The 144,179-nt window shown below is 42.4% G+C and overlaps 3 protein-coding genes and 1 long non-coding RNA gene across 9 annotated transcripts; 1 reads left to right on the top strand and 3 right to left on the bottom strand.

Annotated features, from left to right (window-relative positions):
* The first annotated feature begins 2,860 nt into the window (after window positions 1-2,860).
* On the top strand, window positions 2,861-36,813 carry rell1 (RELT like 1). The gene is made up of 8 exons (XM_086197546.1): window positions 2,861-3,141; window positions 11,773-12,003; window positions 16,086-16,157; window positions 19,250-19,304; window positions 23,993-24,241; window positions 31,841-31,973; window positions 32,953-32,995; window positions 33,229-36,813. Exons 1-7 carry the CDS (start codon window positions 3,117-3,119, stop codon window positions 32,986-32,988), a joined length of 801 nt encoding a protein of 266 aa, XP_086053672.1. The 5' UTR covers window positions 2,861-3,116; the 3' UTR covers window positions 32,989-32,995; window positions 33,229-36,813.
* On the bottom strand, window positions 35,695-38,513 carry LOC147238774 (uncharacterized). The gene is made up of 3 exons (XR_015111815.1): window positions 37,934-38,513; window positions 36,812-36,872; window positions 35,695-35,834 (listed from the first exon to the last, which is right to left on the bottom strand). It is a non-coding gene; the product is annotated as an uncharacterized LOC147238774 (long non-coding RNA).
* Window positions 38,514-43,626: 5,113 nt separating this feature from the next.
* Window positions 43,627-64,457, bottom strand: LOC147238773 (uncharacterized). 3 transcript variants are annotated; one of them, XM_086196906.1, is made up of 3 exons: window positions 64,190-64,457; window positions 51,812-51,864; window positions 43,627-44,873 (listed from the first exon to the last, which is right to left on the bottom strand). In XM_086196906.1, exons 2-3 carry the CDS (start codon window positions 51,841-51,843, stop codon window positions 44,090-44,092), a joined length of 816 nt encoding a protein of 271 aa, XP_086053032.1. In that variant the 5' UTR covers window positions 51,844-51,864; window positions 64,190-64,457; the 3' UTR covers window positions 43,627-44,089. The 3 variants fall into 3 exon arrangements, with proteins under 3 accessions (XP_086053032.1, XP_086053033.1, XP_086053034.1); XM_086196907.1 differs by having other exon boundaries at window positions 64,113-64,190; XM_086196908.1 differs by lacking the exon at window positions 64,190-64,457 and adding an exon at window positions 64,030-64,053.
* Window positions 64,458-68,358: 3,901 nt separating this feature from the next.
* On the bottom strand, window positions 68,359-143,959 carry nwd2 (NACHT and WD repeat domain containing 2). Of its 4 annotated transcripts, XM_086196904.1 has the most exons (14): window positions 143,846-143,959; window positions 142,570-142,796; window positions 134,086-134,146; window positions 133,472-133,536; window positions 133,194-133,344; window positions 124,890-125,035; window positions 122,323-122,497; window positions 110,149-110,237; window positions 99,688-99,804; window positions 84,094-84,297; window positions 82,288-82,438; window positions 79,624-80,213; window positions 71,776-75,625; window positions 68,359-69,169 (listed from the first exon to the last, which is right to left on the bottom strand). In XM_086196904.1, the coding sequence occupies exons 7-14, from the start codon at window positions 122,471-122,473 to the stop codon at window positions 69,090-69,092; spliced, it is 5,232 nt and encodes a 1,743-aa protein (XP_086053030.1). In that variant the 5' UTR covers window positions 122,474-122,497; window positions 124,890-125,035; window positions 133,194-133,344; window positions 133,472-133,536; window positions 134,086-134,146; window positions 142,570-142,796; window positions 143,846-143,959; the 3' UTR covers window positions 68,359-69,089. The 4 variants fall into 4 exon arrangements, with proteins under 4 accessions (XP_086053030.1, XP_086053031.1, XP_086053029.1 ...); XM_086196905.1 differs by lacking the exons at window positions 133,194-133,344; window positions 133,472-133,536; window positions 134,086-134,146; window positions 142,570-142,796; window positions 143,846-143,959 and adding exons at window positions 123,996-124,049; window positions 125,240-125,679; XM_086196902.1 differs by lacking the exons at window positions 124,890-125,035; window positions 133,194-133,344; window positions 133,472-133,536; ... (1 more) ...; window positions 142,570-142,796; window positions 143,846-143,959 and adding an exon at window positions 123,276-123,408 and having other exon boundaries at window positions 68,388-68,470; window positions 69,100-69,169.
* Window positions 143,960-144,179: the final 220 nt, after the last annotated feature.

Raw genomic sequence — 144,179 nt, 5'->3', positions numbered from 1 at the left:
GGCATTCTTCTGGTAGCGATGGAACCAGAAATGAGTTGTTCATAGTTTTGTCCAATAGAGGGCAGCGTAGTATGGGGGTTCAGGAGCAGACAGACTCCACTGACACAGTCAATCTTAACTGAACTTGTTGTGTTTTAAGAGCTGAAGCACCAAAGTATTTATGTCATACTATTACACTTTAGTCTGACATTTATCTGTCAAGTTCAGTTTGTTCCTCTTTTGCTCTGTAATTTTACTGATGATATAACAGGGGGCGTGTTTGTACAAGCACATATGTAATTTGTGGTATGCAGGTCTTTAAGCACCTTGATGCCTTTGTTATTAGAGTCACGCGAACTGTAAACATGGAAACTACACGGCCAATGAGTTTGCCCAGTATTACACTTGATAGATGGTCAGATCAGTCAATCCCACTTCCCTGTGTTGATAGATTCGTTATCAGTTACAAATGTGCCTTTTCTGTGTAACATCCAAAAATTGTGATTTGATCTTTATGAGTTTTTGTGTGTGTGACAGATTAACAGCGATAATATTTTCTGAAATTTATTCACTTGATACGTTTCAAAGCGTTTTTGCATGTAACAGAATGGGCTCCATTAGTCTTGGAGTGAACTGCCAGTTTGTTACCATGGCGGCAAACGTCAGCGGCAAGTCAAGAAGACCAGGAGCGAAGGCCTTTCGCTCAGTCGGGCACAACCCAAGATCAAAGTCAGGGATCAGATTCAGAACCCTAAGATCAAAGTCAATGATTAAAGTAGTAACCCCAGCATCAAAGTCAGAACTCTGAGACAATGTCAGAGATTACCGAGAGGTTGTTTTTTTGTGACATCACACAACTGATGGCCCCTGAAATTCCAATAAACTTGGATTAAACAGCCATCAGGCATGATTAAAGAATGTCGGAACCTTATCACAAAGACAACAGAAATAAAACAACTTTGAGTCTTTTGATCTAGCAGGCGCTTGACATCAAAACCCAAGTGAATCAAAAAGGGTGCCGAGGCCTTCGACATGTTCCTTCTAGAGTTCTAATTTCACATCTGCTCAAATCATTTTTGTTGAACTTGCCAGGATTTACTTTTTCCTGTGTTTACCTCCACTAAGGAAGTAACATAGCCCACCCTTACTTACAATGACGCACCGTCTACAGCGATGCCTTAAAACAGACTAAACTTGTAGACTCCAGCTCAGTGCTCTATCACAGAGATACACGGTGAAACCATGTGTTTAAAAAATAACGTATTAACAAAAATGTCAGTTATTTGGTAAACGCCAAAGATATCGAGGAACCCCCCCCCCAATCTGCCTCTTGGCATTCAATCAGGTAAATTTGTATATCTACTGCGGGAGTGTGTGTTCTTCAAGGCCCCACGCTTCACCCGTACATCAAAGCACCATCCTGCTGTTTCCTGAGCAAGAGAGAACGTAGATCGCCGCTTTCCTGAGCTGCACGACGCTGAGAGAGAGAGTTCAAAGATGTAAATTGTCATGCAGTCCCATAGTGTTTTAGTCCAAGTTGTGATTTCCGGTTGGTGTTTCTACCGAGGATGCTATCGTGATGGGAAGCTGCATGATCTCACGTGTGGTCACTCGAGATTGAGATTGTTGGGATATTTAGAGATTTATTCTGATTTGCGAAATGCGATGAATGCACAGGGCGGCGCGGTGGTGCAGTGGTCAGCGCTGTCGCCTCACAGCAAGAAGCTCCGGGTTTGAGCCCTGGCTGGAGCACGGGGTCTTTCTGTGTGAGTCTGCATGTTCTCCCTGTTCCTGCGTGGGTTCTCTCTGGTACTCCAGCTTCCTCCCACAGTCCAAAGACATCAAGAGGGACCAGGTTAATCCAGACTCTAAATTGACCGTAGGCGTGGCTGGGAGAGCCAATGGTTGTCTGTCTCTATGTGTTGGCCCTGTGATGGACTGGTGAGCTGTCCAGGGTGAACCCCGCCTCTCACCTGAAGGCTGCTGGGATAGGCTCCACCCCTCACCCCCCACCCCTGCGACTCTCAACAGAATAAGCAGTAGAAAATGGATGGATGGAAAAATGCACATAAAAGACCAGGATGTAAACACACCTCACTGTGATGTCATCCCACGAGCCCTGCCATCTCAGCCACCAGAACCCTCAGACGCTCAAAACTCCTCTCTGCTCTTCCTTGAGGCAACAACAGTGGACACCCTTAGCTTGACGTCCCCCAGATGAACGTTAGCTGAGTTAATCCAGTCACAGGCAGATGGGCAGTCACAGATTCCTTGAATTATAGAGTATTTATGACAGCAACTGAGCAGCACAGAAAGAAGTATGCTGTTCCTTTACTTGGAAGTAGAAAGAAGAGATACAATCCAGATGAAACAGTATTCTGGTTAAAGCTCCATTCAAGATTCTTATGTGAAACTAAAGAATATTCAACATTAAGTTTACTTAGATATCAAAAGTCAAAGTATACATCATATTCTACATGATATCGTGTATTTTCGTGCGTAGGAGTGTTCAGTTCTTGAGACCAAAAAGCAGTGTGTGTGCGCGCTCCAGTTGTCTGATTATGTCCTCTTTAAATTAGCAAGCCTTAAGTTTTGAAAGTACATCTTTTGGCATTTTTACGAGGTAAACTTTTTTTTTTTTACAGTAAATGCTGGTTGAGTAAAAAGTGCATCTTCTTTGAAATGTATCACAGTCAAATTATAAAGCTCCTTAAAAAATAAATAGTCTAGTGAAGTACAATACCTAAGTAATAATAATAATAATAATAATTATAATGATAATAAAAAATAATGATAAAACCTTCCAGCTCTGTGAATGTTTTACACAGTCGATGAGCGCGCGCTTGCGTGTACGAGAGGGAGGCACCCCTTTAAGAGTAGGGCGTAACCGTTACCCAGGAATCAGGAAACACGTCCATGTTTGTAGGAGAAAAAAAAAAGAAAAAGAGTAAAAAAAAAAAGATCCCTCCTTTAGCTTGAGTTTGACCAGGACTGGCGGTGACCACAGACAGCCCTGCTCCCCGGCTGCTGCCTGCCTGCCCTCCCCTGAACGCATCACCAGTTGAGCGCCGAGCTGCCTGCTGCCGTCCCCCTCCTACCCCCCCCCCCCCACCTCACCCCGTCACCCTCATCCATCCATGGCTGACCCTGTCGTCGTCACGGGTAAGTTTTCCCGAGCCTCCTCTTCTTCTTTTCTCTCTATCTTCCTCACGCTCTCTTTCGAAGATGTTTGACACGGCTGCCTAATTCACACGCGAGAGGCGCGAGGAGGACGTTGATGTCAGCCCTCCTCGCGGAAGTTAGCTTGAGTTGGAAGTTCGCGACGTCAAAAAGCCAACCGTTGGGTGGTGGTGGTGGTGGTGGTGGGGAGTTCGGCGAGGTTCCACTGCTGTCAAACTTGAGCAAAGGCAGGGACATTAACGAACGTTACAAATGTCAGACTCCTCATCTAGTGGATGTATCCTGGCGCCGCTAAAATGAGCACTAACTGTAGTGAGATATTAGCAAAAGCAGTATATTTTGAAGCCCCCTCAAAAATACTTTGTGTTTTTTTTTTCAATTCAGAGCGTCAAAGTTCATCTGAACTTAAAAAAACAAAACAAAACAACTTTGCGTTAAGGGTACTTGGAGTGTTCTTTTTAATTACTATTATTAACCGTTTCTCAACCCAAGTAGCATCAGTAGCTGTCAAAAGTTGTGATTGAAGAATTCAATGAACCTGCCACCAAGAGAGACCACGTGACCCTGACAGTACGGTTGTAGAGTGCCAGGAAACCGTAGCTTCAAAATGAATGTAGCCCGTGGTTAACACTCAAAAAAGCTATACGTCAGCGCCAACTGGAGGTGCGTATTGGACTTCCACCTGCCAGAAATCAGTTTTTGTATTGACTCGACTCGTGACTGACGCCCTTTATCGTCTCTTTGAAGGAGTTTAAAGTCACGAGTAATGTAGGTGTCTCTAAAGTGAGGCACACGCCAGCCTTCCTCTCTGTTTTTAGCACTCGTTCCCCTGCTCCTTGGTTTTCTCTCTAAGCTTTCAAATACCAGTCCTGTTTACATTTTCCATGGGGAGTTGGCGGGCGTCTGTGGCCAGGACTGAATCCCCGTGCTAATTCAATTAGTCATCCAGTTTGTTGGCTTGAAAATAGAATAAAGTGGTGTGTGTGTGTGTAAATATGAGTCCTAGACAGTTACTGCAGTCTAGTATGCTTCAACTCACTGCCATCCAGGCTGACCTACAATATCACTTATGGAATAAAAGAAGATATTCATATTGTCTCTTTTTGTCTTCCCCCACCATGGCGGGGAGGTAGAGTTGCTGTCCTGCAACCTAAGGGTCGCTGGTTCGATCCTCACTTCTCCCGGTGACCATGTCTTGAACCCCTAATTGCTCCTGATGGTCCTGCGACAGCCTGGTGACCCGTCCAGGGCGAACCCCACCTCTCACCCAATGTCAGTTGGGATAGGCTCCAGCCCACCCCCCCGCGACCCTAAATGGATAAAAAAAGAAAATGGATGGATGTCCTCCCCAACTTAAATTCTCTGTACTGTCACCTCTTCAGGCTGGTAAAATTCCTTCAGCAAAATCAGTACTTGACGGAAAACTCCTGCATCCAACGCTGATGATTGTGATGTAATCTAACGTGAATGATTAGCAGCCAGTCGTCTACAAGGGACGCAACCTTCTCGGTCGTGTTCTTTCATCCTAATGAGAGGAGCTCAGAGGGCAGACTGACGGTGATCTCTGGACGACCTATGTTGCTATGCCACAGCAGACATTTACAGAGAAGGAGTTTGCCCTATTTTGCTGGCGGATCGTGAATGTTTGGCTCATTTTCATGTGCTGTGAATATATTTGTGCTTCTGCTAAGCAGATCCCAGCCAATTATGAGGTGTGGATGACATTCTGGGTGTTTTTCGTATTTAATTGAGGACGAGCGGCTGAAACTCTTATCGTTTTCTTAAAGGGCCGTTGTGTAGGATTTAGCAGTATTGGAGAATCACTTGAAAATAAGCATAATTGGGTTTTCTTTAGGTTTTAAAAGTACGCCCGAATGATTAATTTTCTTGATACTATTTATTTAATCATTCTATAGCATCGCTGATGTTTCCAGTTGATGTTAGGCCTGGGCAATATGGCCTTACGTTCATATTTTTATAGGCTATATTGCTTTTCAGGATTTCAGAAGCAGAAATTCTTTAATGATCCCTGAGGGAAAATTAGTTAAAATACATCTTGATATTTTAAAATAGTGTCTAAAGCACTTGATAAAGGCTTGATTTAACCCGTCAACTGTAGCTTACGAGGATTCCAGGTCATTCCTAGAACATAAACAGATTTTTAGGTTTTACAATGCTCGAATTATTATTTTGAAGTTTTAATAACTTGCAGGATTAAAGAGTTAAAATGTCATTTGTTGCATTAGCTACATTTCCCCCTTTAATTTTTTTTTTTTTTTTAAAAACAATCAGAACAAATGGAAACCAACATTGAACCAGTAACTGCTAAGTGTAGCCTGGTTCACTAAGTTGGCAGCTTGTCTTGCTGATTCTGGAAGTTAAAATATCTTAAATCCAGGAATGCCGCATTTTGCATTGAAGAGGCCCGCTGCACCTTGTCAAAAAAAGGGCGAATAAATCAATTTCTGTTGCAAGTAATTCCTTCATGTCCTTCTTTGAAAGTATGGACATTAAATTAGTTTTAAACTGCATTTATAACATTCTGTTAAAGTGGGTTCTGGTTGTTAAATCCAGCAGAAGCCCCAGGTCTTGGTTAGGGGACGTGTCTATGAGTAGGTAGCAGTAAATCCAACGTATGTGTACTTTGGTTTTCTGGGTCACAGTAGAATAAATAAAAGATGAAGCTGCTTTTCATTGAGTCTGGTCACACATGCTCACCAAGACTGTTTTCTAGGGTAGCAGCTAGCATAACTGGTATGTCATGTCTTGAGAATCCTGCTTTTCTCACCCAGAAAAGGAGTGGCCTCTTGGCTGTTAAAGGGTTAAAATGACACTGATCTCAGCTGGAATAACATGCAGGGAGTTTGGGTCAGTAGGCCTCAGATTAGCTCTCCCAGCTGCTCATGATGTCCTGGATATGAGGAAACGGCTGTGTCTCAAACACACAAGAACCTGTAAGCCATCAGTATTCAGGGCCACAGATCCCCCTCTTCCTTTGTGGAAGATTGCACTGTGTGAGCAGAATGTTTCTGCTGGCGTCAAAGAAGTGGTGGAAGTTACTGCTTGATAACAACAGCGATCAGAGTAGGAAAACTGCAGTTTCCATGTCCTCTCTTTCCTAAGATGAGTAAAAGAAGCAGATGAACCTAGTATAATGGTAAAAGTCAGTACTTATTCATAAGGGTTTCTGGTCATTTTTGAAGACATGAATCACTTGGTTGGAAATTTATCTGGAAACTAAATGAAGCACAAATAATTAGGGCTGTGTGTGCTTCTTGGTGCCGTGAAGTTTTCTGCTGACATCAGCAGAAAGAAGCAAAGACATCCTCTTTTGTGGCATTGCTCTTGGATGATTTTGGTCATCAGCATTAAAGGAAACAACTTTTTTGGAAATAAGCATATTTTCTGTCCTCCTTGGAGCCAGACAAGGAGATGGACGCCCTTTTTCTCCTCTGGGGAGCTACAGAATGCTAGTTAGCTTGGCACAATGAATGGTAGTGGATGGGAAGTGTTTGCACAACTCCCTCCAAATCATCAAATGGAAAAGGTCCGGGATGTTGGTTTGTCCAGAGGTAATCCTCTCTTACAAAGTTGGTCATTACGGTCAACAACAGTTTTGTTTTTCTGGTAACAGTTTTGAGGTGGTGCGTGAAATCCCTGCGCCCCATCAGGAAAGTGGATCCAGCGGTGTGCCAGCTTCTGACATTCGGTTATCTCTATATTTTGTATTATTTCTTAGCAAATGTTTGCATAACTCCAGTTATATTTGATGCAGTTGAAAACCATTTCACATAAAAATGTTTCTGACTGATTTTAATGGAGGTATGCTAACATTTCCCACCGACTACCATTCATTGTGCTAAGCTAACTAGCATAGTACAGCAACAGAGGAGAGAAGGTTGTCTGTCCTCTAGTCTGGCGCTGGGTAGAATGGAGGATAAACATGTCTCCCAAGTTAACCTTTGTGATTGCAAGAACTGAAAGTAAAGTATAAAATATTCCAGCTCACACTCGCAGTAGTCAAGAGGCGGAGGAGGGAATAAGCAGGAGAGAGTACAGAACACTCCTGCTAGACTGTCTGACAACTCAGATTTTTATTTGTTGGCCAAACACAAATCAATATCCCTGCTGAGTTTTTGCTGAAATTGATTTTGAGTCATTTTGCGAAAGAGGCTGCTGCCTCAAATACGTCGATGACCTTCAGGCAGACGGTAATAATCTCAGAGTAAATCTTAATAACACAACAGGAAATTAAACTTGGAAAACAGTAATGCTTCTCTTTATTCAAGCTGCTCATGGCTCCGCAGGATGTTTCTGTTGAAGTGTTTGACTCTGGGGAGAGATATCTCCCCCTAGACCAGTGTTTTTCTTAACAAAAAAAAAAAAAAGAAAAGAAAAAAAGCAGCTAGTCAGTCATTTGGACACACTGCGCACATGTGAACGGTCTGAACTTGATGCAATTGTCAGTGCAACTGAGAGATTTGTAGTTGTTCTAGCTGGAGGGCAGTTTAACGCTGAATATTTCCTTGACTCCTTACTCTCAATTTTGTTGGATTGTATAACCCTCTGTGAGAAGGTGTTGTCATCACCCTTTAGACTTACTTTTGGTCTAATATTACGCTTTAACTCATTAAGTTAACTTGTTCTCTTTCTCAGCAAAACCTGAAAACAGTTCCCTTGTCCTCCTGTTCATTCTGGTGTTACATTTTCATTTTCATTCTTTGACATTTTTTAAAGCTTTTGTCAAGGATGTAATTTGTTCACTGTGGTAAGTCCTGTTGTTAGCAGGGTATTTCAAAGAACAATCAATGTATTTTAGTCAAATTTGCTGCTAATATTGCGAGAAAAATAGACTGACTTTGGTCAAAGCCACTTGCAGGACATAGCTATTAGGTCAAGATCCCTGAGTTCATGTAAAATAATTCAACCTCCAGAAATCCTCCTGATTGCACAGAGCTATTTTCAATATAATGGTTGATATCCCAGATAAATGCAAGTAGAGTTTGTTGAGGCCATGTATTTTAATTAGAGAGATAAGTAGTAAGGTCCAGGGGATGGTATATAGTGTCCCAAATCAGTGATCTATCATCAGCCGCTTATCTGATTGTAGGTAGCAGTTCTAGCAGGAGACCACAGACTTCCCCTGTCCTGGTCACATTAGCCAGATCCTCCCAGGCCAGCCTAGAGATATGATCCCTTTGCTTGGTCCTTGTTCTGCACTGTGGCATCCTCTCAGCTGGCTTGAAAACCTCCCTAGGGAGGCATCAAGAAGGCATCCTTAGTAGATACCCCAATCACCTAAAATGATTCTTTTCTGCTCAGAGAATTCCTGATGTAGCTTCTCACTTTATCCCTAAAGGACATTCCACCCTCCTGAGAGATCCAGACCTATTTTGGCATTTGGGAAGAACTTTTTTGAGCAGATTTGGGTCACATGACCCTGGCTTCATACTCTGTAGCCTTCTTGACAGAGGTTTGCACTCTCCCAGCGGCTCTGCAGCTTACCAGCATGGTCATCACCAGCGTCATTTCTAGATATTAACACATTGACACATGGCGGTCACAGAAGGGTCACTGAACAAACAATGCTCTGTCTCTGTGGAACCGGGACAATGGAAGAGCACATGCCTGTATGCACCAGCAGGCACACAGTTGGATGTATGTAGCGCTTAAACACTACCCTGTCCTCTTGTGCCTTTCAAAACGACATGAGGGTTTGGCTGTGACTAAGATTCCGTGACCCCCCCTATGGTTTGTCAGTCTGTCGGCCTCTTTTTGACTCTCAGTGACACACGCATACACACATACACACACTCTCTGGGAAACCGGAAAACAAAACAAAAGCTTGCCTGTGTGTCGTATTGGAATGCCTCATGTGGTCTTGCACTATCAGGAGGAGCCAGCTTAGAACTGACCACACAGTCTAACCTGATCAGTTTTAAGGCATTTTAGCCAAAATATGATTTTAACATTTTATTATAAATGGAAACACATGATTTACACATTAAATCAAATATAGGCATATTTTTCAAAGAAAGATTTGTAAAGATGGGACTTTTAGAGGGCAGGGTGGTGCAGTAGTTAGCACTGTCGCCTCACAGCAAGAAGTTTCCGGGTTCAAGCCCCGGCTCGGTTACGGGATCTTTCTGTGAGTCTGCATGTTCTCCCTGTGTGGGTTCTCTCTGGTACTCCAGCTTCTTCCCACAGTCCAAAGACATCAAGAGGGGACCAGGTTAATCCAGACTCTAAATTGACCGTAGGCGTTGCTGTGAGTGTGAATGGTTGTCTGTCTATATGTGTTGGCCCTGCCACGGACTAGTGACCTGTCCAGGGTGAACCCCGCCTCATGCCCGAAAGCTGCTAGGATAGACTCCCGCCTCCCCCGCAACCTTTAACAGGCTAAGATGAAGAAAATGGATGGATAGGACTTAGGATAGGAGGTTTTCTTCCTCTTTCTCTTCTCTTCTTTCTTTCTTGCTTTTCTTAATCATAATTGCTAGAAAATTGAGTGCTTTTGGGGTTCTGACAAATGTATCTCAAAAGTTGAGTTTTTAAAAAATTATTATTATTTTGTGAACTACCATGGAGGGATAGAGGGTACCTGAGGCTAGCTGTGAGCATGCTGAGGCCACCGAGTGCTCTCCACACAATTTTTCCAATATTTTTTCCTGATAGGTCTAAAGTCTGCTGTGTAGGTGAGTGGGCAGATGGGAGTGGGATTAAGAAGCTGGACTTTAAAGTGTGTTTATGTGTGTAGCTGCAGTCTGTTACGCAACACTAAAGGTAGTATTACTCAACCAGTACATGTCCACTGAGGTGCCACTGCACTACTTCTGTCTTCCTCAAGTACATTTAAATGCTTTAAATATAAAAGCCAGAGGTCTCAGATTGAGCTAAGAAACTCAGGAACATCTGGCCTTTGCCTGGGCCCACAGTGGCACTGGCCATTTTCCTGGTGGCCTGACCTACTGACCCAGGCCCCAGCTCATATTACAGGTTGAGAAAGTGACAAATATCCGTTTGGCCAATGGTGGAAAAAGAAATGCATTCAAAGGACCATCAGTTTAGGTCAGACACAGCTCCTGATTAATCACAATTAGAGATGCACCAAACCGTATTCTTTCTGTTCCAATTTTGACACGGATACCAGAGCTCTTTTTTCTTGAGTATTATTCGTGTTGTCGCTTTTGGCCTGATTTTTAAGGTTACATCGTAAAATAGAATGCATTTATGGATTCATTTTCAGTGGGGGTCCAGGGCAAGCCATACAAGGGAATATTGATCAGTATGTTGTCCTGCACCATTATTCCAATATCTGAACTGTTAATGAAGTGAGTATCAGTACTTGATTCCAAAATTCCCAACCTGATATCCAATTTGAATTGTCCAATACCACAAGTCCATTTAAATCCCAAATGACGTATTTGCATCTTAAGTGTCACCCTGTGGTTGAATCCCTCACATAGCACAGAAGCGGTATGACCCGAGCCTACAAATAATACTGGTTGCTTGTCTGTAATCCATATGTAAGATAATGTGGAGTCAAAAGTGGCATAATAAAGTTCTTTGACAAGTTATTACACATTTGTAGTGAGTTATTCTGTCCAAAATGGCAGAGAGTGCTGTACATCAATGTGGCAACGGAACAACCAATTAGTTTTCACTTTTTGTCAAGATATATTCGTTGCTGGAGGTCTGTTTCATGAAGCGGGATGAGGAAATGATCAGAGACTTTTCAGTGGGACATATTTGATGCTGTAAACCCTAGTTTAGGTTTACCATGGTAAGACTGAGATAAGATACCACAACATGTAAAAACTTGACCAACTCACCAAACAGTGCTCTTGGAAAATGGCGCAATCCACTAACAGTTGAGAAAGGAGTCGAGTCCCTATTTTTAGCTGGTTTGTGCACATTCAAAAACCTGGATACGTATGCTAATTTTGGTGTAGAAATGGCAGAATAGGAGTTTGAAAATTGCATGAGTGGCTCACAGGCTACACTGAGAAATTCGACTGAAGTAATTTGAGTGAGAAAACACTAATTGGCCGCCATCAACTGTTGGTGTGACACCAGTAAAGCTGTCTTTCAGCCTACAGGCAATAAGCTCCCCTCTGAATCAGCATCCACAATCCTTCTTCCAATCCTTCCCAGGGCAGCAGACCTCCCGTCTTTACACTGTATGTCTCACGTTTCTGTTTATCTGTTGCCCTCCTCCTCACATTCCCTTTTCATTTATCTTGCCTTTTCACCCACTCTGCCTTTGCCATTTACACCAAATGAATCATCCAAACTGTTACTGGGGCAGTGGGTGACAGAAAACACTCAGCTGAGCAGTTAGAGGGAAGAGACAGCAGCGGAAGATTGATCCAGGACAGGAACATGAAAGCTCCGTCATGTTGCAGCTCTAAATCCCCTCAGCTGCTCTGCTTGGACTTAAAATGTACCATCAGACAGATATCAGGTTTCTGTGAAGGGTGTGGAAAGACAATCCGTAATTTGTTGTCCCTGTTGTCTGTAACTGTGGTTGTATGTGTTGTGATTTAACCATTGAGTGGCTTCTATCCAATTCCTGCTCTTTTTTTTCAAACCCTCTGTCTTTCTTTCCTCCAGCTGGTCAGACCACAGTTCCTGGAAAAAGTGACAGTGTACCAAAAGAGGAAAACCCAGACTACATCGCCTTTGTACTAGTGCCTGTTTTCTTCCTCCTTGGCCTGCTGGGGGTGGTGATCTGCCACGTGTTGAAGAGAAAAGGCTACCGTTGCACCACTGAGGCACAGGGTGAAGATGATGAAGAGGAGGAAGTATTTGAAGGAGTAGAAAAAGATCCTGAGCTGGGCGGAGGTAAGAAACCAAAGAGGGAGGCGTTTCTGTTGGTTCCAAATTTGTCATTTGTCCTCTTGAGGATTTCCACTTCTCTGTCAGGCACATGCAGTGGTAAGAGTCATGGTAAGACATTATGTAATCGAATCACAAGATGCTGACACCTGTCTGTATTACTTACATGCTTCCACTGCATTCCTTTTGTTAATCAGTGGATGTGTGCCAGGCAATGTACTGTAGGTGGGGACAGATGATGATAAGAATAGACTTGATGGCGAATGGTTCCTTTCTTTGCCAAAGACCTGCCAGCAAATTTGCATGGTGGTAGACAAAGTCAATTCACTGTGTTACACCTCATGTCCACGTATATCCACCTGGACGCTGTGACTGAATATGCCCCTGCAAGGCAATAGAAGGGACAAGAGGCTAATTCTGGCTGTTTTTTCACACCTAGGCATGTGAAATACCCAGATGGAACACTTCAGAGACGGCAAACTGTCAGCTCCCTCATAAAATGTTAGCTTTCTTTTCTAGCGCATTGTCCTTAGTTTATCTAAAATCCGAGGAATTTATTTCAACAAACATACAAATACTGGAAATGAATGAGGGGGAGCTTTGCGAACACATCAGAAATCCTATAGCGTTGGTCGGCAAAGCCGGCCTGCGGGCCACAATTGGCCCTATAGCAATAAAACATGACCCGGCAGATGGTTAGTATAGTCAGGAGAATGAGGAAATAGAAAAACTTGACATGAGGACGACTGTTGCTGCTGTAGTTCCAGAGAGTGGGCGGAGCACCGGGCTTCATAAATGCAGCATTGGCGGCGGCAGTATGCGCTCGAGGTGGCAGCAGATGCACCGTCCAGCCTGCTTTGAGTCCACTAGAGCTGCTTGTCCAATTACAAGCAGAGAAGCGAAAGTCCACACGTGAAGGCTAGTTTACTAACTTCAGCAGCACGCCAATGGATGTGAGCGCCGCTGCTGTTTATGATGCCACCTGAGACGACAGCTCGCCATCCGCAAACAAGTTCTCACTCACTGTGACTGGAGCGATGCTGCTGCCCGGGGCTTTTGAGCTGTAACAGTTGTGGTTTTGGCTCTTATGATTACATTAATAAGCCCCTGAATAAGTTGCTAACAGGCCTGGAGGCAGTGGAGCTCTGGAGGAGTGTGTGTGTGTGTGTGTGTGTGTGTGTGTGTGTGTGTGTAAGTCTTCTTTTTCTTTTGAAAGTCAGAGCAGCTTACCTAGACAGGTGGTTAGTGGTAGAGGGGGGCATCTACATGTTTCATGCGCATGTTCCATGTGTCCCACTACGGTATTGAACCCAGAAATTCAAAAGTGCTCATTCTTGGTATCAATACAGCAGATGCTTGAGTGAAAATAGCACATTTTTAGATGGACAAGTACACATCTACAGCCCTGTAAATTTGTCCAGTTTTCTTTAATATTCTTTTTCCCTTGCTGACTTCATTCATTCATTCATCGTCTTCCGCTTATTCCTTTCTATTAAGGGTCGTGGGGGGTGGAGCCTATCCCAGCGTCTACGGGCGAGAGGCGGGGTTCACCCTGGACAGGTCGCCAGTCCATCACAGGGCCAACATACAGAGACGAACAACCATTCACACTCACAGTCACACCTACGGTCAATTTAGAGTATCAATCAGCCTCGTCCTCTCTTGATGTCTTTGGACTGTGGGAGGAAGCTGGAGTACCAGAGAGAACCCACGCAGGAACAGGGAGAACATGGAGACTCACACAGAAAGATCCCGTGCTGGAGCCGGGGCTCGAACCCAGAACCTTCTTGCTGTGAGGCCACAGTGCTGACCGCTGCTCCACCGTGCAGCCCCCCTTGCTGACTTGTTTGATTAAAAAAAAAAAAGGTCCAAACCCGTCACCAGGGGCATGTCGCCACCTTCCATCGCAGGGGTGGACATACTCATACCAGTAAATTAATTCCTCCCTAGTTCTTCTATCTTGGGACTACGGCAGAGGATGTATGCTCACCTTTGACTGAAAGCCAGACTGAAAGACCTGGCATAGAACACATTTTTTTTTAAGGAATAGAAGTTTTTTTTGGTTGTTTTTTACTGTTAAGTCACAAATTGAGTAGTATACAGAAAAGCTGTATTAACTCCCACTGTCAGGACCGCAGTCTGAGCTATAGTCCTTCCTTCAGAGAGGGTGTCTGGCTCTTTAAGGAATGGAGGCCAGTAGAAACCAGGAAGACAATTTGGCATTGACATCCCTCAAGTTCTGACACACCAAGGGGTGTGGTGAACGTCTCAGCCAGTTTTAAGTTGCCTCGTAATGACAAGTGCAGATAATGACTGCTATGAACACTGCGTAAATGAGTTTTTGAGCCTGTCAGAGAATGTCACTGTCAACTTCATCATCGGTTGATTTTTTTTCCTTGTGCTGTATCCTCAATGTTGATTTTTTCCTTGTGCTATATCCTCCATGTTGATTTTATTTTGGCCGATACAGCGTATGGAATGATTACCTAAGAATGGAAAGTGCATGTTTTTGTGTGCAAAAACTTAAAGCTGCCCCGGGGTATGTAGCAGGCATGGGAATGAACTGCTAACACGATGCTGCCAAGTTTAGCGAGAATACGTGCCTTTCTCACTGATCTGTAACCACACAGTGGACCTCCTTGACAGTTTTCCAATGTCTCCCCTTTTTCCAGTGCTGACCAAATCCCTGAAACCCTGTAGGGAATCTATTGTACCGTAGAGCCGGTACTCATATCAGAAAAGCAGAGATGGCATGCCAACCATGAGTTCAATAGGTTTGTTTGTGTGTTTACTCAAAGAGCCCAACCCTCTCTTTCTCATATGTCGGAACAAAGACTTGTGCTCCCACAGTTCACTCATTCACTAGTCCTCTCTGGTTTCACAATGATCAGGTTTCTTCTCTCTCTGATTTGTTTTCCCCATGACCCCATCTTGCTGCATCAGGAAGTTGCAGTCTGCATCCGTCACATTATAATCCATCAACATATTTTGAAGTATTCCATAAGAAAAGGTTGAGGGAAACAAACAAAACTAGAAAAAAGCAAACATTTTCCTCTCACTTGTGGTGGTTTTTGCCTTTTTTGAGTAGGAGATGAAAATGCTCACGACTGACCAGCTGTTTTGGCGTCTTCCTGGACATTCCCAAACATTGTCTTTGCCCAATAGTAGCTAGTGCCAAAGAGCAACTTGCTAAACTGAAAGTAATTCCTCAAGTCCCCACTCCTTTTCTGCTAGTATATGGTTATAGATGGCCAAGATGGCTTCTTCTACTCTTAGTTTAAGCCATGCCTATAGTGCCATATTCTCACAAAAATACACATTGTGTAAACCCAGTGATGGAAACGGTAAACATCAAAATCAGTGCAAAAGATCACGCAGAGTTGGGGGACATGGTAGTCATATACAATGACACAACCTAGCAAGCCTTGTTTGCGTTCTCTTTTTTTGCGACATGTCCAAATTCTGTGTTAAATTTGCTCAACAATCCAATAGAAACACCGTTCTGGCAAAAAAAAGGGCTGTGTATACATAGAGGACTCCAGGAAGTGCTGGGGGGGGGGGGGGGTTGTTGCTGCGTGCATGGGCTCCCGCACGCTCCTTTATTTGATCCACGGTGTTGTAGATCTGGATCTGAGCAGTCTGGCTGATGTTTGATCCATCTGACAGTTATTAAGATAATTCAATTAGGTTTGTGCTGACCGACATCTCTATCCTTCTTTGAGCCATGGCTCAGATATTTAAAACAAAACAGCCCTATTTGCTCTCTTATCACAATATTGATATTCACTCACTGAATGCCAGGCTCTGGTCCTCAATAATGAACACAAGTGCCAGATTTTTTCCAGTGTGAAGCCTCATTGTTTGCATTCCTGCTCTCAGTTAAGCACTAAAACCTTGGCAGGTAATGTGCTCGTGTTATGATATTATCAAGAGCTCTTACGCGATGTTTTAAAGGGACCAGGTTTTATGATCTCAGGAGGGCCTTATGAGAGTTTTAGACTGTAGATGTTGTAATGTACTCACCTAACATGTTGGATTTATTACACATTTATTGATGAAGGCATTTCTGTGTCTGCTTGTCCTTCCAGAGCTGAATGACACCCTCAGCGACAATAATGACACAGTCGGACAGATCGTCCGCTATATCATGAAAAACGAAGGTATGTGGATCCCATTTCTTGATTGTGTCAAAGATGGGTTTTTTTTCCGACACTGAAGGCTTTTTAGCATGTGACCTCTAGAGCTCTGACATCGGTCAAGTCCGGCCTCCGTTCTTCCTGGAAGTCCTGCTAAATAGAACTGTCTCAAACTCTCCGGGAAATGAGTGTGAGTCGTGTCAGGGAACGTGTGATTGTTCTCGCCTGCCGATGATGACTGGCTCCGCCATACTTTGACTTATTCACTGTACAAAAAGAGACTGCTACGACATGTCAGTGAAGAAGAGGGATTACTGCATTGTCAGCATGTATTAACACGTGGCCAGCTGGTACGTGCAGCCAGGAGCGGCAGGAAGTTTCACTGTTGTAAAGTATATTGTCATTTGTACTGTAGGGCCACACCAACTCTTACAGGAAATGACTCGGTTTAAAAGGTCTCACCTCAGGACCGTCACAGGAAGTTTCATTGCATTCCCACAAAAGTCATATGGCAATGTTTGTCAAAAATAATGGTGTGACTTCAGCTTGAGTATTAAAAAATGACTAAAAAGAAACAAATGATGTTGGATAATTCTTAATTACAAAAGTTCTGATCAGGCAGGACTATGTAGGGCTTAATTAAATTCTTTTACAGAATAAATGGACAAAAGATACAAGGGGAACAATTCTGTACATGTTGCCAGTATTCCAGAATATTTTCTGGAATATTGTGGCATGAAGTGTAGACCCTGGACCCCCTCTAGCTGGCCAGCAGCTGTATATCCATGTGGAAAGTCCTGCTATCACATGTTGTTTCATGTTTTCATACTCATACAATAAATTGTCTTGAACTACCTATTCAAGCTTCAGCCAGGCTGTTGAGCAGGAGAGGAGGAATACTAGAAGTAGTATCCAGGACTGAGCAGACAAATACTGCCATCTACTGGTTTTCTAAAAACACTGCTGGCACAGTTGTCACAGTGAAGTAAGTCATCACGCAAAACACCTCAAAGTTAAGAGAATATTTAAATACTTTTTGCATCCATCCATCCGTTTTCTACCTCTTATCCTGTTAAGGGTTGCCTGGGGGTGGGGGGGTGGGAGGGTGGAGCCTATCCCAGCAGCCTTCAGGTGAGAGGCGGGGTTCACCCTGGACAGGTCACCAGTCCATCACAGGGCCAACACATAGAGACAGACAACCATTCACACTCACAGCCACGCCTACGGTCAATTTAGAGTCTGGATTAACCTGGTCCCTGTGGGAGGAAGCTGGAGTACCAGAGAGAACCCACGCAGGCACAGGGAGAACATGGAGACTCACCCAGAAAGACCCTGTGCTCCAGCTGGGACTCAAAAACCGGAACCTTCTTGCTGTGAAGTGATAGTGCTGACCACTGCACCACCGTGCTGCCCCAATACTTTTTGCAATCTTATTCTTCCCATCAGTTTTCTCATTATTCACTTGTATGAAATGACATTTTTTGACAACATACAGACTTATGCTATGTCTTGTAACCCCATGGCACTGTGGGTATTTGGGCACAGAATCAATTCTTGGCAGCTCTATCAAAATGTCGAGTTGTGTTTGTGCCAATTTTGACATTTTTTCCGCTTTTTTTTTTTCTTCAATCAAAATTGTATTTTTTTTATGGCGTTACATATCCTGTAAGGTCTTGGAGTCTGTATTTTGCAGGAGTTGAGAATTGTGAATCGAAGTTTTATTCAAATTTTTGTCAGTATAATTGCTATTGTTTCGTATTTGATGACGGTAAGGAAAGAGTAGCTATTCAATCATAGTTTGCACAGCTCTCCAGAAAGTATGCTGATTTATCTTGTAGCCCAGTACAACTTGGCCACCTATGTAGTTCCAACAGAGAAGAAGTTCTGATGATATTCACATGCTGCATAGTGTAAAAAAACCAAAACAAATCCAGACAGTTAGAAAAGCCCACATCAATGAGGAAACAATGTGATGTGGGCTTTTCTAACTGTCTGGATTTGGGTTTTTTTGTGTTTTTTTTACACTATGCAGCATGTGAATATCATCAGAACTTCTTTTAAACTGACAACAAAGACAACTATATATATATATTTATATATATCAGCTAAAATCAGTTATAAGACTTTGAAAATACTGTGGGTTATATTAATCTTGCCCGCCTCCATCACTTCTCGTTGAAGGTGGGTTATATTAATCTTGCCCGCCTCCATCACTTCTCGTTGAAGGTGGGTTATATTAATATTGCCTGCCTCCATCACTTCTAGTTGAAGCATTGTTGAAGCAGCAGGACATTTGCATTGAAGAGACATGGAAGGCAATTTAGAAACAGAAATATCTGTAAAAGCACAAACCCTTGGCTCAAATCTAAATAATAATTCGATTTTCTTTGCCTAATCGCTTTGCTCTTCATCCAGTCTTGAAAGGCTCGCATATGCAAATAAAGTGACTAAAGCAAAAGTAGTACTTGAACTAAAAATAAGTCGCAGTCACCAGGGATGTTCTTGTACCCTGCGGTGCTTGATGATAGGTGGATGATGCTGGCTTTGAGTCACATGTCCTCGAGTTGTCTGGCTTTCTCAGTACGTCCCTCGTTCTTTCTAAGGAATAGTCTTGTCAGTGTGTGTACATGGTGTGCTTTTATAACTCCCCATGATGGAGTCAGCGAATGCATCAGGGCTGGTCCTGGGGGAAATCTGTCTCTGGGAGAAAATTATGTAAATCTATATCTGAGTTGTTGGCTGTGTATCTGTGAGCAGGAGTTGGTAAAGTTCTAGAACAAGAACATAAGAACAACCACCTCCAGTGGCCAAATCCCTGACCTCTCATTTGTCAATATTATCCTCCAGTAGTCTGAACTATTTTCTGAAGTTTGTCGAGTTAGGTTCAGTCCCCTGAGGTTGTTTTTTTTTTTAGCGCAGCTTCGATAGCATGTGATGTGCCGTTTAATTGTGTTAAGGAATTAATCTGTTGTCGGCATCTTTTCAATAAGCGCTGTGCTTTTGAAGTCACTGAAGCACTCTCCTTGCTAATTCCCAACATTGCTTTTATCTCTACTCTGGCGCTCCCTCTCTTAATAGGTGTGGAACTTTATTTCTTTCTTCTTCTTTTTTTCCAGCTAACTCAGACGCCCTGAAAGCCATGGTTAATGACAACAGCATTGACTCAGAAGGGTAAGTCATGTTCCTCTACCTGGAAAATAATAAATTTAGCACAAATTTCCGTCATGAAAAGACTTCATGCTTTTCTGTGGTGCAACAAAAATGAATGTAGCAGAAGCCGACCACCAGATGGCACTGTAATCCTGCTTTAAAGCAAAACTTGAGCCTGTAGACCACAATTCTCTTCTCTGAGACCTTTCCAGATTGGCAAGGTTCGATTGAGGCCAAGCGGTCCCTTAATACTTATGTGCTCCATGTAACTGTAGTGTGTCGTAATTTTAGCATGTCAGGCTGTTTTTGTCATGGTTATTGGATTGGAAGCCAGAATTCACAGAATGACGTTACCATTTTAAAGGGATAGTCTACATTTAGTCCATTAACCTAGAAGATGATCACGGCAAGATGAGTCATCAATCGTGCTTCAGTCAATTTTCAAGCAAAACGCTGAACATTTAGAGTAGTTAATTTGGTTGTTTATTCAGGACAGGTGCAGACAGGCAAAAGCAATGTCTGTACAAACGTGCGTTGATATCTTGATAATGACATCAATATTGGAACTGCCACCCAACTGGGTCCTTACCTTCCTCTATAAAAACAGAAATTTCAGTGGTAGAAATAAGTCAGAACTTCCATTCGTGTTGCTAACGTTCGCTTCAGGGGAACTTTCAAGTTATCACATTCAGCCTTCACATACAGTGCTGTATAAATACTCTTCAGAGCTCTTAGATGTATTTATGTATATCTCGTGTCTTCTGAGGTTTGATGCGTTCCCATGACCAACTTTGCATTTCGCATTACAAGTACTGCAAAGAACATTTTCTTTCTCAAGCTGCAACTGCAATCAGCTTGGCGTTATGTAGCTCTTGAACACGCCGCAGGGGGGGATCCCTCATGGTTGCTCTCTTTCTCTGCTATACTTCAAAAAATGACCACAGACCGATTCTGGGTAATACAGTAGCAATTTGAAAAATACCCCAAAAGATGGTGAGATCAGTTCCACAGCCCTAGTTAGTGCTGTCGTCCTTACTTTTCAACCATTGTTTTGTCAAATTAAATGTCTTGTGTGTGTTTTCCATGTCTTTTTGTAAAGCAATACACCAAAGCACTGTGTTGGAGAAAAATTGGGGACAATGAAGGTGTACAGAGCGTCTAGCAGAGTAAATGTACTGCTGCTTTGCCGCTGAGATAAGAGGAGCGGTAGTGATGGACGGATAGGAATGGCCTGTGACAGACGAGGAGTATAAGTAAATTGAGTTATTGGAGTATGTTTCTCCCCTCTCTCTCATCGTTCTGTTTGAGGAGGGAAAGGGCAGATAAAGACAGAAGGGATGTTCTCCTTTGTTTGAGAGAAATGGTAAGAATAAATGCCAGGAGTTTTTTTTTTTTTTTCTTCTCTCTGCCAGGGATTAGATTTTGAGGTACTCTGCTCAGTCACAATATTTCTTGGAAAGATCAGCAGAAATCTGCTATCACACATCACTTTCATGTGTCTGCCATCCTCAGTTCTCTCTCCAAATCTCTTTTTCCACACATTTCCTCCTCCCATTTTCTGTCCCGTTTGTTCACTTTTTGTTAATTTTGGGTCTTTGTACTCTCTGGTTCTCTCTCTCTCTCTCTCTCTCTCTCTCTCTCTCTCTCTCTCTCTCTCTCTCTCTCTCCCTCTCTCCCCCCCCCCCCCCCACTAACCCTAACCCCCCCACTGTTACTCTCTATAGCTTTCTCTTTCTCAGTCAGGTCAGGCAGTCTGCCAGCAGATCACTTAGAGATGGTTGAATAAGGAGAAGAGGGGTATCATGGGGGGTAATTTATGGGACGCTTAGAGCAGAGGGAGGCAAAGAGACTGACGGGCAGATAGAGAGGGATGGTGCCTCTCTGTGTTTGGTACTTAACTTGCCCTTTCCTGCTTTCTCCATCAGTCCTCCAGTTTCAACTCTGTCCCTCCCCGTCTTTTCTTCACAACATGCCCTGCTTGCATCACCTTGTCATCTCTGTGTTTTCTCTCGGGGACGAAAATTTTTAGCTCTGTAATTTGGGAACCGTCGTTCTATTTGTGCTAAATGACTTGTAAGACATGTAGGTACACATTTTTGATGCTATAAGAACCAAAGTGTGACTGCTTCTGGCTGATCCCTTTTATTAGAGGGGTTTCTGGGCTTTGGACTGTACCTTTTTTTTATGGCAATCAATGGAAGATATTGGAGACGTGTTTTTCTTGGGAGGCCAGCAGTGGTTTACTCCCTCATCTGTCCTGAAATAGAACTGGCTCTTGTTCATTTCGACAAGCGGTTTGCCTCTACTCAGGACACATTATATTTTCAGGTTCTGTCCATTCCATCCTTGTGCTTCTAGAAGACCTTGAGAGAATTTCTCCCCCGCTGCCACAAACGTCCACTGGGACTCGATGAAATGAAAAAATTTTCGGCCTCAAAATTCACAGTCACCTCAGGCTGGAAGGCTTTGATGGAACATCTCAAATTTTGCTACAAATGCCCACTGTTCAGTCACCACAAAACTTAACTTCTTTTATTAAGTTCTTTTATACTGTGCTACATACAGTACAATGTGAGTTTGGTCAAACGTGGATGGAAACCACAGCTGCTTGGCGGAGGCATATATTTACAAGGCAAACATGCTCGTTGGCAATGTTTCATAGATGTTTTGAAGAGAATAAAAGTCAGGTATTCGCTCAGTTTTGCTCTCTTGCATCATAGACATCACACATAGAAAATAAATAAGCAATAAATACAAATATTCCCAGACTCAAGCATTGCCCTCGTTCTTGTTGAGTTTGGGACCCACTTTCTAACAATAATGTGCCTTTGATTGGGGAAGTTATTTTGACATGACAATTCTGCCAAACAGCCTACACAATTAAACTGCATGATAAGACTGAAAGATATTAGTCCCCCCCCCCCCATTGATGCTCCTGTGGCTGAATCCTTGCATGCATATCTGAAAATATTATGGAGGGAAATGCATTATAAGTAGGGGCTGTTCTATAGTGTAGCAGGTTTTGAAACGAGATTGTCAGCTGTCGCATGTAGGTGTAAAATTCAGGTTTCTACACACAGAAAAATCAAAGGCATAGCTTGTTGCGTTGCTCGTCCCTTGACACACACAGCAGCATACATAATGTATGTAGCTTAACAACAATGAGTAAAAAAAAACAAAAAAAACAATGTTTATCCTTGCCTCTGTGTGTTTGTGCGTGCAGAGTTGCTCTCCCGAGTCATAAAACATTCACATTGTACATATAGTAGTTGCTCTCCAAAATAGATGAGAAATCCAACAAAGACGTAGCTGGCGTCAATGAGTCCCTGGTAACACACTTCAGACATGAATAATACTCAAGTGTGAAAAGACAGAGTTTGCGTTGAGTCGGTCTTCTTCATACGGGAGCTGGTGGTTGTCTTACATGTACAGATGTAGGACAGATGAACAGAAAAGCCAAAGCGGATGAGTTGGGAGACGCAATTGGTAACATTAGTCATGTTTCTTTTTTATATTTTGTACAAAATTTGGGAACCTCTTGGAAGGTATCATGCTAAGGAATCGCTGGGTCAAAGCTCGCTCAGAACAGGGGTTTCAGTCTCCCGTTTTGCACATACATTAATATAAAAACCACCTCAAATGAAAATTGAATTTCTAATGTATAATGAAATACCACTTCCAATGGAAAACTGTGTATGGAATCATGTTCAATCCTGACATTCACAGGGCCCGAGGGGTCACTGGCTGGTTTAAAAAATATAGAAATTACATTAATCCTACGCAATGGCCTTTGCATTTACTAGGTTGTACCCCAACTGAGCACCTACGGGAGATTTTAGAGATGTGAGCAAATTCCTTCACCATGACCAATACGCAAATGTCAAAGGACGGAATAGCTTTTGGTGTAATGGTGTCCGTACCTTTTGGTAGGGTTCAAAATGTATGCCAAGACCATAGACTGTATTAAAAACATGCTTCCACTTCCCTCCACTGTTCGAGAAACAAAAATATCCCGTACATGTACACATCATGCACTGATGACATCATTTGGATCCTGCGGAAGTCATTAGATAATTGAGTATTAATTGTCGTACCGGTCTGTTAGCGATGCACTGTTCATGGAAAGTTGGTGTTGCATCTCCTTGACATTCACAAGTCCCATAGAGATGTCTACAAATACCTCAACGACCACTGCATTTTCCTCCCAGCAGCGGTCATTGTGGAGTTACATCCCCTTTATATGGCATCAGACACACAAAACCAAAAGGACCTCTTGAACATACATCAGTGTGATAAGATTATATACTTTGTTTTGGTGTATCATGGAAATCCAAGACACTTGAAGTCAGTTTCTCCTTTAATTTGTCAGCCACATGTAATTTCTAAAGCACCCAATGCTTGCTTTAGCAGGAAATTGCTTTCATTATGACTTTAAGCATAAGCATCAATCAGAGTGACTGTCCCCAAAGAGATTGTCGGTAATTGTTTTCGCCCTGTTGAAGTAGGAGACACTAATACGTCACTTCAGCTGTGGTGGGATGTGATGAAAGGATTCAGTGAATTTGAACTTTCTCAGGAAGACTGTCTTTTGCTCTCAACATAGAGGAGTTGGTGTGAACTACTTTCTCAACGACACACTTTGAGAGCCTATTTGTGTTGTTTCACTCAACAATACAGTCTTTGTTCTATATTGTTCTTTCCCCGTCTAGACCCCCCATGACGCCCACCTCCCCCGGCACACCGACCCCTCCTGTCACGCCCATATCGCCGGGGGCACCACCAGGAGCCGCCAAACACACCTGCAACCATCTGCACACCATTGGTGGGCTTGGTGGCCACCAGAACATCTGCACCCGCTGCAGCCAGAAGAAATGGCCGCTGATGAGGAAGCCGTCGGCCCGTAAGGCAGAACAACGGCGCAGCCACCATGGAGAGGTCACGGTCCTGGCTGTGGGCAGGTGTGTAAGACTGAGTCAAAGAAAATGGAACTAAAAAGAGAGATGCTTTACAGCGTTTTGGTTTCCCTAGAATAATCACCAGGTATTTTTATTCAGGCAAGCGAAACAGACATAAATGCAGACTCGACATTCCCAGTCAAACATTAACTCAAAATGATCCTCTGCACTTAATTACACAGCTTTCTTTTACGGTGCCCTTTGACACCCGACCAGTGACCTGGAACATACACCAGCCTGAGAGTGGTGAAGCCTGGGAAAATCCACACCACCCTGTTGAGGCTTATAGTGAAGCTTGATAGCTTAACCTGTGTTGTGGAGCCACTGCTCCATGGCAGCGACCCCTGTTAAACACACACCAAGCACAGGTGGTTCTCACTGCTCTGACAGTGACAAAAACACAGTTTATCGGAACATAACCCCGAGCATCAGGTAAAAGGAGGTGAAGCTCGTTTTTTTAATCAGTACTCTTTTGTATGCAGCCTTAGCCATTAAGATCAACAAACACTTACTAGATCAAGAGCTGAAGGGACAAAGCTGCTAATCACAAAGGTCAACTGAATAAAATAAACACAAAAATGCATATTTTCAATATTTTTGCAACAATCTAAAGTGTCAAACTTAGCGTTCCTTGCCCTAATTTTGTTGCTTTAGTAGCCCATCACTGACAGCCCTGTATATGCTATGTTTCCCCATACACATACCTGGTGTAGCTAATTTTGTATAATATATTGAATAAACCCCCACAAGGGAGGGAAAGGTTTAATTATTCATGTATGTCTGTTTTTTCGACACCTAGTTGTTTGCACTATCCACGTGGCAACCCCTACAGAGCTACCAATAGCCTTTCAGCTTACTCGTAGCACTTTAGCTTATTTTTGTGAGCACGTTGTCCATTCAAAATAAGCTCTAAAACTTTTTTCCCAACATACGTGTGGCAAATCCCTCACTGAAAATGAAACAGAAGGAGATTTCCAGGAAATTAATTGACTTTTGATGGAATCAGATGGAAATACGGACTCTGAAACGAGGATGTATCAACACAGCTGCGGTAATCATGACATGCCTGGTCGACTACAAAGTTCAAAAGTGCTTCTTGTTTTTGGTGTAAAAGGTTATGACAACAAAGAAAGGACCTGGATCTTTTAGCGGAGCTTCCAAGTACTTGAGGATAGAAAAACAACAGTTGGATTAAATTATAACCTCGCCAAGATGCTGCAATTGTTAATCCATCATGTAATACGTGTCCGAGGGACTATTTCTTAGTCTACGAATAGTGAATCCAGGCCAAGTGTGTGTGTTGTTGTTGTGGTCATGCAGTGAGAGCCTTCTCCTCATCCTCAAAGCCCTGCTGAGGGCTGATTGGGATGCTTAGAGGTTGCTTTTCATTTGCACACCCAGATGAATGGCCACGCATCTACAGGGTCACCATGACCTGGATATTCATTTGCTGATTTAATTAAAATTGGTGCGTGTGTGTGTGTGAGTGTGAGTGTGTCTGTCTGTCTGTCTGTGTGTGGGTGGCTGAGAGAGATAGGTGTAAAGTTTAGTGAGAATGAAAGAGAACGTGAGGTGGAAGCTGTGAAGTGATTGAGAATACCTGGTAGCTGCTAAGGTCATGGCCAGTGTTAGTGTGAACTGATGATGTCATCTTCGTCGTCTGTACCCTTGGGGCCTCACGGAAACTAAAATGAGGAAAAAAATTACAAAATTAAAAAAAAAAAATTCTCTTAACCAGCAAGTTACAACTTGTGACACTAAAATATATATTCTTTTCTCTGTGGTATTGTTCGTATTTCATATTTATTTTTGGTAAAATTGTGCAGGTATATGTGTATACAGGTATACATATATATATATATATATATATATATATATATATATATATATATATATATATATATATACACATATATATACACATATATACACATATATATACACATATATATACACATATATATACACATATATATATATACACATATATACATATATATAAATACATATATATATACACACACACACATATATATATACATATATACACATATATATACACATATATTTACATATATATACACATATATATATATGTATATATACATACATATATACATATATACATACATATACATATATGTGTATATATGTATATATATACATACACACATATATATACATATACATATATGTGTATATATGTATATATATACATACACACATATATATGTGTGTATGTATATATATACATACACACATATATATGTGTGTGTATGTGTGTATGTATATATATACATACACACATATATATGTGTGTATGTATATATGTGTGTGTGTATGTATATATGTATGTGTATGTATATGTGTGTATGTGAATGTGTGTATGTGAATGTGTGTGTAGGTATATATGTGAATATGTGTGTAGGTATATATGTGAATATGTGTGTATGTATATATGTGAATATATGTATATATGTGAATATATTTGTGAATATATGTGTATATGTGAATATATGTGTATATATGTATATATGTGAATATATGTGAATATATATGTATATATATGTGTATATATATGTGAATATATATGTATGTATATATGTATGGAAATATGTATGTATATATATGTATGGAAATATGTATGTATATATGTATGGAAATATATATGTATATATATGTATGGAAATATATATGTATATATATATGTATGGAAATATATATGTGTATATATGTATGGAAATATATATGTATATATATGTATGGAAATATATATGTATATATGTATGGAAATATATATGTATATATATGTATGGAAATATATATGTATATATATGTATGGAAATATATATGTATATATATGTATGGAAATATATATGTATATATATGAATGGAAATATATGTATATATATGTATGGAAATATATGTATGTATATATGTATGGAAATATATGTATGTATATATGTATGGAAATATATGTATGTATATATGTATGGAAATATATGTATGTATATATGTATGGAAATATATGTATATATATGTATGGAAATGTATGTATGTATATGTATGGAAATGTATGTATGTATATATGTATGTATATATATGTATGGAAATATATGTATATATGTATATGTACATATATACATATATGTGTGTACATATATGTATATATGTGTGTATATGTATATATGTACATATATGTATATGTATATATGTGTATATATGTATTTATATATTTGTGTACATATATATGTATACATGTATATGTATGTATATATGTGTGTGTATATATGTATATATGTGTATGTATGTTTATATATATATAAACTTTTATATATATATATATATATATATATATATATATATATATATATATATATATACACTTAGATATATACAGAAATACACAAAAACGCCAATATATACACATATGGACATACAGATATATACATACACATTCATAAATACATATAAACACATACATACACTTATGAAAATACATGCAGTATATGTGTATATATTTGTACATAATACAAACATACATATATACACACAAAAGTATATATACACGCATACACTCGCAACTATATATGTACACAGAATTTTTACATTTACACACATACATAAATACACATTATAAAAACATACATACACAAATATAAATGCAGACATTCATACATACATATATACTCACATACATACACAAATATATGCATAGGTACGCACATATATTCGTAAATTTATACATACATATACTCATATACATGTGTACACATATTTATAAATGTATACAAAATTTAACTTGCATATATTCACACAAATATACATACATGCCTAAACACATACATGCATACATACACAAACATATATACATAAATGCACATATACACATATATATTCCTAAATATATACATACACAACAACATAATATATACATACATACACAAATATATGACACACATAGCCATACAGTTATACATACATACATACATTTGTGCATACACATATATACATACACATTTATATAAAGACATACATACACAGATATACAGACATATACATTTATGCAAACTCACACAATACATATCTGTATCTATATCTATATATATCTATATATATATACATATATATATACACACACACATACATACACTTAAACATATACAAACTTAAATACATTAATACATACACAAATTAATTAATGCATACTTACATACACACATTTATGTTCAGACACACGTATATAAACATATATACACATATACATACACAACCATATACATACAGACATATATAAATGCACAAAAACATTCAAATATAGGCATACACATATGTACATACACACACATATACAAACCTACACATGTATACATTCATGCATACACACATCCATTTATACACACGTACACATACATTCATACACATATTTGTATGTATGTATATATGTTTTTATGTGTATGTACATACACATATATACATACAGATCTATGCATACATATGTACATACACATATACATACATACACACATACATAAATACAAAAACATACAAATACATGCATATCTATACATACATACACAAACCTATATGTGTGTGTATGTATGTATGTTTATATACATGCATATATATATGTGTGTGTATATGTGTATATATGTATGTATATATGTGTATATATACACGTATATATGTGTATATATACACGTATATATGTGTATATATACACGTATATATGTGTATATATGTATGTATATATGTATATATACACACACATACATACATATATATACATACAAAAGTACATGTAAAACATTTTTTCATTAGCCCATGAAAAGGGGGCAAAACACAAGTGTTGGGTCTTATTTTTGAATTCAGTATATGCGTCTGTTTATGAATGCATTTGTGTATAGTTATGTACGAATTTATGTGTATGTGGGTATGTATTTATGTATATATCTGTGTATGTATATTTTTGTGAATCTATATGTGTGTGTATATATATAAAGGTTTGTTATGTATGTGTATGTATATATATCTGTGTGTGTATGTTTGTATGCATGTCTGTGTATGTATGTATGTATATTTGTGTTTATGTTTGTATATATGTATGTATGTTTATGTGTATGTTTGTATGTATGTGTTCATACATGTATGTGTTGTATGTATGTATGTATTAACGATCAGAGTATCATGTATATGTGCATATGCATGTGTATATGCCCATATATGTGTGTTTGTGTATGTATTTATGTATAGCTGTATTTATGTTTGCGTGCATATATGTGTGTATGTCTGAACGTATACATGGATATATGTGCATATGTATTAATGTATGCATTCATATTCAGAGTATGCATGTTTCCGTGTGTATCTATGTGTATGCATGTGTATATTCTTGTATGTATGTGTGTTTATGTACGTATGTGTGTGTATATATGTGGGTATTTATGTATATGTAGGTATGTATTTTTATGTTAGTATTTATGTGTGCATATATATGTATGTACATATGTATGATAGCACATATGTATATATATATACTTACATATGTAAGTATATGTGTGTATGTCTGTATGTATGTTTGTGTTCATTCATATTTTTTTCATTGTACATACATACCTACCCACATACAAATGCCTCTGAATATACATATACACATATATACACACATACATTTATAAATACACATGTATACATACATAAAGAAACATTTATATAAACACACATAACACAGACATATATGTTCATATGTATGTGTATGTATATACATACAGATATGCCAACACATATTTATACATTTAAATACACATATATGCATAAATACATATATAAACATACATATACATACAAACAAACATATACACACAAATACATATACATTCATGCATACATACAAACATAAATACATGCATACATACACATTTGCATACAGACTTACATACACATATACACATACCTACATACACGTTTATATATACATACACACATATATACATATTTAAGTAAATACACACATATCCATCCATACATAAATACACATACATACATAAACATACACACAGTAGTATACATACACTCACAAGAATATATACATACAGATATATATTTACAGATAAAAACATATATACACACAAATATAAATGCAGGCATTTATATATAAATGTATACACACATACATATACTCATGTATACATATATACACATATTTATACATAGATACACTGATATATACATACACATATTTATTCACACGTTTGTCTGTATGAGTTTGTGTTTCCATGTGTATGTATGTATGTAAATATGTATGTGTATTCTTGTACATACTGTATGTGCCTATGTCTATATATGTGTATGTATGTATGTATTTATTCATGTATGTGTATATATGCTTACATGAATATATGTTTGTGTGTGTATGTAGGTAGGTATGCATGTATATATGTACATAAGTATTTATGTATGTATTCAGATTCAGAGTAGGCATGTTTCTGTGTGGATGTATGTGTATGCATGTATGCTTTCTTGTATATATGTCTGTATATCTGTATTTTACATTTATGTATGTAAGGGTATGTGTACATGTGGGTATGTATTCATGTATATGTAGGTATGTATGTTTATATGTGTGCATGTATATGTATGTATATATGTACATACATATGTAAGTATATACAGTATGTGTATGTTTGTATGTGTTCCGATTATATTGTTGTTCAGTGTATATACGTACATACCCACATACAAACGTACCCAAATAAACATAAATACATATACACATATATTAGTACATACACACATATATACATACATAAATACAGATCTACATATTTATATATGTACACATATATACATACATTCACACATATACAGACCTATATACATATTAACATCTATTCATATAAAACACATACATACCTTCACACATTCTGACATATACACACGTACATACATACGTATATACCTGCACACATACATACATAGGTACATACACAGATATAAACATATATCCTCATATACACACTCAAACTCATAAACACAAATTTGTACACAGGAGTACATATTTATGTGTTGATATGGATTTAGATCCTATGTGTATATTTACCTATACACTCATATATATATGTGTGTGTGTACATATAGTGTGTGTATATATATATATACATTTATATATATATATTTATACGTGTGTGCATATATAATATATACGTACTTGTGTATATATACTCATACATGTAAACAATTTGTGTATATGCATATGCTTTGTGTATTTGTTCAAATATGTATACATATATAAGTCTTGATATGCATATATATATACATTCATGTGTTCATACATAAGTATGTACATATATGTGTGTGTGTATGTGTATATATATATATATATATATATATATATATATAGTATGTACATTCATGTGCATTTATTGTTTTTACACATGTATGGATGTGTATATTTATGTTTGAAAAATTCACTGGAAAGAAAAAAGATATAATTGTCTTCTTTTGAGTGTTGATTCTGCGTGGGAGACTGTGTTCCTTTGTACACACATTACTCAGAAACACATTAATTCTCCTTTTCCTGTGTATCTTTATTTGTTCTCTCAGGTTCCGTGTAACAAAGTGTGAAAAGCCAGTGAGGGAGAGAAGAACCCTTCTAGTTGTCGATTCCAACGGAAGCGTCCCTTCGTCATCTTCAGAACCTGTCCCTCTGAGCCGGACAGCGTCAGAGTGCCAGGAGGTCAGTACCTGAGAAACTGTAATACCATCTTTCCCCGTTAGCTTCAGTTGTCACACGTGTCCATGCAAGTGTTTCTTCCACATGCTACATTACTCTGTTTTCCAGCAGTCACCCTGTACCAGGTTCACTCAGTTCCCAGCCCAGCTTTTGGCATATTCTCTTTGTATGTTCACAGACCTCAACACGAGCCTTCTTTTTACTCTTCTACACTGCATCTTGTAGGGCATTTCCGATATTTTCCACCCTTTTTTTGGTCTAACTAAAAACCACAATAGTCACAGACTGAGCGAAGAACATTAGCTCTGTCTCCTCCTTATCTCACTTGCAAACATGAGCATGTCTCAACTCGCTGAACCAGCCGCTGAACAAACATCATTCATCAGGTAAAAGAGCGCCGATGTTGGTTCACACACGCAGACTCAGCTGCAAATGTTCCCATCGGATGCTCGTCCAGCTCCCCGCGGCTGTGATGTCATTTCAGTTGGACGTGGATTCTACTGAGTGAAATGTTTTCACACTCGGGCTTGAGACAATATCGGCCGTTTTGCTTCAGTTTCACTTCACTCAGTTATTTTCATGTTTTGTCGGCTCTAAGTACTCGCGTTGGAGGTTATTTCCATGAATCTTGCCCTACGGAACAACCAAACGCTCGTTGGTTCTAGCTTGGTGCGCGTTCTGAGTGTTCTCTAGTCACCTTTTGAGGTTTCGAGCATATTTGCTCCAAACTCTGGGTCGGGCTTTTGATTCACCCGCCTTCACTAAATCCACATCAGAGACCAAGTTTGTTTTTGGGAGGCGACACACATTTCACTCATGTTTCACAGATGATACAAACTTGTAACTTTATTGTGTAACTTTCCGTTGTGTTGACTCATGTTGACTTTTGGCTCAACGGTGTAAGAAAACACAAATGTCTTCAGTTGTGTGACGGCTCTCAACGAGACTCATGATTATGTCTTGAATGTGTTTGTTCTCTCAGGAGCTGAAAGACAAAGTGGACGCAGAGAAACGATAGAAATCAGGTAATATTTAAGAGTTTCTATTATTTTTCATATATATATATATGTATATGTATATATGTGTATGTATATGTATATATGTATATGTGTATATATATATGTATGTATATATGTGTATATATGTATATGTATGTGTATATATATATATGTGTATATGTATGTATGTATGTATGTATGTATATATATATGTGTGTGTGTGTGTGTGCATCTAATATTGATTCACATGTTTTCTCCAGCTTTCAGGAGAGATTGGAACAAACACCTGGACACTTTTAAACTCATATCAGCACTGGAGGAGCATCCCTCTGTCACGGCGAAGCTAACCGCCGCAGCGTAGGATGGCGGGGGCGGCGGCGAGCATGAAATAGTCAAATTAGCCAGTTATCTAACAACTCGATGGGAGGAGTGTGTGTCTGGTTATGATGCACTTTACTATCGAGTAATGCTCAGGAGGCGTTTACTGTCATCAGGGGCGCTTGAACCAAGGCTGAACTACCAAATATGCGCTTCGCAACGTACGTGTACACAGTACATTGCTGGCGTATCAGACGCCATCTTATTTATAAAAGTCCCAAGCTGAAGGTACTGCCAGTCAGATGTCACTGTTCCAAACAGGAAGGAGGAACAACTTCAGAGACAGGAAATTCACCTGTAGATCAGAGTAAAGCATCGTAACCTTTGAAGGCAGGATCGTCGGCATAGCAATGAAAACACTAATCCAGCTCTTCAGTGTTGATCTTCCAGTCGGATCTTTAATAAAGACGCAAATCCAGTCACCAAGAACTGAGCTCTAATATTCCAAAATGGATCTCTCTTATTTTTAATCGTATCTTGTATTGATATACACAGTAAACTTGAAGAACACATCATTCATTGTTTTGTTTTTCCTGCCACTAGGGGGCAGTACAAGCTACCAAAAAAATTAGTGAATGCTCTCCTAGTTTGACATCCAGATAAGCAACGTTGATGGTCACCTTTTTGTCACTAAGTTTCTAAAATGCTCCTTTGTGGTCCCTTGCTAGCTGCTAACGCTATTTAGCACTCAGCAGGTGGTTCTGCTCTCACTCGAAGTAACACAGTAATTGGGTACAAACATTTTCGCAGTAAGTGCAGGTCAACTCAGTTCCCATTGCGACTAAACAAGGTTGCCTTTTTTTTGTGTGCTTTTTTTCTGGTGTATCATATTCAATGTGACAAATTTGGCAGAATAGCACACTGCTAGCTGTTAGCCAACGTACAAATAGTGACATTAATCTATTGCGTACGAACAGGCCTGCTTCTAATTTTACGACCTTTACCTTGAGATTACAAATGAATCTTTTTCATAAACTCAAGGCTACTTTTTTTGGTAAGATAATAATGCCAAGATTTTCTATGTCCAGATAATAAAAGTTGCTCTCAAGAAAACAAGACCAACTAATGCATATCTTGTCATCTTGAAACAACTGCCTTACCAAATCCTTACGAGCACGGCTGTGCATGTGGCATACCTCCCTCAGTAAACGCGTTTTTTATTTCACGCTTAGCGTTAGCAGACCTGCACACTGGCTAGCAGCTAGCTGGCAAGCATTGTTAGCATGAAGAAGATGTGGGTTATCCCGTAAACTGTAAAAAGGCATGAGGTGTAGAGGCAGTGTTTCTGGTTTAATGGCACTGTACTGGGTTGGTGACTGGTGTTAATGGTGTTAGTGTGCGGGCAAAACTTGTTGTAGCATGATTCCAGTGAAAGTTGCAACTTGGTATCCTGTTTCCGTCACTCCAGATCAGAGCTACGCAGCTACCTCAGGATGACTGCGGTTTGAATTCCAAAAATCAGATGTGACTGGCATTTTTGTGACAGGATGTTAAAGATATTTTGAGTCCACTGAAACTCTTTTCACACCAAGACAATTTGCTGAAATACGCTAAAAAGCTCATGAGACATCAGGAGAAACTCCGGTTTTCACGTTTCATTTGATCAGTACAAGCAACATCCACGTTACTTATCGCCATGTGGCGTAAAGCAGCTGCTCAGACTGAACTGACATTTTAAACTGCGCTACGAGTACATTTAAAACTATTCAAACGTTATATTGAGATAAATGTAGGCACACAGACTCACAGTCAACGACAAGGCGCCAGTTTTCCTCTTTTTAGCACAAACTGCTTATTTATCATTTTTATACCCAAGTGTCCTCATCAGCGTTGTTCGACAGTACGTTTAGAATACAAATTCAAAGCCAAATGTGTGTTACTTAACTCTGAATTTATCATATTTCTACCAAGAGCTGTTTAGAAAACCATCACCATTACACTTGAGGGCTCAACAGTGGACAATGTACAACGATTGAATCCATTAGGGATCATCGGGTCCAGCAGGGAGAGAAAGCCTCACTTCCTAAAATGTGCCTTTCGTGACTCAACACCTACGACCGACATCGTGGGTTTACTGGATCATTTGTTGTTGCGAACAATTCAATTGACAAAAGAAAGAAAGAAATCGTTTTAGTCACACTGGTGTTGTGTGCTACCTCCAAGAAATGTGGTCTGGCTTTAATGTGTGTGTGTGTGTGTGTGTGTGTGTGTGTGTGTGTAACAGTTTTTCTCTTTTGTAAGGGAAGTTTTTATGTTCATCAGTCCTGTCTATTTTGCCTCAGTTTTGACTCTAAAATACCAATTTCCTTGAAATGGTGGTAGAATTTTCAGTTGAATCTGATTTAAAAAAAAAATGAATTAAAAAAAACCAAAACAAAACACAACCAAACTTATGAGCACTTTTGGGAAGTCCAGAAATAATAAGTTTAAATGAGCGTGTCCATTTTCTGCCGACATCACGGGACTGATGTGTCTACCTCTTCTCTCCCTGTGTAAAAGATAAAAATTGAGGTTACAATCGTGCGTTCAAGCAGCTGAGAACTGGGAAAGTTTCTATTTGCCAACGTCCCACTTCCTAGATAAGAGAACGCCATCATGCTCAAATTAAATTTTCAGTAAAAATGCAAACACCTATTTTATATTTTCCGTAAAGGTTCGAGATAATGTACAGATAAATAAAGTAAACCTTAAATATGGCTCAGCTCTAATTGAGTCAAGAAGCTCTAAGTTAGCTTGAAGGCTAACATAATGTTAGCTCTACTAAAACTAGCTTCATGATAACGTCAAATCTACAAGCATAAAGAGAAGAAGTATTGTTTTACTACAAACGTTGCCTTGCCGCACCGCTCACGTGTCTTCTGTAAATGATGACACGGATAGGAGGAAGAACAAAATGCACAAGGAAGAGCTAAACCTAGCTCGCTAGCTAGCTAGAGCGAGGCATCGTTTGTGGATCAACTTCAGAAAGTACTTGGTCTGTGTACAAATATGTCACTGCTGTGTTCATTTTAGCGCAGGGGATTTGTTTAACAAAATTTGGTGGTAAATTCACAAAAATGTGTCTTTGTCATGAGCTAACGTTATCTTAGCTCGCTATTTAGCGTTACATAACTGATCTCCTGAGCTTCATTTCGCTCCTGTTGAAGCGATGACAAGGTTCTTTGTCACTTTTTTTATTCCGACTAGTTTTTCCTCGGGGCGACCATCCTGCCTGCGTTTTCGTGAAGTGGGTTGATTCCGAATAGAAACGTTCCTCGTCTACCTGAACGCACGACAACATCAGCAGCTACATGTTTGACATCTTCCTGGTTGAGTTAAGCTTATAACATTTTATAGTGTCAATATAACATGTCATTTCACTGTGGCTCTTTTCAAGAGTTTGCTGTGTTTTTATTGTCGTATCGTATATACAGGAAATTTAAAAAAAAAGATTGGATGAAATAAAGTTGACTAATACATAAATACCGTCCATCTTCATGTTCAGTTCTTCCTCATTTCCTTCTTTTGCCCTCTGATTCCTTCTCTCCTGAAATGAAAAGACGAGTATTAGTTTCTCAATCTGGACCTCCTTAATCCTTCATTACAGGATGACGCTGCTGTTAACCTCGAAACAGACGCCGTCCGTAAATTAGTTCACGACTTGGTTAAAGCATCGAACGGGCGAGTCTGTAAGCAACGCGGGGGGGGGGGGCATTTACATGGTAGTGGAAAAGAATCCCACCCATGGCTGTAGGCTTAGCACAAACATCCCTTACACACACACACACACACACACACACGCGCGCGCTGGTTGTGCCGTTAAAGTTGTCAGAAAAAGATGAAGCTGACAGTGCAGGATAAGTGCCAGGACCTGGTGCAAATATTGACTCCGCGCGTTCAGTGTTGACTTAAGCTCTGACTGAGAATGAAAGGGGGGCGGGGGCAAGGGTGTGGGAAGTTTCACACACTCGAGTGACTCAAAATTCCACAAGGAAATTAGGTTTGTACATACAAAGGCTATAGATAATAATAAAGCCCTTTTTATGTGTGTGTGTGACTTCATAAAGAGTAAGTTTTATCTCAGGCAATGAATTATTCAGGCCTGGTAAGGTTCCTGGCTGGCTACAGCTTATCTGAGGAGGACGGAGGTCTGGTTCAGGGGACACAAGAGGGAGGGAGAGGGAGGGGGAGGGAGACCATCTGGGAGCAACGAGAGGAAGCCTAGTCGATGTTTAACGCTCTGGGACTACAGGGACCTGGAAGGACCAAACGCGAGGGGATGCCAAACGTGTTTGGAAGTCAGGCGGAAATGAAAAAAGGCCTTTGTAATCATTTTAATTCAAATTTCCTGTCGCATTTTCAAAAAGCTATTGACCACCAAAATCTTTCCAGTTCGTCCTTGAGTCCCAGTGGAAGTCTGTGCCGAATTGTAAGACGTTTCTTCAAGGCGTTCCCCGAGTTATCTCGTTAATATGAATGTGACGGGGATGGCGTGCATGTGAGGTGACAGTGACCTTTGACCACAAAAATCTTAATATTCATCCACGAGTCCCAGTGGATGTTTGTGCCAGGTTTAAAGAAATTCCCTTGCGGCGTGGCTGGAGGTACCTTGTTCACGAGAATGGGACGGGGACTGTGTTCAGGTGAGGTGGCCGTGACCTTTGGGAAATATTTTGCAGCTCATCCGAGTGTCCAGGTGGAATCCATCCATCCATCCATCCATCCATCCATCCATCGTCTTCCGCTTATTCCTTTCTATTAAGGGTCGTGGGGGGTGGAGCCTATCCCAGCGGCTACGGGCAAGAGGCAGGGTTCACCCTGGACAGGTCACCAGTCCATCACAGGACCAACACATAGAGACAGACAACCATTCACACTCACAGTCACACCTACAGTCAATTTAGAGTATCAATCAGCCTCGTCCCCTCTTGATGTCTTTGGACTGTGGGGGGAAGCTGGAGTACCAGAGAGAACCCACACAGGAACAGGGAGAACATGGAGACTCCACCCAGAAAGATCCTGTGCTTGAGCCAGGACTCGAACCCAGAACCTTCTTGCTGTGAGGCCACGGTGCTGACCACTGCACCACTGGTAGAATTTTGCGGCAAATTTTAACACGATTCCCCAAAGCATTCCTGCGATGTCTCATTAATAAGAATGTGACAGATACGGCAAACATGTGGCAACAGTAACCCAGTGGATGATTGTGCTGAACTGGAAGGCAGTTCCTCTAGGCATTCCTGAGACCTTGCATCAATGAGAATGGGACACAAGGACAACCTGAAAATGTAAAGAAGTGGAAAAAAAGAAAAACATTTTCATATCATGGTTTTTTTCTTCCTGTGAATCAAAATATACTTGCAAACATCAACCTTCAATCTTCAGCCCTCACGAGCGTCTAAATACATCTTCCAGCTAACATACTTGAGGGAGCTAGCTAGCAAAAACGTGGTGCATCAGTGTTTCTTTGCTAGCTTTGGAAAATTCTCGATATGCCGTCAGACATTCTTGAAAAACAGCACGTTAGCCCCTCGTTTTCTAGGCTCCAAAAAACAAACAAACAAACAAACAAGGGGGGGGGGGGGCAGACCAGACCACTCCGAAAATGTAGCTGTCTCATCCTATTGAAAGAACAAGGAAATGCTAAGTTGTTTAGCTGGAACTGAGGATGAAACTCTCACCTGGTACCTTTACATCGCTAAAAGACATTTAATATTTAACGTGAGTGAGATGTTTCCAGTTGTTTTCGTCCTCGGACTTCTCTCAGACATGTAAAGGTGAGCGAGTCCGTTCTCCCATCAACAAGATTTAATGAGTTTTCAAGGTTGTAGGAGGTAAAATCAACATCAAAGGCCAGGAGGTTGTTGACCCTGAAATCCAAATGTGTGTGTGTTTTTGTTGGGGGGGGGGGGGGGGGCAGGAACCAGGAAATAAGCTTGGAATAAATTTACAGCACGTTTTCCCTCCAGTTGATAGTCTAGATAAGAAGAACAACATGAGTCCCCCCCCCCCCCCTTAACCACGGCCCTACTTACTCCTCTGAGATGAGTGTGCCGCAATTAAAGGTGACATCATTACTCCAACAAAAGCCTTGAGAAAAACAAACATGTTAGCGTGGCGCGCGCATGCACGCACGCACACACACACACGCGCACGCGCACACACACACAGTCTCACACACCCCTCAGGGACTCTGGAGTGAGCTGCCTAATGGGCCTAATAAACGCAACATGAAGGAATCTGACACACAAGTGCACTTTAGTGTTCGACTGAGACGCACAACAGGTAGCAGCTACTTTGTGTTGTTGTTGTTATCTGGAGGCGACGTTGACGAGTGCGAGTCAGCGAGACCGAGGTAGATTATGGAAATGTACCAGTTTCACACGGGAAACGGCGAACTAATCCAGTAAAAAAAATACCAAAACTAATATCTTTGTGTCACCGGCCGAACGGCAAACACGTCCACCGCTTCAGCACAGGAGTGTTTGTTCCCACTAAATGAGAGCAGGTGAGCTGTGCAGATGTACGAGGGACACAAGCTGCCAAAATTCAAAATAAAGTTCAAAAAAAGACCTAATAAGTAAACGAAATCCATTAAAATAAAAGTACAGATGTTAATTTTTTTGTTACTTTTTGTTTATTTACCATTGCTTTAATGTCCCTATTCATTTAATTCTACTTTACTTTTTTTGTTTTTACTTAAATACAAATTCTCCGTTTTGTTCACTGATGCATTTTTTTCATTTTTCGTTTGTCCTGCATTTCTTATATTCAATTTCCCAACTTATTTAGTGAGTGTTTTCTTCTTTAATATTAAAAATTGCATAAATTGATTTGGTTGCTAGCATGTGGCGAAGCGAAGATGGAGAAATGTGAAAGGACAAAAAAAAAAATCCCAAAAATACAGGGGGGGGGGGCTAAAGTACACAGATAAATAATGAAGTTTTAGTTTATTATCTTGTTTACGATGTACTTTTGAGTTTACCACATTAAACTTGTGGCGGAATAAAGCCTCTGCTGTTATCGGTCTGTTTGATATATTTATTTTCAAATTTAATCCTCCTGGAGCTAACGGAGAGGATCAAAATAATCTGGCGACACACACACAAACTCACTCACCTCTGTTGTTTTCATGTCACTTGATGGAAAGTCGCTGGTTGTGTTGAGTTGCAGCAGATCTTATTTTCTTCACCTCATATGCAAATGTTCCTGTTTCATTTCGCGAGCCCATCGCCTCGCACGCTCTCGCTGGTGCAGGACTTCTTTCCTGATACGGTTTTCACAGAGTTGCGTGATTTGCTTTGAGAAAAAAAAAAAACATTCCGAGTTGCAAAGTCAGACGTGTTCTTGTGCGTTTGTTCTTTGTATAAACATAAAGTACATGAAAACACACCTGGATGATCCTCAGTGACGCGTCGTCGTCACACATCAGGTCCAGGTGCATCCTGCTCTATAGTAGACGGGTTCTCACTCGGTCCTGGAAGACTCAGAAAAAAAACAGGCTGCAGCCGGAACGTTGCAACAACTGAAATCCTGAGAGGATTTTTTTCTCCTACCTGGACGTTTGGTTAACGACCACTGGTGTATCTCGCAGGAATGAGCACTAAAAATCTGAAATAATTTCGCTTTTTGTGTTTTTAAGTCTACTTTACGTTGGAAAACTAGCACATGCAAAAACAATACAGCGTACAAACAGAAACACAAATTCAATGCAATTTAGTTTAGAAAAAAAACCTAAACGAAGAAGAAAAAAAAACATACCGAGTTAAGTTAGCATTGTTAAACTTGCCTCATCTCAAAGTCAGTAGGTTTTCTGTATGTTGCTAACACTAGCTTAAGATATTTTCTCATTTTAAACATCTTTGAAATAAAGTACATGAGTGAATACCACACTGACTTTCATGTATGAAAATTGTTGTTACAAAAGACAAGTATTTGTATTTGTTATCAGACGTCATCATGCTGAGAACAGAAGCACAAAGCGATGTCTTGGTAGCGTAACGTTAGCTTTGCACAACCAACGACTGCATTAAATCTTTAAAAACCAGAAAAATGTTGCTCACTTGAGAAAATTAACAGAACTCGTATCGTAAAGTTTTGTTTTTCCACTGAGTTTATTTTCTGGGATTATCCAAAAATCCAATTTCAAATCCCCGCTGTTTTTTGGTGAAGAGAACTGACTGAGATGCTAACTTCCAGGTTAGCCTCAGCAAAAGTTGGTTTCTGCGGCTTTGTGAATCGGTCGAAGAAAAACACTTAGCTGAGAAATTGTAGTGTCAATTGTAAGAATATTTAGTGGTAAAATCTTTTTTTGTGTCTTTTTCAAGGTTCAACGTCTTAATGGAGGTGATTACACATCACCTTTGTTTAGCAACGTATACTTTACCTTCTTGTTTACTCGTCTCCCTGAGTCACTTATAGCTGCACTCACATCCCCCCGGAGCTGGTTCGTCCCTCTGGATGTGACATGAAGTCATGTCCCGCATCCCTGGTTCGGTTTATTCAGTTTTAACAAGGCAAATTGCATCAACTCTTAAAGGAAAAATAACACGCTGGAACACAAAGGGTAACCTTTTTTTTTTTTTTTTTTTTTAAAGAAAAGAGTGCAATTTTACCGACAGACAAGAAAAAGAGGGAGAGGGAGAGAAAGAGGAGGGTGAGATAAACAGATAAATGTCCAAAAGAGAGAAAGAGAGTTATTTTGGCGGCGTCCTCCTAAACTGAACAGCCTCTCCTGCAGGCAGTCAGCTGGATCTCCAGTTGTTGCTGTTGTGGCAGTTTCCAGGGAGTGTGTGTGTGTGTGTGTGTGTGTGTGTGCTGAAAGCTCTGAGGTGCTCATTAGCTCAGGCCGCTTCTGCCCGTTGAGGCTCTACCTGCTGCAACCGTTAGCGTTTAACACCCAGGTCCCTGAGTGAGATCAGCCATTCATGAAGTCTTGTAAACAAGCATTTGATGCCCCCACAAAAAAAGGTTTCTTCAAATAAATGTCAAAACATACAAATTATTTTACTGAAAGGAGGATTAACAACATAAAATTCTGAATACACTGAAATTTTTGTGAGGATTTCTTCTAAAATGTACGACGCACATCACCACGGTTTTACTGTACTGACAAGGTATGAAAACATCATCTGTACACACCAGCAAATACTTCGTGATACGAATGTCGCTGTCCTAATGTAGATCACCATGTCCAGTACTTGTCCGCTTGCTGAACTCTACATCTGAGTCAAAATGCTTCCATCACAACAGGACAAAACAGTCTGCGTACCAGCAAAAACAGCTAGCTTGCTATGCTAACATAGCAACTAACCGGAGAGGGAAAAAAACGTGACTAGAAGGTGAAGAAAGAATCAAAGTAAGTGTTCTAGTTCACAAAAATTACATAACTCAGTAGGAAGAAACTCATGTAAGTATGGAAACTAGCCAAGGATATTCTACCGCTACTATATCATGATAAGGCAGTTTTCTTGCTAGCTTACACCAAAACATTCACTCTAAAAGGTAGCTAACAGCGCCTAGCATAACTACCCAGAGGTAACATGCAGGGTTTTGCTCCTTGTTGAACATTGGAATGAAGTCCTACAGAGGGTCAAATTCTTTTCCAGGCATTCTCCTGTAAGCAACCCTGAAGGGAGCACACACACACACGGGCAGTACGACCTCACACTTGCCATGTTTCATACGTATATTCTTTAATGAATTTCAGAATACAAATATACCAAGTAGAAATGATTTGGCAGGCAAACGAGTGACTGTAAAGTGGAGTTGCGGTGAAAAAAAACTCAAAACTTCATTAAGAAAACAGCTTCTTCTTCTTTTTTTCAAAGCCTCGACTCTCCAGAGAGCTTCTGTTCCTCACACGTTCGGCCTCAGTCGGACACGTAGTGACCCATCATCACAGGCCAGTCTAGAAACATGAAGTCTGACCTATAAAATAATAATTACAAAGAGAAAGATCATGACGGGGGGGGGGGGGGGGGGTTAATTTACCCATGCAGCAAATCTGCAAGGGACTAAAGGTGGAACCAATTAAAAGTAACGGGGACTATTCCCGTTTGGTCCTTCGTCTTGATTGCCATCGTGTGACAAAAGGCCTTCTTTCTAACAACTGTGCATTGAAACGATCTTTTCCAAGTCACAAGTGCCGAGCTCTCGTGTGACTGGTGACAATGACGAGAGTGTAAACTCATTTTCTCCAATTTCCAAGTCGATAAAAAAAACATTAATTCAGTGTCATCTTGATGAAATTCATGCTGACACTCTGGTGGAAGCGCCTCCTCGCACCTCCTCTGCCCCCCCCCCCCCCCCCCCCCCCTCCTGCTGTTTCAACTCACAGTAAATCAAAGACGATTCTAGTGGAGATATTATAAATAACACAAGTGACATGTTAGAACAAAAACATGGGTGTAGCATATAAAAAAATAAAGCCATGACCCTTCTTCTTTTGACTGATCTGTGATGGGTCGGCAAACTATGGCAAGAATAAGCTAACGTTTAGCATAGCAACATGTGCTAAAGCTAAGAGTCGGCGTTAAAGGACTGCGGAGTGCAGGTGGCGTTCACAGTCGACATGTCTCTTCATTAGTGGCTTCGTGCTAACCCTCTTTTATGAGGCCGTCTTAAAGAAGTACCCAAGAAGTTCAGAGTTCTGCATTCTTCTTGTAAACAGTTTCCTTCATTTGTCCGTGTTCTTCAATAAAGGAACGGTGCCTCTTCGTGGTTTATGACCGTTCGCATTCAAGTCTGAGTTTCTACAAGTTGTCACTCGAAATCTTCGCCAGCGGTGGCGGCCTCCAGAGCGGCGAGCGCCTCCTCCACCATCGAGTCCGTGATGCTCCGTACCTCCTCTTTCTTCACCTCCTCTTCGTCCTCGCTCTTTGCCACACAGATCCCGCTCTCCACCGTGGAAACGTCCGAAGTCTTTGGCAACCTGAGTTCGTCTCTGGTGTCGGACGACGACAGGCTGGTGGTGCTGGTGTGGATGTCCACAGACAGGACACTCCCCTCGTCACCGGTGTCGCAGGGGTACTCCGGCGTCCCTCCCACACCCTCGTCGATCTCGTCTGCAGACAAGCTTCCGTTGGTAGTTGAGCAGTTAGTGTTGGAGGTTTCCCACCTGTTACCTGTCCCTCTGTGTCCCTGCTCCCAGTAGCTTTTTGGGTTCTCGTACTCCTGTATGTTGGGGTACACCGGCACTTGGCTCGGGCTTCTTTCCTGCCCCCATTGCGGCCCCCGAGCATCAGGCTGGATAATGTACAGCCCTCCGCCAGCAGGAGGCACGCTGGCCTGACGGTGCAGTTCCTTCACGGGGGACGGAGCGGCGTGCAGCGTGTGGTTGACGTGGTTGTTGTCCACTTCTAGCCTGAAGCTGCTGTCAGTGGATTTGCTGTAGCCCAGGTTCTGGATACCCTGCTTCTCACTGTTGTGCCCCATGTGGTGGATGTCGCTTGGGTGTCTTCCAGGAAGATGGTGGGGCTGATAGAAGGAACTGCCCGCGGTGTCGGGCTTCCTACCGTCCACCGCCACAGAGGGGTCATAGATGTAGCTGTGAGAGACAAACATGATTAGTGGACGATGGAACCTTTTGTCAAAAAGTCAGAGAGAGACATACAACGTCTCCCTTTCGACAAGACACCTCCCACACAAAGATGGACCCCTAATTTATGCCTCCAAAAGGAGACCAGCGAGGAGTATTTCTAACAGGGCTCCAGGAGTCAGACCCTGAATCAATAAAAACTCCCGACAGGACTCCGGTGCAGTTGATGCATCGATCTTGGCATGCGCTTCACAGACTGCATCTCGCCTTCGCCGCGGTCATGAAACTGTCAGATATATTATGCGGAGGGCTGCTGGAGGGACGACAGGGGAGATGTACTCTGTCATGTTCAGACTGTAAAAAGACCGACTTTCCCTCTCACATGTTGTTTTGTTTGTGTTGCTAACTTCAAGAGGAGAGCGTGAAGCGCCGAGGATGAAAACAGGAGCCGACAGAAACACTGATGTTTGCATTACGACTCCAAATCGTCCGTCATTTCTTCCGTTACTCCACGATTTGAAAAAAACAGCAGCATCTCCGTCTATGAATCACAGCCAGTTTACTGAGGTGAGGCCTCAATCTCTCCCAAGAAATTTTCACCTGGATTTTATGTGCACACACGGGCGACGTTCTCATGTGTGGGGGGTTGGATAAAAGTTCTGCTTCTGTATCCAGCAATCAAAGACAGCTCATTTCTTCGAGGGAAAATGAAAACGTGCATGGTCCTGTCTTGACTTGACGTTTGACCATAAAAACACCTGAACGGAGTGAATCTCTTCAAAGCTTTCCTGAAATATCACGTTCACATCAGTTGACAGTGACCTTGACCTTTCGACCACGACGACCTCTCGGACTCATCCTTGCGGCCTGGACTACAGGAATACGGTATTTTTCTCGACGCGCATTTTACTGTCTGATTGGGCCTCTCAGCCACACAAACACAGCACGTTCATCCACTTAAATGGAGGTTTTTTTTTAAAACGGCTACAAAAGTGGAGATAAAAAAATACCCGATTGAGTGGATCCTCCAGGTTGTGTTGAACGGAGCCGGTGTTGATGCGATGACATCAAGCCGTTTACAAAAGCGCGACAAAGCAAAACGGGACGTGCCAACAATGGCGGACTTGCCCCGGGTTATTTGTGTGTGCTTTGCATTTCTCGGCCTCATTTCAGCTCTACGTGACAACTTAACGTTGTGACATCAGCCGCACTTCACCGGCATGCAAAGGTACGATATTACTCAACAGTCCCAGGCGTGTCTTTCTGTTTTGAGTCGCTGCCACTGTTGCAACTGACTGTGCATGCTCCTAACATTCTTCTTCTACGGATGTATATTTTGCTTATCGCCACCATCTGGCCTGGCATGGCATGGCAGGCTTTAAAGGCGATCGTATTCAGTTTGGGCTGTTCGTGTGGACAGTTTTGTTTTGTTTTTGTTTTTGTTTTTAAATGAGGAAGAAAATATCCAATTAAAAAAAAAAAAAAATACCCACATACGTGAGGTCCAGGCCTGAGTCCCAGTGGAAATTTGTGCCAAATTAGGGGAACTTCTTCCAAGGTGTTCCTGAGATATCAAGTTCACAAATGGGACCAATGACTTTGACCGAAATCTTTTCAGGCCATCCTCAAATCCCAGCGGACACTTGTGCCAATTTTGGAGGAATTTCCCCAAAGACGTTCCTGAGAGGCCACACAGAGACGAGGTGACAGCGACCTTGACCTTCAAAATCCAAGGGGACATTGGTGCCGAATTTGAAAATGGCCATGAGGCGACAGTGACCTTTGACCACCAAAACCTTCTTCGATCGTCCTCTAATCCCAGTGGGCGTTTGTGCCAGATCAGAGGACCTTTCTCTTCAAGGCACCCTGAGCTCTCACAATGGTTCATGTCAGGGGGGCCTACAGTCCCAGGTTGTTTACAGATGCTTGGAAATACTGAGCCCGTCATGACGATGACTGTCGAAGATGCAAGACGCCTTCCATCTTACCCTTCCTCTGGCGTGACATGAGCCTTTTATTGCCTGAACTAGAAAGCGCGTCTGATCTGCCAGAGAGCTGTCAATGTTGTCCTCAAACCTCCTCGTTGTCTATGAAGGTCCGACACAAATTAATGCTCGATTAATCTCTACACCTCACAGGGTGTAACCCCAGCTTCTATTTTGGTGGATTTTCTTACAACAGTATCGTCTCTCTCTCACACACTCACGGGCACACAGACACACACACAGACACACACACACACACACACACACACACACCTTGGCAGGTATTAGTGTGCTGGCAGGGGGGCTTTATTTTGTGTAACAGGTTGTCAGACATCACCCGCCGCTCCAGCCTCCTGGTTTTCACACCCATCTCCTCTTCCTTCCATTTGTTTTCTCCTTCATCTTGCCTGCAGTGCTCTTCCATCTTTCAGCTCTCCAGGTGCCTCTTCCCCGCCACACAACCCCTCCTCTTCCTCTCCGCTGCTCCTTCACTCTAATATAGTTTCAACTTTCTAATTTACTACCCTTTTGCACTTGACTTCTCCTTGATTTCAGCGCCTTCCCTCGAGCTTTTCCATCCATCGCCTCACTCCTGCTTCCTCGTCTCCCTGTTTTAGGTTTACGAGCAACCCCGCTGAGCAAGTCCTGACAACTCAGAGGAGCACTTCTAATCGTCTTAAATATTCAAGTAAGCAGACACACAGACATCACCTGTCCACGCATTTATAGTCATGTCCTCCCCCTCTGCCTTCAGCATCTCTCTCATTCTCACCCTTTACTCTCCCCTCGAACTCCCTCCACAACAGAAGGCTGTGAGAAGATTTCCATTTCTCTCGCTCCTGTGCAGCACTGCGTCCACCTCCAAGGTGAAATCAGAGACTGGCTTAAAAAAAAAACAAAAAAAAACATGGCAAAATACAAAAGATGTTTTGGTAAAGAATTCATAAAGCTGAAAGAGGCTCCGCCCATAATTGTCTATCTCCTTGGTGACAGTCCACATCTCGGGCAGCAACTAGAAATTAATTTCATCACTGCTTCATCTCCTGATTATTTTCACAATCAATTATAATAATTATTAAAAAAATATTATATCCAGGACATGGAAACAATGAAGAGCTCATCTCAATTTTGTAGATTGAAATCTTTGTCACAAATGACAAAAATAGATGGCTGCACGGTGGAGCAGTGGTCAGCACTGTGGCCCCCCAGCAAGAAGGTTCCAGGTTCCAGTCCCGGCTCCATCACAGGATCTTTCTGTGTGAGTCTGCATGTTCTCCCTGTTCCTGCTGGGTTCTCTCTGGTACTCCAGCTTCCTCCACAGTCCAAAGACATCAAGAGTGGACAAGGCTGATTGATACTCTAAATTGACTGTAGGTGTGACTGTGAGTGTGAATGGTTGTCTGTCTCTATGTGTTGGCCCTGCGATGGACTGGTGACCTGTCTAGAGGGAACCCGCCTCTCACCTGAAGGCTGCTGGGATGGGATAGGCTCCACCCCCCCCCTCCCACGACCCTTAACAGGATAAGAGGTGGAAAATGGATGGATGGAGCATAATTATGAACGTGAGAGCAGCAAATATTTGACCTTTTTTCTCCCTAGAAAGACTGATCAATTATCAGAATTAAGGGTGATTAATGTTCTTCCAATTAATTGAATAATGGCTGCAAGTCTACACACATCGCCTACATTGTATGCACACTGTTTTTAAGCAATGGAGAGGGGGAAAAAACCAGCGGATGCAAATCATCTGTCTTCCCTGTGTTTAGCCCCGATTTTATTACCAAATAAGTCGTTTTGCATTTGAGCTGTGGGTTCTGGGGAGTTCCTGCTTTCAATCAGGATTCCCCCGACTTGAGGGACTTGATCGTTAAATAGTTGGTGTGTGGGAGACACTTCTACCCGAGGTATCAGCCTAAGGTTATAAAATGCCACGGCCCCTCTTGTGCTCAAAGATTTCAGCTGATTGTGTCTGCGGTGTTATAAAGTAGGGAGCAACTCAGCCTAAAGATTTAATGGCAACAATATCATCGGCCTCCTGATAAACGTCCAGACCGTTTCTTTTTTTTTTTTTTTTTTAATGAATTGCAAGCAAATTGTCCTGCAACTGGATTAAAACTTCTACCAAGCCCAAGTAGCTATGGTGTAAAAATGTGCTATTAAGCTGTAATTAAACACAAAAAAAAGTCTTTATTTCTGATTAAGCTTTCAAACGGGGGACTGGTCATTTAGTTCCAGACGTTACAAAAAGTAAAAACGTCTCCTTCGTGATTTCCCCAACAACTAAAATGCATTTTTACTTTTGCAGATTTTTTTTTTTTTTTTAACGTGTAAAATTCTAGAACCGGGAGGAATTTTTGCTCTTTGATAATATTCAACAATATTACAGGTTAATCATTAACTAAATGTATCCTGTGTGCGTTTCTTCCCAATGGATTCAATTTTTTTTTCAGCTCGACTAACAACATTACATGAATTATTGGAGCCAAAAATGTAACAGATGGAAGGAAAAGTAGGTGAAAGATTTGTTTATCAATTCAACCTGAATACAACATGGAGAGATATCCCACGCCTCAAATACAGGGTTGTACCCTCAGAAATGGGACTTTTATTTGGCCGTGGTGACTTAATGTCTTTCACATAACACATCCAAACTAAATTGGTTCAAGTGTCTCTCAAAGTCTTTCGCTGCTGGAATTTGGGGGAATTTTTAGACTTCCTATCTTCCCAGAGTCTCCTCTTACCCTGGGCTGACATCAACACATTTTACACCGAGTCCACCTCCCACATAAAACTGCATCTGCGCAGGATTACGACTCTAGATTACATCCCAGCCAGTGTGGAAGGTTTCTTGAAAGGTTGTTGGGATTGTGTGAATGTCAGAGTGACGACACTGAAGCTGCATTATTGACCCAGTAACCTACAGGCCCAAGCTGCCAAACATGGCTAAGCCCAGAAATGTGACACCCCCAGATAATTAGGGAGGTGTGTGTGTATGTGTGTGTCACAAGCACTCACATGTGTCTTTGACATGGGAAAGCGTGGAAGGGGTGGGAGTGGGGGATTATGAGCCTGGAATGCGAATCACAGCGTGCCCTTTCATTAATCTCCAATCAAAATCTCGTTTCCCCGCAAAGTCGTGTCTGCTCTTCGTCCAGCTCATGTCGAGCCTTGACGACGGAGCCTTGTGGACTTTTAATGAACAGACAGTTGGGCAGAGAAATACAGTAACCAAGGGTGACAGCTATTGGCATATTGACTCAGAGTTTGTACAAAGAGCCCACGTGAGGTTTAGAGTGCAGACGTATTATAAATGGACCTCTCACTATCTGCATGAAACAAGACAAGAAATCATTATGTGGCGAGGAAACATTTGACTTAGCAGTGTGGACCCGCAGATAAGGAAATCTACAGTGAGACGTTGTTACTGCGGAGCTGGACTGGACTTTAACACAATGCTCAGAGGTTTAACAGAATAACAAAAGATGGAGATAAAGCCAACAAAGGTAAAGTCGCTCCAAAGCACGGTGCATTCAAGCACCATTTAGAGCCACTTCAAATCAGGGACGAAGTTGAGGTGATGCATTCAGGTCGGTTCCTCCATAAAGTCTGATTACTTTCTCAGCTGAAGAGGACTTAGACACTGACCATTTTATTTTTAAAGTATCACATTAGAAAAAGATATTAAGAAAGGTTCCTGAATTTCACAAAAGAAAAAGGTCAAATCTGTAGCTACTGGGACTGACCAGCTGTTTCTGAAATGGGCCCCAGCATGGACATTCCCATATTTGGCCAGTCTCTGGACGGCATGCAGCACGTGCGGTACGAGCTGGTGCTGAAGAACATCTGGAGGTAGCCCAACTGACGGCAATTCCTCAAGACCTCAATTGTTCTCTGGTAGACTGCCCTCTGCTGCTGTTGTTGCAGCCATGCGAACGTTGCCTGTACCGCCATCTTCTGGCGCCATATAGAGTCTATTTTGTTTGCTCCAGACCAGCTCAGGGAAATATAACTAATGGGCATTTCCTCTTACGTCACCTATCCACAGTTGGCAGTTGGCAGAATTATTGGGAACGTGGTTTCGATTATTCGGTTCTGAGAAGTTTTGGCACCTCTGATTTTGGTTTGAAAGTCAAGAACCAAACGGTTTTCCGAGAATATAAACAAACAAATGACAAAGCATTGATTTCACGGTAAACAAATGTATTATTTTACCTAACGATTATATTTCTGATTCAGGCTCTTGGGCAAGATTATACGGTCGATTTGAACTGAGAGAATCATTTTAAAAACAGACAAACTTTCTTCAGGAGGCGCCTCATTTACATTTAACCTTTGTCTTATCTGACTGTTATATTCTGCTTCCCACCCACTCAAGATGCCGTAGGTCTTTAGTCTTCTACCCATCTTGTACTGTATCATTATCACCCGAATCCCTTAAGTTTTGTTGTTTTCCTTAAGAGCCTTAGGAGTAGACATACTCGTCCTTCTGTTTAATTCTTGAATATCTCAACAACAGTTGGACGGATTACCATGAAATTTGATCCGTGAGGCCAAGAGGATGAGGAATGACCTTGGACGTGCCTGGAAGAGTAACTTTCAGAGTTAAGTGCTGTCCTAGGATGGAGCTGTGACAGTAAAGGAGTTCTTGAGGCTTTAATACAAATAAAGAGCGCTTGTGACGTAATGTTAGCGTTCCTCTACGGGACTTGGTTCTAAGGCAACACTTGGCCTGTGCTGTCAAAGCGGTAGGTACATCATGTTACTGTCTAGGCTGTGGTTTTAGATTGCCATTTAGCTCTTTACCCCTGCAGATCAAAAGAGTTCCGGAGGAAACACTGTAGAAAGAGGAGTTTGCAAGACAGAATGACAGTCCTCATTAGACGGTTTGAACAGGAGCGACATAAAACACGGCACAAAACAAAGAGGGGACTTAACGTCTTCGGATAAACAAGCTCTTCTCACCTTTTTATCATCCGGCAGCATCGGCACCCCATTTGGCCAGCTGTGTCGTGGAGCTGGATGGACCAGAAGAAAACGGTTAAGCTTTACACACATTCAAAACATCACATCTTTTAAAATAAACACGGATATATCATGGGGGGGGGGGCTCTGTAGAAAATTCAACATTATTGTTAAGTTATGCTTTGCCCTTCGTCTCAACTCAGTTTCGTTACAAGGACGAAAACTCTTCCTGCCTGAAGCACAGATAAAGCTGTTATTGCTATCTGTCACTGCTGAGGCACCAGGTATTCCTCATGTAGCCGAGACATCAATCTGCTTAATCCGTTACATCGTGGGGACTCGCCACCTTTTTGGGTGAATTCTTCTTCAGGTGAGGTTAGGTTAAGGTTAGGGTGCCCTCTAAGCTGATGGAAGCACGTCTGCGAGGGTGTTGTCGACTTTGTATCCATGTCCAGGATAGGAGTGATCTTTTCCCTCTAGGATTTGGCATTTCATCGCCTGGATAAATTATTAATCACTGAATGAGTTTGTTGGAGGAAACGACAGAGGGAGAGGACACAGTATCTTTTTGCAGGACAAAAGGCTGTGTGCCTGCTGAACAAAATGAGTCTCATATGAAACTTGACTTTCTGGCCCTTTACTTTTGCCTAAAGTATGACCCTTGAACAGCACAACTTGCGGGCAGATGTCATAACCAGGCCAAACTAGCACAATTCTGTGGCTTTGCCTCACATGCCAGGCACACATCAACAGCAGAGTATGAACTCAGAACACAGTGTTGTGTACACACTCTATCCTCTCCACTCCGACCCTTAGGCTTCTCCTGGAAATGTTGAAATGTAAAGCATTACCCTTTTCTAACCATGAGTGAAGATTGAAATTAAAAATAAAACTGTGGATAATTCATCACAAAATGATGTTTGTTCACTTTTAGTTTTGTAGTACATCGATTTTATGTCCTGAGTGGTCATTTGAGAGCGTATGACCGTTCTTTAATCAGCCTGATCTGATTTTATCAATGTTGCAGGGAAAGAATACCAATTGAAAATGGTGAGGATTAGGGAACGGGAGAATATTTTTTTGGATGCAGTTGTAACAGAACTGCAATCTCCTGCCTTCAATGCTCCGCTTACTGAATTTGGCTATGCAATCAGGCTCTCGTTCTCTAACACATGAAAGCATTAATGAGATTTGGAGGGAGCTTTAACTCCACACACAATCATTTGTAGTTATTGGATCTTTTTCTTGTTGGTCTTACCATGGAATGTGTTGACAAAAGATATATATATAGAGTACTTCCAGCCTAATCCTTTCAGGAACACGGTGCAACTATCATTAGTTTTCTTACCTCATTTGCATACACAAGTCTTGTACATTCTCAAGACGCAGTAAGGCCAGGCAACTATGATGTAAGAGGCTTTGCTTTTGCGTTGGGATTTCATACATCTTTGTGCAAGGACCTTGTGGGAACAAGCTAAGAAGTCTAGGTGGGCTTTGCCTCGGGGGATCGATTTGACAAATGCATGTGGGACCAGAGAGTAGGCTCTTGACGTTCTCCTTGTGCTTGCAGTCACTTTGAAAAAGCAAACAGTGGTGCTGGATGACGTAGAAGACTGTCAATCTAATCCTGTAAACAAGACCAGCATGGTCAGGTCACATTTTTTTGCATGAAAGGGTATATTATTCCTGCACATGCAACAAAGCACGACTTGGCTATCCCAAGACATCTTATGATCCCCCTACAGGAAAGTTGCCACGTCCTGACATTAATTCTAGTCCTGAGCCAGAGGTGGGAGTAGAAAAGTGTTAGAACATCTTGGAAGGCGATCAGCCGCATAGGCCCGTAAATGCTTGCACCAAAATAGAAATGAAATTAAATATCTGGCATGATGGCTCTGAGAAATTGTTCTCATGTTGCCCTATCAAGTGTTCACACTCAGGAATCAACAACAACAAACATGTCCTCCCTTTGTGAAGCTTTGACCATCGACTGTAAAAGCAAGGGACCGGCTCTAAAATCTACATGACCCTGTGCAGCAAAACCCTGAGGCTGTACTCACGTACACTCAGAAATCTAAACTGGAAAAGTCTAGATGGTTATCTGGAAAATTAAAAAAGCCAAGTTTCAAATTGCTTTTTCAGAATATCTATAAGTTATTCTAATGATCACACCTCAGTAGACCTGAGCTAGTTTTAAAATACCCAGACACCTTTTTTGGGTCAGTAAACTGTCAGTAACTGTCAGTAAACTCTAAACAAGCAAGCAGAAGAAGCGCAATGCGGCACAACCAAGTCGGACACCTCATTTTTCCAGTTCGCGCCGTCATAATAACCTTTTATTTTTCAACAACAGGACATAATAAGAATGTCCCTTTGAACTGATTTGAAATTTTCAATAATTTGGAAACTGGACGAGGGATGCCCCTACTTGACTCAAATGAAAACTTACAATATCAATTTCACTGGTTGCTAAAGAACGAAGCACCCTTTTTGCTCTAAGTTCCCCCGAATTCTCTGTCGTTGTCATAAAACCTGGAACTTGACTGAAACAATCCTGTGACCCCTTCGTCTCCACTTCCACATTTACGCACGAACAAAGCCACGAGGGGATGTAATACCAAGTGCTATTCAGTGGCTGAATCGAGAGGCAGAGAGGTAGCGAGGTTCAACAGGCTGCACTTTAAACAAAGGACCCTGCTTCACACACTGTCGCACTGATAAGCAGCCACCCTGCTGAAGTGTGCATTATCTTCCACAAGGGGAGCAAGAGAGGACCTAATTTCCCAGAGGACATCGGAAACTATCTCATTAACGGAGCACCTTATTCAAGCGAGCAGAGCTGAAGTCACTATGAGCTGACTTTTACAATTACTCGTCACATTCGAGCAGGTCAATAATCATCGGACAAGCTCTAACTCTTAATCCTCTGATCGCTCGTGCAGCTCCAGTCGATATGCTGATTTCTGCCACCAGCTCTCCCCTCCTGTCGTCTTGCTGTATATTCCATATCTCGGTGAGATGTAATGCTTTCTGCTCTCTACACCCTCGGGGCTCTTTTAATGTGCTTGCTTCAGAGTCTTGCAGGCAGTTTGGATTCGGGAGGCTCCAAAAGCTCAGAGCCTTCTCTGCTAAATACATCCGCAAAGTTATTTGCCGTAACGAAGGGTCCTAAACCCTCTGACGTAGCTTTGTCCGACAAAATGCTATGATTACGGTTCCTTGCTGGCACCATGTTTTCACTCCAGTGATGGTTTTCAGATAAAGACAGTTTAAAGGAACTGGAGGGGGACAAATGATTAGACACTATTTGAAACAAAGTCACGACTCGAGCAATCTCAAAAGCAATCAAATTTAATGAGCTCACATAACTGCCTTGGAGTCACCCAACAAACGGAGTATTGCAACTGTTAATATACAGAAAAATAGAATTATTTTGAAAATATTGGTGGGTAATTGACATTAAAATGTTAAGTTTAATTAATTTTCATGACTACTCTATTCATGTAATGTTGATACACGTTTCTTCACACAATGAAGAGGAAGAACAACAGACGGACTGAGCGTGAACCGATTCCAGCCAGAAAAAGATTATCTACCAAAGAATATTCAGCCCTCAAGTTAATCTCATGATGGTCCTTCTGTTTTCTTAATTCATGGGTGTCTGACAAGCTTCAGAAGAGCAGGAAAACAAAGTCCATGATACTTTTTCAAGATGTGAAAACAAGTCTGACAAATGAATCGATTCTGAAAACCAACAGCATGAAAGTGTGGTTTCCCTGGCTGAATAACATGCCATTATTAATCTGCTCACTTCACTTACGTGGCTCAGACATTTTCCAAGTCAGTCCTTGACAGTTATCACTGGTTGGTAATATCTCCGTGTTTTATGGCTGCCATCTCACATCCAGCCCTTATCAAAAGGCTGACCGAGTCGGAAAATGTGGGGTTGAATCGGAATGGAGTTAAGTTACAAATTTGCAAGGCAAAAACTGTCCCCGTGTTGACTGAGTGCTGACAACGTACTTGTGGTGTGACCTGCCTCTGGCAAACCACTCTGCTGGTGGTCAACAGAAACAGCTGACAGTCAGACGGGAACTAGTCCTGCAGGAGAGGATGACACAGTGCCACCTTAGCTTGAAGCAGCAGCCCCCCAAGCAAAAAAGGCCCTGCTACATAAAACTACCAGAAACTCCACGTGAAAGATCAATTCATAGTATTTGTCTATCCTTTAAATACTCAATTGCTTTTGACAGAATACCACAGAAGCTGAAAGGAAGAGGAAAAACAGGTGTATTTGACAATGAAAATATTCAAATTCTGTTTCAATGTAGCAGCCTTGGTTGAGGTATGCGCTCTCAGAGTGGACTGCAGGGTATAAAACACACGGCCTCTTCTCGGCTACAAATCCTTCACTACGTCAACTTATTTTTCTCTGTTTTGAATGCTACCCTCAAATTTGACAGAAGCCGACATGAGCTGGCTCAGATTTACATCAAAAACATCCCAATGACCTCTCAAGAGTCATAATGAGGTCAAGCATTCCATCTCTGCGTGTACTGATAATTCATTCAGATACTGGTCAGTGTCGGCTGGTTGTATTTTTGGCTCTCTGACACTTTCAAAATACCATCTATTGCTCCTGTTTTTCCCAGATCTGAGGGAGGATCGTGGGGCGATTACTGAAGGGCAGAGATATTTCAGTGCTCCGAGTTCAGCCTGGCTTTCTGGTTTTTCTTCACAGGAAATTGAAACATTTCATCTCACAGCAACGAGTCCAATAAAAGTGAGATTGCTGCAGAGTGTCCCCTAAATGGGGACTGGATTGAAATCCAGGGGACTCCCATCGCATTGGCAGTCAGGACCACTTTTGAAGGATTGCTGCGGGTGGAGAATTTCACCAGGGAAGATAAGGCTTAAGAATAAGGCTTCCTCTGGAAAGTGTCCTGCTGAAATTGATTTTGTGTTTTCAGTTTTGTTGGAAAACAGGTGTTAGAGGGTGTAGGCAGAGAGTTTCGTTTCATAGTGGGACGAAATGCTGCTTTTCATTACGGGAGTGGACAACCCTGTTGATAAGTGAGTCCTACTCTTTGCAATAATGGCTAAATTAGTAGCTACTGTAACTCCTTGGTGGATGGAAGATGGTCACACTTTGTCACTGCATCTCTTCTGCAATCAGTGGAAACGCACACTGCTTTTCTTAATTGGATACATATCTAACAGCTTTTAAATTAGAGTTGAGGCCTCAAATCCCTCACTACTGAATCTTAATTAACTTCCAATATTCGCAAGAAAAGCAAAGTTATGAAAACCGAAAACTCCACTTTCCCCCAGGAAATGAGCCAGGGGTAGTAGGCACTCCTCCCGGAACTTCACGCTCTTCTTGTGACAGTTCAGACAACTGCCTTTATCGTTACAAATGTGGCTGAGGCCTGTTGCTGCAAAATTGCCCCCCCCACCCCCCCACCCCCCGCTTCAATTACCAAATCCCAATTAAGGGTTGTTTGGATGTTGCATCTTCTGCATGCGAATACACATCCTTTTCAAGGGAGGAGCACAAAAATACAGGCCTCAAGTCTGCTTCAGTCATTGAAAATGTTCAAAGCAAGAGTCCAGTGACTACAACAAAAAAGTGCTTATGGGGCTGAACTCTTCATTCGTTATTTTATTGAGGGCACTGAACAAATTGTGTGCTTCATGCCAAAAGCTGCTGTCAATTAAACCAGTGCCAAACTTCAGTACTCGATAATACCACTTTGTAAGAGAGAGGTTGTAGTACCACGTCCAACCTCAACATGAAATGGACGTGCAGTAAGACTTTCAAAGACTGGACCAAAGTATAGTGACACCAAACAAGCCGTACTCACAACCGGGTCCTCGTTTCACGTTGAAACCGACGCATTTTCATGACTTTTCCACATCTTTCAAGAAAATTATCAGGGACAATACGTACATGTCAAAAATCCAGAGCCAAAATTTGCCAGCAAACATTTAAATAAAAATAATCACAGGCAATGCGGATTGACACAACATAAACATGTATTAAAGTCAATCACTATTTTTTTTTTCTCAGTTGACGTTAACTAACCACAGCTTTCCATGACTCCTCCAAAATATCCAGGCTTCCTCCCTTCAACAGCTAGAAATAGCTCAATTCAGATCTCTTGACTTTCCATGACTGTATATCACGTTATAGTCGCGAAGAGCCACGCCAATCGAACAAAAAGTACAAGCAACAGTGAAATGCACAAATAAATAAATAAACAGATAAACATCCTTTCACACCGGGACAAAGCCCAAAGCCCCACTGTCACGTCCTTGAGTCGTCTCCCTTCAGGGGAGTGTATCTGACACCACTTGTTTTTGTTGAGCCCTGAGACGACTGAAATCTATCCACAACCGTTTGGTTACAACTGTGGGTTTGAGTTGACGGTCTGTACACTGCATGCATGAAGTCAGAATGGGAGAAATTACAGAGAGCCTGAGGAATACTCGCTCGCTAAAAGAAGACTAAAACCCTGCTTCTTTTGTCCACTGACATGAAATAAATACAAATCTGTTGCTTTGATACCAATGTTTCCCCCTAGGGGGGTCTCTTGTGAACTTTTCAACAAAGGAGCTGAGTCGTTCACAGACAAGAAAGACTTTGCTGTTAAGTCTTCCTATCACCTGACAGATTCCCAAAAAAGGTCAGCTTATATAAGCCATGTGATTTATTATAAAGTCAGAATTCAAATCCTTCTCCTGCCCACCCAAGAGTTTGTTTTTTCTGTGTATTTGCGAAGGGAGACCATCTTCATGTGGGCCACACACGGGAAGGGTGCGGTGACAGAAAAGTGGGCCGACTGGTTTGACATCCACCTCACGGCCTGTAGTGTCCGTTTCTTGTTCCGTCACATCTGCTGCCTTGAAATTGGAACTTTCAAATGATGCCAGACACAATGTGGTTGGAAATATGGCAGGAATTCCTGTCAAAATATGTAGGCGTGTCAGCTACGTTAAAGGTTAAACCCGTAGCAGTGTTTGACCCACTGCTCAGGTAATTACAGGTTTGACAGTGCAACTTTGTTGCAACGTATTATTCTTTCATTGGCGTGTCACATTCCAACGTCATCATTATTATTTTAATTTGTGTTGTCCACACGTGAATGACTGCTGGAAGCCTCAGGTGCTCCGATGTGGAAACCTTACAATGAATCTGAATAGCGATGTTTAATTTAGGTGCCACAAAAATCTGGGTTTGAGAAGTGGCGATGTAAGAAGCCGATGCTGCAACTCTGACAACAAGGGTTGTTTGGGAACTTAGGTAGCGCCAGGGTTTAACTGTAAATGAACCAATTATTGACAGGATTTCCTTGTAGTCATCAGCTTCTGTTGTGACCCCCTCCTACGAAAGAAAACTGCAGTACTTGATAAAGCTGCTACTTTATGCCTCTTATCAGCTCTGAAGCTTTTTACAATCCTGCTGGAATGTCAACACAGTATTCTTAAGTCGGTGTACTGACCAAAAAAAAACAAACAAAAAACCTCACCAACCCGAAACGATGCTGTATTACCCGCCTCTCCAGCTTTTAATAACCTGCATTTACAGTCGGTGCGATAACCTTCGGCACTTGATAACACTTCCTGTAAAGGAACGATTCATCGGAGTGACTTTTTCAATGACAGTTGGCACAAAGAAATTCTGTTAAACTCATTTCATGGAGTGAAAAAAGGAATAATGTCAATGTTTGATGTCTATTTGTATGAGCTGACCTTGAGTGGGCTGGTTTGAATAAACCACGGCGCTATTAGGCAGCTACATCCACTGAACTGTCATGGCAACCAGTTTATGCAAGGTTGGCCCCTGCTAAGGGAAGACCCACTGAGGGTTCGTAGGAGGTTACACACCACTGGATCCTGCTTTTATATCAATGGCAGTTATTCCATTTTGGGGGGCAAATGAAGAGATATTCCATTCATCAGCTGACCCAGCAGTTCCCAGAATTAAGACTCTATCTCTCTCTGGCTGGGGTGAAACTGGTAGTTCCATCGAGGGAACGGGGCAACGTTTTGGCAATTCCACACCACATTTGACACCATTTTTGGATTAAGAAAGTAAAAAGCAGCAACCAGGCGGTTTGTGCACCACTTTCACGATTTAAAATAAAAACTCAAACATAAAAATGGGTGTAATTTGGGAATATCAAGGAAAATATGTTTCGCTACCTGTTAGTAAAAAAAAAAGAAAAAGAAAAAAAAAGGCAGCCCTTTTGCCATTCCAGGACACGTAATTACCTGAGGTAAAGAGCAGCAACTCGACAGCGTGGACGAAAATTTTCAGTTTATTTAAAAAAAAAAAAAAAAAAAACCTCTGCAAATGTATGTAATTTAATTGGTGATCTCAGTCTGCCGTGCACCATCACACGCCACCTACCAGTACAAGTCCATGCCATACCTGCGGGGATAACTGCGGCCTGAGGTCTGAAAAGTTTAAACACCGCTGCTGATCTTAGATATCATGAAACTAAGAGCGGCTCTGTGTGTGTGTGTGTGTGTGTGTGTGTGTGTGTGTTCAAACATCGTTTTTAAATGGCCCAAGGCAGCAGTCTGAAGAAAACAAGTCTTGTCTCCACTCTACTATCCAGCAGCCAGCACTTGTTAACAGCACCTCCCCACTCGCTCGCTGTTTTGCACTGCAAACAGACTCGCTGCCATTTTCTCCCATGGATCCTGCCCCCCCCCCAAAAGCTCCGGATTGTACTTCAGCGAGTAAACACGCCTACGAGGAGCCTGAGCCGGGAGGGAGTCCGAATGATATAAAGGAAGCAAGGAAAGGGTTGACAAAAACCCCAACCTCTTGATCTTAAGCGTCCACCAGATCTATTTGGTCTAAGATGTCTTATAAATACTACGTATGACATTTGGTGATGTTTTGCGACTGACTGTTTCGGCATCGTTTAGTTTTGTCTCACAAATAGAATAAAAAAAAAAAAACAGTATAAAGGTTACAATTACGAGGTTATGTCTCCAAACTGCTGGTACCAACCAAAAAGAGGTTGACATTTGGTCTTAAAAAAAAAAAAAAAAAAAGGCCAATCATCATGAAAGTATGAAATGGCGATTTAGAAATTGTACGGTGTCGGTACCACACCAGAGGAGGTTGTACTGATCTCTCCAGGGTTATTTTTAGTTTGGTGATTGAATCTCATTTGCTGACCTTTCGAAACGGTGCCGGGTTAACGGCCTGACCTGACAGCACCTTAACTATTAATTAAAATGAATGAACAAGCCTTTGTGATGGAGGAACTGGAATGACCAGCTCAAAGATTGCTCCGTAGAGGAAATTGCTCATTTCAACAATCTTTTACTGACAAATTCAACTTCTGTGGGCCCCATTTCAGCGCTCTGTGGTGACTGGCGCGCGGCTGTGGGTTCGTGGCGCGTTCACCCCAATTTTGTTGTTTTGAGATCGCAAAATCGATTTCAACGGCGGACGCATTTCAACCCCGAGGCACGGAGCGTGTCTTGTTTGAAACGGATGGAAGAACGGACTTCCTGGCACAGGGGCACGTCGAATCCACCACGCTGGTGGTGCTGGGCTGAGTGCCATGAACGAAAGTGGGTCCTATGGGTTAGGAACCCACAGGAACTGCTTTTGCTGGTATCTGATATGCAAATATTTTACAACTAATTTGGCCAACAGCTGACACCTACCAATGCTGAACTGACTGCTATAAAAACACATTTATGTGATAGTACCTTTTCATATATACTACTTTTTTTTAAAGGAATATTAGCATTTAGGGTTTGAAAAAGTAACATTGGGAAAAGCCCATAAATCCTATTTACTGCACTTTTTATTCATTTGTTGCCGTTACTAAAGATTACGATCAAGGAAGACTGATGTGTATAAAGCGACCCAGATCTGCTGGCACTGACGGCCGTGACAGCAGTCATGTTGCACTCGCGGTCCTGAGAGGAGACGAGCACCTCGTTTCCATCTGCGCAGCTTTTGAAATTAATTAGTTTTAATTACGGTATTCAAAAACAGGTCTGTTGTCAACATGTTTGAGAGCAAGAAAGAAAGAGAGAGAGAGGTTGGGTGAACTGAGTATCTGAGCAATTAAAGTTTCCCATCTACAACGAATGTTGATGTTGTGTTCGTGCATCTTTGCTTGTGGAACAAATGGTAAATTAAAAAGAGAAGAAGAATGAACACTTGTGCTCCCCGGAGCCGAGGGCCTTGACAAAAGCAAATGCGAAGAACCGATCCAAGGCCCCCTGTGTGTGAGGGTGTGTGTGTAGATGCATGTATTCTATATTTAATGCTATAGGGTCAGCTGTGTGATATTACTGGCTTTTTACGATGCCGGGGACTCCAATAACAAGGGTTCTTCCTCGCTCCTTCCCTTCAAAATGATGAAGCTTTTTAATCACCGACACAACACCACATCCTGGACTTTAGAGGAAGAACTCAACAAAGTCAACAACAACAAGGAGCTCCATGTTTGGATCCTGTTTCAGGTGTTCAGCCCCGCAGCAAAGCCAACTCCACCTCCGGCAGACGCTGTTTGCGCATGCTTTTAACGGCTTGTTTTGTCTAATAAGCTGCCCCGCGGGTGGAGCCGAGTGCCGTACCGCCGCTAAAGGCGAGAAAAATGGCTTCAGTCGACCGCGGCGAAGCATCCTGAGGAAATACACCGTCCCAGAGCAGAAGCGAACACCAACGCCATCGGCGGCGCGGTGCAAGACAAGTGGCTGTCCTGGCAGGTTTGGGCTCAGATGCAGAGGGAGCGGGAGTGTGGATGAGGGTTTGGAGCGACCCGGGGTTCACGTGTTACATGTGCAAACAAAGCTCAAGGCCGTGTACACGAGTTCTGGTTAACTGATAGAAGACCGCTCCCCCCCCCCCCCCCCCCCCCAGCAGCAGCAGCAATAATAGCCTCCATTCAGTCATTAACCTCACTTGCCCAGGGGCGGTGTGTTCAGGGGGCCTTGGAAATGTTCAGTCGTGAAACCCACCGCGACGTACCAGGCCCCCGTGTGTTTCCTATCGTCAAGGACGGGCGCCACACGACTAACACAGCCCATCCATTGTCAAGTGTCAGCAGGGCCTTTTTCTCCCCACATTTTCTAATTTCGACAGCCTCTTTTTTTTCTCTTATCATTATGATTATCATCACGGTCTTCACATTACTATCAGATTCCTGTTTTTTTTTCCTCCAACAAAGTCATCCTGTTCTTATCTCCTCGTATCAAAACGCACTTTTGTTAGGTCATGAACCGACAGCTTGAAATCAAAACTGACTTTTCTCACAGCGCCGTGAACGCTGCTGTCCCTAGAAGTATCTGTATGACGTTAAAACAAGAAAAAGAAATACTGCGATTTACTGACAACACCGGCGTGCACATCTCCTAACCAGGGAGACAGTATTTCGTTGAAGTAGTATCTTCGCCATCCAGCGTCACCCGATTGCGTTTGAGTTCTAGTTCCTTCATTTTTGTCGATTTTTATGGAGTGAGAATTCACTGACGACTGATATTTACGAGGGAATCACAGCAGATGTCAGCAATGGGTTTAGTACACACACAAATAAAAACAACGACAAAAAAAATCAGTCAAACTCACGTTAACTTTTCTGTAAGCACAAGCGCGAATGTCAAACTTGTAAATGTATACCTGCGTCAACATAAAATGTTCATACATGCAAAACCTATTGTGAATATCTGAATATTGTAAAAAAAAAACAAAAAAAAAAACTACAACTTCAACTTTGCATCTCTGACATTAGATTCATTACAAACTCAATTTTTATTCTAACTGCTGCGTGTCAATTCCGTAACTTTTACATCTTTGAAAGTGTCAAATATGTGAGGATTTAAAAAAATTAAAAAAAAAACAACAACTCACTTCTATAATTCATATTGAGAAATAAAGACATGGCGAGCAAACGCTGATTGAAGCATTTTAAGTGCTGGGTTAGATTCCTGATATCGATAAATCTTACTCAAATACTGCATTTATACACATAACTTAATGCATGTATCAACTAAGGAGTAAGTAAGTCTAGTTAGTTACTACATAACCACCTACTACAGGTGCTAACCTTAACCCAAACCTGACATCTCCACTTTCTGCTACGTCAAGGTTAGCTAGACTACACGATACAAACATTAGCATACATTATTGATATTTAACCTGGCGCCATTTTACGATACATTTTTGTCGTGAGGTTTACCTGCCGCCACCTGTTCCCCCTCGAAACTTTGATACACGTCGTTTAAAAAAAAAAAAAAAAAAAATTACAACCGTGAAACTTACTTTGAAGGAGTTTTTTGTTGTTGTTGTTTTATTGCGAGCGTGTCGCAGAGGTAACAGTAACTAACGTTTCGACTCACCTGTTGCGCTACTGGAAGGTGTGGCACTTCGCCCTAGGGATCATAAAAGCTCGGGAACTTCAGCTGTCATCTAAGTTGCTTCTCTTCCGGTCCTTCACTGGCTAGAAGGGACAAATAGACTCCGTTCGACATGTTCTCCTTCGCCTGCGAGTGAGTTCCTTCCCCGGCGTTGAGATGTGGTGGTGAGTCCCCCCCCTCCTCGGTGAATCCACGGTCCCATGTCCCCCGCCTGGATAGCCTTCTGCCGATGGGAAGGTAGTCAGCCTGGGAATCATTGGACCACTGTCAAGCTACATCCGGTGCTACCTGAGTTTCCTGTCGTGCTTTTCAAAATAACACTCAACAAAACGATCTTCATTAAGGACATCAGCTATTTATGTAAGTCAAGGTCACAAGGAGCAATGTAGAATAGAATAAGAAACTCTACTCTGTAAAAGGGTGAGGCGAACAGGAAGTGGAATAAAGCTGCATTACTTCAGGTGGTTATCAGAGGGCGACGCCACAGTTGGCCAAAAACAAAAGATGATTCAGGTGAGTGAAGAGTTGAGAATAATTTCCTCAATGTTCCAGTTGCTGCTATTTCATTCAAATATGCCCCCCCCCCCCCCAAAAAAAGGCCACAAAACCAGGGGCCTCTAAACAGTTTGGCACAAAGCTATGAATGCCAAAGAAAACCCCTTCTAACATTTGTAGTTTTTTTTTTACTTCCATCCATCCATTTTCTACTGTTATCCTGTTAAGGGTTAGGATCTTTAAATGTTTAAATTTAAGGTTATCCTAAATTTAATGAATTTTAATACATTGTTTTCAACCTGGAGTTAGACAACGCCAGGCTATCACAGCATGGTAAGTTTGACCAAAAACAACTTTCTTTTTTCCTCTAACAAATACTGCCTAGTAACAGTACCACAGGGGGGCACAAACTACTCCTCTCAATTTTAAAATCAGCCCTTAGAACAAAGTCCAGCCAGGATTAGCTTCCGACCTCCACTTCCTGTTCTGTCCTGTAACCAAAACCTAGCTTGACACCGCAGCTGATCATGTGACACAAGAGCGCAGCTAGAGAGAAATCACCCCTAAATGCTTGCAACAACCTTTCAAGATGCAACACCTACACCCCAGAAACTGAAATTAGGGTGCAGGAGTGAGGCAACTCCACTTTATGAACCATTATTCATAATATTATTGCACTTTTAACCTCATACTTCAACGATTGCCCTCCAAAAGTGTCACTGAGCTTTCAAGGGTGTTCATTTTGTTACTTTATTGCGTAAAGTCTCTTCTTGAAATGAACGCGTGAATAAACTCTTTATTAACCTCGTTATAAGAGCAGAAAGCGGGTGGATGCTTCGTATGATTGATTGAATGAATTCGCCGCCCAAGGAACTGAAGAACCGGTTTTAGTGTTTACCGTTGCGATGTTTATCCTTGGTAAATGTTTTTAGTGCCGTCTCATGAAGAAGTTCAACGTTCCACCTGGTTTTCCTGGCGATGTAGTGAATAAAATCAACTAAAGGGATTAAAAAAGAAAGATTTTAAAATGAGATGCATGTTTTTGCAACCAAGTGAAGAATCAAACTTGTTTCAGGAATTCCCCGTCTTCTGTTGCTGCGGTTGCTACTTCACCAACGAGTTATTTTCAGGGGTGCATCATCAGCACAGGTGAATTTTCGGGACCTCCTCAAAAGTATTCGGAGAGAACGTCAACTATGAAGCCCCTTCAGGGTATTTCTACTCTCAAACCCCCTCAGATGGCCCCGCCCACAGCTACCGTATTGACCTCTTTTTGTTAAAACTGTGATATAGGAAATATTGCACGATTGTCAAGCCGATCAATCCACCACACTGATCCCAGAAAGGAATGAAAAAAAACAAGGAAACAACTCAAGGACAGCAAGTGGATATATTATGAGCCAGGATCCCATACCTGAGCCCCCCCCCCCCCCCCCCCGGAGTCCAGGATCTGGACCTTTTGTGTTGGATGTGCAAGGCTACGGACTGAATCTTAATGTTTAGCACCTTTTGCAGCTTAAAAGACTTTTCATAACATTGATTTGCTGTCAAACATTGAATTTCCTCACCGTTGGGCTTAAGCAGAAACATTGAGTCAGTGGGTAGAAAATGGACCCGGCCTCTATGTTTAGAACTGTCTCAGGCAAGATAAAACCAAAGAAAGGAAGGAGAACATTTCTACCTGAACCTTTAACTGTCTAGTTGCATAATAAACCTCTTCATCTTTGTGCCCTGGACTGTCCCCTCGACATGTTTTATTTCCTCCGCAGTCCTTTGCTCTTTCTGATCCAAAAAACAAACAAAAACCAAACCCTGAACGTAGCGCGACGCTCTAATCACTCCAAGTTATCACAAGTGAACAGTCTCCCATTTCCTGCTGCTCACCTGCAATCAGAAAGCAGCGGCACAGTTCAGCGTCTGCACCCGGCGCGCATCAGAGGAATTAGGTCAAGACATGTGTCGGTCCTTATCTTCCCTACCAGGGGTTGAAGTCAATGTAGGGAAAGAATACGAGATACAGTCAGAGGGGCCAAATGAACTGTGGTTCTTCGGGGATGGCTCGCCTCACAGTCAGAGAATGGCAGAATTGGCCGGATTGTTTGAAGCGCTATTTGGTGACAAGGGTTTCTCAGAAAGCCTTTCAAAGTGTGTCCAACTGCGGTGTTTGGAAGTATTTTGAAATAGGAGAAGAAGGCCGTAAGTAATTTGGAAGAATTTTTGATTGGAAGGGTGGAAAAGTGGGCAGTCCAGAACAAAACATAACACGGGATGAACAGCTAGCACACACAGACCGTACCATTTTTTTGCTAGCTATTTAGCTAGCCTGCAAGGTATCAAGTTTCCACATGTATGCTGATCACATCTGAAGATTGATTGGATGTCATGATATCAGTTGCTTCATGCTTATGTAAGCAGACACCATGTATTATGTTACAGGAAGAAAAGAGTAGGGTTTAAAAATCTAAAAATATGCATTATTGGCATACTTCATTGAATATGTCAACAGAACCTCAACTTTTTTCTCTACTCCTCTTTCTTTTATTAGTTTAATTCCTGTTGTTGTTGTTTTAACAAAGCGAGAGGGTTAAAAGGCCTTTTTTTCCCCTTCAGCTTAACCTTCACCAAACACAGTCCACCCCCAGCTTTAAAGCTGTGCAGGCTTTTCCCTTCTACTTAAATTTCTACTGCCGCTAAGTGTTTAGCCGTGGCTGGTTTATCAGTGCCTGCCACAGAGCGGGGGGGGGGGGGGGGGGGGGGGGTATTGTGGGTGAGTCACAGGCTTCCCCATGGCTGAAAAATACAGGTTACAGTCAGGGAGGAAAAAAAAAAGGATGACAAAAGGAGGGCCCTGGCTTATAGAGTAAACGCTGCTGACAATGAAGCGGCTATTTTAGTGCAGAGTAAATAAGAGGCAGTGTCATACTGTACCTACTGTAGGACAAACACAGAACGACCTGTGGAGACCGCCTGCTCCACAAACAAGCGCTGTAATTATACGCTGCAGGTGGAATGTGCTAGCGATAGTCAAGCCCTTGTTGTCATAAGGGCTAAAGAGGCAGCCCCAATAGCCAACAGACATGAGCTCACCATCATCACAATGAAAGGCGTGGCCACACTTGTCACCGTTGTGGACCTGATGTCACCATGGAGACGAGGCGCGCACACAGATTGGCTTGGAGTGACACCACTGGGAAATTAAAACGGTAGCCCAAAGCAACAGGCGTTTCATTGGTCAGCAGCTTCCTACCTTGCGAGTTTGTTTGGCACGGGGCACAGCACAGGTGCCTGCCGCCGCTTAATCAAAATGACAATGTCAGCCAGCGCTGGAGAAATATTCACTACGCTTGTCCGGCATCAAGCACAGGAGGGCAATTAATGGCCTAGCAAATCATTTTACAGCTGTGTTGTGTATTTGAGGTGTCAGGGCTGTCAGTGTTTGCTTAGGAACAAAAAAGACAGCCATGAATTACCTGTTCCACAGCACGCTCTGCAACTTATCCGACTGCTACTGGTACTTCAGGATCTGGCTAATTGCAGGCAATTAGACTCTATCTTATCCACATCAGTCACTCTGAGGCGGGAAACACAACAGCTTCACGATCACCGAGTCTCGTCGGGGCGTCTAATTACAGCCAGAAGCTCGAGTGGAGGCAAAAAAGTGAACCATTTTATTACATTAAAATGTTTCATACAAACAATGCATACACACTAGTTTCATATTGCTTCAGACATAAGTTTCTTCTCCGTTTGAGTTCCAGTTAAACAACTCTGTAACAAAATGTAAGTACAACATTTATGAAAATATAAATCTCTAAACAGGTAAAGTCAGTCCTGACAATACAAAGAATACCATAGAAACATTCATTACCAGTATGTCAACTATGAGTTGCAAACATGTAAGTTATTAAAAGTCATTCAAGTTACTGTAACATACAATAATACCATTTACTGGCTTCCATATGGACACATTCAAATATACGCTTAAACTGGCATTCCAATATATTATGGGAGGACTCTTTTAAATCTTTTTTTTTTTTAAACAAAGATAGCACTTCTTTTTTTTTTCTATCATAAACATAATCACAGTAGAACACTGAAACAATTTGGTAACAATATAATTACAGTACAAGCCTAAAAAACAAATGAACTATAATTGGGACTTTGGCAATTACATGATATATATGTATATATATATGTATATTTTTATTTTTTTTTCCTTCAATTTAGAAATTCTAGTAGGGAAATAAAGTATTTTAAAGCTTGATGTTGCTACCTGGTTTAAAAATGATCCAAGGGCCACTATCTTAACAGTTCAAAATTAGTAAACATACAATAAGATGGAATAGCCCTTAAAAAGTATATGTCACTGTGAAAGAGTGGCTTTGTTTCAGTCATACCTGCCAGATGCTTTGTCAAAATGGTTGGTTTTTTGGGGTTCTAGAGTGGCACAGGAATGAGGTGCAAAACCTGGAAAAAAAAACAGTAGCATCGTCTCAAAGTCATCGGGTTTTTGGTTAAAAGTGGCAAAATCGGATTACAGATGGCGTTCACTGACACTTAACATCGAAAGCAGGAGAGGCGCAAAGCTAACTGTGGCGCGCTGAAGTCATGCATCCGTGGTGTCGTCGGTTCATAGCATAACATTAGCTTTGTCGTGCTAATAATCGCATTTCCGCGTCAAAAATCATCAAATCTTCATTTACGGAGATTATCTTGCTGAACAAAATGTGTAAGTCTCATAATCTCTTGTTAGCCACAGAGCTGATTTTCCACAATAATCCAGAATCGAATGTAAATTTCCTTTGACTGTTGGTCAAAGGAACCGACAGCAATGCTAACTTCCAGAATCGCCGACAAAAATACCTCATCCCTGCGGCACTCTATGAACGTCATGCTTGGAAAGCCATCATGGTCCCAATAACAAACCACCTCAGAGATCCTCAAAGACATTTTTCTATACTTTTAGATTGTCAGCAAACCAGAATTCATCAGCTTTCACTTCAGCCAGCCAGTTTGTTTGGGCTCGTCGTGAATTTGTGATCTTTTATAGAGTCCAGCTTTGTGAATGTGTGGGTATGATTTGTATTCACTGGGAAATCATTGAAATTATGTTTGTGCAAAAGTTCTATCAACATTGATGTTGCAGATTTCAAGCAGAATCCAATTTGTTAAATTTAAAAAAAAAAAAAAAAGAAGGTACAATTAAATAGCAATTGGTCCTCATTTCATATGGGCTAAAATAAATTGATACTTGCAACTTAAATTCATCTTCATTATGTCAAAATAAATATTCTGTTCCAGTACCAGGCTTTAAAAAAAACACTTAAATTTTTGGTTCCAGACAGGAAGATCGATACCACTCTTATCTGTGTGTGTGCATTCAGGAACCAACACCTGCAAAGCCTTAGCTAGTTAGCTTAGCACAATTATTGGGGTTAGTGGGTTAGTGTATCTCTGTCAAAAGTCATGGATGTCCCAAGTAGGGTTATGTGTAACGACTACAAATAATGTATTATCATTTTAGAACAAGATGCATCACATAATCATGGCCGACTTTTTAAAAGAAGATGGAGAGGACTCATCTCAAGGACGAATCAATTTCCTGAACTTGATATATTTGAACTAGAATAGAAAAAGGACAAACATCAGATTTTGCTGAGCTGAGCCAGGGAGACAGAGACATGCTAATCTGCTGATCCATGGCCTTTCATTGTGCTAGGCTAACTAGCAGCCAACTGGTCTTTGTAGGTCTCTGGCTAACCTACAGAGAAGAGAAGGGTACTTTTCTTCTGCTCTGGCTGCGTAGAGGATGCCAAATATGCATATTTCACACAAAAAAAAGTCGCTCCTTTCAGATAGACTTGAGCGCTTCGAAGGAATAAGCTGTAACCTGTAAGTACATGGATAGCCAAATTCTGTAAGCAAGTCCTGTTTGAACAACTCTAGATCACTTAAAACAATTTATACAATATGAATAAATCTTATAATTTCTCACAAACCACTCCTAAAGTGCTGCCACCTACTTTCTAAATATATTCACAGGGCCAAATGATTTCAGAGAAACATTGGGCTAATAACTCTCTCCCTTTCTACTTAAACATTTGAACAAACTCCACGAAAGCAAGTACACTGGTTAAGGCGTGAATGTGTATGGTGCTATGCTACACTTTATGCTCAATAGTGGTGTTTCCCTTAAAAACGAACAGCTCACACATTGATGGAACGAAATTCACATCAAATTTACATTAACTGTTCCAAGAAATTTCTACAACTACCATTACAAACAGCGATGCCATCCGTCCTTCGTGTTGTTGACTTCAGTACACTGATGGTATAGTTTTAACATCAATGTATGTAACTGTGTGTATACTGTGTTTACAAATTCCCTGCCTTTTCATAAATCTTATAGTCTGCACATAAAGAAAATTTTAAATTCCAGGCACTCACTTTGATTGCATTAAGCACAACATAACATTTTTAAGGAGTTGCACAAATTGCAGCAGCCAAAAAGAGATATGTACATATGTTCATAGTTCTTCTTTTTGTACAGTACCGACTGATGTTCATACGAACATAAATGAACTTTAAAAAAAACAACAACAACAACAAACAACAACATTATGGCTTCATGTGCACAATGAAAACAAAGAGAGTTAAATGAAAATGGCTGAGATTACTGGAATGGCTTTAAAAATGTGAATCAAGACATTTGAACGATAACTTTGTTCTTCAAATGCAAAATGATATACGATGGCAAAATAATACCTCATGGAATTTACATTTTTTTTTCTCCTTTTCAAAAACACATTTTTCTAACAGTCTTTGTGTGTGTATAACAAACAGAAACTGTACTGTAGGTAAATAATACATAATTTGAGTGCAGCGTTTAAATAGTCGGCCCAGTAACGACCCAGAGGGCTGACATCTGCAGCTGAATCACGTGGCTGTAAACAAGAATCAACTGCAACCCCAGAGATTCCAAACCTCGTCCTCCACCCGTCTTTCCTAATCCACCTGTTTCCCTCCTGCTCATTGCAGCAGTTCAGTCTTTTTTGTAGGCGTTGTCGACTCACCTTCACCAGAGTCAGACACGTTGATGGGGCTGTCCCTTGAGAAGACCTCTGTTGACTCCCTCCAAATGCAGTCAGCGACAGTCTTAAAGGAATGGTTGCCACATTTAGGCCGCACCTTCTGTGAGGCGTTGTTGACAATCTGTCGGCTGTTTGACGTGGCTATCTTAATTTTGAGGGCCGCATCGACACGGTCCACTACAGTGTAAGTGCCAATGCTGCCGTCTTCAAAGCCAATGATGATGTTTAATGCGCGCTGGGAGAGAGACAGGAAGGTGGGGGTCTTGTATAAGGAGCAAGTACCGATGCTTTTACCATCAGCGAGGCGCATCACAATCAGATTAGACACAACACCAGCATCGTCATCCTCGTCACAATTGCGGAAACAGACATATACCAGATAACGTCCATCTCTTGATAACTTTTGACGCCATATTATACCAGCAGCATGGACAAGCCTCAGCTTCCCACTGTGAAGGTCCAGGACATTAATATTCTCGTCACCTTTGGAAACAATTCCTAGTTTTCCGTTGGGTGAGATCTGGAAGTCCTCTAGATTTTTAAGGAAGTTGGTTGGCAACTGGACACGCCTGCAAACAGACTCATCCGCCACGCTCCAGATGAAGACAGTCTCTGTTGATGTGATGAACACCACACAGTCAGGGCAGTCAGGAATGAGCTTGAAATTGACGATGGTAATACCATCGTCACAGACAAACTTCTTGGATACACTGCCTGACCACAGGCTGACAGCGAGGAGCTTGTTTTTGGACGTTCCAACAAGGAAAGTGTTTGCTGTGGTGATGAGTGCATTCTGGAGGGTGACTAAAATGTTGCACACTTTGTGTCCGGTGGCAAGTCTCCAAACTCTAGAAGCATTTTGCTCACAGAGGGACACAACAAATTGGTCGTTGTGGGTGATTAGCAGCTGGGATATTCTCTGTCCATTGATTCGGAAAATGTTTTCCCCAGAGTTGGTTTGCCAGATGTACTGACTGGACTTGTCATCCGAAGTCACCATGAGATCCCCTGAGGAGGTTAGGACACAGTTCTCCACCATGCCCTCATGCTTGAAGACTGTCTCGATAAATCCAGTGCTGAAGTTCCACTTGTGAACTGCTTCCGAACCATCCATAGTAAACACGTAATCCTCTCTGCCAGACAACTGCAATGTCTGTATCTTCTTACCTGTTTTGTCAATATTGGACATGGCTGTGATGATGTCAATGTCCCAGACAGACAGAACTCCACTGCTGGCGACGGAAAGGAGCAGGTTGTGGTGGGTCGATTTAATGAGTTTGACAATAGCACCTGAGATCTCAATCAGGCTAGCCATGCACTGTCCACTGTCCCTCCTCCAGACAAAGATGGAGGAGGTGTTCTCCATGGAGGCTACAATGCTTTGTCCATTCTTAGAAAGAACAGCAGCCACAAAGCGTTCACTACGCTTGGCTTTGAACTTCTCCACCATTTTCCAAACCTTTGTGTCCAAAACTTCAATACTTCTGGCCTTGCAAATGAGAATAGAACGCTGGTCCTCAGACAACTCAATGCTCACCACTTCACTGTCATCCCCCCTGCAATCATAATCCTCCATCAGACGGGGGTTGGTGATCTCTTTGGTGTTCCATACTGACAAACTTCCTTCATTGTCAATCATCACCATTTGGTTAAGGGTGTCCAGGACAAGAATGGACTTGACAAATCCCCCAGAAAACTCTGAAGTGACCGTTGCTAACTTGTCCCCATTTCCCAAATGAAATATGGATGCAGTGTTGAGGTACTGTCCACAGAAAGCATACATTCCATCTGGAGAACACTGGACACAAGTCACTTCATACCAGCAATGGAACTGGTAGAGCGGCCAACCATAGAGTAGGTCAATGACGTTGACATCTTTACTGGCCTCAAGCCAAGCCAAAGCATGATGTGTAGACAAAGTAAAGCCATTGATGAAAGCCACCCCACCAGTGATGCCGCCATGCTTGGACCCCTTGATTTCAACCTCTGATAAAAGGCAGGACTTATGATTATCGTAGATGAGCAGAGTGTTTTTGGTGGTGGCCACAACCAGATATTTCTCATCGCTAGTTAGTCTGATTCCCAACACAACAGATCTGGCTGTGTCGATCTGTCGTAGAAGTTGTCTGCTCTCTACATCCCAGGTGCTGACAGACCCATCTTCCAGGGCAACTAAGACTATGTTTGGTGCTAGTGTGGGCAAGATCTCCACAATCTGCATGTAGCTGGAGCATAAAGGAAGCCTCTCTGGGCTGTAGGTGACATCCATAGATGAGTGGAGAGGCACAATCGAGCAGTACTTTGGACCATCTTTGTCACACTCCAGGAGGAGGTGTCTGAGCTTGGGAAGGGAGGTAACAACAGGTAAAAGCCTTTGCTGCAGTTCTGCAGAGAGAGATGCCGGGTTCTTCAACACTTTCACCTTGATACTACGAAGTGTAGTGGACAGAAACTTGAGCTCTTTTTCTTGGGTGTAGCTGTAAGCTAAGTCAATGTCTGTTAAAGCTTTATCAAACTGGCCGATCTTGATCATTGTGTATAGCCAGCTAAAGTTCATGATGACGCCAAACATGAGATCATCAGTGCGTCCACTCCTGGTGAGGTGGTACACCAGCTCGGTCATCTTCCTGTGGTTGACAAAGAAAATGTCAGGCTCCAGAAGGTTGCACTGGAAGACCCAAGGCTGCTCAGGAGTTTGCCTGTCATAGGAGTACTTGTCAGAAGATGTTTTCTCGTGCGACTGCTGATGGGGGTTTTTGTGATGAGAAATATTTAGGGATGTGAAATGGTTGTTATCGTAGGTAAAGATCTTCTTCCTCCCTCCAGACCAAGCCCCAAGGAAATACTCAGCTAGGAGGCTGTGCATTTGATGGACATCCTCCTCGTTGCTTAGATACAGCTTCTGGGCAATGAGATGCAAATGTCTGTTGGCCCAGACCATCAGGGTGACGTTGCGTACTTGACGTTCCACAAGATAACCGTCTAGCTCCTCTTTGAGCCTTGCTACCAAATCATATGAGATCCTCAAGGGGTTTTTGAGGTAAGTTGCCACAATGACATCACCGAGAACTATGTTATCCAGGGACAGAATATCCTCAAGCTCAACCTCAGTTAACCCTGCCTTAGCCATGGTGATGTACCCTAATGCTCTGAAAACAAACCGTTGCCCTAGCTTATTTTCCACTGAATAGAATAGCTGTTCTATGCTTTCATGTACTGTGGAGCAAAGGGACTTGTCATCGACATCTTTATGAGACCTCCAGTGGACGACTTCTCTGTAGATGAGGTTGACAAACATTGGCAATGTACACTTGGCAAGTGCCTCATTGACATAGATCTGTTGGCCCGAAGTGACCTTTCTCTTCACACCAAGTAACTGCTGCTTTAGTGTTTGGCTGCACACCTTGCGGTCCCTCTGGATTAATTCCACATAATAGCCTTCATCATGGATCGCGTGTCGGAGCTTCTGCAGGATGCCATGTTTATTGGGCAATGTTGAGACTACAATGCGGACTGTCCGAGGCAAGTGGATGGGGAGCCACCACAGCTTGCGAGCTTCGTCAGCCTCCGAAAGCTGCTCAAGGGCATCCAGGACAATGACCAATGGCCTGTGGAAGGATGATTCCCCAAGAAGGTTGATCAGGAGCTCCCTCATCTCCTGGATCTTGTTAGGCAAAAAGTGAATCAGGCAGCGGTAGTTTATTGCAATCTGTTCACAGATGCTCTGGAGGAGGGTGCGCAAGTCTGTGGAGGGCTGGCTGGAGCCAATAAAACGAACAATGACCACTGGGTCAGTTTCAGGGCCCATCTCTTTTTGCAGCCACGCATAAGCCTGAAAAAAAATGTAAAGAGGCAGTTAGTATAGGCCTATCATATTTTGTGCATGGCTGAAGTGTACATCAACCTTGAAAGATCCCATTTGTAAAATATAAATCTACAAAAAAAGGAGTTTTTCTAATTGAGAACATTATGTAAGGTCCATAAGGGTTTAAGTAAAATATACTTATGTAAACAGAGAGAAAAAGAAGGCAGAGGGATTGAATTAATTGTTGTTCTAACAGTGTGAGACTGAGCTGATTAGCACAGGAAGGAGAGGTACACCATATTTTTACTGTGTTACAGTATCTGTGGTATACCAAATGTCTAGCTCTTATGAGAACATGATTTATATCAACACGCGAGATACTCAATGAATGAGAACTACTCCGATCTCGAAGCTTCATTGATATTATAATTTCATTCATGAATTCATTAAATGGCCCAGCAGAGATTTCGGGAGACATTAAGATGTTACTTGACACTTTCAGGGCAACAGTGATGACGCCCACTCCAAATTTAGCTGAGAGAGGGAGAGAGCAATGGGAAGACTAAGATCTGTCAGTAGAGTTTACAATGTCATTAAATGTTCTACGTGTGTGGGTATATACAACAGTACAGCTCCAGAAAATGACCATGTCTTTCCACAGAGTTTTTGTAAATCAGTATGCAGACTGGAATTTCCGCAATTACAATCACCGATAAATGAAAGTCTACATAACCCCAATCAGCATGAATATTATTTACATTCAATGCAAAGAATTATCACAGGCCAGACATTCAGTAAAATCTCTTAGGAGTACGAGGCAATACTCACAAGAAACAGTTATCGTACATTTAACGGCATGACTTTTTGCGGATACTATGCTACAATTATCTATTTACAGGTAATATATCTTCTGATATATATTCTTACTCCACAGCTGTGAGCAGTAAGGTTGCCTGATGATCTACAATGGCTGTTGTGCACCCTAGTGTCATTACAATGCTGTGCTGAGGCCTAAGGCACCTGGTTTCAGATGGTGAAATAAAATATCCTCCTCTTTCCCTTCTTTTCAAAAAGTTGTGTGACATACTTTTCTCCACACGAGTACAGTTTATACATTTGCGTGAACATTTTAGAACACACTGTGGTAATTTTTGCTATGGAGTTCTGACAAATCCCAGCAGAACACATCATGAATCTGGTCTCTGACTAAAGGGATAAAGCAAACACAAAATATATAAATACTTCTCGTGCACGAAGTATTTTTTTTTACCAGGTTATCACTTTATCTACCACTTATTACTCTCACAGGTTAGCTTGGGCAGACTGAACAATGCAACGTGGTCCAAACATGCAGTTAAAAAAACAAACTGTGTTCACTTATTACAAAGTGCATGCATGCAGTTTAAATGAAATATCACACATTCATGATCAGAAGATGTAGTGGCCTATGGGTCAGCTTGGTCTTAAAATGAGTGGCTGTCGTGCGGAAATCTGGTGTGTTATTCCCTTGATTGTGTCACTGACCACAAAAAGATGGTGAGACTCTGACTCGAAACGCCTTTCCCCTTGACATGTCATTCTTTCCTGCTTTGTTTGTAGTTTAAAACTTAGTTAACAACATAACTTACACTGCTTGCACCCACAAACTGTCTGAAACTGTTATTTGACATGTTGTGGCCATACATGCAGTCCAGCTACCAACACCCACCAGACAAGGAAAACTAATCAGAGAACAATCTGTTCTCCTGCCGTCACTGCAGGACAATCCAACAAAACATCATTTGCTTTTGAATATGGGGGAATTTACTCATATCCTCTTGATTCTCACTGTCAAATGCAATTTCTGATTTCACCGAGGATTGGATGAAAGTGGACGCAGAGGGTCCACTGCCTGCCTGCCCCTCAGCAAAGATGAATGCTGTAATTCGCTTATCAGACATCTGTAATCTCCTGGCAGATGTCCCTATGCACTCTCTGTGACTGTAAAACTCACTCCTGCACGACTATCTTTTGTAAGTGGGTCATTCCTGCATCCCCTGAGTTCTATAGGAGGAAAGGCAATCCCCTGTAAATTTGGCCATACCTCCGGTTCCACTCACAGGGTTTAATTCATATTACCCCCAAAACACACCTGCTCTTATTTGAGAGAAAACGGACCAGATTAAAACCATCTACAGCACACAGTGCAAGTGCATTTATGGTGTTTCCAAATCAAATAAATTGCATAGGACTCCTGGTGTTATAGATCAGCATCCATAATGAGTCTGGTTCTGTAAGCTCATTGTTATCACACCCTCCCTTTCTGCCTGCAGCACTGCAGTTGGCGTCTTTCTGCAGGAGATTGCAGCCAAGGATCACAAATCCAGGGTTTTAATTTTGTTTGTTATTCCTTCGCTACCTCCAACACAATCCTCACTCATCCGAACCACACTGCTGATGGAGTTCTTCTTCAGTTGTCATTTCTATTAAACCACTTGATTAATAACCTCACTTGTGGATCCCCTTAAGATTCAGCCTGTTTGGGACAAATGGGGGCTCGTCCAGGATTTGACCCGGCGACCTCTCGCACCTCAGAGGAGTTTTCCGACGAAAACGAGGATGAGTAATTTATGAATTCACTCCTTCACTAAATGATGAGGCAGACTGTTTCTGCACAGCTAAACACAGCCCACTCGTACTTTGTGCTAGCGCAAATTGTTGTGTGATTAATAGACCGGCTTATCAGCGTAGGCAGTAATTGCTTGAAAATACTCCATTTTAAATGATGAGTCACACAGAATGAATGATTTGAATGAATCTTTTTTTTTTTTTTTTGCCTTAATAGGCATTTTAGTGTTAATGGTGGTAAATACTAACTGTCAGTTTTGAATGGATAATGCTGATGTCCACATTTCCTGTAAATTTGCTTTGATTACGGAACATAAACTTGGCTTTCTTGGAGCCTGTTTTCGCTGGATGACGGTGTCAGTGAGGATGCTGTCGAAAGGAAGAACTGATCTGCCATTGAAGGCGTGAGGAACTAACGGCTGCTCATAGAGTGTTCACATCCTCCGAAGTAATGTAACATCATGAGATCTGGATACGGTTACAGGTCATTCCACAACTGTATTGATTATTCCTTAACCTAAACACTACCTTCCTTCTGCATGTCATCAACATCACTCATCAACTTCCTGCCTTGTCTAGCTAACTGGGAAAGAGGTGATCACGTCTGAATTTGTTTTGTCTAATTCGTCTCTCCTTCAGTTGCACAGACAAGCAAACGTCATCATGGTAAAGGTTAAGTTGGGAGGGGAATACTCTTCCCTGATCGATGTAGAAAATGTGGTTATATATAAAACAAACCTGTTTAAATTGAAACTACCCTGCCTCATATGGGCTACTGGCAGAATTTCCAATATCCTTTAACACCATTATAAAATATTCTTGCACAAGAGTGCCTGGCATCCTCCATGACTACACACTGTATGTTCTCTCCTACTTTTACCCTCCCCCCCCCCACCTCTACGCTCTGCTCTATGTAATTATGTGATATTGATGTCGGTTTACTTATCTCCGACTTGGAATCTGTAACTGGAACCTTTTTTTTCCCCCTCCTTGCGTTGGTGTTTTTTGCGCCTCTGAACATTCACAAAAAAAATCATGAACTTGGACATCATGAATGTTGCTTAAAATAACAAATTGTGAATGTGACCCGGGTGGTCGGGGAGGAGTACATCTGTGGGTGCTGCGTAATCTTGGAGGTGGTGTGATACTTATGGAGCCAGACAGCCAGAGGACACTCAAAAATCCAGATGGTGAACTGGGAATATTGTTCAAAAATACATATGAAAACCAATGGTCAGAGTGTAAGGAGTTGCAGATGTGCATGCATGCCAATGGACAAAGTCTTGAAGCAATGTGGACAAGCACATGTCGATGCTCAGGACAGCAAGGGAAGGAAACTGCAGCCACATTGAGAAAAACACACCACTGGCAAACATGAAAGACGACACAGATAACGCTCTTTATCAATCATGTCTCACCTGTTTGGCAACTTCCGCGAGCAGCAGGGTTTTCCCAGTGCAGGGTCCCCCATACACCACCAGAGGGCTCATCCTACTCCCCTTGGACGGCATAAGATACTCCTGCACGTAATCCAATGTCTCGCTCTTGTACTCGTAGAGTGCTGCGTAGGCTTTACAAAGGGACAAGTGCTGCAGGATCTCGTCGTACAGAAGGTCAGTCTCTGTGTCAAAATTCTGCTGGACCGTGGCTTGAATGATATCCACCATGTCCTCATAGAACTGTTTACACAGCCCCTCCACATAGTGGCTCTCCACTTCCTGCGAGTAGCCTAACTTCATGTCGCAATGCGTGACTGAAGAATAGACACGAAGGTTGGATGCGGCCACGACTGTGGGTATGAACTCGTCCCGTACCTTCAGCAGGCGTTCATAGGCTTCCTGGTTGCGCATGACGCGGTCGCCGCTCATCACGATGTCCATGTAACGGGCCATCTCTGGGAGTTTGGCGAAACGGTCAAAGTTAGAGATCTTGCGAATGTAGCAGACACATTTCCTGAGAAAGGCAGGGGTTTGTTTCCCAAGGGCAAAGTCTAATTCGTCCTCCAAGGCTGAAATGAAAAAGAAAAGAAGCGTGCATTATAGTGTACAACTTCAAAAGACTGAGGTCTAACAGATGTCGGATTTGGATTTCCTTTAGGAGCATCTGAAAAGCTTTTAGCCTCCGCTTACATAGATTTCTCTTGAGTCTTATTTAAGAAGAAACAAAGTAGATAAAAATCACATAAACCAGCATGACTGAACTGTATCACAAGCTCCCCCACAAAGAGCTGGCTGACTGAAGTTCCAGCAGTATCCCCTGTGTAGTTTTGCTCACATGGCAGCCTGATAATTAGGTCGGAGGGAGAAAAGGGTGAGAGGAAATTTGGGAGTTCCAGGGGACGGCGCAACTTCCTCTATACAGTTTAATCAAGCAACGCTTAATGCCCAACTTGCTCAATTAACATGCATGAAACTGCAGTTTCCTTTCACAGAAAACTTCCTTTTCCGATTAAATTATACAACTTGAACTGCTTCGAATTAATTAGCTTCTTGATATTCTTTACTCTTAAAACAAGCTGTGTTTGACTTTCTAAAAATGCAGTTTAGGCACATTTAATCGAATAAACCAGGCTACGCACTTTATATTTTCATCAGAAAATGGCAAAATGGCAATGCTACACACGGCTGTAACAAACAGGGGAATATCTGTCACAAAGGTCGGCAGTGTAAACTCGATACAAATCCGCTACATCAGAGCGTTTCAGAAAAAGAGGTTTTAATTTCTGTTTTGTGCGTTTGGCTCTCTGTCAAAAAAAAACAAGGCCAAAATACTCTCTTTGCAATCGCAAAATGTAGCCATTCCCATTAAGCTTTTCCAGTGCTCGTTATCATACGTTTTCAGACCATCTCCAACAATGACAACTTTGTCCTGGGGCTGTCCAGAAAAGCTGAAACAACTCGTTGCTTCCACGGGCACGGTGGAAGAGTTCGTTTCTAGTTGTTGGGCATTTCGCATCAAGCAAATGTGAGCTACAGCTTTGGCCGTTGCCTTTTGTGTTATCAGCGGAAAGTTCTTTACTCGTTTATCTGTTATGAGACATCAGATAAGATCACGGAGCGTCAGAATCCCCATCCCGATCATACGCCCCTGATCTAGCGCAATTGCACAAGGGTCAACTGCTAAATTATTGCTCAAAGGGCCAAACTGCCCCACACAGGCTTATTTCACAGCAAATGCTCAACATCAAATTATGGCACAAATGTTCACACGCAGTATATAAATTAAGTCCAATAAACAAAATAAAAGGGCCACTTTGCCACTTTGGCGACAAGTAATTCATTTTTTTAAAGTAATATTTCACAATTGTGTCTACTAAGTAAAGATATACAAATAGTACACATACAATAGATATACAAATAATACAGTATATATAAATACTGAAAATGCTGCATATAAACTTAAGCTTTACTTAAATGATGGGCTCGAAAAGTCGCTAAGCAAAGCCTAAGCCTTTAGAAACGCTGCCTTCTGACATTGCTGCTTGGATTAATTACAGTGAGGAGAACAAACAAAGCAATCGATCAGTCACTGTCATCTGCCGCGCTGCTTCTGACGGACCGTGATTGCATCTCATCTCTTGTTATTAATATCATTACTGGATGAGTTGAGATTGGATGGCTTAAAGATAATCGGACGCTGCTTGAATGTCCTCTGATGTTTCTGATGATGCTCGACAACGTTTGTGGACAATCCCTGCAAAATGAGCATCGTATTCTAATCACAGACTTTGACACGTTAAACAACCATCTGTCATAATGTATGAAATGTATGAGTCATTTCATTTTGTTTTCTACGGCAAAAATATTTCACGGCCCTTTTGGCAGACATTCCGCAGGAAATAGCAGGTGACAGGAAGCAGGTGACATCCAGAGGTTCAAATTTTCATCGTGTAATGACAGTTCCTTGCAGAAATGTATAATTTGGACTGTGTAATTTGTTTAAATGTAATAAGAAATAGTGAAAAATCCAAAGTCACACCCAGGAAGACAGAAAGTGAGCTCCCCAAGAGGGGATATGAAGTGTTCCTAATTGAAAGGTATTCTCAAAAAAGGAAAAAGAACAAAAGTATATGTGAAACCAACCAGAGCAAAGGAATTTCTTGGCCTGAGCGCTCTTCATGGTCCCTTTCTCTTGAAGCTGCAGCACCGCCGTTCGGAAAATCCTCTTGATCTCCTCCGACACTTTCCTCCAGGCCTTGTCATTCTTGGTCTTGCTTACGCTGCTTGACTCCATCTAAGAAGGACAGGAGGAGGCAGGAAGAGGACAATGTAGACAGAGGACGCTCATCACATGCCAAAAGAACGTGGCTATTCTCCTGCTCTTAAGAAGTGAGCAGATACAGTAGCATGGGGGATGTGAATGAAAAATAGCTGGACCAAATCTGAAAGTTGTTTTTTTTTGTTTTTTTTTAAACAGCCATCCAATGGAACTCTCAACACCAGAACTGAATACACGACATATTGCTGACACTGCATCTTTTTGCAGCATCTTGAAGTGCTTCAGCGGCAAACAATATACTCTTTTTTTAATGACTTCAGTACCAGAAAAGGCAAGATTATCACGGGATTTTAAGAAAACTGCAACATAGTTCACTACCACCATAATCTTTTGGGCAAAAACCCAAAAAGGTTTCATCCAGATTCAAGTGTTCTACCAGAATTGCAGGTTTAATAGTTAAATTGTTGCTGAACATTAGAGCAAAGGACCTGAAAGCCCAAACCTCTGTGAATTCCGATGTGCTGGGTCGAGTATTTAACTCTGTACTTTTATAGGTACCAAATGAAGTACATCCTTACGAGGGAAAACTGATTCACATATCAAATGCTACCTAAATTTCAGTACCTGAAGTCATCATGGTGACACCGAGAGAATGGGGAGAACAAATTGTGAATTACGGATTTGTCTCTAAGGCAACACATCGTGAGATCATGATTCCGTCATATCCTGCTGTGTAGGTAACAGCGATTGGAAAGTGGTTGAAATGTGGCTGGAAAAAAACTGATGGAGACAAGAAAACAATTGGCAGAGGCACCTGGTGAAACATCCAAAATATTGAAAATTTAAAAAAGAAAAAATACCCTCAAAGCTACATTCCTGCAGTAACGTTAGCTAGAAGTGCTAGCAACACAACTGGAGTTGACCTCGAACATATGACTATGACACGGCATCAACTTCACCATGTAACATTACAGTTAATAACTAGCTTGTTGTTTTAAGGGTTAACTTGTCTTTGGATATCAGTAAGATAACATTAACATTAGCAAAACAAATGTGCGACTGTCTTACGTGTGACTTTTTCTTTTTTGTACATTTTTGTTTCTCCAAAAAAATAGAATGGACAAAAACTATACTACTACTACTATAAGGCCCCAGTACCAATTCCAGGTACCGGAATTGGTTCAAATGTGAACGGTATCCAACCCTTCCAATGTGTTTGCGTACTTCCTTCTCTCCGTTCAAGTTCAGCCTGGTATTTTCCTCCAACAAATAATAATCTTGAACAACTGAAACTTTTGCGGTTGATTTTACACAGACCGTGGACAGCGTGTTAGCAAAACAAGCTAGCAGGCTAGGAGTTAACAAACAGGTTCTTTGCTAGCTCTGCAGTTGCCGATATTCCACGTTTAACTGTCAAAGACAGACAAAATTAGCCCCTAACCCCTGGTCATTTCTAACGGGGCATAGTTTGTACACCACACATGTATTATGAACTACATACGTGGAAACGAGGCCTGAGACAAAGCAACACTGCTCAGCAAGTCAAACCAAAGCAGCTTTGCTCTTTTGTGAGTGCAGATGAGACACATTCTTCAAATTAATAATGCGGTGACATTTGTGTGTGCAGAAATAACAGAGTGATTCTCACAAAGCCGATTAGTTGGACTCACAGAGTTCTGGTAGTTCTTCAGCATTTGGGCTTTGGGTTTGAGGTAGTATGCGGGTGGCACCGAGTTTTCATCCCTGCAGTACCACTCTTCCAAGATGTGTGTGTCCAGCCCCGCCTCCACAGCGGCATCCAAGATCATCTCAAACTCTGCAGATTCCACCTCCCCCGGCACTCTTATGCTGCCATATTTTTCTCCCACCAAACCCTGAGGACGGAGGACGAGAAGTCAGGGACAAAGATAGAAGAGAAGAGTATCCTTGAACGGGTTTAGAGCTCTATTTTTGATTCAGCAGCATCGTAGACTCAATGATGCGCACACTGACATTTATTTAAGGCAATTAATTTCCAGAGTGGTGGGACTCCACCAGCCGGTTTGCAGTTTGTGGCATGGGGGATCATAATCCTGCTCCGTGGGCACGGTGGCAGCTGAGACTTTACATCACAATCACAGATGTACAGTTTAAATAAGGGAACGTTATACCCCCCCCCCCCCCATGACATTCACGTCTACAAGAGTAGTACAAGCAAGTGGGAAAACAAAGTATTTGATGAATGAAAATGCCACACGCCTGCCTTGCAGCTCCCAAACTCTCATGGAAATAAAGCTCTTGATTTCACAGTAGATTACTGACAGCAAGAAAAGGAGATTAACAGGAAATGATTGGGATTTCAAACGTTTCACTCATGACTGTGGACGATAGAGGAGTTGATATGATTTCAATACCCACAATAATCAAACACCCAATTTCACATTTCCATCACTTTGCGGGAAATCCCCTGGGGAAAAAAAAAAGTATGAACACAAATGTATTAAAAATGAAAAAATAGTATTCATATTTTGATAAGAAAAAACAAACTTCTGCTCTTTGCTACGAAATTAACAGATTGGTTACGTTTATTCTACACATTTCAATGGCAAAATTCTCCAAGCTTGAAATTATGTTTTTGATTTTCAGTCTCGGACTTCAAACTTCCTTGAACTAGACTATTTATTGTGCTTTCATGCTACATATTTGTGTTGTTACCATCCCAACCTCTGCTCTTACACACCCAAGCCCACAATCGCCCTTCAGAATCTTCTAAATCAGACATCGTGACATAGCAGCGGCATAATTAGACATCTTCAAATCCTACAGAGGCCTTTTCATCCCCTCATATCTACTATAAGCTCCACTTCAGCCCCTGTTGTGCTCTTTTGAGCGACATCTGATTCAGAATCATCTGCCACAGTCCTTCAGTTGCGCCAGTCCAGGGCAATGTGAGAGGAAAAAAGCCCTCCCACCGCATGACCAGCTGATCTATTCTCCATGTGTCGTAACTCACATGCAGCTCAGGCCTTGGGGCGTGGACGCAAATCGAATGAGGGACAAGCCTCACTGTGAGTGAGCTCCGCTGAGCAGGAAAACGATGTTGGTACGCTTATGGCGATGACGCTTGAGAAGCCGCTCCATGTTGGAGTTCTCCTTCTCTTGGCATTCGCAGTGGGAACAGATGCAGAGAACAAGCAGAATCAGATGACGGCATGTGGCCGTGGCTGTAGGACGGCCGACTCTCTGAACTCACAAATGGCTTTCTGTGGGAGATTTATCCACATCCCCACAATGCCAAGTCCACGTCGTGTCAGAGCTAAGGGTCATTCTGCAGATGTTACCATGGCCTGGGTTCAGCTTTTTTCAAGCATTTAGCTGAATCATACAGTTTAAGCACCAAAACTACAGCAGAAAGGAGGAAAAACAAAATAAGCCTGGAATATTTAAGCACAAAAGAGATGCTCAGGAATAAGCCCCTGCCAAGGAAACGTTCAAGGATGTCCAACACTAAAAAGCTCAAAAGAAAATAGTCCTAATTAAAGCATTAAGGAAGAGCTAAGCATATTTATAAGACAACACGGTGAATAAAAGAAGAGTTTGGAGATTAACCATGGATGTGACTCTGTGCTCTCTTGCCAAAGTTTAATAGATAAATAAGGGTACTTCAAAGGGACTGCTGACGTTCATTATTTTTCTAGTTTTGCTCATTAAAATGGAAAACAAATGTATTCAGTTGCACCTGTAGAAAAGGTGAAGTCTCACTGAGAGAAATGTAGCGTAAGAGGTTTGTGCCTGGCTCTCATCTCAATGGAAACTGAGGAACAAAAAAAATAAAAGGCAACTCGGAAGTGCAGGATCCTCTGTTTCAGGCAGTCGTCAAGCGCACGTGATAAATATTTCCCTAAGTTTCTCAAATGTACAGAAGCAGAGAAAGAGGGGATAGTTGACCAGTTACCTTGAGATAATTAAAAGCTGATAACGAGATAACCGCGTTCAAGAAAATGTTACAGGCACGACCTTTCGCTTCCGCACAAATGGCATCATTTGCTGTTGTTCTACTTGAGAGAAACTAGTACGCTTCTTTTATCAGAGCAGTGGAATCTTATCACGTAGGTCAGGGAATTCATCGAAAATGCATCAAAACTGACATTTAGAGCCCCTGTCTCCCCTCCTGTCTTCGATTAAACTTTCCAATGTGCATGACCTTCTTTTCCTCATGACATTAATCAAAATAGTTTATTTAGCTTGTAAGGAATACAACATAGTCTATTTTTTCTGTGGGAAGTTACTTTTTACTTAAGTGCTACAATGTGAGCATATAAAATTCTTTTTTTTTTTATCCGGATGCTCTTTGATTTCAACAATTGGAACAGCCTAAATTACTTACATTAATAGTTTGGCATACAGTGTAGACACACTAAAGACCATGACAGAGTACTACATCTTATAAAACTAACAATCATTTATGAAGGCAAAACCTGGACCGGTCCGAACCAGCTGAAACGGACATCAAATGGTCTTGAGCCTACCTGGTACTTAAGTGAGCAGGTACTTTTTGGGGGAAATTCACAGCAACCGAGCGTGGGAGAGATGTTTGGTAACTGGGACAGACATGCATAAGAATGAAGATGAAGGGCCCTGTTTAAGTCATCTATGGCGCCCAGCGGTTGGCGCTATGTGCGTCCCCTGTGTTTGGGGCCTGTTCGGCTTCATTTGGTATTAAGAGGGTGCGTAATCAGAGCACAAACCATGGCGCGCAGTGCAATAGGTGTGTTTCATGCGTGACATCACTCAAACTAATCAGAGGGCCTTGTGTCATTCCCTTTAGAGCCCAGGTTTATCCAGGACTTAGCGCGTTGCTATTTCAGCGGCGCAAGCTTTTCAACTCTGGCGAAGTGAGCGCTTCTCATCTGGAGAAACAGACCTCCTAGTTTGGCGGGTGAAGGTGTGTGCCCATCTTATCTCTGCACAAGGGAGTAGCAGAATCCACGGAAGCCAGCGCAGGTGAAGCTGGTCTGGAAAGAGGTGGCAGGTCTACATTGTCGGGCATCAACAGAACCCCAATGCAATCCTGCGCATCTGCTTGTCTGACTGATGCTCCTTTTAAATAGCACTTCACACATAACACCGCTGACTAAAAACCAGCCTCTTCTAGGTCTAATGCACGCGCAGACATTTTCTTGTCTTCCGAAACAGCAATGCGCCATGGTTGCACCAGACCCATGCCTCATTAACATACTTAAGCACCTGCTAGTTAAAAGGCAAGGATGCTTGAAACGGCACATGCGCCTGCTTGAAACTAGCAATTCTGTCTGCGCTAGACAGAGTGAGCGCATCTCGCCTAAAAGCAAGGCAAGGCAATTTTATTTGTATAGCCCGTTTTCACAAACAGTTTGTCTCAAAGGGTTTCACATGGCATCATAACAACATCCTCTGCCCTTAGACCCTCACATCGACTGAGGAAAAACTCCATAGAAAACCCTTTTAACGGGGAAAAATCTGAGAAACCTCAGGGAGAGCAACAGAGGAGGGATCCCTCACCCAGGACGGACAGACATGCAGTAGATGTTGTTACAGACAAGAGAACAGTTTACAATACAAAATGTGGGAAACACGGAAATGTTAATAACAGCTGAAGAAGGAAGCTTCTGGTAGGGGAGGCAGGGAGAGCAAGCCAGCTTGATGGGGGACTGGATGGCAGACTGGTTCATGGAAGGGGAGCGCAGGCCGGTGTAACAGTTGGGAATAAGAGGGGGGGGGGGCGATGCAGGCGGCGGTTGGGGCTCTGGTGGATCTGTGGAAACACAGAGAGACTGCGAGACACCAAGGCCAAACTACAAAGTGCAACAAGTAATGGTAATGACAGTTCCAAAAATGTGCAGGGAGGAGAGGAGGAGAGAGGGGGAGAGGAGAGGAGAGGAGAGGAGGGAAGGGCTCCATGTAACCTGATGTGTCCCCCAGCAGTCTCAGCCTGTAGCAGCATAGCTATCAATGGTTCCGAGCTAGCTGAACCAGTCCTAATTGAAGGCTCTGTCATAGAGGAAAGTCTTAAGCCTGGACTTAAACGTAGTTAAAGTGTCTGCCTCTCTGACCCATGGAGAGAGCTGGTTCCACAGTAGAGGAGCCCGGTAACTAAAGGCTCTACCTCCCAGTCTGTTTTTATTGATACTGGGAATCACTAAAAGACCTGCATTCTGGGAGCGGAGTGCTCTGGTCGGACAGTAAGGACTAATGAGCTCTTTCAAATAGGATGGAGCTTTATCATTGAGAGCCTTATAAGTTAGCAGAAGGACTTTGAAGTCGATTCTAGATCCTACAGGAAGCCAGTGGAGAGAAGCTAAAGTGGGAGAGATGTGTTCTCTCTTCTTAACTCCCGTCAAAACCCTCGCTGCAGCGTTCTGGACCAGCTGGAGACTCTTTAGAGAGTATTTAGGACATCCTGACAGGAGAGAGTTGCAGTAGTCCAGCCGAGAAGTGATAAATGCATGCACCAGTTTTTCAGCATCACTCTGGGAAAGGATATTCCTAATCTTAGCGATACTTCGCAGATGGAAGAAGGCGGTCCTAGTCACATGCTTTATGTGGGAGCTGAAGGAAAGGTCCTGGTCAAAAATGACCCCAAGGTTCCTTGCAGTTGTACTCGAAGTTAGGGTAATGCCATCTAGAGTAGAGATCCGATTCAAGAGTGTGTCCCTGTGGTGTTTAGGTCCAAAAATGATTACCTCAGTTTTATCTGAATTTAGCATTAAGAAGTTAGAAGACATCCAGGATTTAATGTCTTTCAGGCAGTCTTGCAGATGAGTAAGCTGGCTTGTGTCGTCTGGCTCCATCGACAAGTAAAGTTGTGTGTCATCTGCATAACAGTGGAAGTTGATCGAGTGCTTCCGGATTATGTCACCTAATGGGAGCATGTAAAGAGTGAAGAGAATCGGTCCTAAAACTGAACCCTGTGGTCCACCATATGTAACTCTGCTATACTCCGAATGGTCATTATTAACATTAACAAACTGAAACCTGTCAGATAAGTTGGACTTAAACCATTTTAGGGCAGTTCCTTTAATCCCAATGTCATGGTCTAGTCTCTGTAGCAGGATGCTGTGGTCGATGGTGTCAAATGCAGCACTGAGGTCCAAAAGGACAAGCACAGAGACAAGACCTCTGTCTGAAGCTATAAGAAGATCATTAGAGACTCTGACCAGTGCTGTTTCAGTGCTATGGTGTTCCCTGAATCCAGACTGGAAAAGCAAACAAGAAGGTGAGAACATGTCTTAACCCGCTCAAGCTCTTTTGCCGCAGGTCTTTTTTTAGCATTATAATTGGCAAAGAATGTAAACAAAAACATATTTAATGGAATATTTGACATAACAAAGCCCACAAACCTACAACTTCAAGGAACCGGAGGTTCTGTAGCATCAGGGTTCCCTGCAGGTCACCTCATCTGCCCGCTTTAGCTCGTGACTCACGATGGTGCAGTGACGTGTCAGCAAAGGACAGAGGCACGACACTGAAGTACCGTTAGAGTATATGTGTGTGTGTGTGTGTGTGTGTGAGAGGGAGAGAGAGAGAGAGCAAGAGAGACAGGTAAGGGGAAAGAGCAAGTTGCTGACAAAGTAGCAGGATGAAAATGTGTGAGTATGTAGATAAAGATTAGGATACCCATCTAAATGACAAAATCAGAGATGCACGGGAGTGCACCAAAGTATAAACCCCTTCTGACTAGAAAAGCAGCAAAAAAAAAAGAGCCCAAATATTGGCCAGGCAGTTTATCAACTAGCTACAAAGCTGGCCTGGAATGAGGCCATCTGAAGTGGATTAGCGGCTAAACCTTCACTTTTCTATGTATGTGTATGTGTAGTGAGAGACTGTGTTTCCCATTCAAGGGGGGGTCCAGGGGTTGCAATAGTTGTTATTACACAAAGCAACCGCGGGGAAGAAACACAGGAGACTAAAGTGACAACAGCAAAGCAGACAGGGGGCAAATGTAATTCCAGTTTTTGTTCTCCCTCCCTCACTCCTTCCTCCCATCCTTGGAAGAGGGAGAGGGAGGGGGAGGGCATGGGGGGGTATACTCCGGCTAAGTGCACTTTATATGATGAGCCAGAGGGGAGAGGCAACGCGCTATGCAGCTACAGTATGAATCAACAAATCAATCAGTCATGCGGTCAATCAATCAATGCAACTGTTCTGCTGTTTGCTCCATTCGCTTTGGCACCAAAAATGACTCCTAAAAGAAGCAACTGATCTCAAAGAGTGATGTGCACTCTCTCCCTCAATGTTTCAACCCAAACCTGCTGCACTTTTATGGAATACTATTTTTGCAATCCATCCATCCATCATCATCTTCCGCTTATTCCTACACATTAAGGGTCACGGGGGGGCTGGAGCCTATCCCAGCGTCAACGGGCGAGAGGCGGGGTACACCCTGGACAGGTCGCCAGTCCATCGCAGGGCCAACATAGAGAGACGAACAACCATTCACACTCACATTCATACCTACGGTCAATTTAGAGTATTCAATCAGCCTCGTCCCCAATTGCATGTCTTTGGACGGTGGGAGGAAGCCGGAGTACCCGGAGAGAACCCACGCAGACACGGGGAGAACATGCAAACTCCACACAGAAAGATCCCGTGCCCGAGCCGGGACTCGAACCCGGAACCTTCTTGCTGTGAGGCCACAGTGCTAACCACTGCACCACCGTGCAGCCCTATTTTTGCAATAAGTATACATAATGATTTTGCGCTAAAATTATGCTAAATTCACTGAATTTGCATCAACCAAAGGACAAGGATGCAATCTTCCGTGACATTAAAGAAACGGTTACATGTGGTTGCTGTAGGTGACACTACTCTTCTTTATGAAGCAATGGCTCTCGAGTGGAGTTTATTTGAAGGCAATCGTCAGCCAGATCACTTCAGGTTTAAGTGGGTTTGCAGAGTCATGAAAGTGGTTACGCTTTGGCTGTGAGGTATCACCACGGGTAACGTTAAAGACAAGGCATCAAAATGAAAAAAAAAGTTTTGAAATAAAGCGCTGCCTCGTGACCAATCAATTCTCAGGAAGGCAAATAGTCACTGCGGATTTATTTGCTCCTTTTCGCTGCAATTAATTTCCAAGCTGCTTCATTGTGCTATGGCCAGAGAAACCAGACCCTTGCACTTGTTGACCTTACTTGAGATTTTGCAAGTTAGGCATATTGAGCAGTTTGAATTGTGTTTTTATATTTAGTGTTTCTCACTCGCTCCCAAAACACTGTCAGGGCCGCAGCTATAAGAATGATGCTAATATTGATTTAGAGGCCAAAGAATACATCGGAGTAACTCATTCATTTAATGGAACACAGGATTGTGACCACAGATCTGCAGTGATATTGACATTTTCTTCCTAGCTTTGGCAGTGACTATGTAGGTTTTTGATGGTATTATGGAGTTTTATCCTCATATTTGATGAGAATTAGTTGTTCTTGAATTAATTATGAGGCTCTGGATCTTTCATGTGTGCTAACGCTGTCCCTTTTATCTGAAGTCCTCACTAGAATACCATGAGGCCAGTTGGTACTACTGCATCAAATCAATGCCATAGGCTACAAAAGGTGCTTATGGACTGGAAGAACTTTTAGAAAATACCCCCTTTTGTCATGTACAGACTGAAGGAACTGGTTACCATTTTAGTCCCCTAGGAAACCTGTTTTGGGGATCTTTCGGCTTCTCGGGGTAGGTACTTCCTCAACACAATAGGAACCATGAGGGATGCAAGTTGACTGGTCGAAAACAAGTTGTTGCAGCTATGGTATCTTGACCCTTTCCTATTGGTGGTGCAAATACAAACAGAGAAAAAGTTCTTGAGAGAAAATAGCTCTCTGAGAGCCCCCCAGTGGCTGTCAAGTTTGTCCAAAAGAGCTTGTAGTCACATGCACCTTCCTTTAAATGGACTGAATTTTATAGAGTGCTTTTCTACCTTAGCGGCACTCAAAGCGCTTTACAGTGTCATCTCACTCACCCGTTCACACACACACTCACACACTGATGGTGGAGGCTGCCATGCAAGGCACCAACCTACTCATCAAGAGCAATTATGGGTCCAGTATCTTGCTCAAGGACACTTGGACATGGTCACCGGGGTCAAGGATCAAACCAGCGACCCTTCGTTTGCTAGACGGCCACTCTACCCCTGAGCCATGCCGCCCGTAGTTAAATGTAACTGCACGTCACCGTGATGCAACAGCTGTGACTGGTCCATATCGTAGTATTTCCACACCACCTCCTCTTCGCTGCTCTGAGCTTCACTTTTAGTAAATGCAACTTTAGCTCAACTTTTATTGGGTCAAACACAGATTTGGTGTCACAGCCACCACTGTTTGAAGTACAGGAAGACCTCAACACGGTGGCGTGTTAAATCCATGCAGCCAACTAGTGTTTTGGTGATGGACTTGCAACATGACCCTGACACACCATATCATCGCCTTCTTAAAATAATGAGTCATTTTTTTCAAGTTTTTCAGAAAACACAAAAACCTGGGGACAAAACATCAAAAGGAGTTGATTTAAGTGAAAAAAAAATGAATTATTTTATATAATTATTTTAAGTTGTGACGACATGCAAAAATCAACCTAGTATGCTTGGTCTTGTCAAACCAGCTTACTTCAGGTTTTAATGTCAAGTTTAACCAAGTTTAAACTTTCATGACTTTACAATTGAACTTGCTTCAAGTGACCCTGCTGCTGCAGTTTTTTTAACAAGCGCAAAAAAAAAAATGTTATGGGCCAAACAATCCATAAAAATCCACTACTAATTATTGTTTCGTAATATTTACAAAAACTGCAGTGTCCAGGAGTATGTTTGTATATAAAATACACCAGTTTAAATGCTACAAAGATTCACAAAGTTCTGATGTTTATTGCTTTAAATGATAAGACTTGTTCACTCGTAATTTTTAGGTAGAAAATTATGTGATAGTAAATTCTCAAGCATAAAGCAGATTTACTCGACATGTTCAAACAACTCATCAATAAAGTGAACGCAGTATTTGAATTAAAAGTAATCCTTTAGTGAAACACGATTCTGGAAAGCAAATGTTTGTTTTTTTTAGATCAACTGTGGAGTCAAAGCATCCAGATGGGGCTATCATGTTAGCACTTACATCATGCTAACTGAATGGGGGAGAAGCAGAAAGAGAAAATAAGATCCCCAACTATCCTCTTACATGCCTACATAGGCTGACGAGTAGGACAGAAGCAGCAGAACAGGACGGGCAGCCGAGCGCGGAGATGCGTCCTTGAGGCATTTATCAAGTTTTACTGTTTCTTACATGTGGGAATTTGAAACTGTCGGAGAGCAGGAAGAGAAACAAAAAGGGAGAGAGAGAGAGAGAGAGAGAGAGAGAGAGAGAGAGGACTGTAAAGAGGAAAAAACAGTCATGGCTCATTGTCATGCTTACCATCACCATGCCAACCCCAGCCATCGCCATGGAAACCAGCTTTAATACATCGACAGGTTAGAGAGAAGCCCCTCTCACCCAGGTGTGGTGTGTGTTTGTGTGTTTAGCAACCCTGCACCGCCACCTGTCTCACATTCAGCCGTGCCTTTTGGAAGACACATTCTCACTGGTGAAGATACGGCCAATGAAAGGGCTGCTTATATAACAGCCCACCGCCGGTCCCATAACTGTATTCTCACTCAAGACAAGAACCCTTTCCCACATGTGCAAAGAGATTTTGTAAATCAGAGGGTTACAAATACACAAAAGAGATGTGGAGTTATTATTTTGCAAGTCGAGTGAAAGATTTGCTGACAGTAGCACTGTTGTTTGAACTGATTCTTTGCGGCAGCAAAAATCAAACCGAACCCACGTCAGTCCTGTTTCGTCTGTCGTGTTTGTAGTCGGGGATTTCTTTGTTACCTCACAGTTGAAAATTTACTTGAGTAAACTATTTTTACTGATGTAGTAAATTAAAATGTAGTAAATAGTTTTTTTTATTGATATTTTCTGTTTCTATTCTATGGAGCTCTGGAGTGGCTGTAGAGAATCAATAAACTGAAGGCATACCTAAAAAGAAAGAAAAAGAAGGAGAAAATATTTTGACGCCACAAGATATTAACTTGTTCCTTCAGTTTAATTTCTTACTCTCTTGTTATTGTTTTTTATCAAAAGTTAAATAAACAAATAACAAAAACAGAAGCAGCAAATACTTATAAAAATACACTCATAAGCAACTAAAACAGCAGAAGAAAAAAATGCAAATAGTTAATTAGTTAGGAGCGGCGTGGCTCAGAGGTAGAGTGGCCGTCTAGCAACCGCAGGGTCTCAGGTTCGATCCCCACTTCCCCCGGTGACCATGTCCAAGTGTCCTTGAGCAAGATACTGAACCCTAACAGCTCCTGATGGCCCTGTGACGGACTGGTGACCCGTCCAGGGTGAACCCCGCCTCTCACCCAATGTCAGCTGGGTAGGCTCCACCCCCCGGTGACCCTTAACAGATAAGCGCTACAGAAAATGGATGGATGGATGGAGGGATAGTTAATAAGTTGGTGTAGGAAGACACTGCACATGCTCTCAGCTACATCTGGGGAGTGCACAGGTCAAATGAGGACCTGAGTGCTGAAGAACTATTCAAATCACAATGTCGGTCCGTGCAATATATGCCCCCCCCCCCCCCCAAAAAAAACACTTAACAGACAAACAAACCCAAAAATAAACCCAAAAAGTCTGGAGGTCATTTATCCACTGATGTCTTTCGGCGAGCAACAATTGTCGATATTTCAACGGAACGACCGATAAGCTGTCACCTCTTGCCAGAGGAAGTTGTTTGATAATGCCAAGACTTCTTTTTTTGTTTTGTTGCTAGATCACTTTAGTTACGCAGCTCAGGAATTTTATTTAATTCTTTTTAAATTTGGTCTTGAAGTGTAAGAGTTTTGTTCTCCGTGGATCAATGGTGGGGCAACATCTGGGCACTAACAGGCAATATTATTGTTCCTATCAACCTTTTCGTTCAAATCAAAGCTGCTTAGGCTGGATTTACATTTTACAGCTTGCGCACGTCTATTTTTAATCACACGTTTTCCAGAGAACCTGTTATTCCCACCTCCAGTGCCCATCCTCCCCTTTCATCCCCTCTTCTCTTCAGCTCTCCTGCTCTGTGATAGACACACACATCGCACCTCCCGTTTCCTTTTACATCAATGATCTGACAGATGCAATTTGGCCTTTACAGAGATTTCCATCCTTTCTTCCTTCTTTTTTCCCCTCCCTGATTCGTGGGTCGGGGCGGCAGGAGGTACTACCAGAAGGAGCATCTCCTTTTTGAAGTCTCCTCTTACGTGTCGTGTATCTGTGTGTTGCCAGGCAGTGGCGTTTGAGGTGGACACCGCGCCTGAGTGCGGGCATGTCAACGACTGAGTTTGAAAGTGACGACGTAAACGCCAATGAGGGAAATGTAAAGAAAGAGAAATGTCAAAGAGTAAAATGGCGTTGCTTCACTCACACCAAAAAAAACCAAAACAAAACAGAGACCTTTTGCTGCTGACACCCCCCCCAATATATATAAATCCAGGCCTGTAAAAATAAACAAGGATCCTCCAGAGATGGCCCAGACAACCCAGAACTGTCATACATGAGGATCCAAGTCCCTGATCAAAGTAGCTGCTACCTCTGGGAGCTCCCAGTGCTGGAAACAAGGCTGGCCGGCCTCCTAGGCTGCAGGGGCCACAGCAGCTGGCTCTGAATGGGACTGGATTCTGAGGCGCGACTGCAGGGACTGAGAGAAACCTACATTCACTCAAAGACTACTAGAGTATGCCATTAAAGATTTAACCAGCCAGATAGGGAGGATGTGCTTTATTGATGCATGTGTTTATCTCTTGAGTGAGTGTAAAGGGTCTATATCACCCGGCGTCGGAGTACACTCCTACGGAGAAAACGCCCCAGGTTTGTGTAGGTGGGCGGTTGAACGAGTGTTTTCTGTGCGTCCACCTTTCCTCGGTGTGTTGCGCGGTATTACTCAGGGTCAGTTGGGGTTAAGATGGTGAGATTGCAGCAGGCACAGAGGGCGACGAGGCTGATGGGGATGAATAAAATCAGGGCGGCGTGAACAACACTGCACCACACACACCACGCCAGCAGCACAAAGGGGGGGCAGACTGTGTGGCTTCTTTTCAACTCGGATCTGATCATTTCAGCCCTGTTTAGCCTGACTGCATTCAAATTGTACAGAAAAATACATCATACAAGAGATCAAAATCTTCAATCGTTTTAAATTCCCCTTCCGATATTCAGAGCGAGCGACAGTCAGAAGTCAGGATGATCTCAGGATAAAGTTGGAGTTCGATTTCATTACTTTTTTAAGAATAACTTCTTGGATAATCCATGTAATTACGGGTTCAGAGGAGGAAGAAGCGATGCGCTGGAAACAAACATGTTTTGAAACTGATCATTTTCAGACAGACGCCGAGCATTTTCAGCAATTTTGGCAGGAAAATCAGTTTATTTCGACTGCTTATCCTCATCAGGGTCGGGGGGGGGGGTGGAGCCTATCCCAGCAGCCTTCAGGTGAGAGGCGGGTTCACCCTGGACAGGTCACCAGTCCATCACAGGGCCAACACATAGAGACAGACAACCATTGTCTCTCCCAGCCACGCCTACGGTCAATTTAGAGTCTGGATTAACCTGGTCCCCTCTTGATGTCTTTGGACTGTGGGAGGAAGCTGGAGTACCAGAGAGAACTCACGCAGGAACAGGGAGAACATGGAGACTCACACAGAAAGACCCCATGCTCCAGCCTGGACTGGAACCCGGAACCTTCTTGCTGTGAGGCCACAGTGCTGACCACTGCACCACCGTGCCACCCCTGGGGCCAACATGTCAGGACACTTTGGCTCGGGAGAACTTCATAAAAGTATCACAATAATGGTATAACACTCCTTTCCTCAGAGGATCACCTGACTCCTGCGACGTGTAGTCGAACTCTCACCCTCCAAATGAGAGGCGGATGTGGTACCATGAGAACATGGTCGTGACAAGTTTACATGTTTGATGTAGCACAGCGACGACACTGAAAAGATCAGCGAAAGATGAACAGCAGCTGCAAAGCTGGTAGAATTTGAAAGGTGCTCCACTGCTGAGCTGAGCCAAATGGACCGGTCAGAATTCTCATCACTAAATTTTCGACTCGCGTCAAGAAATGAAATAGTAATAAACAGCTGGCTAATCTAATCGGCCAAAAGAAAACGCGGAGGATTGCCATTGTCGCTAACTCGTTGACCGATTAATTGTTCTATCACTCGTTTCTGTCCGGGTTGACAGGGGTATGGGTGAGGGGAGCAGGGGGGAGCAGTTCATGCTCAGAGGAACAAGACATAAAAGTCAGTGCGGGGAGGAGATTATGGTCCCTGGAGACCAGGCTCCTGTCCTACCCATAATGCATTACCTTTCCCAGTGATCTCTCACCTCAATTTCAACCTCTAGAAACCGATCTGTTCTATTTGAATAATTCAGCATCCATTTCTCTACCCCTCATCTTTCCCCTTCTCGCACCTCACATTTTTTTCTCCCCCTCTTTTTTATCTGGCCTAAAATTACCCAAAAAAAGATGTCTAAAATGTCAGCCGTTATTATGCGGCACGCCACTCTCTCTCTCTCTCTCTCTCTCTCTCTTGAGGACGTGTTCACATAACTCATCCATACACGTGTAATTTGTAGCTTTTCATGGTACTTTGCCACATGCCTGCACTTTATTCCTGTCTGATGGAGACGGAGCACCTCGCCGACATCAAGATCATGAAGTTTTGTAATTTCCATCGTTCATCAGCCAAATCATCAAGACACGCAAATGAACCACAGCAGTGATGAGACCAACGGTGTTTTCAGCAACCTCAGAAACCAATAACAGCACACGCCATCCAGTAAAATGTGATTTTACGCTTACCAGGTAGCTCCAGCAGCATAATGATATCATCTCACTGGGAGAATTCACAGCGAACTAAAGAGTGTCATCACTTAAAACTGTATTTTTGTATCTGCTCTCCCTTGTCTGGTTTTAATGCACTCTAATTTGTATTTGTCTCATTTGCCAGGGTTGGTTTTATGTAGTGTTTTAACCTGATAATGGTGTGCTGCCTTGACGAGCTGTCACTATGGAAGAATACATTCTAGTCTCAAGGAATTATGCTCAGAGCGGCACGGTGCTGCAGTGGTCAGTGCTGTCGCCTCACAGCAAGAAGGTTCTGGGCTGAGCCCCGGCTCCATCACAGGATCTTTCTGTGTGAGTCTCCATGTTCTCCCTGTTCCTGCGTGGGTTCTCTCTGGTACTCCAGCTTCCTCCCACAGTCCAAAGACATCAAGAGGGGACCAGGTTAATCCAGACTCTAAATTGACCGTAGGTGTGACTGTGAGTGTGAATGGTGGTCTGTCTCTATGTGTTGGTCCTGTGATGGACTGGTGACCTGTCCAGGGTGAACCCCACCTCTCACCTGAAGGCTGCTGGGATAGGCTCCACCCCCGCGACCCTTAACAGGATAAGCAGTAGAAAATGGATGGATGGGATTTTGGTTAAATGGATTGAAAAATATATTAAAGGAAGAAACTAATCTTACTGTCACAGCAGAGTCATAAAATGACACAGATCGGAAGAAACTACTTGTACTCCATTTTTAGGTGTGTTGCAATCATACTGTACCTCAAGTACCAAATGTAGCTACAGGTGGATTTGTGGAGGGATTTTTGAGACGTCAAGGTTTTCCCCAGTTTACTGCAACATTAGCCTGACGGTGTGTTTGACAGAGAGTGTGTTTACGCCTCTGACGCTTTAGTGCAGCTGAACTTTCTGTTGAAGTCTGAAGAAAATCTATGACGGATCAATAAGTGATGCCACTGCTCTACCCAGACCGGTTTGTGTACAGGTGAGGCTGTTTGATGGAGAGTAAATGCTAAAACTGAATAGGAAGGCAGCCATGGGAAGGTCATGGGGGGAGGGGGGGGGGCATTCAGTTTTCTTACAGGGTCTGCACTTTCAACATGATAGGAAACCTTCCATGGCCTTTACTTGAATAGGCTGAAAAAAGAAAAACTAGCACCACAACAGTGTATCAGTGGTTCCCGGTGGTCCTCTCTACCTCCTCAGGCAGCTGTAGCCGCTAGTTACTAGCTAGCACGACCGGTTGCTCACAATAATGCTAGCTCTGTCAGACACAGCGATTACACTGATTATTGCCAACAACCACGTTACCCATCACGGTCTGAACCGGTGCAACCATTCAATTCAATTGTAACCATCATCCATGAAGTACTCACAACAAAACACGGCCCGGCCGAAGTCTTCAGACACTCCTCCAGGAGCTTCATTCTGAGTCGCTGCAGCTCTGGACTGTCCCACTCTTCGGGGTCTACGCCCCAGTACAGGTCCACCACCTGAACACACAAGAAGGAAGGCAGTGTCACACGCTTGGGACAAAATAAATACATGCAATATGGAGGATTTCCTGTCGATTTTGGTTGTCTTTTGAGCAACATACCTAAAATAAAAGTTTTGTTTTAAATCAGACATCAGTTTTATACAGTTGCTGGATTACCGCTATTTCCAAGTATTTCCTTTTAAAACAGAGCTGTTCAGTTCTCTCAAAAGCAGTGAATATCACTTAGAAAGAAGCTAAAGCCAATAAGCGGAGAAGCACAGGATTGTAGATAATTCAGGGAAGCCAAGAGGCTTTTTAGAAACAGAACAAAGTCTAATTAGACAAAAGTAAAACAGCTCAGTTGCGGATCAATCAGCTTAAACCCTGAAATCTCAGTTGAACTAATGCCGTTCCGACACACTCATACCTGCCACAGCAGCTCTCAGAGTTTGGAGACCATCAGGAGGCAGTGATAAACACACATTCACACATACACACAGCAGCGGGGGTCTCAATGCATTCGTCTCAAGTTTGGACACAGTGGGACTCTCCTCGGGATGGCCCGGTAGATGAGTGCATGACTCACAGGATACCGCTGTGAATGTTGGCTCTTCCCCTGAAAGTGTACAATAAGATAAAGCTGATGGCTGTTTGGAGGCTGAAGAAGCACTTTCTCAGTTAAATCCGGAGGAAGGTCGCAGCAGAGGTGAAGGGGAGAGTTTCTTCCTTCATGGTCTGCTGCTCGACAGACTAGCTAGCTCGAACGAGTCGGCACGCTGACTGACACATCCGCAGCGGAGCAGGGAACGGCAGCCTTGTGGAACTGGACAGTCCTGAAATTGAGAGTTTGGGACTTCCGTTTGACAGCCTAAGAGATTTCTGCCTACGGGGTTTTTTGGCAGAAACAGCAGGGGGGCTTGAGATGCAGCTCCGCTCATCTGCTTGATAGTTGCTCTGTGAGCAGCAAGGATGCAGCTGCATATTTCGGTTAATGTTCTCATCGCAAACCAGGGAAATATGTCATTGATTTCAGCATTATTTGTGGTTCTGGTGACTCCTACATTGATATTGCTGGTTTGCCTTCTGGGATTACATGATTTAAATGTGACAAAGACAGTTTGCTGTATGTGCAGTAGGTCAGGCAGCCAAGCGTCAGCAAGCCCACGACCAGATTTGGTTGGGTACTGTGGTTCATGGCTCCGATCACATCAAGCCTATACACACAAACTGATTTAACTTTTTCTACCTTGCGGAAACAAAAAAGTGGTGGCTCATGTCAATATTGGACTTTGAATTGTAGAGCGTTTTCTTTTAACAACTCCCCCTTTCAAAGTGCTTGACCTAGGACCTTCCCCCCACCTTGACTAAAAGGTTGATTTTCACTAAACTCGGCGGAGGGGTCTAGCATAAGCCAAGGAATATCCAACTACATTCTGAGGCAGTTCCATCAAACATCAGGAAAAATGTTTTGTTTTGTTTTTTTGCATTGGGTTCAGTTGAATGGAATGGAATGGAATGTGCTCTCTAAGTTTTCAGTCATTTAAAAAAAAAAAGAAAGAAGTATGAGCTTTCTTATTTTTATTTTGTCATTTACATGAAGAAAAAAATAGGCCCCAGTTTCTTTTGCAAATACATACCTGTAACCTTCACCACGCTCTTCCCTCAACATCTCCCTCTAACCTCTGATATGATGGGCCGAGTAGGTGTGCAAATAAAGTATACAGAAAATACCAAAAATGTAAAAAAACAACAAAAAGTCATTTTTAAAATCACCTTTTATCAAATGGCAGCGAAACTCCCTGACCCTTTACGGATATCTCCAGAGTCCAAACTGAGGAAAAATAAAAGTATTTGAGAGACACCCCGGGGTCAAGGACAATATTGCATAATAGATAGCTTCAATTTACAAACTCAATATCAAAATTAATGGATGACGAAATATCTGCCGGCAGACAAGGTGCGCCAGCAACACGTCTGACTGAGACTGAAGCAACATCGTCCGACTACATCCAACCACCAAAGGCTATTATTTAGGAATAAACTCTCCCACTCGCTCGCGCTTACATAACAAGCATCCCTCACGTTGACATATTGTGGAAAACTCATTGCTAGGCACATCAGTCATCGTGCATCAGTGTCACTAATCTACTTCCAACTTCCAGCACACTCCTGCAATCAGCCCTGCGTTGACAAGGGCCGTAGGGCGGGGGAATGAAATGAGACGAGCACCTCTATTTACCAAAGTTTTCTACTGGGTTTCAGAGGGTGACTGAAAGGATGCATGGTAATTACAACCTAAATGAATACATAAGTCCTGTGTGTGTGTGCGTGCGCTGAGAATGCCCTGATTTAATTTGCTCCGTCACCCACAGCACTTCATTGGACGAATGGAAAGATGGATGAAGAACAAAAAAGGGGGGAACAGATGGAAGAGAGGGATCCAAAATAGGCGAGGACACATAAATGAAAAGTATTTGAACCGGAGATTCGTTTGGGAGGTTTTCTTTTAGATGAAGAGAAGGTTCCGCTGGGACTGGATTTGGCAGTTGTGCAAGTTCCTTGTGTCTTTTCCTCTCATGCCAACTTCATCTTTCCTCTTCCTCTCTGTTTGATTACCTTCCCTCTCTCCCCCAGACTAATATGGAGGGGGTGCTGTTGCTTACATAAGAGCCGAAGCAGCTTCCGCTAAGCAGCTTTCTAATGCCCTTGGAAGGCGTTTGCCCATGGCAGGTCAAGTGCAGGAGAAGTTTTCTTTTTTTTAATTTATTGAATGTTAGACTATTAGACTTTGGGATTATGCCCAAGACGCCCAGGAAGAAAGGGCATGAAATCAGGCGAGGAAAAAAGGCCTCACCAACAGAAACAGGCAAACCCCCCCCCCCCCCAAAACCCAACCCAAAACAGTAAAAATACATTCACCGCCAACACAAATACATCTTAAGCCATTAACTGGAGGGTGAGTTTTAATGAGAACATGAAATAAGTCTCTAAGAATGTTTGATGAATTCTGCCCTCGCATTGCTCAAGGAAAGTGACGTTTAGCACGAAAGATGTGGCAAAGCCTGGAATTTTTGCAAACGGGACACGGGTGGATCGCATGGCAGGAAGTTACGCCAGAATTGCGCGATCTCCATCTGTGGTGATTTGGTTCATTTTCGTCGCGAGGTCAAATATGACTGAATCTAAAATACTTCATTCCACCTGCAGCTCTTTGAGAAAATCTGCCAAGCTCACCAGCACACAGGGGTAACAGGTTTTAGTGCTTGTAACACAACTACTTCCAGCAAGGAACCAGGCTCGAGGTAATGAGATCACATGATCACACGTGATGAGTTTGATGAAGCACCAGCAAAGGAGGCAACGGGCCTGTTATTCATTGCACCAGCGAGTTCTTGACAGTAACGACTGCAACCTCAAATAAAATCCAATCTGATTTCAAGTCTTAACACAGCCTGGGGACACGTACTGGTAATGTGGGTTGAGCGTTGTTTGTTTGATGCCAGATTGAGGGAGCAACTTGGATGCTTCTAAAACCAATAAAATGGAAAACTAATCACAACTCTGTTGACCAGCAGAAGACGAATGTGGGCCGGTTAATAAAGTACCGGTATCTGTGGGGCCAGCTAGTGCTCACTGCTGTGATTAGATGAAATGTGGAGTGTGAGCAAAACAGACATCCAGTAGATTGTAGGGACGATTTGGGCTTTTTTTGTCCACTTTATATAATGATGTATGAGTTTTAATGGATGTTATTAGTGGCAGCAACACCACATATGAGGAAGCATGTGGTAGTAGCCTACAGCCCACCCCAGACTGGTCGAGGAGGTGTGCTGTTGTAGACGACCAGAACAGCTTGGGAAAAGGGTAGTCATACAAGGTAAGGGGGGAGGGGGGCGGCGGCAAAAAATGAATGATATTTTCATATTTTCTAAGATTCAGGCATGTTAAAGGCAAACCTGAGAGACTCTGTAAGTACAAAAATGTTTCAACCTTGAATCAAAGGCCAGAACATTTCCAGAGGCAACCCAAAAAAATGAATAAGTGAATGAATAAATGCCAGACAAGGTCTACTTACGAGTCCAATTTAACACCACCTTAATCCAGAGCATCCTGCCATTTCCACTACTGGAACTGGTATGGAAACACAAAACCACACAATAAAGTAAATGGACAGAATTATCACCCATGAATCAGAGATCATAAACTCCACACTGGACTTCATATCATGGATGAGTCTCCGCGCCAATATTTTTAAGTGTCTCTCCTCGGACAGAAGGTACGGGGTTACGAGAAGGCAACGTACAATAATCAGACCGTAGGAGCGAATCACGACTTCCTCGCCACAAATAATTTCACACTACAGAGAATACTCGAACGTTTCCTCTTGTTATTTGATGTCGAAGCACAACAAATGTTAATGTGCATTATTCTACTTCAGTTCTGGTGAGGCTTTCTTGCAGTTCCTCTAAAATATGTCCTCCATTTTCTAAACATTCATCCATCCATCGACCGTTTACCCTGTTAAGGGTCGCGGGGGGTGGGGGGTGGATCCTATTCCCGCAGCTTTTGGGCAAGAGGTGGGGTTCACCCTGGACAGGTCGCCAGCCCATCACAAGAAATAAATGTATTCAAGGAAGAGTTAGGGCTCGATCACACTGACCCATGCAAATATTCACCAACATAAACACAGACGCCACATACCGACTGATATGTCAGGTTAGTTTAGGTTTGTTTTTGTTTTTTTTCAGAACATAATCCAGAAAAAAATGCTTGGGGTGATTGGAAATGATCAAATTCTTGGTTACGTTTATTATCACAGTGCATTGATGTCCATCAGTTTGGACATTTATGGGTCTTGTTATTCCAGCATGTGAAGTTACACATTTTTGTCACGATATCTGATGAGCACGTGTTAGGGATCATTGAAAGATCAAATGGCAGCACGGTGGTGCAGTGGTCAGCGCTGTCGCCTCACAGCAAGAAGGTTCCGGGTTCGAGTCCCAGCTCGGGCACGGGGTCTTTCTGTGTGAGTCTGCATGTTCTCCCTGTTCCTGTGTGGGTTCTCTCTGGTACTCCAGCTTCCTCCCACAGTCCAAAGACATCAAGAGGGGACCAGGTTAATCCAGACTCTAAATTGACTGTAGGCGTGGCTGAGAGACAATGGTTGTCTGTCTCTATGTGTTGGCCCTGTGATGGACTGGTGACCTGTCCAGGGTGAACCCCGCCTCTCGCCCGTAGCCGCTGGGATAGGCTCCAGCCCCCCCCGACCCTCAACAGGAAGAAAATGGATGGATGGATGGATGAAAGATTAAACATAAGTTCCGGCTGATAGGTCTGTACTCGTTCAGGCCCCAAGAACCCTGTTCCACTCATGCCTCCAAAAACCTACGTACCAAAGATCAATCTATGAGAAATTCTCTCAAGCCGTAGATTCCCACTCACGTTATTTGATACTAGGAGTCTTGTCCCGTACTTCTGTGGCGTGTTCCATCTGTACTGAGATGAACTCCACCGGCTTGGCTGTGCTGTAATAAAAGATAGTTTGACCTTTGAGTTTGTTGGCATGTTTATGCGTTACTGTTGAGCGTAAATAGAGAAAACAGCCCTTTCACAGGAGACAGCGGACTGAGACGGCGGTTTGCTGCCAGACAGCCAAAGAAGCGTGAAGGGTAGAAAAAGACTTATGAGGTGACCAGGTGGAAGACGCCTGAATAAAACAGGTTACATGCTTTGAATTGTTTCTCCTTTTGAAGTTTTCCTTTCAAATATTTTTTTTTATCATGAAATGGGAAAAAGAAATGAAATATTTCATCTTTTTCCTTTTTTTTCATAGCACTTGCCAGACCAATTCTCATCTATAAAAGGCTGCGTGACCAGCACAAGTGTGAAAATATTACCCGAAATGAATATCATTACATTATAAAGTGGGTGACATATTTGAAAGCATCTTTTGTGACAAAGTCTAACTGGCAGGCATACTTTGCATTCTTTAAAAGTGCAAGCGAAGTAGACTCCATCAATAGGCTTTTTTTTTTGCTTTTTTTTTTAAATTCTTCGTGAAACATCGTCTCACCCCTCATCTCATCTCCCATCTCACAGCTCATGTTGTGAGTTGTGGAAGATGTGTGAGTGACAGCCGCTGAACAAATTCTCACAGCTCTGTGAGTGTGTGTGTGTATGTGTGTGTGTGTGTGTGTGTGTGTGTGACGGCCAGCGAGTTTGGCAACCATGAAGACATCCGACCACATTATTAACACAGCTGCTTCCAGCGTCCCTGCGATTCCATTTGACTCCGGCACGCCGGAGGCAGGAATTGTAATATAACAAGATGATTCATAAGTAATGAGAAATCAATGATGAGTTAAAATAACTGGGATTTACAATTTGATCCGACTGCAATGCAAGAAATGTTGAATTTGTGAGTTTTTACTCGTAAAATTCTGAGCGTTAAGGTGGCACTTTATACAGGAGAGGTTTTGGGGTTTTTTTTCCACTTGTAGAATTCAACCTGAACCCATCGGTCGTGTGAAAATTTTATTTTATATATTTTTATTTTATTTATTTTATTTTGAAAAGTGGGAGAAAAACCAGGAGACTGTACTTTGCAAACCCCCTAAAGCTAACTGGACCATCGCTGACTTCTGCAGCGATCTCGTAGAGCAGCTAGGGAGACAGTCTATGAAAGACAAAGAATTAGAAACCCCAAACTCAGATGTTGCGAGGTGCTTTTGCTCTGCAATCGACAGCCTTGATACCGTCAGTGTTTTCTCTTGCATTGTGCTTGCTTTGTCTGATTAATGCTGCTTATAAAGCAGTTCTTCTTTGCCACTTTAAGTTGCCTGTGGAAGCTCAACAAAACTCCCTGTTTCGAAGACGAACGTATGTCCTGTGTGTAATATTAGACAACTGAGCTAACTGGGGTGTAGCAAGGTTCCATCTCAGGGTTGATAAGTCACATCGTCTTGGCTTGGCGCAGAGACGCGCTCTGGCAGATATCTGAAATTTTTTTTTCACCAGTATCAGGGATATTTCTGGTACGACACTGGTACTTCAGAACCAGCCCTGCTTTGTTCTTCTAACAACAAAGACCCCAAAATAAATCAAATGGTGGATTAATCTTAAAGTGGCCAAAACCTCAGCTTAGAGGAAGGAAATCCACTTATCATTCTCGAAGCAATGACACCAAATGTTCCGTACGCTGCGTCCAGCCAAACTTCACACACATCATCATCCAAAATCTTGATCCGCTGGCAATTCTGGCATCTTTGGCTTTATCTGTTTTGCATACTTTCATTTATAGATGAGCAGACAAATGAGTGATGGGTGTAAGGGGAGCGAGAGAGAGAGGAGAAATGTTAAAATGGTTTAACTGTGACTGATCCCCATGTCACTGCTGTCTACTGACTGAATGAGGACGCGGCCCTCGGCCCCTGGGCTGGATTTCGGTGCCCTCTTCCTCCCTCTATCCCTCTTTCCATCTCCTACGATCCCCTTCTCTTAAGGGAAGGTTCTGAAAGGAAACTGAGTCAAGTGATGAGGGACCGGGGAGACTTGGGTTTCATCAGCTTGGCATATGTGTGTCAGTGTGCGCCAGCAGATGTGTGTGAGAGACCGAGTGTGTGAAAGGGAGGGCGCGATCGCACATGAATTACTAATCAAAGCAACAACAAGAAGAAATCAAAAAGCAACAAAAGTCACCTCACACACACCAAGATGACAAGATATCACACGTCATAACCAAATGAAATATTATCCAGTAAACTGCGGTTTAACCAAGGTGTCACATGGCATGGGTAAGGCAGAGGAGGGGATTGAAGGGGGGGGGCGCAGAGTAAGTGAGTCATATAATTAACTCGCAGGCCTTCTGCGTAATCATTCCAGCTCACGCTTTGTCACAGCGAGCTGAATCACCAGACCGACACGAGGATCCTGGAGCCAAAGCGTCTTTTCATGCATTGTCTTGCACTTGTCTATCACACTCGAACGCTTGTTCCTCCTCGTTCTTTCCCCGCTGCCACCTTGACCCTGCGAAGTGTTTCTTTATCGAGAACCTTAGGTAACTCCTGTAAAGTTCCGGGCCGTATGTGAGAGACACATACAGGAGGATTGTTCTTCGTTAATCTGGTATTCAATCTGTCGTGAATGCCTTTGAAGACCGTGCAAATCGCTTTGCAATACATTGGATGACAATGCCTCAGCCCCATTCAGTGACTGGCTGGTGTCTTTGTGAAACAATGGCACTGCAGATTAGCAAAAGAAAATGAGATGTCATTTATTCAGGAGGGTTTGGACTCTTTTAATCACCAGTTACAAATGCGTCAATTTGGGTAGCACAAGTACAAATCATACGCATGTACTTTCTGTTTTGGACTCCTGAAGCTGTTTCTCCACCAAAAAAGTGTATTTTGCCTTTCAAGTACTAACAAATATGTCTCTTGAGCTGACAAAGACATTTTTTTTCACTACTGCATCACTTCTTTGTTATTCCAGAAGGCAGGATGAGCCTGCTAGCAACAAGAGCAACACTGTCCTAAAATCTCAGTTTAAGCTAAAAACAAACAATTACACTTCCTGATCATTGGTGGACTTCTTCGTAACATTTGTGTTGTCCCTTGTTTTCCTTGATGTCTCCAGTTTGTCTTTTCATTATGTTTTTATCTGTTTGTCAGTCACTTATTCTTGTCTTTTTTTGTTGCTGCTACTCATCACACAGGACCCTTGATATCCCCTTCATATTCATTCCAAGTCCTTCAATCAGCCATGACAAAAAAACAAAACAAAAACAAAATAATCAACCCTGGCCATGAAAACATATTTAAATCTGTTCATTTGACTGCCTGCAAAGATAAGCAGTAAAGGAACACTTCCTGTAAAGCCATGCCTTTCTTAAATCAGCGTCCATTTCTCCTTTGAGCTTTCCGTTCTTCTGTTGTACGGTACGGTAAGTTTATTCTTGAGAAAATAAAAACAAAAATACTGCATGGGCTACCTTGTGATGGAAAATGTCTGTTAGTTAATTAATCAGAAAGAGAAACCTGCAAAGCAGATTTGCATTCAACTCTTATTCGCTCCTTTGCTGCTCACTTCTACATGTTTTTGAAAACCAAGGGAGACTTTGTCATCGTCTTGGGACCTTCTACACTCCCACCAGACATACAAATGTGGTGTTCAAGGCAAAAAGAAAAAGAGTAATAAGGATTTAGCCCAGTTTGGGGCACGACAATAGGCAAAACTGGCTCAGTTTCTTACAAACCAAGATATTCTGGGAGCTTTAGCAGAATTTGCCACTGGCAGAAACACAAATCGAGATCCATCAGCCACATAACTCGTGAGGTTTGGTCTGAAGTTTATGTATGGCACTTTTAACAGTTTGTGGCCTGTCAAGAATTCTTTGTGATAAATTCCTATAAATCCAAGACTGGCATCCAAGGAAGGAAATGCTACTTAATATCTGGCAGTTGGACATGTGGTTTAAAAGATAGAATAGAAGAAATAGAAAGGCACAAACAGGGAGAACTAGAAGCCGCTGCGTCTGTGCGAGCCGCCATCTTGCTGCTGATTCTTGCCTAAACACTCCTCCACCTCTAGCCAGCTGGTGACAGCAGGGGGCTCAAGGTGCAGACATGAAACACGGTGAAAATGATCCGGGGACTGACCCCAATCAGTATTTTACCAAATGGTTTAAAGACCATTGACACCCTGCCAGAAGAAGAGAACCAGAAATATGAATAAGTAAATGTAGAATCACAGATTCAAACTCTGAGCTGAGCTGACAAAAGTCCATCAAATTTGCATTCACACTCGGGCAAACATTCTAATCATGAAGTGAGAATTATCTACAGACAGCACGCCGACTAACAATTCAGGGGTCACACATCTCTCACATCAGACACAAATTCCTCTCTTCCTTCCAGGAACTATCTTTGGTAGAAATCTCCTACTGACTCCAGGGCTCTCTTGGATTTGTTGAACAAACAAACCTCTGATAGAAATCTTTCCATGAACACTGATGTCGATTTGCAATGCAAATGGTCTCGATCGGCGGACACCGCAGCGAGAATGCAAACGTTCTCAGACAACAACAAAAGGAGAGCCCTCACATCACAGTTAGATTTGTGCCAGCCTTCACCAGCAGACCCCTTATCTCTCCGGCCTTCTGTCCCGTTAAAAGGAGAGGGACCACCGCATTCAGCTCAGGCAGCCCCTCAAGGCATTGATGGCTGTGTAAGCCATGATGTACGTTTGAGGCATTTCACAGTCAGTAACTACTCCACAAGTTACAGCTCTTTGAAACAAGGGGAACGTAACACAGTTAAACAAATCAAAGGAAACATGAAGGCAGAATAAAGTAGTTTCTTACCTGGAATTCAATCCCATAGTTCTCCCTGCAGAAGTCTCGTAGTTTGGGGTAGACGTGCTCTTTCAGTGCATTCCTCTCTGCCTCTGTGTCTGGAAACAAAAGAGCCACCTGAAGTTTTCTTCACACAAAAAGCTATTATCTGTTACTCCCATGTGACTAAAAGCAAGAGCACTGTGGAAATACTGCCTAGTTCTATGAAAGAAATATTTCTAAGGCGCAATTTGTAAGCACCAAACCAAGCTAGCACAGGCCGAGTCACTGTAACTACATCAGTCCCTCTCCAGAGCCCATTACTTGGCAAAAGTGAGTACTGGTGGCATTGACCTTGAGCAGTACAGCAACGCTCTTGCAGGATTCATAGAAACTGTGGTAACGGCCCATGACGAGTGATCGATCTCACTCTTCATCCTGCAAGAGTGAGTCAACACAGCACCAGGGGGCAGCAGCCTGCCTGGCCATCCCATCAAACAACTCATTTTATTCACTTCCGTGAGCGGATTGTCAACCCAAAGGTCATGACCACTGGAAAGTAAATTGACAAAAATGTGCTTTTTTAAAAAAAAAATTCCAATAGGAGTGACCAACCCGACTCTTTGGCAGTCCTCCCTCTATTGTTGCAGAACGTGGAATAAAACGCACCAGCTTGTTAAGAGTACCTACAAATTGTCCCATCTATCTTCACCTGCTTATCCGAGGTCGGGTCCCAGAGGTAGCAGTTCCAGTGGGGGACCCCAGACTTCCCTTTCCCTCACTACATTAGCCAGCTTTGACTGAGGGATTCCTAAACATTCCCAAGCTCGCGTGGCTATATAATCCCTACGCCTGGTCCTCTGTCTGCCCCCTGTCCTCCACCCCGTTGGATGTGTCTGGGACACCTTGCTTGGGAGTACGTCTTTAAAACATTTCAACACGTTATGAAATTTGCTAATTAACTTTCTCTTCAATCGAGTTCTTAATTCTCCTCAAGCCAAACCGGCAGACATGACAGTCACACCATTACCTTTCTTTACTTCAGTTCCTTTAAGGAATGAGAATATTTCCCAAACAGGTGACTCACTTCTATGGAAAACTAAAAAGCTTTGTACAGGAGTCAGATAGTCCTCATGAGTTTTCTAGAGGTATGTCACCAGTCGAAATCGCTCATCTGTCTGGACGTAGTTAGGAAAAATTAAACCTCCAAACAGATTCCTTCATTTTGGCCAACATTATTACATTAGCTAAACAATCTCCAAAAGCAAAGACAGACAGACAAAGACTGGGGTAGCCTGCAATGGTCAATCCAAATATGTCCATGTTTTTTAATGTCTAGATATCCCCCCTCCCCAAAAAACAACAACAACAACAACAACAACAAAAGAACACCTCATGAAAACTCAGTTTGAGTCCAGGGGGTGTTTCTACCCAAACAGTGTTTGGTTTTTTTTTTTTTCATGGGCATAACTATTTGGGTAATTGGGACAGCAGCTGAATAATGATGCATTATTCATACCGAAAACAACTTTCTCAAAGCTAACAAATCAAAAGCCCGATTAACAAAATTAATCCATCATGCAGCAGAAAATAATATGTTTATTTAAAAAACAAACAAACAAAGGGGTTGGAAATCAGTTTTCTGCTATTGATGAACACCGTCAGCGCATCAATCTGTATATACTATATAATTTAGTCCTACAGATATACAGTTACCTAGAAGAACAAGTGCAGAGGCTGTCTCTTCCGTCCAACGTGTGATTAACCAGCCTCCCAAAGGCAGTGATCATATTGGACAGTTGAGGTGTCGCACAGTGAGTGCCCACGGCTTGTTGTTGTGTCCCACTTTCCTTCCACCCCTCCTCTTTTCCACTGTCTTCCAAATGGTTACTGTAATGTATTTGGACAAGCCCAGTCTCTTTCTCCCTCAGTTTTCTTTTTTCTGAAGGGTGTGGATGGATAGTTAAAAACAGAACATGCCCAACAGAGAGACCTGTGAGTCGCTAACTTGCAGCACACACATGCTGGGCAGCCCTTCAGCCACTAACCGAGAGAGGGGCCCGCAAATTTAGTCTGACATATCTTCCCCTCATCTATCTTTAGCAAGGCTTCGGGCCGTGTCCGTACATGTATCTGCCCACAGCTACCCAGTAAAATGTCATATCAAAAGCTGTGATAGTATGCAAATAAAATAAATGGCAGAGGAGCTCTGTGATAGATTACAGTACAGCAATCGGCTGTGCTAACTCAGGTGACAGCTTTTATCGAATTTCGATTAAACCTGTTTTATCTGTTTTGGAAGTGGTGAATGGTGGACAGCAAGTGCAATCCAAATCTGCATCTTGCTGTGCTGTGTCTCGATGTGACCTGACAGACTAAACTGTGTTTGTTTTTGCTGATAACGGCAAGAAGCCTCCCTCCACCCTCCCCTTTTTTTTTCTTTTTTTTCCTTGATGAGTTATGGCAGCCTGATGTATTTTTGTGTGTGCACACCCACATGCAATAGAACAAAGACTCGATGTTAGATTCGCCCTCTTTGTCTCTTAGTGTGTCCCTCCCTCCAATTTTCCAATCTGTTTATTTCAATAGTGCCGACCAATCTAGCTTTCCTTTCAGATGTGCCCTGTCAGCTCTCTTTTTTCTCCATCCTTTTCTTTCCTTTAAGGAACTTATGGGCGGACAATTGAACAGAGAGATATAGTCAAACAGTCCTGCTTCTTTGTCTCTTTCTTTTTAATCTATTCATGGATTGGATGCCAATTAATAATTCTTTTCACCGTTTAGTCTAAATTAGATGAAAATAGTGCAAAAGGCATCCAAGATGAAATTGCATGCACAGCAGCATCAATGTGGCAGTCAGAGACCACAAAATTTCAATGAAATTCTGAAACTCTGGGCAACGACAGTTCGTCAAAATCCACTCCTAAGATTTCTTCACAAACGCCAACAAAAGGACTCATGGATCCAGAACACAATCCATACCATCTCTGGGAGCTGAGCACTCACCTCCATTATCCTGAAAATAGGTCATCTGAATATGATAAAGATTATCTCCGGAATAAGAAGAAAAGAGATCCTCTTCTTCATCACAAACTTGGTTGAAATTAGTCTGACATATCATCCAGAAATACCGCTAAAACCTATAACGCTATAACTGTCAGTGGCCTGGGAGAGCCTTCAGGATCAGCCATTTGATCCAGAGTGAGTTCAAGAGTTAAATTATGTGTATGTCTTTATAATGCTACCCATCTTTACACCAAAATTCCTCCATTAGTTTCTGAGGTACTCTTCTAATGCACAAACACACATACGCTGATGACCTTCTGCTAATTGTAGGTGAAATTAAGTGTAGGTATTGAATAAGAAAAAACTTTGAGCGATTTGAGGGGACAACCAATGGGAGGGAAGGATACCATTGACTGACAGATGATAAAAATGGGATTATATAAAAAGTTTACCATGGCAACCAGAGCCTGTAATGACCACAGGAGACCAACTGTCAGCAACAACACGAAGAGCGAATCTTTTTCCTCGACTAATATTCAAATACATCGACCGATCGTTTGAGCTCTCCCCGGTACTGAAGCAACTGCGGCTAACAAATATTATATCTGACATTGCTTCAACCAGCCCTTCATTCCTCAAGACAGCGGTCATTCTCCAGCTGCCTTCTCCAAGTCTCATCAACCAGGCTCTGAGAAAGCAATCACTCGGCTCACATCAAGAGACACCAACTGACACTTGGGAAGCACTTGGTATGCATGGCTGTTTATTAAACAATTGATTGAAAGAGAGCAAAGCAGAATCCTCATGACAAGTGCCTAAGTAAATTGAACATTACTGGGACATACCGACTGCTACTGTATGGAAATGTCTGTGAATTCATGTTTCATTTAAAAGCCAAACATTATCTTCCTTTTTTATATGTCCATGCCAGCATTATGTCAGTCCATCTGTCCCATTCTTGTTAAATCTCAAGGAAGAATTAAGGGAATTTCTTCAAATATGGCACAAATGTCCACTAGGCATCAAGGATGAAATGAAAAATTCTCGTTGTCAAAGGTCGTAGTGACCTCACGTGAAAACTATCAGACCCTCTCTTGTGAATGCAATATCTCAGGGACACTTGGAGGGAATTTTTTTTTTTTTTATGTGGAACAAACCTCCACTGGGATTTTGGTGGTCAAAGGTCACTGTAAAAGGCATGACCTTTTACAAGTGTGTAACACCACTGTATGCTATTTGTGTATTTGTTTCATAATCCATCCATCCATTTTCCTCCGCTTATCCTATCAAGGGTCGTGGGGGGTGGGATGGGGGTTGGAGCCTATCCCAGTGGCTTTCGGGTGAGTGGCAGGGTTCCCCCTGGACGGGTCGCCAGTCCATGGCAGGGCAAACACATATAGACAGACAACCATTGGCTCTCCCAGCCACGCCTACGGTCAATTTAGAGTCTGGATTAACCTGGTCCCTCTTGATGTCTTTGGACTGTGGAGGAAGCTGGAGTACCAGAGAGAACCCACGCAGGAACAGGGAGAACATGGAGACTCCACACAGAGCTGGGACTCAAACCCGGAACCTTCTTAATGTGAAGCGACAGTGCTGACCACTGCACCACCATGCCGGGTAAATACCATAATACCATTGTGGATGCCTTGTTTCACATCACCCAAAAATTACAAGGGACATTTCCCACCATTCAATAACATTCACAGACTAAATTATTGATTAATCAATAGATGAGTCAATAATGAAAATAATTAGGTAGTTCCTCCTCTAGTTAGAATGTAGCTCTGACTTCTTCTGTCAAATCAATCGTCCTGCCATTCTATGTTTCATTGTGGCTCGTCTTTCAAAAAAGAACCGTCTAAAATCCATCATTACAGACCACAAACGTTTTTGTCATGAGTCTTTTGCAGGAAAAGCTCCTGTGATCCAGTGTGCTACACAAATGGTTTAATGTGCAGATCTGGACCTGCACCACAAGGATGCAAACCCAAAGTCAGTGAGCAAATCAATACCGAATGACCTGGAAGACGCTGAAGGCAAACTGCGGCTGTGTAAATCAGCCATCCATAAAGGCCAGATGTTCCTGCACTTCCTGAGCACAGGGAGACCTACAGGTTTTCTGAATACCACTGATTCTGAATGAAAGAAATCCACATCAGATGCCTCTGGAGGTTATTGTGCCACCATCTGTACCAGCTGTCATGGGACTGAATATAACAGGGATTGGGAACTCCCAGCTCTCTTCCAGTAACCTAATTTGTATTTGATTGAATAACAGTGGCTGCACGCTGAAGAGATGTTAATCTACCTAGCATTTAAATGTACTATAAGTTCATTGGGTAACATCTGTGCTGGCAACTGTTGCCTCAAAAGTCACCCAAGGGGCTTTTGCCTCAAAAACACAGATCGCATTAGAAAATCCCATTTACTCTGAGCCATGAAGGCTGCTGCAGTTGGCATGAAAAGACAAGAGGTAACCACGGAAATAAAGATAAAAATGTTGTCATGATAAAATGTTTAATAGCAGTCATGTCAATTAATTTCATTGTTTTTTGTTTCATTGTGGACTTGTTACTTTTATTCCTGCCTTTTTGTTTAATTTCCCAGCCACTTGTTTTCATGCACTCGTGTTCAGTTTTATATGTACGCCCCTCAGTCCTATGCGAGACGATGATCATCTAGAGTGTCCCATTGGTGTTTGCTAAGACCTGGATACAGGAAAAATCTGACTTTTGAAGAAACTTTTCCAAGCAGGCAAAACCATGCATTAACAAGTACAGTGTCCATCATTCGTCATTTTGCGAGGTGGTGGATACATTTTTTTTCCAAGTTTCAAAAAGGCTCATTCAACTCCTATATTTTGATCTGTTTGGTTCTGATAACATTTTTAAAGTCTAGAAGAGCCACAACATTTAATTATTTTATCCTCATTCAAGTTCACAGAGTTAAACTGGAAGTTGGAAGGCTCAGCAAAGCCGAGTCTCAAGTGCACTTGCTCTATTTTTCAGCGTGGCCCAGAGAAGATGTACACTAGGATTTTCTTCATAGCTGCAAACCACAAAATGTTTTGCTTTGTGTGCCACTGAGCAACTTTCCATTTAGCTGTCCATTTGCTCGTTCCCTGTCCAGTTCCCCATGCGCACCCATGGAGACTCAATGTGCCCTCCAGCCTTTTCCTCAGGTTTGCTTCCATGGTTTTAACTATTTTAGAATTTCACTGGTACAATTTATACTGTTTCAGTACAGTTAAATAAGCCTAATAAGTCAGAAACCATTTTTACATCACACTCCTTTTCTAGAAATTAATTACTGCATCTTCGTCCCAAACAGATAATTGCTATGTAATTGTACTCAGGTGTATCTTGTAGCAGGCTGTTTCTTATCAACAACCTCATTCCCAGATGAAATATTTTTGCAGTCATCAGACGGCTTGCACACCAGGGAGTTGGACCAGAGTGCAACTGCTGAATTTGTCAGAATAACATCCTTGGGGTGTAAGATTGCTTGGCTGGCTCCAAACCTTTGAAACCACCAATTCCACTGAGTTGTCTGGCATCATGACATGAAATGGCGGTTACCTTAGTCCAAAAATAAGAGATCTGATCTGATCAGTGCCACGAGTGAGACAAATGCAGTATTCAACCTGGCATTTAGTTCGCTTCAATCCACTCCTGGCAAAACCAGTACGATGACATGACTGCCCATGAGTGTCGACATTAAAATGATGTAGATTCAGGCAGTTCCAGTTCCGCCCTACCCCATGGAAATCAGTTAGAGTGGGGACGATGTCAGACAGAAGATGGAGTGTCACAAGCTGACAATTCTGTCTAATATCAGGCAAAAAGAATTGCTCCCCAGCACTCTAAAAAAACTCAAAACTTCTGCCAAACTAGGCCCAATACCTCTCCCCCACCATCAGGACAAGAATGGAGGCCAAGAGGCAGACGACGGAATCAGCTCGCTAGCACACGCCATAAACTTCCCATGCCGCAGAACGAAGCCGGGCTCGTCCAAAAATCCGGCACTTACCAGCCCCCAGAGAGCTAATTTATTAAACAAAAGCCACCCTTGACAATGTTTCTCCACCTGTCATCTCTCCCTTCTCCCTCCCCGCCGAACCCATTCTACTCGTTCTTGTTCACCACACACACTGAAGCATAGAAATCTGGGGTAACGACCTACAGCAGCACATATATATGCAAAAACAGGAACAAAAGCAATCATTGTTGAGTGTAATGTAATTAAGGCCTCTGTGGTGATGTGCATTGGAAGGGTGGATGATTCCAAGCGTCCCATCCCTCGGGCCCCCTGCTTTTATCAAGTTTAAACAGCTTAAATGATTGCAGTTGCCTGTAGCACACAAGCGATGCCAAACCGCCCGTAGGTGGCTAGATGTAGGTAATGGAGTTGTCCAATGGGGATATCCATGAACACACACATATTGACAAATGAGCACGGCTGCATAATGCACCAAGCTGGAAAGAGAAATACAGTAAAAATAAATCTTGTCAAGCTTTTCTCTGGTTTGTTGTTAACGTCTGGCTACTGGCAAGAACTGATAGCGGGAATTTAATTGATCGGCTGCGGCCACACACACATTCAGATTCATCCACCCGAGCCAAGAAGTTGAGTGACTCATTAACATCATGGTAGGAGGATGTAAATCCACTCAAATTAGTGGCTTACGTTTTAGCAAACACGTTAGAATACCCTTTATGTTGCTGGATTGTGGTTTCTGTTTATGTGCAGGATTAGCGCCTGTGCTCGCCATCGACCAGACCACCAATCCAGCTGCAAAAGTGATCTCAGCTTATCAGTCAGATGTAAATCGCACATCCAACGATTACTCACTTGACCTGTATTACCCACTAATACTGATGCTGACACGGTGGTACCTTCTGTCTCATGTTAAGAGCACCTATCTATTCACTCCCCGACCACATGTGCATGTTAAGTGTTAATAATTCATAGTCCTGACGAGAGGGCACACCTCCATCACGGCATCTTACTGATAGACAGGTGTCGAAGATCTCAACAAAAACCAAATTCAAAAACAGAGGCAATTTTTTTCATTTTGGTAAAGAAAAAGATCTGCCCCTTCGGATTTTACGGGGTCTTCCTTGGCCTATACCACAACCTGCCACCAAGTTTGGTGAGAATCAGCCTGATAATTTCTTGCATCATCCTGCTGACTAACTGCACTGATCACATGATTAACTGCGGTCCATTGGTTCCTTTGGACTCAAAGTGGGAAAAGAGTCTTTCATTTAATTATCTTCATCAGTAAGGAACTTCATTCTTTTCAATTTCTTGTTTTTTTTTTTTTAGTATGATGTTCAGCTTCTGTTTCTTTCGTGTGCACTGTCCTTTTTTTTCTCCATTCCTTTTTGAAGCAACCAATATTGCGTCGACAAACCACTCCATTAAATTCCTCCGAGAAAAGAACCCTTCTCCGGCATTCAGACTCACACCAATGTCTTTTTAGACAACACAAGCAAACTTAGCAGAGGTCCGCCGAGCTGAATACAGCAGTGGGAGTGTGTTGTATCTGGGCTTTGATTAAGTGCAATAGTGTCAGTATATTCAGTGGAGCCAACACCATAACCACAGCGCACATAAAACTCTGGAAGCTGTAGATCAAAGCCAAGAGGTCTCTCAGTCGTACAGGCACAATAAAAAAGTGAAGTATTGCTGTTATGAGGGTGTGATTATTGTTGCAGGTAGCTTTGTTCACCCTTCAAGAGTGTAGTGTTACAGACAGTGGCATCATAATGTTACGCGCCACATTAAACTGTTTGTCAGCAACTGCTTCACATTTATTCTGCTTTATTCCCTGCTTGGAGTTGAGAATACAGGGCACATGAGCGGTCAACGTTAAGAACTATTCCCATACTGCAAAAAAAGCTTGCAAGTCAAAAGCTTCTACGGAAATATTCCGGAGCGCAGCGTAAAGGTGCTCTCGGTGCCCGAGAAGCAAAGAGTGTAGAAGAAAATGGTGCTGAAAGGAAAAGAAGGGTTACCAGAGTTTATGGTTTATGCTGTCAGTAGACTGTCCATCCAGCCATCCATCCATTTTCTATACCACTTATCTGTTAAGGGTCATGGGGGGGGGGGGGGGGGGCTTTCCCAGCTGACATTGGGCGAGAGGTGGGGTTCACCCTGGACGGGTCGCCAGTCCATCACAGGGCCACCAGGAGCAATCAGGGGTTCGGTGTTTTGCTCAAGGATACTTGGACATGGTCACCGGGGGAAGTGGGGATGTAGCCAGGTTTGTGGACTCCTGCTTTGACAACTCAAATGTGAGCTTTTGGCATCTTGATTTGTGATTTCTGCCACTAGATGGCAGCACCTGCAGTCACTCAAACCTGAAGCACTTCGTCGTACTTACTCAGGTTTTTTGCAGGTTCAAAGCGCTTTCACTCTGGGTTTGCTTTTCAGATATGAGAGGAAGTTTGCAAGCATATAATTATTATAAATTCCAAAAATGAATTTATGGGCAATCAGAGATGCTATCCATCTTGCATGGTTGAGCCGGTGTGTCAGAACTGGAAAATGGCTTGGCTCCACCCCCTTTCATTTTGATATAGGGAAAACAGCTTTGGCTTAAATATATATATTTTTTTATCACAATCATCTTTGGCAATGCTAAGCCTTAATTCAGACTAAAACTGGTGGCATACCTGGTCACTGACAAAACAACCCTGTACACAAACCTCCACGCGCATCCTAAAAAATAATATACTTTGTTCTTGTGAATGGGGAAACTACACTACTGGCCTTTGATGGTTCGAAGGAAAAAGCCAACCTGGGTGTTCCTTCAACTTGCGTTCTCTCTCCTCGCCAGCAGGAGGCGACTCCATGACCTTCCAACTGAATTGTTACCTCAAAAAAATTTCTGACTAACAAGTTCATGCTGCTTAGAAAAAGACTTCCAACTCATGACTGACACCATGATGTTCATATTGTTAATTATTGGCCAATTCAACAAATAACCTGATTGAAAACTCACTGCCAGCCCGTGTAGAGGCAAAGCCGCGCTCTTCCTCCCCAGCACCGAAATTTTCTCCAGAAAATGAAGATGGCCAAAATAGGACGGTTTGAAAACAGGATGTCAGTGTGGCCACGTCCATGTCTTTGATTCAGTCTGATGGAGGATTCAGCTGTGTGATGTTAGACGAGAGAGTGCACCTTGATGGCTTCATTATTCGGACGAGGCACCGGATAACTATGGCACCTGGCATCACGGAAAACAGCAGTTCATAATTACCACTTTTGTCAGGAACAGCTGAGTGTGTGTGTGTGTGTTTGTGTGTCCTTCCATGAGCAGAGGTGTACTCCCCTCATCATTTTTTTCCCCCTCCACGTGGAGATCGGAGCGTTTAACTCCTGCTGCTGTGACTGGATATTCTGAATGAATGAGTCAGCCACAGGTGGCGAAACAATTTCCGGATTTTCCACCCTTTTGTGCAGGCCGTAATAATCTGAGGTCAATTTGTCCATTTTTTTAGGTCCACGGCATTTAACTTAGCGAGGTTAAGAAAATGACACTTCTATGTCAACAAAACCTGTCTTTTTAATCCTGGCATGCCCTCCGTGTCTCCCTCTCTCTGCTAGCCTACTCTACTTCCCTCGCCTTGTTTACTCCAGTTTTACTCAGCCTATTTTTACCCTCCAGCCCAGAGGGCATATTTAAATACAAATCTGCGACTGGGTGTCTCCCTCACGACCCAACTGTCTTGCACTCGGCTCACACCATGCTCTCGGTACTGAAAGCAATCTGTTGTAGTGTTATTGGAGCTGTCACATGGATTAATGGAACCAAATTTAAGATAATTTTGAGCAGTGCCACCAGGGTAGCAGGATCTTTAAAGGTCACACAGTGTGTTCGTGTGCACAGTTGGAGCTATACTTCCAGCTTGGTAAGGCCATTTTTTTTGGGGGGGGGGGGGGGTTGTTATTGTCCCAGTGTACAATAAACAATTTCATCGTTGTAGCATATTCGCCTTCGCAACAGTAGGTGGCAGAAGTGTGCCTCAAAGGCCCTCAGCCGCTTTTTTTTCTCGCAGAAAACCTTTGGGAGAGGTTCTACGTCCACCTGAACCAGTTTGTTTTTCCTTAACTTAACCTCTCGCTGACCGAAGTAAAAAGAGGCTTCCTGGCACAAACCCTTCAGGGCAAACTTCACCTTTTGTGCATCATACACTAAACAAGTTAGCAAGCAGCATCCTGGTGGAACAGCAGACAATTTAAATTCAAGGTCTATTAAAGCCTGGTGTTTTCGTCGTGGTTTTGACTGTTTGACGACCAGGTTGAACATCGTAACCAGACATACGGAACAAGTCCAGAATGCCGAGGACAATCAGAGGCCAGTGAAAGCGTACAAGCGCAGAAGTAATTTGATCCCCAATCCCCTCATTTAAGTATCTCAGTGCAACTTTAAAAAGCACGACATTTCCAAGCACAGTTGAATTGAGCAAAGGATTAGACTTTTCATTTGGACCACTGTCGTTGTCCCAGTACACCTGACTGGGAAAGAATCGATTCGTTCACAGAAGTATGTCCACCTCCAGAACGGCGAGGGGTGGCACGCCCTCTTACAGCTGGTGGCACACCAAGGAACAACTCCTTGAGCTGAGACTGCACAAAGTTTGTCTCGCTGTCAAGAAAAACCTAGCTGCAACATAGTTTTGCCTACGGGACACACACAGAATGCCAGGCCCACCAAGGGCCGGCTAAAGCGTATAGATGATGGAGTAATTTGATTCCCATAACACAACATCTAATTTCTTAAAATCAGAGTCAGCTGTATTGTAAAAGTCCAGTCTTACTCGGACGAACACAGTAATTCCACATTTTCTAACGACGTGTCAACAACGAGACAGTATTGCTTTCAGAAATGAACCTTATCAGTTGTGGACACCTAAGAGTGACACACTGGCTTGATGTGCTGTCAATACGTGAACTCTGTGCTTCACTTCACCTGAAATACTTTACAACACTTAAGCAAGCTGATGCAAATTTCACCTCTGATTATTCCTCCTGACTTTCTCACCTTGAAGAGAATGTTGTGCAGTTATTTTCCTCCTAAAAGTGTAACAGCCACGTCCTTTACAGGGGTCACAAGTATAATCTCTGGAAGCTTGAGAAGAGTGTTGTGGAGGGGAGTTGGGGTGGGGGTGGTGGGAGACGTCTTACCATCGGGGTTGGAACAGATGAAGACCCGGACACTGCGACCAGTGGGGACATGGTGCGGCGGCAGGGCGAGGATGTTGCCGCTGACTGCTGCCCGGCGCAGCGCCGACTCCCGCGGGCAGGGCTGCCTGCTCCCCGCTCCCGACGGCCACATGGTGGGGGGTGACTTCCAGCGTGGCTGTGCACAGAAACACACGGAAGGAGGGATTGGGCGGAGGGAAGGAGGAGGAGGGAGGGGGTGTTATAGCGCGGCCAGATGCGCACACGCATGGAAGCACATGGACAGATGCTTGCGCGCTGATTCCCTCAATGATCCACACACACACACACTCTCACTCTCTCAAACACACACACACCATTCAAGTTATGAAGACGAATGAATGAGGGTGTTACATTCATGTGGTGGGGGGGGGTATTATAAAAATAGGATATTACGCACAGCCTACTACCGTCATGGTGCATGCGTAATTTGTATACATGTCCTTGGACGCATTCATGAATGTTCATGCCAGTGTGTGTGTGAGGGACAGGCAGACAAAACACAACGAGACGATACACAACTGGAATAGACGAGCAAAGGCAAGCATCCGTAGTATTCCCACCCCAGAGAAGATGCTTGTCGGGGCGAATAACCGCTAAGAAATGTGGTTATTCCACCAGGAGCAGAAGTCGCTGCTTTTTCTCCGGAGTTCCTAAAATCTGTCAGTCAAAAAAACAAAACAAAAAAAACCCCCACAGTTTTTTGTTGTTTTAAGGAAGGAGGGGGGAAAAAAGACAACAAAAAAACCTAAAGGGAGGGGGGGGGGGGGAAAGTTTGGGGGTAGTCCACTTAGTGAGCCGTGCGTGAAATCCACTGGAAACACACAAGCACCGAGGAGGCACCGCATCCACAGCGGGCTGGACTACTAGTGATGCCGGGAGACGGGCACAACAACAGGACACTTCTTGTTGCTCACATTCATTCGCTTCATTTCGAGGCTCCCGTGAATATCCAAGCGTCGAGGGCCGTAAAGAGGCGATAAAAACGCCCATCAGAGTCGCCGTGGCCGAGAGGTGACGCCGGGAGACGGTGGAACGGACGGCCGGAGTGCGCCCCTTGGCATCCTGCTGTCTCTGCGAGCCGACCGAGCTCTGACGGGTGGAAGCCGTGTGAAGGCGTATTAAATAAAAGCGGATCAAGACACCGGGTGGATTTTCAAAATAAAAGATGTTATGGGAAAAAAAACCGCTGTTGAACATTAAAAGTGAAGTACAAAGACTCTTGAGGGATTTATTGCTCCTCACAAACATCCACGTCCCCACTGTAATACATACTGTCGACATTACATCCGTGTACTTACGTTGTCGTCTACCGCCAGACGTCACGCTATTACTTTGAAAGTAAATATTCAATTCCGGTAAGGCTCTTATTTTAATGTCTAACTTTACGGTGGTGTAGTCTCGGGATGCTCCGGATCGTCTCTCTCCCTCTCCAGTAGCCAGACTGGTTCTGTCCCAGTCCCCTTAAAATTACACCAGACCGCCGAGTCAGCAGCGTGGTGTCGTAAATGACGTTTGACCACACACACCCACCCACACACACACACACACACACACACACAAACCTTTATTAATAAACTAAAGTGGTTACCTATATTTTAAAGTTGCCTCACTGCAAAGAGAATAAATTTACTCACCCAAATAAACTCTAAATAATTCCCAAAAGTCTCGATGAAGAACCTGGAGAGTAGCTGTGCAAAAGGAGAAAATATGTATTCATTCATTTTTGTGGCCACAAGATATATTTTGTTCCCACAAATTAATTCTAGAAAGCGCAATACTCAATCTGTCCAGGGTGTACCCTGCTGGATGGATGGAGGAGCTAATACTTTGTGGCTACAAATGGATTCAATCGTGAGAGCATGCTAGGCTACAGCTCAGGACTACAAACTCATAAGCTGTTTGGGCTAACGTATCATTTTGTGGCCACAAATTTATTAAATAGTTGGGAAAAAAAGTACATCTTCTGACCTCAAAATATTTTTTTTTCTTTCCTTGTGGTTGTTCCAGGGTTCCGTACATCTTTATGGTCTCTTCTAGGTTAGCTTTAGCTGCCCGCTTTTCTGATATTTTAAGCTAACAGTAGCTAACGCAAAGCTTACGCTAGCCGCACACAAAATGTTAACGTCCCATTTGTCAACATAAACACTCAGTTTACACCTAAAAGAAACAAAGTTACTGTTTTTTGTTTTTTTTTAAATTGACATTCAGCTGCTTCCAAAATACAGAAATAATCTTTTTGATTTATAAGTACGTCTCGCTTTTGTGAGTTAACTTTCACCTGCGAGCACGTCCTTCGCTGCCAGGAGTCGTATGGCTTTTGAATTAATTGCTTTATCGATAAATGCACCTCTGCTCCGCAGCCTCTGGTTATTCGCGTTGGAAGTTTAAGTGCATTGGATTTGTGCTAAACGGAATTGATTACAGTGCTGTTCTTGTGAGGGGGGGGGGGGGGGGGGGGCTGCTGAACCATGTATTCCCCTCCACCACCACCAGCACTACTCCCTGTGTCAGAGAAATGCTTGCTTTACCCTGAGTGTGATGAAGAGTGCTCCAACCTCTGGCTCAGCTTCCTCTCAGGCCTGTACATGAACTTTGGCTCCGAACATCAACTCTGCTTTTCATCAGATGCTTTTTTTTCCCCCTCTCCCCATAACGGCGTCACTCAAATCTCTTCCTGTTACAGAGTAAAGCACATTAAAAAAAAGCCTTTTAAAAAGGAACAAACATCTTTGCTTGCTACAGTTGTAGAATATTCAAACTGTGCCCTAAAATGGACTTAACTCCCGATAGATTTTTAAAGTCTAGTGAACACAATAGCAAGTCTGAGAGTGCCACATGTCACACATTATTTTAAATAATTAGGTACAGGGTAACTTACTGGTCTACTGCGGAGCTTGATGACGACCCAGGAATCAAGCCGACCCCGTTCAGTGCAGCGTGCGGGGCTTCGAGCTCATCCCAGAACCAGAACTGGGGAAGAGCCGAAGTCGAAGCGCCGTGGACCAGAGCCTCACTCCCAACAGTGTTATGACCTCTCTTTATTTGATTGTTCCGCTTCCTCTCCTAATCCCCCCTCCTCCGCCCCTAGCCAGTTAATTACGAGCGGCGCACCTGCACTGGGTGAACGCACAGCAGTCTTACGGAAGGGTGCACTTTACACAGCTTCTTGGCGTGATGTTGTGGCAGAGGAGGACTGTTTTTTGGGGGTTTTTCTTTGCGAGTGTGAAGGATTTTACTAGAAACCTGTTAAAATGGTAAAACAGGTCATTTTTTTGACATGTTCTACGGTTCAAGCTGAGCCCTATCACCTGTCCACGGTATCTGCAAAGGTGGTAAAAGTACACAGGTTTTTAAACTTTCCTTCAGTACAACAGCCACGAGGATGCGAGGTCAAACCCTTTCTCACTGCGCACATAAACCAGACGCTTGTGGGATTTTTTTTTTTTTTTTTTTGCTGAGTAGAAAAGCATTTTTGCCTGCTGAAAATCAAACAAGACCTTCAGTGTTTGATTGAAATATCGATATTCGTTCTTCACGGAAGGTGGCGTGTTTCTGTGAACGGTCAGGAATCAAGTGGTTGGTGTAGAAATGATGACAAAAGAAGATATTCCAGACACTCCGATCGTACAACATCCACAAATCCACTTCTTGGCGCCCCCCCCTGACAGGAGTAAACACACCCTGACTGCAAGTTGTTGGTTTTATTGGTACATTGTGTGTGTGAGTGTGTGTGTGCTTGTCTTCCCTTCCCCCAAACCCTGGGCTACACTGGCGTTAGTCACCGTGGTGACAAGATGTGATGTGTCACCTGAGAGACACAAAGGACACACACGAGCTTCACCAACAGCCGGTGATGGATGGTTATTTCTGCCAAACAGCTGGAAAGGAATAACAGGAGAGTGGCAGTCAGTTGGGGGATGTCTATTTTTATTTTTGTTTGCTTCGTGTTGGCACCCCGATATTAACTTGAGAAGCCCCCCCCCCCTCGCCGGGTTCCTCTAGTCAGCTGACTGAGATCAAGGTTACAGAGCCACGTGAGGTTTGATGAAATTTGGTGATTTACCTCACCGTTTTTTCCCCCTTCCAAAATTTATGAAACAATTTACTATTTCATTGAGTATTTCGTGGTGTAAAAATGCCTGGAAATATGAAAACAATGAAAATATGACATAAAATTGTGTATCTTAAAGTGTTCTTTGTTTTGGAAAGTATAAGAAATGTAAAAGATGCCACGTGCAATTTTTTTTTATTGTTATGAATCTGAAAAAACATAGGTAAATTCATAAATTCTGGTTTGGTCATTTCAGGATTCCTGACTCATTTCAAGCTTCCAGAAGGAGCAGATGCTACTTTCCAATTTATTTATGCAAAGTAGATTAACTTTGCCACCTTCCTAGTCACAGGTTTAACAGAAACCTGAGCAACTATAATTTTGGTTCAATTGATAGAAAAAAAAAAGCACAAAGACATCCTTTTTTTTTTTTTTTTTTTTTACTTGAACATCCTCCTCCATATTTTTCTCCAGACCATGTTTACATTCACACATCTGATAACACCACTCTCATAACTAAACCCAGGAGATACCGAGGCTACAAGAGAGTAAAAATCCAGCAGCGTTGGCTTACTAGAGACTCAGACATAATCCTCCTATTAACCAGGCTTGGGATCAGAGCTGTGGAACAGGAGTTTCTCATGGTCTTCTACTCTTGTCACCAGTAAAAGACAGAATTAAGAGGTAAAGCACCTCTGGGACCTTGCTTTTATCCCTGAGGAACACCTGCGCTCCTAAATTGAGCAATTTTGGAACACAAGAAATACTTGGTGGGTGCAATGAAACTGCATAGGAGAGGAATAGGATTGTTTTAAAAGACAAATTACATATTCATTCAATAAAAAAAACAATTGCATCTGCCCTACACTGTATTTGTTTTCTATTTATGGCATGATTTATAGCAGTGGGACAGAGGAAATCCTCTGTGTATTCAGGAAAAATAAATCACCCAAGATGTTTGATCCACTTGTATCTCCAGTGTTTGGTCAATTACAGCCAAAATTTAATACAGTCAATATTACAAGTTACTTTAGTTTAAAAGTAATACTTAAATTTACTCTTTGTTGAGTAATATCTTACTGATTATGGTAGTATTCCACAGAAGTATGACGAGGCATCAAAGGTCCCGGTCAGTAGGTTTTGCTGTCATTCTAAATTCTACTGGTTACCAGGTTGACACAACTAACCAAATGTGGTCAGAGTTGGTATAGCAATAATAAGAAAGACTAGCCATGAGGCCGATCTCATCATCATACATTTGGTGATGATGTTACACGCCAACAATACCAACATTTAAGAGGCTACAACTGCTAACTTGAGCTATTGCTATTGTTCGTTAGCGAACGTTAGCTTATCTACCAGTGTAGAAATAGAAAGGACAGATTAGCAGCCAAATACTTAATTAAAGCTAACGTGTCAACAGTGTCAGTGAACTGAAGCAATAATCTTGCTAACTTCCTGCTGTGAATGCTTCACCAATTTAACAGCCAGCTCGGACTTGGTGGTTATATTTGGGAGGATGTATCTCAGCTATCCAAGCATGACCAACTATTAGCCGAGTTATTCTATGACTATTTATACCCACTTCAACCTTGGAACATTTCATTGCTCGCCAATCAACAATGAAAGTATTAAGTATAAGTATTTGATCCCACAGTAAAGTTTAGCTTCTCATGATGAATTAAATAAAAAAATGGATTTAGTTGAAGCTAGTTTACCTTAGAAGTTCACATCTGGAAGCATGATTACTGCCCAAATACTCGTTTCCATTCAAAAGAATGCTGCTGCCAAAGTTAGCATTTATTTTTGAAGTGTAACTCCAACTGCTACAAGTAAAAAGCTAACATTGTGCTACTGTATCACCTTTTAACAATTAACTGTACTGTAAGCAATGCTAGCTATATATTAGCCAAGCTTTTGGCTAATCCTGCTGAGAGACATTCAAAAACTGCAAAGAAAACCAACATTGTTTGTTCAGTTTTGTTGCATCTAACCATTATAAAAGTCTTATTGAATATTTTCTTTATGGTCCTCTCTAATTTGTGTGAGTTCCTCAGGAGGCATCAACCATATGTCCCTGTGCTGCGTAGGAAATTACAGCCTCCAAAGTCATGTATATGTATTCATACGATGATGCGCCAATACTGTATTCATGCACAGTGTGGAAGATTGGATTGTGTGCCATTCTAATCTCATGTGGATGAGAGTAGAGCTCTATATACACTCTTCCACCCCCTGAACACCTGTAGCATCATTCAAGAATATGAGATGCAGCTCACTAGCACTCAAGACTCAATGTAGCAAACCTGGTGGAACTCTAATAGGAAGTGTGGATGCGCCTACATTTTGAAGAATGCTTACATTAGAGGAATGCTCAGTATGATAATGTAGATGGCTAATGGTGTTCTATTCATATGCATGAGGATGTATAATACATAAATTACATTAAAGGCCCCTTTCTGTGTCTCGGGATGAGGAGTACAGGTGGAAGGACGTTCAGTTTTTTTTCATTAAACTCTGACTTTCTCGCTCATTTATGTAAAGATAGACAGATGGGATTTAAATGAATAATGCTAGTTTGGATGCTAAATTGGAGCTCAATCCATCTTTCATTTTAATGAATACGTTCTGAATAAGTAAAATTAGAAGTGAGCTAAGAGCAGCAGTTTAATTCAAAGGTACTTTTGGTTAAGATAAATAAATAAATAAATAAAAGCACCATAGCGTAGCAACGCTGCACCTTTTTTATGACAAGATTTCCTGCGCGTCCCCGTTCACGAAAGGCTATGAGCTTTACTTCTGCGAGGACGCCAAAACAAGTTCTTGTTTGTTTGTTTTTTGCAACAGCCACGTGTTACACAGAAGCTTTGAGATCCTTGAAAGCAGCGCTAATTAGCCCCGGATGCTAGTGTTTGTAGCTTAAGTGGCTACATTGTGTCCTGTAGGGTTAGCTCCCTCTTTTACTTCCTCATTCGACCACACTTTATCAACATCTAGAGTGGACAGGCTGCCTCTGTAGTCCCTGAAAGAGCTTGTGTGTGTGTGTGTGTGTGTGCGCATTTTAAAAAGTATGGAGGAAGCCACACACTGACAACAAAAGAGTGCGTGAGGCATCTACCAGGAAATGTAGCATAAATAATTTAAAAAGCCGTTGCTGTTTCTCTTTCTACAAATTAAACTGTCAAGCTGCCGAACATAATGGCCACATGTCTCCCGGCGCAGAAATAACAACGACGCTCTTCACTCAGTCCTTCATTAACTGGTTTTATTTAACTGGCGGTGGGAAAATAATCTTACTTATATTACTCTGACTATGATATGAGCAAGTCAGCCAACAGCGCCAAAGTATAGAAGCTCATTTATGACCCCTGATAATGAAATATTTTTATGTTGAGAGGTAATGAGGAGGTAAACAAAAACGATCATAAAAACACAAAATTATGATGTGAAATGTCAAAACGTTGGAGAACAAGTCAAATTTAGGAGATAAAAGAGTAGGATTTTGAGATGTAAATGATGAATTGTGAGATCAAACAGTGAAAATTGACAGATTTCTTAAGTAGGAGATAGCGACTCATTATTATGACATGTATTGAAATGAGAAGTCATAATCATGACATAAAAGGTTGAATTGTGGGTATTATTCTGCTTATTGACCTGTTCAGCCAAAGCTCAAATGTATGGAAGGCCTTAACCCTAACCCTAAAAAATACAAGGAGAAAATGGAGCCTTGAGGATAAAATAACTTTGAATGTTAAGAGGTCAAGTGTAAAAAACTCAGAATTATAAGTAGTCATAAGTATCCATTTTAATTTCAAAATGCTGACATTTTATCTCATTATTAAGATGTAAGTCATAATTATCGTAAATTATGACAGAAGAACAGATAATCATTGATAAAAATATCCAAGTTCAGAAAAAATAAATCGATAAAAAAAATAATTGCATGATTAATTAAAATTGGGAGAATTTTCATTATGTGTTAAAAAATTGAAATTATGAAGTCCAAAGTACTTCTCTCAGAAGTGAGTAATTTTACATCACAATTACAACTTACATTTTTTTTAGGGGTTGATAATAATGACGAAAAAATTAGGTTTAATAAAGTACAGATGAAATTACACACTGAAAGAACCTGTGCATTTAGTAATGCCTTTGAACCTTGACCTCATGCTTGAAATTAGCTAATTTTAACCCATCTGTTTCTTTTACTGGCCTCATTAGTCTTCCATATCTGACTTTTCACGGTTCCGGTCTCGTCATCGTCTCCGCCAGCCCTCAACAGCGGAGAGAAAATACTTTTGTCATGTGTTGCATTATTTATGTGCACAATGGCGGCAGAAATACGGCTGCTTTAACATGTCACATCCCATAAGGAGTCAGACTTGCATAAATTTACTTTAGGAAAAGCGGTCACGCAATACAGTAGCGAGGTATTCTTGTGTGTAAAGTGGCCTTCAGGAGCTCTGAGGACGATGCCAGAAGAGGAAGTAGAAGTACCATGGGGGGGGGGGGGGGGGGGTTAAAATATACACACGCGCGTGAAAACAGCAGATTGGAAGCGACGGGTCAAAGACAAATCATCTATAATATAGAAGGATCCATATCGTGGCAACCCTAGTTTGTGTAGCGGCAGTACATCCTGTCACACCCCTCATGATTTCGAAGAATTTGGACTTCGCTGTTCCTAGCAGCGCAGCAGCTTGTCAGGCCCAAGATGTGGACGAAATGAACGCTCTCTCTCTCAAAAAAAAAAAAGAAAGAAAGAAAAAACGTCCCTCACGTTTCTCTTATTTTAGCCTCTACAGAGCCGAACTGCGACTGTGACCTATTGTCACACGAATCTCAGTTAGAATCTCATGATCAGTTAGCTGACTAACTCCACACCCTTGTCTAAGGGGATTAATATGATGTCAGGACAGGAAATATGAGCCTCCATGTTGTGCCAGTAAGTCATATCAGCTGATTGCAGGTTTATCGGCGCTGAGGTCTCCCATCGTGAAATGATAATAAAGAAATCAACACAGCGCGACAAACCCTGGGTGGGGGGTGGGGGTTCCACAGGTTGAAATATTTCCATCACAATATCTGCACTTCCTGTGAGCCGTCTGAATGTTGAAAAGGTTGGTGCAATCCCACCCTTTCCACACAATCAATCCCAAATCATCAAATGGTGACGCTTCTTACTCCCAATTAGCTCCCCTTTGTTGTGTGTAATGAGATGCCGCTGGACTAAAAATGGCATCTGTACCAGATAAATACTGTTTATGACGTGTAACAGGAAACTCTGAGTCAAAATAAGAAATACTTTACTGATCCCCAGTAACTTTGTCATTGCAACTTTCGGTTTGCGACGAGTCAACATTGTAATTTTTAGTTATGATATGGGACTCCTTTAAATGTTTTTTTGTGTTTTTTTTGGTTTGTTTCATGATGTAGCCAAGTAGCATTACAGTAAAAAAAATTCACCTTTGGATCCTTAACAAAAAGCAGTTGTTAAGTTTGGAGAAAGAAAAATATGTTGTTAAAGCAGAACGTGACACAAATTATTAAAGGCTTTTTTTTGTTGTTCACATCACACAACATGTCAAGCATTGGCAGCTACCTTCATTAGCATTAGCAACTTCAAAAAGAAAGCACTTTAAGTAGCATTATTAATGAGAACACGCCGATGAATGTTATGGTGAACTCATCCTTTTACCAGTCAACACTTAAAAGTTCGAGTGTACCATTTTTGGCTCTGTCTTCTCGCAGCAGTTATTACAAGCAGTTGAGCACATGCTTCGGCTCTGCCACTAGCCGACTGTTACAGCTGTAAACATGGCAAATTTTTTTTTGAACATCAAACAGCAACTATGAAATAAGTAGTTGGACAACCAGAATTATATATGTACTGTATATATTTACAACACATATGGGAAGTTTAGAAAAGCTGATTAATGTACCTGCCCACGTTAAAGTTAGCGGAAAGCTAACCAGAGGTAGCTTGGCTAAACTGAGCCTGGTTTGTTAACTATGGGGTTATATTAAGAAGTGCTTCACTGTAGCTTTAACATTTTACCATCAAGGGCCCAGCCATGATGAGTGTAATCCAAAATTAGCATCTTTAGTTAGCTATGTCAGCTAGATGCTAACAGTTTGTAGCTATGCCAGCAGACCTACCTGCCTAAAACATTAAAAGATGCCAAAACACCGGCTCCATTCTTCTATTTTAACATCCTTTGTTGTTACTCTACTTTTGTATCTTGATGCTACAGTCATGCTGATGAAACCCATGTAGCGTTAAACCACTCTCTGTGACTTCCTGCCGCATCTTCCATCATGACCGCATCTCTCAGTCAGAATGTGATGGAGATGTAAGCCATTTAGATTGTGATTTATCAAAGACATGTGTGGATGTATTTTCTGCAGTGACAGTCATTGCGTTTCCTCCCATAGGTTTGTCCTTTAGCTTGACGGATGTGATGACGGAACCCTTCCACACTCACATGTCATATATCTTTTGCTTAGCAGCTGCTTGCAAATCATCCGATGGATGGATGGTGTGTTCAAGTAGCTATGGTTTTTCACCAATAAACAGACGATACAACAGGCAGGATGGGGGAAGGGGAAGACTGTCTATCATGCCCAAGCAGCTCCTAGCATTTCCCATCCCGTAGTAAAATTATATTTTTGTCCATTTCCAGTACCACAGAAGCAGTAGTTACACTCTCTTAGGCTACATATGGGCAGTTTTGCCTGAACCATAAAGAGGCAACCAGATCATGTGAATTCAACTCACGAATGGTAACATGGAGGTGAGAGATGTGACCGTGTGCGCTCCTCTTCATGTTCCGTATCATAATTTCTCTCTACTTGTCCGTAAGCGTCTCTACAATGCAATCTGCTGCTTGAGGAGCCGGAACAGATGAAGCTGCTGATTTATATGAAACCTGCAGCGATTCAAATGAGTGTCAAAGGTCATAATAACAGGAATCACAGAGTATTTAATTTCTTGCCATAGGCTTGCAGAGTTTCACACGACTACAAACTATGAAAAAAAAAGGGAATTTTTATTACCTCTGTGGATGAAGATCATGTTTTCACGCATCTGTCTGGCAGAACTGCGCTTCTACTCGATCTCACTGAAATACATGAAATGAGGTAAAAATCACATTTACACAGAAAAAAAAATTAATGCAGAAATCAAATTAATTAGGATACTTTAGTGTATGGTGGACATGCAAAGTCCTTGGTAGGGTATTAAAGTTTATTATATTATAACCAACAACAGTTTCTTGAAATTCATTGTCAGAAATGAATCTGTGTTTTATGTCAGTACAGTTTGGTTCGACTTACCACTGCTAAATGTTTGGGTCTCATTTATGAAAAGTTCTTAATTTTTTGTCTTTTCATCTTACTTTGCCCTCAGTTAGGTCTTACAGAAAGAGAGCAAACCCTGATGGTTATTTTTAACTCCTCGTGCCCAAACTCCTATTGGGTCTTAATTGTAACTGTCGATCACCAAGGCTTGCAAACACTTCAAGGGACTGAAAGGATTCTCAGTGGATGTGAGGAGCAAGGACCATAATCATCAGGGTTTGCTTCCTGCCTGTAAGACTAAATTGAGGGCTAAACATTGTCTTTAAGGGCAAATTTTGATCCTGCCACCTACCTACCTTCTAACTACTTACCTGATTTGCGCGAAACTTGGTCGAAGGTTGGATGGTGGTCCAAGGAAAACATCTGCAGTACCTGCACAAAGAAGCAAAGCTAAAGTCCACTACAGAACACCTCAAGCAGAAATTGTAGAATGAGAGCAGTGGCAGTTCATATTTTACATGGAAGGCAGCTTGTTCATTTCAGGCCTTTTTTTTTTTTTTAATTAATTCTGTCAGTTGAACATATGATATTGTATCCTCAAATTTGGTCGCCATTCTTTTTACATCACAAAATTTCCCACTTGTGGACTTCTCTTAAATGATAATTTTGTGAACCTACTCCAGGTACTCTTCCTCCTGACACACTCCAGCATCAATCCTAATACATTTGACGGCAATAACAGATATTCTTTGGCGTGCGTGTGTTTGACCGTTAACGCTTCGGGCTCAGGTGTATGGCTCTCTAGTTGCAGCAGGTACAAAGGATCTTCACCTCGTACGTCAATCAGCTGCTTCATTTACTGGGGAAGAGAGATGGAGCGAGTAGTAAACAAAGGGAATGATGACCGTAGGGGATAGAGAGAGAGATTAAAAATGAGCGTGAAAGAGGGTGTGCTTTGATGTAGCACCACTTCAAAGATATCCTCGCCTCTGGGGCGTGTGTCCTTCCACTGTAACTCGGCTCGCGTTCAAAACTGACAGCAAGTCGCCCCCTTCTTTTACGTCGCTGCTGCCTGTTCATTTCTGCCTTTTTCCTTTCCACCCTTTTCACAAAGCTGTGACAAATTCTCCCTCTCCTCAGTGTGTGCAACATTCAGCAGAAATGTGTGTGAAGTATGTCGGCGAGGATTGGGCTCTGATCCACAGTCCCCCTCCTGCTGATCCCAGCTGATTCGGATTTAGAGTCCTCAGTACTATTCTGTGATTCATACAGCTTTCTATTCAGATAAAAACCAAATGGAAGAGCTTGAAGAGTACATTTACTCTCCTCACGTTACGTAATGCACAGTATTTTAAGTAATTTTGAAAAAAGGTTCCATTTAGTTGGTGAAAAATGTGATGGTATGTAAAGAACAAATTCCCCTGCCGTTTCTCTCTGGCGTACACAAAAGTGAATCTCTGATTAATAATCCAGCTGCCTGCTGTACAGTAAGGCTGGTGTGTGTGTGTGTGTGTGTGTGTGTGTGTGTGTGTGTGTGTGTCAGTCACAGAATAATGAAAGCCATCCTGTTATTGTAAATGATCAAAAGAGTTGATGAGTGCGATGGCAACTCCTGGAATGCCAAGAATTCCCTTCACAGTAGGTGTGGGGGCTTTGATGGGTTACACTCTTGTACGAACGGCTAAATAATGGACGCAGCTCATGAAAGTGTCATCACAAGTGCCTTTTTTTTTGTCTCGTAGAATCATCTCCAAAAAGACAGCAAGCTCAATGAAGTTATATACCGTAAAATCCCCTAAGATGCAAGAGCCGCTCTTGATTTCCGTGGAGGTTGCATATTCACTATGTATCATTAAGGCAGATCGCTGGCAATCCCACCTTCAGTCGTACAGGTGATGTCTCAGTAAAAAAAGCCTCTAATTAAAGTCCATATTTCAGGCTCCACAGGTAGGGCAGAGCATCAGGCTGGCTGTCACCTCCGCAAGTCTATTAATGTAAATCCTTGACTTCAGGGGCTCCTGTAGCTGGTGAAGGGAAGTGAATCTTCCCTGATGCACAATGGAGATGTACAAGTCATCGCTAGCTGACAGGAAGAGAAGGCTAATTGGAAAAGGTTCACGAAAGCTTTGACAAACCTGTAAAGTTTTCTTTTTTTATTCTGCCATTAAGCTCAAAAGTCAGGAAAAGTTGTGCTTTTGATATCACTGTTCCCTGGATCGATTCCACGGCACCTCTAAATCTGAGGCCAATAATCTTGGTAGGAAAATAGTGGATTGTCAAGTACAGAATGAGTTCTTACCTCAAGTGAAGGAATTCAAATATATCAGGGTTCTGTATTTGAGTGAGGGGACTATGGAGCGTGAGATGGGCCGAATAGTTGGAGCAGCAGGAGCGGTATTGCTTTCACTCTACCGCACCGTTGTGACAAAATGAGATGAGACAGAAGGCAAAGCTCCCAATCTATTGGTCAATCTTCTTTTCCTACTCTCACCGGCAGTCATTAAATATTGGTCATTATGAAAGAACGAGCTCATGAATGCCAGCAGCTGAAAACTGTGGTCATCCTTGAGGAAGCCGCTGCTCCTTCGCGTTAACAGAAGCAAGTTGAGTTGTTTCAGGCATCTTTTGGAGGCCACTAATGTGCATCCCTAGGAAGGTGTTACAGGTACTTCCAGCTGGGAAGAGGCCATGGAGTAGATCCAGGACCAGGTGGAGGTACTATATCTACTTGCTGGCCAGGGAATTCATAGGGACTGTCCAGTCAGAGTCAGGCCAATGGGTCAGTGGGGCAAGGGAAAAGGAAGTTTGGGGTTCCCTACTGGATCTGCAACCTCCCAAACGGACTTTGGATAAGGAGTTGAAAATGGATGGATGAGTGGAAGTTCAGATTTTATCAGGGTTGAATCTCCAGGTTCGGATGATGAAGAGGTATCCTGTTCAGCAATTCATCTGATGCAGCCAGTGAATGAGTATAGGGCGAGGGAATGTGAGAGGGAAAAAGAAAGAAGCTAGAAATGAAAAAGGACGACCTGTGGGAGGCAGCGCCTTTTTTCCCCCTCCCATTCATTCATGGGAAGACCACCGAGGCAGAATGCTAAGCTAATGAGCTCCCGCAGGATAGAACCAGTTTGGCACACTGACAGATTACTCTATCAACTCTCTTATTACCAGTCGACTTACTGGAGTCCAATTGAGCCTTAGTTTAGCTTTCCAAATCCCTCATCAGATCATCGCTCCTCTCCAGTATGTTGAATTATGTATACATACATTTCTCCCCCCAACCTTCTTTTATACTAGGTCAGAATGTTAAATATTGCATAATGTCCCTACCTCATTTTAAGTTGGCCCAATGTGCTAATATTCCTGCCTATGTGTCACATGCCGTCTCGTCTTTTTTTGCTGTTGTTGTGTGTTTTACATACAGGAAGCCCAGGTACACGGCTTGAACAATTTAACTGTCTTTCTAATCAAATTTTGCCTCCCTGCTCTGCTTTCCACCAAAGTATTAATCACACGCCACACACCCGCATACGCACAAGCATACAAGCCATAAAACACACACCCCGCCACACAAAGCCAGCTTTGTTTAAGAGTTGCATTTATAATTAACTTTACTTTGATTCTCAATACTAGTGGCAGGTGGGTGGATATGAACAAAACCAGCTACATTAGTGGGTTAAAGTGACTGATAGTGATCTCATGGCCCATGTGCCCAAGTTGTGGAGGGCTGAACCCTATCGCATCAAATTCCTCATTCATTCTGTCTATGATGTCCTGCCCATTCTGTCTGACCTCTTCTGTTGGGGCAAGGTTGAAATTCCAGCGTGTCCCTTGTGCCAAGGAAGAGGAACTCTGGAGCACATCCTCAGCAGCTGCTGAGAAGTACTTTAAGATGGCTGCTATTGCAGGTGCCATGACCGGGTGCTGAAGGCAGTTGCTGAGCCCATCACCACTGCCATCAACCAGAGGAGGCACTTACAATCACTAAGGTGCAAAATCTCATTTGTATGAGCCGGAGAACAACCACCGCCCTGACCAGAAGCCCAAACAGGCCTCTTGGGAACAGCAAAGGACTTGCAGCTACGAGTGGAAAGAAACTGAGACTCCCTGAAACTTGTTGGAGCTAACAGTACCCTGGGAGGAGGAAGCCAGTGAGAGTAAGAAAGAGAAATACGCGGAGCTGATGGAGGTGTGCTGCAGACGGGCATGGCGTGCGCGATGCTTGCCCGTTGAGGGTGGGGGAAGGGGCTTTGTTGGAAAGTCACTCTACGAGGCCTCCTGGGCATCACAGGGGCACACAAGGAGAGAGCCATCAGTACAGCTTCCGAGGCTGCAGAGAGAGCCTCACGATGGCGGTGGATCCGGAGGGACAAGCAGTGAGTGAACGCTTCTTGCACAGAGGCCGAGAACTGAGCACCCCTGGTCGGGTTGCCTGGGCGAGGGGGTCTGACATTGAAAGACCCGAAATCCCCAATGATCTCAGGTACTGTAACAAATGATGTATACAAAAAACTGCATCACAAGGTGTACGTCACAACCAAAAGGAAAATGGCATATTTAATAAACCCTAAAATCAGTAATTAGAGTCCTTTCTTTGCCTCCCTTGTGATTACAAATGATTTGACATGCCTTCCTCATTTGGCTCCACATCCCCCACCTCATAAATAACAACAATCCCTGAGCAAGCGCCTTGCTTCCGTCCAATTCTTTATATTTTTTTTGTCATAAATTGGCTAATTTAATCTGCTGGGAAATCACTGTGAATGACGAAGGCATGCTGGAAGGTAGTCGTTGGAAATGTTGCGCTTCCCTTCAGAGGAGCGGAGAGGAGCATCAGGAGACATGAGGATGAGTTATGGAGGAAAGCAGAGTTGAATGTCAGGGCTGCTCTCAAACACAGCAAATGAAGATGGATTCCCCTGGGGCATGTCTGTGAATATGTGTGTGTGTGTGTGTGTGTCCAGTATATAGAGATAAAAGTGAAATCTCTTGATGAACCTGTCACCATGATTGAGTGTGTTTGCGTTCAGTTATGAACATGTGAACAAAGTAACACGCCAGATTCTTTAATATTTGTTTTTTTTATTGGCATTTGCTCACCCTGTTTTGTTTTTTTTCCCAATCGTTTTTTTTCCCCCTCCACATTTGCGTTTTTCTAGACTGAGCCGCGCTTGATTCTGCTTGTGCAGTGCGACAGGTTGAAGAGTCAGCCATTGTTTTGCTTGAGAGTCATTTGGATTGAATTGATAAGAAGGCCATTAGCAGCCGCTTCAGCTGGTTGCCATGACAACATCTTCTGTGCAGAAGCGCCACGGTGCCTCAGGTATCTCTCTTAAGAGAAACCATTGAGTTGGTGCGTGTGTGTGTGTGTGTGTGTGTGTGTGTATGGGCTTGTTTTTTTCATCTATGGGTTTGCAAGAGTACTTTTAAAATAATGGTGCGCTGTTGTTTTACAGAATTTGACTTTTCGACCAATTAGTCTGCTGCTGCATGTCTCCTATAATACGGAAAGTTCAGCTTCACCCCCCCCACCCCCACCCCCCGTCCCCATGTGCGCTTTTATCTATTACAGCACGTCTCCAGCCAATTAGCTTTTTAACTCGTTTTTTCAACATCTGGACCTTCCCCTCCTTGAAGCATCTCCAGGGTTTAGCTGATGTCTCTACATACCCAGTAACTCTCTGATTGGCTGAATCTGTCAGAATGATTGACAGGTGGTGTTGGGAGGTCACGGTTTGCATGTTAAAGCTGGCATTGCTTTTAAATGGCTGCTATAAAAGGTCAGAGAAGCTTGAAATGTTAGATTCTACTAACAGAGAATATGTATGAAGCCAGCGTGGGAGGGAGTTGTAAATGTGCCCTTGATGCAACGCAAAGGGTTGGACATCGAGTCTCTGTTGTAAAGCTGTAAAAAGACAGAGTTAAAATGTGTAAAAATTTGTATGAAAAATGACAGTAAAGACAGGCCAGCACATCTTTTTAAGCTTTTGGCAATGTGCTGCATACTACAAATGCTTGTCAGTGTTTATTCTGCAGACAGGTTTTTTTTTTGGGGGGGGGGGGGGGTCTAAAATGTTGCCAGCTTTTGATTAAATTATATCATAAACACAAAAGGTTGACAAGGCCACTGCCGTGAGGACTGTCCCCTCTCCTGTGTGGTTCAGTCTTTATTTCCAGAATTGTACCAGAACCAGTGTTGACATTTTTAGTTTTCACGTTTTCAACTTCAAAACGTTCTTCGATGGAAACTTCCCCTAAATGTACAAGTATTTACAAACTCCCAGAGCTACGACTGTCCAATTAGCAGTGCTAAAGTTAGCATAACCATACACCGTTGGAATGGTTAAAAGCTGTAGCCCTGCTTATGGTACATCAACAAGAGTTCTTTTTAGATACTCAAAAACAAAACCTGTAAAAATTTAAAATGTATAAAAAATGGTGAAGGATGAGGCTATATGTTTAACTTTAAAGCTACAAATTTTAGCGTGTACTACCTACAATGGCAACCAAACCTTTGTGTCCTCAAATTTACACCCCAAGTAACCATCCATCCATCCATCTATTGGTGGGTGGTGGAGCCTATCTCAGCATTCAGGTGAGAGGCGGGGTTCACCCTGGACAGGTCACCAGTCCATCGCAGGGCCAACACATAGAGACAGACAACCATTCACACTCACAGTCACACCTACGGTCAATTTAGAGTATCAATCAGCCTCGTCCCCTCTTGATGTCTTTGGACTGTGGAGGAAGCTGGAGTACCAGAGAGAACCCACGCAGGAAGAGGGAGAACATGCAGACTCCACACAGAAAGATCCCGTGCTCCAGCTGGGGCACGAACCCAGAACCTTCTTGCTGTGAGGTGACAGTGCTGACCACTGCACCACCGTGCCGGCCACCCCGAGAAAACCTGCAGCTTAAGAATTTATCATTACATTTGCCCAACAAGAGCTTCCCTACTACTGTTGTCGCAGAGTACAGTTGGTGACCACTGAGAGTGAGAAGTGTGAAGAAGTTTCTGATTCTTACTGAAGTAATCGCACAATAGCAAGGTTATACCTTCAACCCGGCTAGCTTTCAAATCAAGTTTATCGAAACATATGAAGTTACTCACCATCCTTGGCTCAAACACTGCGCTCATGGTGCTATGAGCTGAACTTTTGGGACACTGCAAAGCTCCATGATGCCCTTTCTCTATCACTGAACAAAGACCCTTAATGATCCTGGAAGGAATGAATATGAAGGGTGATAATTTGAAAGACAGACCGTGGAGGGATGTCGCTGCTTCTCGCGGGTTGTCAGGTGAGAGAGAACACGGAGCTCCCTAGCAACAATACACTTGAGAAAAGTACTCAAATAGAGATTGTGGGCAGTTTCATAAAAGATTTCTAAAAAAAAAAAAAAATTAACTTTTGGCTCTAATTTACTTGCTTGCTGCTCTGATAAAAATGTGCTAGTTGACATTGTAGGCAGAAAAACTGTCATTAGCCGGCCAGACAAGGGAAACCTAATTCTGAATGCTTGTCAGAAATTAAAGAGCAATTGTTTGAAAAGCTATTATGAATTTCAAGCAGTATGTCTGCCTTCGATATTATTGTTCACGGCATATGTGCTTTGAGACAAAAGAAGGCTTGACAGGCTTAGCAGGAGTAAGGGCGTAATGGTCAATTTAGAAGAAAAGCAATTATTTCAGATTTAATGCATAATTTAGGACTTCTTTCATCCAGTTTAAATACTTTCACCTACATGTTTGCAGTTCTAGCAAACACTCGCCTCCCTCCATTATGCCTCCCTTCTTGTTCCCTCTTTCATGCTCTGGAAACATCTGGAGTGCACTTAAATTACTCACTGTTATAATGGAAGCTGATTAAATATTCAAATTCAACAGCGACTTGCTTAATACACCTCCAACTGGCCTTGTTCCCCCAGGGCTCAAACACTGGCACACACACGCAACATTTTAAGGTCGTTATAATGCTGTGGTTCAGGTTTGGTTGGGTTTAGGCTCAAAAACCTCTTGGTACGGGATGGTAAAGGGTTACGGTTTGGATTAATAGATACACATAGATTCAGAAAAATGGCTCCAAATGTCTTGCTGGAAACACCCAGTGGTGTCACCAGAGTGATAACAGCAAAAATCCCGAGGTCTTGCGGAAAGCACCCCAAAACACCTGATTCATTGGCAGGAAAATGGCTGCAAATATCTCAATAAAAGCACTTGGTTCTGTCACCAAAAAAAAACCCACAAAAAAAACAGCTGCAAATGCTCTGTCAGGCATAATTTTTTTTTTTTTTTTCCCAGAACAAAGGCTGCAAATGTTGAGATGTCCTGCTAAAAGCAGCTGCCTCCGTTGTCAGTAAAACAATTGAGAAGTCTTGCCTCGGCAAGGGCTGCAAACATACCAACGTCTAGCTGAAAAGATTGTATTTTGTCGACATAACAATGCCAACGAACATCCCAAAGTCTTGCCAAAGATACCTGCTGGGCTTTTTTTGCACAATGGCTGCAATTGTCCTGTTGTCCCATTAGAACTTTGGGTTTCGTTGCCGGAACGACGACCGAAATGTCCCAGCATCTCGCTCAAAACAACAGCTGCAGATATTGAGACATCTCTCTTAAGAGATCTGGTTCTGATACCAGAGCAAAAGATTGATTTTGTGGATTATATATCAATTATTTTTCAGTGACTTTCATGGGTGTAAGTCTGAAGTGTGAATGGGAATAGCCTGAATATGTTGGCATTCGCACATTGTTGTTGGGAATTAACAACCAAATGGGTCGCCCTATCAAGAGTGAGATTTTTAACAGTCGTAGTCGGCTGATGAATTGAATATGGTTCATTTTTGTAAAAACGTACCTCAACCATCAGTAGCTCCGTTGACCCTGGAGACCCTGCTGAGATGGCGAGGTTGTGTCATCGTTTCTGCAGCGATGTCAGCCATCATTCCCAGCACTCAGTCATATCAGTTGTGAGGGGAGCGCCTGTCATATAAACCATGACCGCTGCAACCTGCCATGAGCCCTCACTGCTTTTCTTGTTAAATGTTGTGCCGTGTTGAGAGCCCCGTCACTCTTGAAGACAACCTTGCTACCACCACACACACACACACACACACACACACACACACACACACACACACACACACACACACACACAGATAGTGAATAGAAAGTCCAGCTCACAGCAGTCTGATTGATGGGGCTATCAGAGGAATCTGTGAGCGAGCACGGCTACATGTACGCACTAGCGATGATATATGAGCAATAATAAAAACACCCATTTTATGAGCCTGAAATGTATTCTATTTATAGATGCATCAGCACAACATAGTAAATGAGCTAAAATTAGATGCCTCTCATGTAACAAGACAGAACCGTAATTATTCATTTGGCTCTGGAAGTCATCTCTGCAAAAAAAAAAAAAAAAAAAAAACGGCTCCTCCTTCAGACTCATCTCAGCTCATGGCTGATACAAAATGAAGATCTGCGGGCAACTAAAAATAGCTTTGTGATAAATCAGAAGAATGTGTGCAAGTGTGTGTGTGTGTGTGTGTGCAAGTGTGAGCGGTTAGGTTTCCGGTATCAGTTAAAAGCCATTATCCAAAGCTGGTGACCTGAGAGGGAGATCTCTGGAGGGAGCTTGTGCACATGATATGTTTAAACTCGATGGGCTAATAAATTGTGTCGCTTTGCCTCCTTTACTCACAAATGAGTGAATTTAGAAGTGGACAGAAGGACAGATGATTACAATTCTTCCTGTGTTTAAAGGGTGCCTGCAGAGGGTTTTGACTCCAAATAAAGTCGGAGATGCAGTTAGCATAGCATCTATTACCAGTTAGCTGCTTTGCTGTGACAAACCTGTATGATTTCAAACATATCTTATCGTTTTATGACGAGCTCTTTCAGGAAACAGTCGTGGTTTATATAACATTTCTGCCGCTGAAACAGGCTCAGTACATGTTCGTTTGCTAAAAGAAAAATGACCTGAAGTTTAGCTAAAATGTCTCCTTAGCTAAGCTAGTTGCTAACATTAGAAACAAGGTAGTGAACAGCTGTTCTGCTATTCCAAAATAAAAAGATTCAAAGTTAATGATGAACATCATTTGAACAAATAGAGGACCTAGTTAACAAACCTTATGAATGAAGTAGTTAACATTCGTTCAACAATTCTAAAAGGAAGAGATGCAGTTAAGAATGACTGATAACGTTTGTTTCAATATTCTAAAGGGGAAAAGACAAGAGTTCATGATCAAACTCACATCAGCCAATATCTAAGCTAGTTAGCTAACATTTCAAATGAGTTAGCTAACATTCATTTGGCTATTTTAAAAGAAAACAAGATATGAAGTTTAGGATGAACGTCACATTAGCTGTTAGCTTAGCTCGTTAGCCAATATGACAAGTGAGGAAATGAACATTCGTCCTGCTACTCCAAAGGAGAAAACTATGCAGTTCAGGATGAACAAA

The sequence above is a fragment of the Aulostomus chinensis genome, chromosome 24 (assembly GCF_037954235.1).
Source record: "Aulostomus chinensis isolate RoL2024-O1b breed Wild chromosome 24, RoL_Achi_v1.0, whole genome shotgun sequence".
NCBI classification, from domain to species: Eukaryota; Metazoa; Chordata; class Actinopteri; order Syngnathiformes; family Aulostomidae; genus Aulostomus; species Aulostomus chinensis.
Note: the sequence above shows the minus strand (reverse complement) of the source record. Positions and strands in the feature narration are given on the sequence as shown.

Bases quoted from the DNA above. Each gene is read 5' to 3' on its own strand.
- rell1 (XM_086197546.1), top strand. From the start codon at position 3,117: ATGGCTGACCCTGTCGTCGTCACGG. The intron at 19,305-23,992 runs GTAAGTCATGTT...TTCCCCGTCTAG, and splicing joins AACAGCATTGACTCAGAAGG to ACCCCCCATGACGCCCACCT. The intron at 31,974-32,952 runs GTCAGTACCTGA...TTGTTCTCTCAG, and splicing joins CAGCGTCAGAGTGCCAGGAG to GAGCTGAAAGACAAAGTGGA.
- LOC147238773 (XM_086196906.1), bottom strand. From the start codon at position 51,843: ATGGGGTGCCGATGCTGCCGGATGATAAAAAG. The intron at 44,874-51,811 runs GTGAGAAGAGCT...TGTCTCTCACAG, and splicing joins TGCTGCCGGATGATAAAAAG to CTACATCTATGACCCCTCTG.
- nwd2 (XM_086196902.1), bottom strand. The intron at 84,298-99,687 runs GTGAGTACTTCA...CTCCGTCCTCAG, and splicing joins CGGCCGGGCCGTGTTTTGTT to GGTTTGGTGGGAGAAAAATA. The intron at 69,170-71,775 runs GTGAGTCGACAA...TTTTTTTTCCAG, and splicing joins CGTGTCTGACTCTGGTGAAG to GTTTTGCACCTCATTCCTGT.